The 107334-nt window shown below is 44.6% G+C and overlaps 3 protein-coding genes, 1 long non-coding RNA gene, 39 other non-coding genes and 3 pseudogenes across 46 annotated transcripts; all 46 read right to left on the bottom strand.

The window, feature by feature from the left end:
• Positions 1–10451: 10451 nt before the first annotated feature.
• Positions 10452–10554, bottom strand: LOC124693807. Its single transcript, XR_007000262.1, has one exon. It is a non-coding gene; the product is annotated as a small nucleolar RNA Z118/Z121/Z120 (small nucleolar RNA).
• Positions 10555–13682: 3128 nt separating this feature from the next.
• LOC124693813 lies at positions 13683–13791 on the bottom strand. The gene has a single exon (XR_007000268.1). It is a non-coding gene; the product is annotated as a small nucleolar RNA Z118/Z121/Z120 (small nucleolar RNA).
• A 5568-nt stretch (positions 13792–19359) lies between these two features.
• On the bottom strand, positions 19360–19468 carry LOC124693815. The gene has a single exon (XR_007000270.1). It is a non-coding gene; the product is annotated as a small nucleolar RNA Z118/Z121/Z120 (small nucleolar RNA).
• Positions 19469–21306: 1838 nt separating this feature from the next.
• Positions 21307–27861, bottom strand: LOC124689405 (annotated as a pseudogene).
• Positions 22692–22805, bottom strand: LOC124693785 (annotated as a pseudogene).
• Positions 22972–23080, bottom strand: LOC124693755. Its single transcript, XR_007000215.1, has one exon. It is a non-coding gene; the product is annotated as a small nucleolar RNA Z118/Z121/Z120 (small nucleolar RNA).
• Positions 23244–23348, bottom strand: LOC124693808. The gene has a single exon (XR_007000263.1). It is a non-coding gene; the product is annotated as a small nucleolar RNA Z118/Z121/Z120 (small nucleolar RNA).
• Positions 26020–26127, bottom strand: LOC124693727. The gene has a single exon (XR_007000185.1). It is a non-coding gene; the product is annotated as a small nucleolar RNA Z118/Z121/Z120 (small nucleolar RNA).
• LOC124693792 lies at positions 26236–26327 on the bottom strand (annotated as a pseudogene).
• LOC124693725 lies at positions 26436–26543 on the bottom strand. Its single transcript, XR_007000183.1, has one exon. It is a non-coding gene; the product is annotated as a small nucleolar RNA Z118/Z121/Z120 (small nucleolar RNA).
• On the bottom strand, positions 26632–26739 carry LOC124693766. Its single transcript, XR_007000228.1, has one exon. It is a non-coding gene; the product is annotated as a small nucleolar RNA Z118/Z121/Z120 (small nucleolar RNA).
• On the bottom strand, positions 26901–27008 carry LOC124693756. Its single transcript, XR_007000216.1, has one exon. It is a non-coding gene; the product is annotated as a small nucleolar RNA Z118/Z121/Z120 (small nucleolar RNA).
• Positions 27177–27288, bottom strand: LOC124693795. Its single transcript, XR_007000253.1, has one exon. It is a non-coding gene; the product is annotated as a small nucleolar RNA Z118/Z121/Z120 (small nucleolar RNA).
• Positions 27862–32239: 4378 nt separating the features above from the next.
• LOC124691478 (F-box/kelch-repeat protein SKIP4-like) lies at positions 32240–37404 on the bottom strand. Of its 2 annotated transcripts, none has more exons than XM_047224757.1 (3): positions 37292–37404; positions 33111–33597; positions 32240–32992 (listed from the first exon to the last, which is right to left on the bottom strand). In XM_047224757.1, exons 2-3 carry the CDS (start codon positions 33551–33553, stop codon positions 32392–32394), a joined length of 1044 nt encoding a protein of 347 aa, XP_047080713.1. In that variant the 5' UTR covers positions 33554–33597; positions 37292–37404; the 3' UTR covers positions 32240–32391. The 2 variants fall into 2 exon arrangements, with proteins under 2 accessions (XP_047080713.1, XP_047080712.1); XM_047224756.1 differs by lacking the exon at positions 37292–37404 and adding an exon at positions 34755–37281.
• Positions 34754–34861, bottom strand: LOC124693728. The gene has a single exon (XR_007000186.1). It is a non-coding gene; the product is annotated as a small nucleolar RNA Z118/Z121/Z120 (small nucleolar RNA).
• LOC124693869 lies at positions 35134–35226 on the bottom strand. The gene has a single exon (XR_007000315.1). It is a non-coding gene; the product is annotated as a small nucleolar RNA snR60/Z15/Z230/Z193/J17 (small nucleolar RNA).
• Positions 35363–35467, bottom strand: LOC124693780. The gene has a single exon (XR_007000241.1). It is a non-coding gene; the product is annotated as a small nucleolar RNA Z118/Z121/Z120 (small nucleolar RNA).
• On the bottom strand, positions 35574–35681 carry LOC124693729. Its single transcript, XR_007000187.1, has one exon. It is a non-coding gene; the product is annotated as a small nucleolar RNA Z118/Z121/Z120 (small nucleolar RNA).
• LOC124693786 lies at positions 35792–35899 on the bottom strand. Its single transcript, XR_007000246.1, has one exon. It is a non-coding gene; the product is annotated as a small nucleolar RNA Z118/Z121/Z120 (small nucleolar RNA).
• LOC124693735 lies at positions 36009–36116 on the bottom strand. The gene has a single exon (XR_007000193.1). It is a non-coding gene; the product is annotated as a small nucleolar RNA Z118/Z121/Z120 (small nucleolar RNA).
• On the bottom strand, positions 36205–36312 carry LOC124693765. Its single transcript, XR_007000227.1, has one exon. It is a non-coding gene; the product is annotated as a small nucleolar RNA Z118/Z121/Z120 (small nucleolar RNA).
• Positions 36501–36608, bottom strand: LOC124693740. The gene has a single exon (XR_007000197.1). It is a non-coding gene; the product is annotated as a small nucleolar RNA Z118/Z121/Z120 (small nucleolar RNA).
• On the bottom strand, positions 36780–36887 carry LOC124693779. Its single transcript, XR_007000240.1, has one exon. It is a non-coding gene; the product is annotated as a small nucleolar RNA Z118/Z121/Z120 (small nucleolar RNA).
• A 5069-nt stretch (positions 37405–42473) lies between the features above and the next one.
• Positions 42474–42582, bottom strand: LOC124693823. The gene has a single exon (XR_007000277.1). It is a non-coding gene; the product is annotated as a small nucleolar RNA Z118/Z121/Z120 (small nucleolar RNA).
• A 4793-nt stretch (positions 42583–47375) lies between these two features.
• On the bottom strand, positions 47376–47486 carry LOC124693820. Its single transcript, XR_007000275.1, has one exon. It is a non-coding gene; the product is annotated as a small nucleolar RNA Z118/Z121/Z120 (small nucleolar RNA).
• Positions 47487–48862: 1376 nt separating this feature from the next.
• Positions 48863–53779, bottom strand: LOC124691480 (F-box/kelch-repeat protein SKIP4-like). 2 transcript variants are annotated; one of them, XM_047224759.1, is made up of 3 exons: positions 53606–53779; positions 49733–50219; positions 48863–49614 (listed from the first exon to the last, which is right to left on the bottom strand). In XM_047224759.1, the coding sequence occupies exons 2-3, from the start codon at positions 50173–50175 to the stop codon at positions 49014–49016; spliced, it is 1044 nt and encodes a 347-aa protein (XP_047080715.1). In that variant the 5' UTR covers positions 50176–50219; positions 53606–53779; the 3' UTR covers positions 48863–49013. The 2 variants fall into 2 exon arrangements, with proteins under 2 accessions (XP_047080715.1, XP_047080714.1); XM_047224758.1 differs by lacking the exon at positions 53606–53779 and having other exon boundaries at positions 49733–50526.
• LOC124693777 lies at positions 50965–51072 on the bottom strand. Its single transcript, XR_007000238.1, has one exon. It is a non-coding gene; the product is annotated as a small nucleolar RNA Z118/Z121/Z120 (small nucleolar RNA).
• Positions 51406–51498, bottom strand: LOC124693866. The gene has a single exon (XR_007000312.1). It is a non-coding gene; the product is annotated as a small nucleolar RNA snR60/Z15/Z230/Z193/J17 (small nucleolar RNA).
• LOC124693759 lies at positions 51638–51745 on the bottom strand. Its single transcript, XR_007000220.1, has one exon. It is a non-coding gene; the product is annotated as a small nucleolar RNA Z118/Z121/Z120 (small nucleolar RNA).
• LOC124693747 lies at positions 51853–51960 on the bottom strand. The gene has a single exon (XR_007000205.1). It is a non-coding gene; the product is annotated as a small nucleolar RNA Z118/Z121/Z120 (small nucleolar RNA).
• On the bottom strand, positions 52071–52178 carry LOC124693730. Its single transcript, XR_007000188.1, has one exon. It is a non-coding gene; the product is annotated as a small nucleolar RNA Z118/Z121/Z120 (small nucleolar RNA).
• LOC124693742 lies at positions 52289–52396 on the bottom strand. Its single transcript, XR_007000199.1, has one exon. It is a non-coding gene; the product is annotated as a small nucleolar RNA Z118/Z121/Z120 (small nucleolar RNA).
• Positions 52484–52591, bottom strand: LOC124693782. The gene has a single exon (XR_007000243.1). It is a non-coding gene; the product is annotated as a small nucleolar RNA Z118/Z121/Z120 (small nucleolar RNA).
• LOC124693720 lies at positions 52772–52879 on the bottom strand. Its single transcript, XR_007000179.1, has one exon. It is a non-coding gene; the product is annotated as a small nucleolar RNA Z118/Z121/Z120 (small nucleolar RNA).
• On the bottom strand, positions 53050–53157 carry LOC124693789. The gene has a single exon (XR_007000249.1). It is a non-coding gene; the product is annotated as a small nucleolar RNA Z118/Z121/Z120 (small nucleolar RNA).
• A 17122-nt stretch (positions 53780–70901) lies between the features above and the next one.
• On the bottom strand, positions 70902–75620 carry LOC124691477 (F-box/kelch-repeat protein SKIP4-like). 2 transcript variants are annotated; one of them, XM_047224754.1, is made up of 3 exons: positions 75459–75620; positions 71683–72169; positions 70902–71567 (listed from the first exon to the last, which is right to left on the bottom strand). In XM_047224754.1, the coding sequence occupies exons 2-3, from the start codon at positions 72123–72125 to the stop codon at positions 70967–70969; spliced, it is 1044 nt and encodes a 347-aa protein (XP_047080710.1). In that variant the 5' UTR covers positions 72126–72169; positions 75459–75620; the 3' UTR covers positions 70902–70966. The 2 variants fall into 2 exon arrangements, with proteins under 2 accessions (XP_047080710.1, XP_047080711.1); XM_047224755.1 differs by lacking the exon at positions 75459–75620 and having other exon boundaries at positions 71683–72389.
• LOC124693750 lies at positions 72939–73046 on the bottom strand. Its single transcript, XR_007000209.1, has one exon. It is a non-coding gene; the product is annotated as a small nucleolar RNA Z118/Z121/Z120 (small nucleolar RNA).
• On the bottom strand, positions 73282–73374 carry LOC124693863. Its single transcript, XR_007000310.1, has one exon. It is a non-coding gene; the product is annotated as a small nucleolar RNA snR60/Z15/Z230/Z193/J17 (small nucleolar RNA).
• LOC124693758 lies at positions 73514–73621 on the bottom strand. Its single transcript, XR_007000218.1, has one exon. It is a non-coding gene; the product is annotated as a small nucleolar RNA Z118/Z121/Z120 (small nucleolar RNA).
• Positions 73728–73832, bottom strand: LOC124693745. Its single transcript, XR_007000203.1, has one exon. It is a non-coding gene; the product is annotated as a small nucleolar RNA Z118/Z121/Z120 (small nucleolar RNA).
• Positions 73935–74042, bottom strand: LOC124693753. The gene has a single exon (XR_007000212.1). It is a non-coding gene; the product is annotated as a small nucleolar RNA Z118/Z121/Z120 (small nucleolar RNA).
• Positions 74126–74232, bottom strand: LOC124693748. The gene has a single exon (XR_007000206.1). It is a non-coding gene; the product is annotated as a small nucleolar RNA Z118/Z121/Z120 (small nucleolar RNA).
• LOC124693754 lies at positions 74320–74427 on the bottom strand. Its single transcript, XR_007000214.1, has one exon. It is a non-coding gene; the product is annotated as a small nucleolar RNA Z118/Z121/Z120 (small nucleolar RNA).
• Positions 74644–74751, bottom strand: LOC124693764. The gene has a single exon (XR_007000226.1). It is a non-coding gene; the product is annotated as a small nucleolar RNA Z118/Z121/Z120 (small nucleolar RNA).
• Positions 74922–75029, bottom strand: LOC124693781. Its single transcript, XR_007000242.1, has one exon. It is a non-coding gene; the product is annotated as a small nucleolar RNA Z118/Z121/Z120 (small nucleolar RNA).
• Positions 75621–103213: 27593 nt separating the features above from the next.
• LOC124686141 lies at positions 103214–104320 on the bottom strand. The gene is made up of 3 exons (XR_006997735.1): positions 104160–104320; positions 104026–104075; positions 103214–103778 (listed from the first exon to the last, which is right to left on the bottom strand). It is a non-coding gene; the product is annotated as an uncharacterized LOC124686141 (long non-coding RNA).
• Between the last annotated feature and the right edge of the window lie 3014 nt (positions 104321–107334).

Genomic DNA, 107334 nt, shown 5'->3' with positions numbered 1-107334 from the left:
GTCGTGGCGGCTACGCTTCCAGCTCGTCACCTCCTCGTCGGAGGAAGTTGAGTCCTCCTCGTCGTCAGCGTCCTCAGCCTCTTCGTCCTCCTCCTCCTCCTGCTCCTCCTCTTCTTCCTCGGCCTCTTCCTCGGCCTGCTCCTCGGCCTCTTCGTCCTCCTCCTCGTCGTCATCCCATTCGTCCTCGCTGGCCGGCGGGGGGAATCGTCGCTGCCAGACAATGCAGCTTGATCCTACCAATGGCGCCATCCAGGCGGCTTCCCCTCGCTGTCGGTGTTCGATGTCCAAGAAAGATCGCTCATGGTTGACAGAAGATGGTGAGGAGAGAATAGATGAATGACGTCGGCCGTCGGAAACCGTATATGTAGGTCTCTCGACGAAGAGAACGGCGGTTGCTCTTCCGCGGAGTTCGTGCTCCATTATGGCGGTTCTCGCGTCGAGGCCACTTCGACCGTTCCCGACGAGGCGTTTGGGCTCTCCAACCACTTTGTGGATCATTACGGCGGTTCAATGCATCGAGGGCACTCCGACGGTTGCCCTTCCCGACGACTGCATCGTCGCTATGCACGCGGTGGATGCGCGTCAGAAGGCGACCACGGGCCACTGGAAAAATGGGCATCCCCAGGTCAAAAAAATACAAACATCCGGCGCTAAATAGCACCGGATTTCGGCCTGGGGAGCCCAACGGCTGGGCCGCTAGCTAGGGTTCAGGCGCCGCCGCCTCATCCCATCCCCCCGCAGCATCCATACTTCCTCCCCCCTACGAGCTGCTGCGCTTGTAGCTCGACCAGCACACCTGCGAGTTGCTGCGCGAGGGCCTCGTCCCGGCAGAGAGGTTCAACCCCCACGCACGCGGTTCCGGCGTCTCGCCCCGGCAGCAGATCCACGCCGGCGCATCCTATCTGACGGTCTTTCCATGGTAAGCTCCTTCTCTCATTTTTCTTAATCTCCTCCGCCTAGAGTGGTCCGACTCACAACCTCCCTGGAGCCAACACCGTGTCGTGGGCTTCCAGTTAATTTTCATTTAGGTTGTACTTACGATGCAAAGGTCATGTGGGTACTTGCTTACTTTCCAATTAGGCTTCATTCTCCACTATTTGTGTTTGGGCAATTATACTAAGCAATAGTGGGAAGGACACATATACTAGAACAAACATGCTATCACTGTTTAGGCGATGGTTCTATCCTGCTAGGCGTCCTCCTACATATGCATCTAAGATCTTAGAAAACCCGGTTGGTGCTTGATACCAACTCCCTCAAATACTCCAATGTAGTATTGCAGCTATCTTACTCTGCAATAAGGGCATCTCCAACCGCGCGACCCAAACGGACGCGTTGGACCGTCCGGTTTGGACCGTTTGGGTGGCCGAGCGGACACGCGGACAGCGGCCCGTGTCCGCGTGTCCGTTTGGGTCGCGCGCTGCGCCCAACGCGGACGCAGCGCATAATCGGAGAAACACGAAAACAAAAGAAAAAAATGGCAAATTTAAACGAAATTTGATTAAACATATGCCCTATTTTGGGCAAATTTGTACATAGCCCTATTTTGGGCAAATAACTAACAAAAGAAGCCGCTATATGGGCTTTAAAATTTAAACGAAAAACCCTCTATTAGGGTTTGGTCGGCGGCGCGGTGGCCACCGGTGCGCCACCTAGCCCCTGTGGGCGTCGTCGGCGTCGTCGTCGTCGTGGACGACGTCCCCGGGCGGCGAGGCACTGTTGTGGCTCGACCGCGCCGGGGACTCCGGCCACGGAGACCACATGGCCTCCTCCCAGGCCGAGTGGATGCGGCGGCGCACGGAGCAGCGCCTCCTCCCTTAGGCGCTGCTGCCTCTCCTGCCAGGCGCGGCGCCTGGCCTCCTGCCGCCGCTGCTCCTCGCGGCGCTCCTCGTCGGCGCGGCGCCTGGCCTCCTCCCGCCGCTTCCTCCTCCTCCCGTCGCGCCTGGCGGGCCTGGGCACAGAGCTCCCAGCCCTCGGCTTCCTCCACAGCCTGCCGGGCCGCTTCCTCCATCTCGGAGGTGCGAATGGCCGCATGGAGGTGCGGCCATTTCGCGTCCTCCTCCGCCGCCGAGATGAGCAGCGCGGCGCGGAGGTCCGGGTCCTCCTCCGAGGACTCGGGCTTGGGCTCGAGAAGGAGCGGCGGCGGTTGCGGCAATGCCGCGCCGCCGTGGGCGGCCTCTCCGATGTGGAGGCTGCCTCGGTTTCGTCCGGACGGCCGCAGTGCCGGCGGACGACGGCGGCTGCTGCTCGCCTCGTCGTCGTTGGCTCCGGCAGCGAACCGTCGCTTCGGGGCCATGGCGGCGGTTTCGCTGCGGGAGTGGAGTGGGGACTGGAGTGGAGGGCCAGATCCCCTCCAGTCCCCATTTAATAGCCTCCCTGGTCACCGACAGGTGGGCAGGGAGACGAGGCGACCAGCGCGCGGACGCGAGCGGACGGCGCGTGCCATCCGCGGCCACGCAAACCCGGCCCAGATTTGGGCCGGGTTTGCGTCGTTCCGGACGCCGCGGCCATCCGCTTTTGCTGTGCGTCCCCGCGTTGGGCCGCATTTTTGTCCGGCTCGACCCATCCGGACGCGCGGGCGCGGGATGGGTCGCCCCGTTGGAGATGCCCTAAATCCTTCTGAAACCCACAGTTGACCAACAAACTGCTACCTAATGACAGAGCCTACGGGGAACAGTGATAAATAAATTAGACATTGGATTCAAATATCTGTTTTGGTCTTAAGGGTCGTGAAAATGTTGCATTTGACAAATGTTCCATATAACTGTTCCATCCGTAAAGTAACACAATCTCTCTAATGATTCAAACAGTACATAATATATTGGATGCCCATATATTCTTCTCGGGTGTTTGCCACATAATGCATATCATGTGCTGATTTGAAAGGGTAGTGAACTACCATCAAGGCACTAGCCCAATAGAAACTTGCAAGTTCAGATATTTTCTTTTATTATTGGAATATCTCATTTTTCTGATAAATATAGCAGATGAGCTGCTTCAGTTAGTAATATGATTTATAAATGATGTTTTCACTTTATTTGGAACTATTTGTAAAAGAACATATCTCCTCCTTTCCAGGCCATCTCTCTAGCTGCATATTCTGATGTCTGGTCTCATGGAAGATGATTCCTCTTGGGAGGCTCATTCATTTGAGCGCATTAGAGTTCCTGCATTCAACTTTCAAGTTGTTTCAGAGGCTATCAACAAGGAAATGAACTCCCATTTTCATTGGACATTTTTGTTCCTGATGATATCCTGGAGAAAATTTTCACCTTCTTTCCAATAACAAGCATGATATGGTCAACAACAGTATGCAAGAGATGGCATGGTATTATCAACTCAAGCAGGTTTCTTTGGACCCACATGTTGCCTCAGAGGCCATGGTACTTCATGTTCACTTGTAATGAGACTGCTTATGGGTATGCTTATGACCCCATCCTCCGTAAATGGTATGATTTATGAGTTCTGACAGGCCGCTGCTACCAGGTCATCAACCTCCCACTCCCTCAACAACGCCTATTTGTCCTCCAGCACCCAGGTAATTAGTTTATCATATTGATCAAGGGAACCATTTAAAGACTGTTGTCAAGCTTTTATTTGGAACATAAAAACATTAATACGGAATAGTTTTCCTTGCCGGATTGGTAAATCTATGTTCCTTCTGTTTGAAATTGACAATTGTTTATGTGAATGTGCATAGTGTAAATGTTCAAAATCAATTATTTTAGTGTATCATATGATGCATTCCATTTTCAAACCAAAATTGAGTAATGCTCGCCTGCCATGACATATAAGGGAAAAGGCAATGTGTGGAACTAGATAAAGTTTGATCTGCCACTTACACTGGAAGGGCAAGAACTAATGCTTATGCGTATTCTTCCACGGCATATAGAAGGTTAACTACTCCAACTCGATGGCTGAGATAAAAGTGAAATCCTAGCTTTCCCTAGAATCAGCTCTTTACTATCCTGCCCCAGGGGGTTTTTCGGGGATTTTGTTACTTCAGCAAAGGTAATTATCGTTGCATTTTCCATATGCTTGGGATTTAGTGTTGCATTGTTTTCTTTAGTTATATACTGCTATCTCTTGTCTCAGTTGATGACGCTGTCATTTTTGATTGTCCAATCTTCCTGATTTGCTTGATTATTTAACATTTGTAGTTTGATTTTACCTCTTCCATGAACCTCTTTGGATGGTCACCGCAGGCAAGTGACAGTGCTACATCGACTACGGAGCAGCGATCAGGGACATTGGAGCAGGCACCACCAACCACCAACAAGCAGCACTAACAGGGAAGGTACAAGGGTACGACCCTGTCCCTCCCCACTCTCCCTTCCTCTCTCTATACATCTCGTCGTTGTTCTCATTGTTGTCTCGTGCACAGTGTTGTTAGTTATTTGTTGTTTGTTGTTCCATATGCTTAGATATAGCTATGCTTGCTCAAAGTTCTGTGAAGTATTTGCCATGATCTGCATGATCCGTACATGTTGATTAGGATCCGTACCTATGGTGTGCATTTCTGGCGTTTCATATCTGCTTGGTTTATAGCGGTTAGGTTGTTCTTGAATTCTTCTAGGCGCTAGGTATTAAATCGGGTGTAATTCAAGAACAACCTGATTATTTGGTATTGCCACATTCTGGACTATCTTTGTATTGATGATTGAAGGCCGCTGACTTGTTAGGCGTGAAACCTAAATAGGTTGTGCATATTGGGGATGATCATACAAATGATCTACGGGGAGTTGATTATGCAGGCTGTGACTTATCTCTTTGGAGCAGTGATGTACAGTTTCAAGCATAGCTATATGGCCCACCCTCTCTTTTGGGGAACACTAGAGGTCGGCTGCAGCAGTGAGGCAGATGCCAAGGACACAAATGAGTGTGACAGGGCACACAAGGTGTGACGGGCGGGGGCACCACGGTGCAGCCTAACATATGTGTTTATCACTGTAAATTTTGGAATACAGTAGTAGTCAGAGATCATCTTTCAGTGGGTAACTTCATTAAACTTATTTTTTACAGATCATCTTTTAAGGCATCTCCTTAGACAAGATTTTGATTGAAGGATGGTGAGGAGATGGTCTTAGTCAGTTGTGCCTGTAGGCTGCATCTTTACTTGGTTATTGACTCATTCACATCAACCTATGTTAATAGTTAAATTGTTTTCTTATAATGGACAGTCAGTCCTCATTCTGTAAGCCCTTCCTTGATATTTAATTTTTTTGTGTTTTTGCCAGGAGATGACAAGGAGCACCTAGAAGTTAACTGTTGTTGTGCATACATTCTCCACTACGAGCGTAATGTACTGCTTACTTGAATGTGTTTATTATATAAAGATGGGAGGTCCAAGGTAGTTGCCACGGATAGAACTAACAATACTCAAATAAGTTAGATTGAAATGGACATCTAGAGATGGAGTGAAAAAGATCTATGCTTCATTTATGTATTCACACTACTAAAAAGACCTTTTGTAGCACTAGCAACAGCTTATCAGTCTCACTATGAGCTAACTACTGAGTAGGATAAAAATAAATCGTTGAAGTAATTCTCTTATTCATTTCTGGGAAAGTAACACTTGGCTCCGACAAGAATCTGTGTGCAAGCATCACGACATGCTGAGAGACAAGAAAAAGGAAGGATTGACACTCTTGTCACAAATAACATTACTAATATTTGGTGTGTTTGACCAAGATGTCAAAGTCAAGAAATAGCTAGCAGACCTTGCACCTGGATGACTAAAAAACAAAATTTATCAATAGCCAAGCTCTTTGAAGAAATGTTCAAACCCCAGGTTTGACATCTGTGTGTCTCATAAAAGGCGGAATATTCATTCAGTGGGAGGCGACGTTCCCGTCGACAGCGAGGCGCCTGTGGTGACTTCGTCAATTTCAAGATCCAATCCGCCGGCTCAGTCTTCCGGAGGTGCTCATAGGGGTAGGGGTGTGCGTGTGTGCGTTCATAGGGGTGAGTGTATGCGCGTGTATGTGAGCGTCTGCGTTTGTACTGTGTTTCTCAAAAAAAAAAAAAATAATATATGTGTAGTAATGTTGTAAGTCTATTGTTATAGAGTAGAAGCATGTGGAAATCTGATTTGCTCGCATACTTGATACTGCCAGTAACATTGTCATGCTAAAATTTGATACTACAGGTTGTGCTTGATCTTCAGTCTTTCCCATTGACACATTTGTTTCAGCTAAAATTGAGGCCCCCACTAGGCTGGAGGTGACAATTTGAGGGGCGCTCCTTCCATGGATGCGAACTTCAAGAGTAAAGGGCCTCGGAGAAGAGGAACAACTCCCGATTCTGAACGCCTAGAGATCATTTGCGAGGAGCCACCGCCAATTTCTAGCACCTGAAAGCTTGTGGATGGGGAGATGCCAGGAATTCCAGCCTCCTCTTGGTGAGTGGTGACTGATGAGGGAGAGGGGGCGCAATGGTAACAGAAGTATGAAGAAGTCAACGACCTGCCTGTCATTGAGGGGACGAGGTGCTCTCTGCTGCTCTTTTGCGGCGACTCTTTTTTGAAGATGTTTTGCAACGACTTTGGGTAGAAAGAATAGAGGACCGTATGTGTTAGCTAATCGTAGATATGAATCCATCTCGGGTATATTGTTAAAAATGGGCCTTGAACATCTCGGGTATCCATATTATAGATATGAATCCATGCAAAAAAAATATAGATATGATTGTAATTATTTATTTTTGTAGCAACGCACGTACAATTATTCAAGCATAGAGGCTGAAATTAATCGAGTTATGCCGTCACTAGTCTCCCATATGCATGTCATTGTGGTTGACATGTTGTCACTGGTCTCCCATATGCATGTCATTGTGATTGACGCCGACAATTGAGACACCCGGTCTGAATGCTCATAATCTTTCAGCATGGCCTGCCACTTCTGAATCACCGGCGTAGCAATGGGGTATCTTATTACTTCATGTTTTACTGTTTTATGCATTACTTTGTGAACAAATTTGGATAATGGAGGTGAAATTTTAGAAAAGCAAAAATAGGGAGAAGTAAATTGTAATGTTGGCTGGATCTGTCATTCTGCATGTTCTACTTTGAATGTACGAAGCAGGCTGAAGATGATAAATAAAACAGAGTTACTCTCTGTAGTTCACCTGTCGTTGTTCTAAAATCCACGAGTCGGAGCTTCAGGTCTACATAAGAGGTCAATGTACTAGCAGGTCGCGTCGGTCATCTACTTCTCAAGCTCTTGTGATAATATTGATACAATACGGCAGATTACGTATCTAAATGAGAGGGGTTTGAAAATAGCTAGAGGTAATCCACCATACTAAGACTTAATTAGATTTTCCCGATTTCCCCCTACTTCCAGATGACTAGCTGTGTAGATTGAGAACGAATGTGATTAGAAAACTATTCCTCTCACTTCTATCGACATTTGTTTTGCGCAGAAAGAGGTCACGAATATGGAAACAAGCAGCCACACGAAGAACTTAATTTTGAATAGCGAACACTCCCAGGACAACATCAACATGAGATGATCTGAGCTAAAGGGATTAGGGAAACCCAGAGGGTGGTCTGCTAGGTTGCCAGCTCACCTTGCTGGGTGGCGGCTCTCCTACATTAGCTCGGATATCTTCACGTGTATTATTTTTATATATTGTGGCAACCAAAGATACGTTTAGCCCCGTAGCAACGCACGGGCATTTGTACTAGTAGTGATAAAATATATATGCCTTCCAAAACTTGCAACTAGCTAGCCTATGAACACGCACTTCACTAGGTAGCAAATTAGGCTTTGTGGTATCATGTACCGGATATGTCTAGCATGTGAGTTTGTAGAACATGAACAAGAGTTAGACATTCGTGTATGTAAAGAAATGTTCTCTTTGTAATCAAATTTGATCCCAAACCTAAGGAATGTCTTTAAGAGCAACATTTTATTGACTCATCAAGTCATCATCCTCAATTATTCAAAGTACACAATTACTTTTTTGCAACAGACATCCTATAGTTGTTGTACTCCGTAACATGTTTTTATTCAACACTCTTTCCTACATAAACAACGGAACACAGGGGTCTAGATAAGGTGACACCATCCATCAGTACAGCCCTCCTTTTGGCAGGCCTCCGCACATGGACCATTCCTGCATTGTGAACTTTTATAGGTATGGCTGGCCACATTGCATGTCCTGGCTTCAGAGCCTACAAAATGAATGACACAATATGGTGCCTAAAAACATATGATGCTACAGTTTTCTACATAGAAACAGGATATACATATGTGGCGTGGAGTATAAATTTCACAGACCACTAGAAAATGTGTAGACCATGCATTGAGGAAGTGCCTCGCTCCCCTAAAAAAAGGAAGTGCCTCGCTCTATAATTGATTTTTTTTAGGAAAAATTACCAGGAACCAGGAGGAGTAGCATGAGAAGTAGAAAGCATAGTGGCCTTGGAACCTTGAGTACTTCCATGTCTTCGGGAATATAAAGATACAAAGGAAAGTAAGCTTCCAGAGAACTGATGGAAACTTAAATAGTTTCTGCCATCTCTTATAGCCATGAATGTTCAGGACTAAAGTAAAGCATTACCAAAGATATGATTGTCTAATTAATCCTATTTGGTAGATATGGTTGTGTGAGCATATCTAGAAGATATTATTGTGTGATCATATCGGAAATATTTGATTGTATGATCATATCTAGATGATATGCATGCAATGTTGATATTCTATCTTGAAGATACGTTTGTATATGCAGATATGATTGTGTGATCTATTTGGAAGACTTAATTGTTCGATCCTGACGAAAAGATATGACTGTGTGATTAGATCTGGAATATATGATGGTGTGACCTTATCTAGAAGATATGCATGCAATGTTGATATTATATCTTGAAGATACGTCTATGTGTGCATGGTCCAAATCTTTTATGTTCATTACTTTTTTTCATGTGGGATATTAATGTAAACATTTAATGTCTAATAAAGTGTTTTCCTTTTTTGTGGGCGGATACTTCAGCGATGTCGTTCTTACCTCGTGGAGCTGTCTCCGAGGGCGGCATGGTGTTAAAATGGAATTGTGCAAGTCCCAAACCCATTCCATGCAACACAATTGTGACCTTCTTCTCCACATTTTTTTTCAGGAATAGAGCCTCACACGCCTCTTTACTGGACCTCCTCCTTAGCTTGGCATGCTCAGGGGATTCATGATAATATGTCTTCCATTGAGCCCCATACCCGACGCCTCTCAGAAGGCAAGTCTCCTTCCAGCTAAGAGCTATGTTGAGAGGATTTTCTGAAAGTTCAATGACGGTAACCTAGAGGAGGGGTGAATAGGTTCTACAAAATTTTCTTGACTTGTTTGCAATTTTAGGCTATGCGGATAAATAAAATGGCCTAATGCAAAGGAAGTGGAGCACCCTATACGGAAAATACATATATCAAGAACTTCAACCTCAATGGCTATCACAAATTAAATAAGTGCAAAGAAATAACCGAAGCGCGTAGAGACGATGATGTATCCCGATGTTCACTTCCTTGAGGGGAAGTGTAACATCCCTCTTTTAACTAAGCCTATATAGGAGTTGTAATGCGCATCATGAGCATGGCATGCATCTTTTTGTCGAACTCTCGTGAACATACACCGAGCCAAATTTAAAACCACTAAATTTGGCTAATCTAATCCCCCCTATTTTGAAAATGTCCTAAAAAAAGTTTGGAATATAGTTGGTCGAGTCAGAAGCAATCTGTATCTTTAACTAGTTCCCGACCACACATTTACTGTACATACCTAGAGCTAAATATCTAACCGTGTTGGATTGATATATATTAGCTACAGTGCACCTATCTAAAATATCCAAGAAAAGTTATCTACTTAACTTGAAAAGAAGTGACCAAATAGTATTGCTCTACCCCAACGAAACAGACCACTCCACCCATCGTGATCCATTCCCCAGCATACAGCAACTGACCCAAATAGCAGCCCTTCCAAGAACTAGCGTTGGAGCCATCGCGACCACCTACAATGGCCAGCGCCTGGAAGAGAAACACCAGGACCAATCGCTGGAATGGAGGAGTCCATCCCTGATATGTTTCTTGACCTCTTGGAGTACAGGTATACCAGTATGTGAGGCCACCAATACTAGTTTTCCATGTTCAAGTTCCGTTTCCTGTTTCCCTGCGAGATGAGCCGATGCCTGGAGGTACAACCGTACAAGAGTAATTAAATTTCTAAGAGAGAAACTTCACGTTTTCTAACTCATGTTAGCTACGGCTCGTTCTTGGACAACAATTCTGTAGAATCCGTTCTCATATTTAGCTATATCCTTGAGTTGTTCTCTGAACATATTTATCACAGAAGTTGTTAACTAGACCAAGCAACAATTATTCCTCTAACTTACTCAGAATTAATATATTTATCACAGCTTGTCAATTTCTGTCAAAAAAAAATTTTGCGGGTCAAATTAATATAGCAGATGTTTGCTCTAATGATCAGTTTAGGATGTATAATCAATGAAGACGGCCCTTTTAAAGAGAAATCTTAGTCAGATACCATCCTTGTGATCCATCACAGCAAACAAAGAAAAATAGCAGCCATACGTAGATGTGTTGAACACTAACTGCCAAGTGACCAATGAACACAGTTTCTCATACGGTTTACACATTATCCCAAAAAACGAGTGATTCCAAGAAAGTGTGTTGGCTCAGGTACTACTCACAGATTGGTATAATCATGCAAGGGTTAGAGCCATCGCTGATATACTGTCTCGCAATGATGATCAGTGCATACTGTAAACATCCATCGCTAAGCACAACGGCCAGATCTACTAAACATCAAAGCAACAACTGGAGCGCAAACAAAGGTCGCTATGCAATATGAATCGCATCCACGATTACGTGATATTCATGTACCACTTCTTCGCAGCAGACGAAAGATTGAAGCTAAGGAAAGCACACTACATTGCCTGAGACCTCACATGCCTAAATCCGCACCCACCGCGGGCGAATCCGTCTAACCGAGCTACGAGAACACATTCTAACTGGATCAACAAGGCCACGACCACGAGCGCGCAATATGATACCATCAGAGGGGAAATCAATCGCACCTTCGCGTGCGGGATCGGCCGCAGGGGGAGGGGCTGAGGGGTCTGTGGAGTCGGGTTTGGGTTTGTCCATGGAGGCGAGATGCGGCGGCGGCTTTAAAACCCCAATGAATCCCTTTGGGCTCTGGCTCGCTCCATAGATATGCCAGGCAACACATATTAGTAGAAACTGCTTTAAAATAATATTTATTTATATCATTTTAAAATAAAATATAAATAAATATCATTTTAAAATAATATGTATTTGTATTTTATTTATTTTATCCTAGATGTTGATACTTTTTTCTGCCAAACTTAGTCACAAAAGTGAACTTCAGTTTTTTGAAAACTAATACGCCCTATAAAAGACATGGAAGGAGCAATAAATTTACTGAGATCAATACAACATTTTGTAATATATATATGAAATAGAAATATAACCTACTCCCTCCAGCTCGTTTTACATGTTGCGGCTGTGTTTTTGCAAAAAGCACCTTGACGAATTTCTGACACAAATTGAACTCCTCCTCCCCCCCCCCCCCCCCCCCCGTCCCGTCCCAAGCCGCTTCTTTCTTACGCTGCCGCCGCCTTGCTTATCTCACGCCGTCTGTGCTAGTTCAACTTGAAACCCTTCTCAGGCAAAGCCAACTGTAGCGCGCCCCCATTTGTTCAAGACTCTGCCAAGTCAACATCATTTAGGAGAGAGAGGTGGGGGCAGCCGGTGGGGAGAAATGGCGGCGGAGATGGACAACGACGACCTGCCGCGGGAAAGACGCCAACTACACGCCGCTCTGGTTCCTGGCCGGAGCGCGCTGCGCTAGCACATCCTGGCCGGGCATCCATCGTGCAAGGCTCCGTGCGCTACACCTGGGCCGACACCTACCGCCGGTTCCGCTGCCCACGCGCGCTGCTTGATGCGGGGGAGGTCGCCTCCGCTCCTGGAGGCCCTGCCTCCTATGCACATGAGCCATCGCGGAAGAATGAATCAGCCTACTTTAAAGCGCCTATTTTATTTTATCCTTTGTGCGACTGGATTTGTACATATGTGTGCATCTTAGTTATGCGGATGCGGGGTGTAATGATTAAAAAAATTAAGTAATAAAACCGTCTTTATCGTAAAAAATGGTTCCCAAGATACATCTTTCAACTAAATGTGACATGGGATATAAATATATTTATATGACGGAAATTATGGATTGATGAGTAGACATAAGAACTTGTTTCTTAATATTCTTTTTTTGCTCTATGTAAGTATAGCATTAATTCCTCAAACTATGCAAGGTAAACTTTGTATAGAAGGTAAAGCGGAGCAAAAAAGCTCTTGAAATCCAGAATATGTTGTCTTGACTGAAATGTATGTTTTTATGGACATAGTTATATGAATAATATGAATGTTTTGGTACTTAAAGGCCAGTGAAAACATGGATATTCAAAGGTATGTAGTTGATGAGATGACGAATGGAAGTGAGCGCGGGAGTAGGTGTTGGTTCATAACTTCACTAAAGTTCACTCTATCTAAGATGCAGACCATGCATTCAGCAAAGATTGGTAAGTTCCAGCTACCATCCTATTAAAAGTATATATCTTTATCCAGAAGCAAGGGGGCATTATCTAGCAACTATAAATGCTTCTAATGGTTGTATATAAATATATTATTCTACTAGTAGTGGTTTTGTACTTCAATAGACTGAGGGAAATTGATCCAACAGAGATAACTTGCAGCGCCCACCTAAGATAGCCTTGGGTTCGTGTAAATAGAACAATGTGGCATACAAAACCTGAACTACCTTTTTCTATTTTTAACATACAATGTGAGCATGAGAGACCTCGGGATGTTAACCTCTACCTTTTGATGTTGACACTGAAACTTCTGCAAATAGTTTAGCCCGGTGTAGAAGTGCAGAAAGAGTGCTAAAATCCTGATCATCCACCTTTGTAATACGTTTGGGACCGAATTGTGGATAGCACACCGAGCACCCCCTCAACGAGTAATGTTTAGTGCAACTGCTAGTATTGATTAGTGAACTGTTGCATTTGTTGTGTCTCAAATACACTACTATTTTGTACGGATTACAGTAGAAATTCGAGTATTAGAGTCAGGCGGTTTTAGAAGAATAGAATGGACAAAACTTTTGCCCCGTTTCAACAGAAAAAAAAGATGCTCCCTGCATCGGTTTATCTCAAAAATGGGCTCCGGATAAAAAAATCCCGACTTCAATAATATATTTTTGGATTCGATTAAAACTAAAAACTACTCCAAAAGTCTTAGAGTTGGTTGTAAACTAACCGTCTCCCAAAAAAAATATTTAGGCCGGGTGAAATTAAAAACCGACGGAAAAATTGGAAGAAAAAGTCCAGAAAATAAAGTTGGTCCTCAAAATTATAATATTGGAGTCGGTATTCTTAAAAAACCTGACCGAGCGACCCCATGGCAGTGTATTCGTTGCTACGATACCATGTGATGGCCAGATGTTTGCGAGTGAGTGACCCTAAAGGACGGACACACTTCCAAGAAAAATACATTTTAAAGCAACCAACTAAAGGATCGCATCATAATGAAGCGACCAACTAAAGGATGAACATTTTGACGAAAGCACAAACATTGGCATCAGATTAACTTTCTACGTATTTGCAGAGAATACAGGAACAGTTTAGTGTGCATACTCAAGGAAGGAGGCTCTTCTTCAACAAATGCCTTACTAAAATACCGTCCTTGTGATTCATCACAACAAACAAACAAAAATAGGACATTGTACAATGAGTCATTGCACTAAGAAATCATAACCAATGTTCACAGTTTCCTAGTATATGTTTCCACATAATCCGAAAAATCTGGCATACCAAAAGAAAAAATGTGTTTGTGCTCAGATATTAGTCTCAGGTTTGGTATAATTCATATCGAAGTTCATATCGTCAACTAAACAGAGCGGCTACAACGCGACTACACTGAACCGCTGATACTCCGTAGGAACCGCATCCACTTGCATAAGATAGTAAGGTACATGCTCAAGGGGTGCAGCGACTAAACATCAACTTGCTACACCGAGGCAGAACAGAAAGATAGCAAAGTACAAACTCTTCCTGATGCACGACCAATTCCTGCTAAGCAAAGCACACTCCATCGCCCGAGACCTCCCATGCCTAAGTAAACATTTGTCCGTGGATCCCCCAATACGAGCTTCAGCAACACATTCTATTCTAACTGGATCAAAGAGGTCACAAGCACGCAATACACTACCATCGGAGGGGAAATCAGTCTGCTCCTTGTGTAGGTGCGTGCCCATCGGATCTGACGGGAAGGAACGAAGAGCTGTCGTGATGGGGAGGTGCAATCTGGAAGGCAGGAAACCCCAATGGACCTGGCATGAATGGGTTCCAGTTCCTAACTTTACTAATGAAAGTGAGTGTGGACCATGTATTCAACAAAGTCTAGCTGGTTGCAGCTACCAGCTATAAATGGATCATCGCTTTATCTAGAACCAAAGGGACTTTATCTAACAACTATAAATGTTTCTAATAGCTTCATATAAATAGATTGTTGTAGTAGTGGTTGTGTACTTCCATAGACCCATGGAAAATGACCCAACAATGATCACTTGCAGCGCACATCTAAGACGGTATTGGGTTCGTGTACACATAACAATGTGGCATGCAAGACCTGAACTACTTCTTTCTGTTGTCAATTCCCTCCAATGTGAGCATGAGAGACCTCGGGATGTGAACCTCTATGTTCTGGTACCGAGACTAAAGCTTCCGCAAATAGTTTAGCCCCGTGTACAAGTGCGGAGATTTCTAAACTCCCCCTCACTCATCTCCGTGAGCATGCTTGGGAGCAAATGGGGGATCGCACACAGAGAAACCCCGCACGGAGTAATGTTTTAGTGCAACTGACAGTAATGTATAACAAGGTTTCAGTGAACTGAAGATTAAAATGTGAAGAACTTGCTGTCATGTCTGAAATATAAGATTATTTTGTACACACTACACGCACAGGTATAAATTGCAGTATTATTGTCGGCCGGTAGATCAGTTTTCAATAGCAGCTGCTGCAACCGCAACAACAGAGCTCTTTTTTTAAAACAAGTTGGGACGGACTAGATATGAAATTCAACAGAGAAGAAAAAAGGGAAAAAATCAACAGACGAAAAAAAGTAAACTACGATTTCTACGCATGAATTGTCTCCATGCAGTCCTATCACAAGTCAAGATTTTAGGTACATTTCAATCCCCAACAATATTAGATTTGCATGAAATTTAAAATCGCCTCTCAAAAAATATTAGAGTTGCGTGAAATCAAAAACCAACTCGAAAAATGCTAGTCAGTAAAGAAACAGATTCCAACAATAGTAATAATTTTGGAGTCGGGTAATTAAAACCAAGTGAGTGGCCCCAGGCAAAACTATATTCGTTGATGCGATGCCAGTGACCTATACCATAGTGCTGGCCACATGATTGCGATCGAGTGACCGGAGCAAACCCACAGGTTTGCCCTGATTGATTTCAAAGATGAATGAGGAATGAAGAATTTGTGATTTAGTTCTCTGGATGTCAAAAGGTGTCTAAACTGATGTGGTCAAATGATCCGGCTGTGCACAAGGATGTTGGTATCAGCTACGAGGAAACAAATGGATTAATAGCATTAGTGCTCCGTTGATTGATCAGGTTTACCAAACAGATGCAGCACTGGATTAACAACTCGTACGCAGCCTCGCAATGCCTCGTTCCGGCGTTGCCCACGCCGGAGATGGGTGGGCCGCGGCAATGGCCCGTAGACGGTTAAGATGGGGAAGGGGTGGACGAGCGAGATGGGATCTTAAAGGCCATTGAAAACATGGATATTCAAAGGTATATAGTTGTATAGATGATGAGATGACGAATGGAAGTGAGCGCGGGAGTAGGTGTTGGTTCATAACTTCACTAAAATTCAGTCTACTGTCTAAGATGTGGACTATTCAGCAAAGCTTAGCTAGTTCCAGCTACCAGCTATTAAAAGAGCATATCTTTATGACTTTATCCAGGAGAAAAGGGACATTATCTAGCAACTATAAACTATAAATAGGTTGTTCTAGTAGAAGTGGTTTTGTACTTCAATAGACCGAGGGAAATTGATCCAAAAGAGATAACTTGCAGCACCCACCTTGGGTCCGTGTAGATAGAACAATGTGGCATGCTAAACCTGATATGCTTTTTTCTATTTTTAATTCCCTCCAAGGTGAGCATGAGAGACCTCGGGACGTTAACCTCTACCTTTTGATCTTCATACTGAAACTTCTGCAAATACTTTAGTCCTGTGTAGAAGTGCAGAGACAGTGCTAAAATCCAGATGATCCATCTTTGTAAATACGCTTGGGACCGAATTGTGGATAGCACACAGAGCAACCCCTCAACGAGTAATTTTTAGTGCAACTGCTAATATTGATAAGTGGACTGTTGCATTTGTTGTATCTGAAATACACTATTATTTTGTATACACTACAGTAGAAATTCGAGTATTAGAGTGAGTCGGTTTTAGAAGAAGCGAATGGGCAAAATTTTCCCGTCTCAGAAAAAAGATGCTCCCTGGTTTATCTCAAAAACGGGCTCCGAATAAAAAACCCGACTTCACGATTAAAACTAAAAACTACTCCAAAAGTCTTAGAGTTGGTTGTAAACTAACCATCTCCCAAAAAAATATGTAGGCCAGGTGAACTTAAAAACCGACTGAAAAATTGGAAGAATATGTCCAGAAAATAAAGCCGATCCTCAAAATTATATTATTGGAGTCGGTATTCTTAAAAAACCTAACTGGGTCGCCCCAGGCGGCAGTGTATTCGTTGCTGCAGTACCATGTGATGGCCACAAGTTTGCGACTGAGTGACCCGATCGAGCAACTAAAGGATGGGCATGCCTCCATTTTTTTTTTGAAGCAACCAACTAAAGGATCGCATCATAGTGAAGCGACCAACTAAAGGATGAATATTTTGATGAAAGCACAAACATTGGCATCAAATTAAATATGTACATGTTTGCTGAAACTACATTATCAATTTAGTGTGCATACCCAAGGAAGGAGGCTTTTTTTCAACAGATGCCTTATTAAAATACCGTACTTGTGATTCATCACAGAAAACAAACAAAAATAGGTATTGTACAATGGGTGTACCACTAATAAATCATAACCAATGTTCAGAGTTTCCTATATGTTTCCACATAATCCGAAAAATCTGACTAAGGTACGTGCTCAATAGGTGCAGCGACTAAACATCAACTCACTACAGCGAGGGTGGGCATAAAGATAGCAAAGTACATCCTCTGAATGATGCACGACCGATTCCTGCTAAGCAAAGCACACTTTATCGCCTGAGACCTCCCATGCCTAAGTAAACTTGTGTCCACTGCAGACGGATACCCCAATATGATCTTGCGCAACACATTCTAGTCTAACTGGATCAAAGAGGTCACTAGCGCGCAATACAGTACCATCGCAGGGGAAATGAGTCGCTCCTTGTGTAGGTGCGTGCCCATCGAGTCTGATGAGATTTGAATTTTTGTATATGTATCGAAAAAATGTAGAACGGGGAAGGACGAAGAACGATGACGATGGGGAGGTGCAACAGGCAGTGGCGAAGCTTGGGCTGGTCCTTTAGTGGGGCAAACGGGCTTAGAGAGCCAAAATAGCATGTTTTGGACCAACTTTGGGTCAGGAAATGCTCATGGACTGGGGGGAGGGGGGGGGGCTGAAATGAACATAGCTCCGTTTGCCCTGATCTTTGAAACCGATCAGGACAACCCACACGTTGCCCTGATCGGTTTCAAAGATCAATGAAGAATGAAGCATTTGCGATTTAGTTCTCTGGATGTCAGAAGGTGTCTAAACTGATGTGGTCTGATGATCCGGCTGTGCACAAGGATGTTGGTATCAACTACGAGGAAACAACTGGATTAACAACATTAGTGCTCCATTGAATGATCAGGTTTACCAAACAAATGCAGCACTGGATTAACAACTCGTCCGCGTCGCTCATCCGCAGCCTCGCAATGCCTCGCGCCGGAGATGGGTGGGCTGCGGCAATGGCCCGTAGACATTTAAGATAGGGAAGGGGTGGACGAGCGAGACGGGATCTTAAAGGACATTGAAATTTGAAAACATGGATATTCAAAGGTATATAGTTGTATAGTTGATGTGATGACGAATAAAAGTGAGCGCGGGAGTAGGTGTTGGTTCATAACTTCACTAAAATTCAGTCTACTATCTTCAGCAAAGCTTAGCTAGTTCCCGCTACCAGCTATTAAAAGATCATATCTTTATGACTTTATCCAGAAGCAAAGGGACATTATCTAGCAACTATAAACAATAAATAGATTGTTCTAGTAGTAGTGGTTGTGTACTTCAATAGACCGAGGGAAATTGATCCAACAGAAATAACTTGCAGCGCCCAACGCCTTGGGTTTGTGTACATAGAACAATGTGGCATGCTAAACCTGAACTTCCTTTTTTTATTTTTTATTCCCTCCCATGCGAGCTTGAGAGACCTCGGGATGTTAACCTCTACCTTTTGATCTTCACACTGAAACTTCTGCAAATAGTTTAGTCCTGTATAGAAGTGTGGAGAGAGTGCTAAAATCCAGATCATCCATCTTTGTAAATACGCTTGGGACCGAATTGTCGATAGCACACAGAGCAACCCCTCAACGAGTAATGTTTAGTGCAACTGCTAATATTGATAAGTGGACGGTTGCATTTGTTGTATCTGAAATACACTATTATTTTGTATACACTACAGTAGAAATTCGAGTATTAGAGTCAGTCGGTTTTAGAAGAAGTAAATGTGCAAAAATTTGCCCCATCTCAGAAAAAATATGCTCCCTGCGTCGGTTTATCTCAAAAACAGGATCCAGATTAAAAAAAAAATTATTTTTGGAGTCAATTAAAACTTAAAAATGCTCCAAAAGTCTTAGAGTTGGTTTGTAAACTAACCGTCTCCCAAAAAAATATTTAGGCCGGGTGAAATTAAAAACCGACCGAAAAATTGAAAGAATAGGTCCAGAAAATAAAGCTAATCCTGAAAATTATATTATTGGAGTCGGTATTCTTAAAACTCTTGACTGAGTGACCCCAGGCGGAAGTGTATTCGTTGCTGCGATACCATGTGATGGCCACATGTTTGCGACCGAGTGACTCGAGCACCTAAAGGACGGGCATGCCTCAAAAAAAAAACATTTTGAAGCAACCAACTAAAGGATATCATCATAGTGAAGCGACCAACTAAAGGATGAACATTTTGATGAAAGCACAAACATTGGCATCAAATTAAATTTGTACATGTTTGCTGAGAATACATGATTAATTTAGTGTGCATACTCAAGGAAGGCGGCTCTTCTTCAACAAATGCCTTACTAAAATACCGCCCTTGTGATTCATCACATCAAACAAACAAAAATAGGTCATTGTACAATGGGTATAACACTAATACAACATAACCAATGTTCAGAGTTTCTGTATGTCCACATAATCCAAAACATCTGATATACCAAAAAAAAGAAATGTGTTTGTGCTCATATATTAGTCTCGGGTTTGGTATAATTCATAGCGAAGTTCACATCATCAACTAAACAGAGCAGCTACAACGCGATTATACATAACGGTTGATACTCTGTACTAACCGCAACCACTTGCATAAGATAGCAAGGTAAGTGCTCAACGGGTGCAACGACTAAACGTCAACGCTACAGCGCGGGAGAGGAGAAAGATAGCAAAGTACATCCTCTTCACGCTGCACTACCGATTCCTGCTAAGCAAAGCACACTACATCACCCGAGACCTCCCATGCCTAAGTAAACCTGTGTCAAAGATCCCCCAATACGAGCTTGGGTAACACATTCTATTCTAACCGGATCAAAGAGGTCACAAGGGCGCAATACAGTACCATCGAAGGGGAAATTAGTCGCTCCTTGTGTAGGTGTGTGCCCATCGGATCTGATTAGATTTGAGTTTTTCTATATGTAGAACGGGGAAGGACGAAGAGTGGTGACGATGGGGAGGTGCAACAGGGAAGGCAGGAAACCCCGACGGACCTGGCGTGGATGGGTTTCTTAGTTCCAAACTTTACTAATGAAAGTGAGTGCATACCATGTATTCAATAAAGTCTAGCTGGTTGCAGCTACCAGCTATAAATGGATTGTCGCTTTATCTAGAACCAAAGGGACTTTATCTAACAACTATAAATGTTTCTAATAGCAGTATATAAATTGATTGTTGTACTAGTGGTTTTGTACTTCCATAGACCCATGGAAACTAACCCCCAAAAGATCACTTGCAGCGCCCATCTAAGACGGTATTGGGTTTGTGTGCACATAACAATGTGGCATGCAAGACCTAAACTACTTTTTTCTGTTGTCAATTCCCTCCAATGTGAGCATGAGAGACATCAGGATGTAAACCTCTACGTTCAGGTACCGAAGTTGAAGCTTCCCCAAATAGTTTAGCTCCATGCACAAGTGCGGAGATTTCTAAAATCCACCTCATTCATCTCCGTAAGCATGCTTGGGAGCAAATTGGGTATCGCACACGGAGCAACCCCGTTCGAAGATTGCAGCAAGAAGAACTTTGTCGTGTTTGAAACATAAGATTATTTTATACACGCACTAGTATAAATTTGAGTATTATCATCCGTCAGTAGAGTCAATTTTAGAAGAAGAACAAGATAAACCGATTCTAAAATGCGCTCCCTGAGATGGTTTATTGACGAACCAATGACTAGAGAAAACACCGATTTCAACAATATATTTTTGGAGTCGGCAAAAATAAAAATAAAAACCACTTAAAAATCCTAAAACCCAGTTATACAAACTAACCGCCTCCCAAAAAATATTATAGATACATGAAATTAAAAACTGATTCAAACAATGCTAGAGTCAGTCAAAAAAATAAAACGGATCCCAACAATAATAATATTCGAGTCAGGTAATTTAAAACCGACCGAGTGACCCCAGCCAGCCCGGTATTGGTTGCTGCGATGCAACTGGCCAAAAAGATCCAACCCTGACGCTTAAGTAGTTCTATGATCCATCTGATTTTCTTATGGCAGAAAAAGGCCATTCAGGGTTGTACTGCGCTGAATGGTTAAATTTAATTTCATACAGAGAATTGTACTATCATGGTTAGATTCGTTTCATTTTCAGGAGAACAGAACATGACTACACTCACAAAGCACAAACAGAAACTCACAGGTGTATATTGCACTCTCATGTTGTTACTGTTAAAATTAAAACATCGATATACAGCCATCTCAAAATGAGTAGTCAATATATATCCACTGTTACAGATCATATGAAGCAAATTTACTAAGAATGATCATCCTTATTTCATATATTCAGATGGTGATGACCCTGCATCTCTCCGGTGGGAAGTCATGCTCCATCAGCGGGCCAGTTGACGTGGACACCAGGAAACCATCAACTCTGGCCGCTGTGTCGATATCGACCGTCACTGTGCTCAGCCCCCTGCCAATCACGTAGATCTTCCTCCCGATGGCCACAAGATCACATGGGGGGCTCGTGAGCTTGTCCGACAGCCTGCCTAGCATCACCCACTCCTTGGTCTCATTCAGCCACATCATCAGCTTCATGCCGAGGGACTGGTCGAGCATGTAGAGGGTACCATCATCCAGAACAACAGTCGGGCCAGACCAGCTCAAGGCGATCTCATTCGCCGTGCCCCTCCAGGTCTGGTCAACAGGGTTGTATATCCCAGCGAAGTACATCCTGTTCCAGGCAGCCTTGTGGATGGTCACCAGCTCACCATCCAAGGCCACAAACTTGACTATGTCAGGGGTGAGCATCGGGTTCTTGTGGGCAAACCAAGAGTCTGTGCCTTTGTCATAGATGTCCCAGGAATTAGGTGACTTGTCGGTCAAACCTAGTCCAGCAGTAACATAGAGTTTGTCGTTCAGAGCTGCCGATAGAAAATAACACCTGAAATCATAGAAGCAGAGTGCATGTGAGTGGTCCATTCATCCTATAGCCACAAGAATACCACGCTACATATGCAACAGAAAATGAAGTACACAGAAGAAGATGAACTATGCCAGCATGAATACCTAGCAGTAGGCATGGGTGCTGCCCTGCTCCAGGAATTTGAAGAAGCATCATAACAATACACTTCATCATTAGCATCCTTTAGCCAGCTACAACCACCCATGAGGAAAATAACCTCGTGTCTAAGGCCTCTATGGAAATGCCTTCCCGAGCTGAGCATGCAGGTTCCATCACTTGAATGACTTTCAATGTACGAGTTGCAGGGTCTGGAGCAAGAACATAGCATTTGTAGCCTGTGCCCCTACATATCACATATATCCAAGACTCATCCAAGCTGTTACTCTTGCGGTAAGAGTGCCATTCTTCACTGCATAACAATGCCTTCCATCTCTTTGAGACACATCTAAGAGCATTATGACACTGTCGAGGAACTCTTGCTAAGCAAAGGAGAGCAACCTCATCAGGAAGACCATGAATAAGCGGTGTCTCGAATACAGCAGATTCCATCTTCCTACAGGACAGCTTCCAGCACTGAATTACTTTGAAGGATCCTGACACCGAATAAAGCAGATAAGAACACTGCTTGTCTACTAAAAGAGTAGGAACAATTGTTTATACACATTTGCTCAGAATATTTTAGATCAGTTTTTGATGGATAATCAAGGAAGAAGAACTTATTCAAGAGCCATATTTCTCAGATTCCGTCCTTATTATGACTTCTTCACAGCAAACAAGCAGAATAAAATAAAAAAACTCAAAACAAGTATTATCAGTTAGCATGTGTTTGCACAACTCTAACAGCATCGCGATGATCTGGTGAATTTTATAAGGCCTAATGTTCTTTGAAGTGAGCCAAAATGTAAATATAAATCATAAAATCTGTATTAATTGTTCACACACATTTGCTCAGAATCTTTGATCAGTTTAGGGGTGTATAATCAAGGAAGGACCACTTTCTCAAGAGACACCTTTCTCAGATACCGTCCTTTTGATTCATCCCAGCAAAATAGAAGAAAAACTGAAAAAAATACCTGTTGTGACATTATTAACTCAATAAGCAGAAAAAATCCAAGTAATATAACTCAAGCTGATATGTACCGTTCTTTCAAGTGAGAGAGTACAAAAATAATATGTGTTTTTATCATTTGCTCAGAACATTTGATCAGTTTTTTTTTTGAGATGAACATTTGATCAGTTTTGGATGTATAATCAACGGAAGGGCTTTCAAGAGCTAACTTCCTCAGATACCGTCCTTATGATTTCATCATAGCAAACAAGCAGAAAAAAAGTAACGAAAAACAAGACTACTTACTCATTCGTGAACAAGTTAACAGTATAGCAATGATCCAGGGATCACAATAAATATTTGTAAGTTAACGATAGATGCAGAAATTATATTAGTAGATTTAATTGTTTATGCCTGCTTGCTCAGAATATTTTTTTCGAGAAAACGCAAAGCTTGCGTTTCATTGCATTGATAGAAAGAACAACGTTACAAGCCTAAGACAAGGCCAAACACCCGACCACTCAAGACAAGATGACGTCCAACGGCTGCAAGACACATTACAACAAACGCCACCGAACTACCACCGGCCTAGATGCCATCCGACAAATGCACAAGACGCAGCATCATTGTGGATTTGCCTCGCACTTCAGGGATGTCCCGGCCATGCCGGGCGACCTCGAACTCCCACAGAGCTATCCAGATGGTGTGGACCATTCAGTGGGAGGAGGAGACCCCAACAGGCCCGAGAGACTTCCACCGACTGCAGAGGCCTCGAACCCGCCAGCGCTGCCCACGGCTTGAACATTGATCCACCATGCCCTGCCGCACCCCTCGCTTGTAGCAACATACACCTGCAGCCATCAGCCGAGTCTCGTCGAGTGCTTCCATGTGTCCGAGAGCAGCAGTAAGGATCCTCCGCGGTCCACAATCCATGTCCACCGGGGCAATCATGTTGGCATGACACTAGCACATGTAGGAACTGCCAAATAGAGTCCAGGCGACCGCCGCATCCTCGCTCACCAACCATGGGTCATGCCTCCAAGAACTACACCTCCAAGAAGGTCGCAACATCAATGGTGTCGCTATAGTCCGATCCCTGCTCAAAGCCGGATCAAGGTTTTCACCCGGAGGATTAGACCACAAGGACGGAGAAAAATCGGGGCTCCTCGACGACGCCACCAAGGAGGAAATGGCGTGCCTAGACGCCATCGTCGCCGGCACCGACAAGGTCGAGCAGGGCTTTCACCCGGAGCACCACAATCATCACTCACGTAGCGGTGGCAGCCTCCCAAGGAGACATTGGCAAAATCCAAACACCTCCAACAATCATGACATCTCGAGAACCCCGCTGACCCACCATTCTACCAACAAAGGCCACCAAGAGCCGCTCATCGAGACCACCATGGGACGACCGTGAGGACAACCCAAGGAGTTGTCCGACAGCCAAAGGGCCTGTGCACCGGACAACCCAGATCCACGGTGAGGCCACCAAGATCTGCGGCAAGTCGCGACAGCACACAACAACAACCCGAGGTAGAGCACGGCAAGAGATGCCGGCTGCAAGCCAGGGGCGCTGCCAGATAGGAGCCAAGACCACGCCAGAGAAGACATGGCATCGACCACCACATCAGGCCGAAAGCCAGCGTGCGCCTCCAGCCGAACGCCGAACACCCACGTATGGCCAGCCAAACCGGCCATCACGCACCAAGCACGCCTCAGAAAAACCTACAACCCTTTGTCGTTCCGGCAGTCGCGAGAACCGCGCAACCAGCAAAGCCAGCCCCTCATCATCTCGTCGTCAGCCACTCTGGAGCGTCGGAGGCCAAGCCTAGTGGCCACGCAACCACTGTCCGAGGACAGCGCCACGCCGGCCCTCAAAGCAAGCACCTTCTATCTCCGGAGCGCCGGCCGCTAGCATAGCAGCCGCGCGGCCACGGTCCAAGGACATCGCCACGCCGGCGCTCAAAGCCAGCATCTTCGTCGTAAGCCACCCAAGCGTCCGAGGCCAAGCCCAGCAGCCGCGCGGCCACCGTCCAAGGACAGAACCACGCCGGGGCTGCCTAGCGCTGCAGCACGACCTGCCCACGCCCCAGCCATGACGGGCTCGCAAGAGCCAGCCGCACCGTGGGGGCAGGGTCGCTGTCCAGGACGTACCTTGCCGGGGCTAAACATGAAGGAGAGGATTTGGGGAGGAGAGGATGAGGTTGGAGGAGGAGGGTGCTGGACACCGAGCCGGACCTGGGCCCGAGGGCACCAGATCGACGGCCGCCAGGCTGCAGCGCCGCCTCGCACGACGGGCCGTCGAGACAGCTCTGAGCTGCTCGCCATGGCCACCCGCACCTCGCCGACCAACCGCAGGGCACCCGAACGCCGCGCCGCCACCGCCCCACGGCCGCGAGGAAGGACCCGCCGCCGCCGGCTGCCGCACGGGATTTTCCCGGCGACGAGACCCCGGCGGCAGCGAGGGAGGAGACTGGAGGGGGAGGGACGAGGGACGAGGGGATCTAGGTTTTCCGCCCCCGAGTCGCTGCTGCGGAGCGACGCGGGCGCTTGCTCAGAATATTAGATCAGTTTAGGATGCGTAATCAAGAAAGGAGCACTCTTTAAGGAGGTTCAGGGTGGGGAGGGAGAGAGTAGCATGGTTACGAGTGGGAAACCCTAGCTCCTTTTTTTGATAGGTATACGTATATATTAAGACATAAACAAACCAGAGTACAGAACACGTACACACAGAACAGAACGGTCCAGAAGGACACATAAACCCGTACACTGTCCTCGCTGATTCAACAGAGCAAACAAGGTGGTTGCACTCTAAACTTCAAGCTGCCTTACCTACGATGTATAACTTCAAGCTAGGAAGATATATGAAAGAAAACGATAGCAGTCTGTTCTAAAGCATGAAGAGCACGGGATTTGATTTTCATTTCAGCAAAAAAGCATGTGTTTGCTCAGAATATATGATCAGTTTAGGATGTATAATCAATGAAGGAGGACATTTTCAAGAGCTGCCTTACTCAGATACCGTCCTTGTGATTCATCACAGCAAACAGGTAGTTGTGCTCATTATTTCAAGATAGATAACATGAAAAAAAAGGATAACAGACAGCTCTATAAACACAAAAAACTAGTAAACTCATCCTAATTTCAGAATTGCTCGTGTTTGCTCAGAATGTATGATCAGTTTAGGATGTGTAATCAAGGAAAGATGCCTTTTTAAGATACCATCCTTGTGATTCATCACAGCAAACAGGTAGTTGAGATCATATTTTTAAGATAGATAACATGACAAAAGAAGATAGCAGTTTGCTCAAAAAGCACAAACAACTAGTAAACTCATCCTATTTTCAGAATTGCTCGTGTTTGCTTAGAATGTATGATCAGTTTAGGATGTGTAATCAATGAAGGAGGACCTTTTCAAGAGCTTCCTTAATCAGATACCGTCCTTGTGATTCATCACAGCAAACAGGTAGTTGCGCTCATTATTTCAATATAGATAACATGACAAATAAAAAGGATAACCGACTGTTCTAAAAGCACAAAAAGACTTTGCATGTGTTTGCTCAGAATATATGATCAGTTTAGGATGTGTAATCAAGGAAGACAGCCTTTTTCAAGTGCTAGCTTACTCAGATACCGTCCTTGCGATTCATCACAGCAAATAAACAAGCATATACGGTTAACTTCATACCCATGAAGTAAGTGAAGTATAGGGTATACATTTCAGGTATGAAAGAATGAACAGCAAGGAAACATAATACATTTGTGAACCCACCCACCAAAGGATAAACATTTAATTTGAAAAGGCAGAAACAGCTTGTGGATTGTTTGCTCAGAACATATGATCAGTTTAGGGTGTGTAATCAAGATAAGAGTCCTCTTTCAAGAGGAACCTTACTCAGACACCGTCCTTGCGATTCATCATGGCAAACAAACAAGCAGACAAGTGTCCTTAATTAAGCAATGAACTAAGCAAAGTATATTGTCTACGTTCACAACAAGGAAACAAACACCATTATGAAGCGACTTACGTAAGGATAAACGTAATAGTCGAAAAGCACAGACAGCTCACAGATTGCTGCTAAAATTATGATTTGTGAACGTTTGCTCAGAACATATGATCAGTTAAGGATGTGTGTGTAATCAATAAAGGGAGCCTTTTCGAAGAGCAACCTTTGTCAGATACCGTCCTTGCGATTCATCACAGCAAACAATCCAGAACAGAAACCATGCTTAGAACCCACTGAACACAAACAACCAGGAACCAACGAACAGAGTTTTACCATGTAAAACAAACATATGCCATGTTCTCTGGAAGTGAAACACAACATCTTCGCTAAGTAACTAGTTCAACCGGGCATGCAAAAAGATGCCGCGTTCTCAGAACTGGCCCTGGTTCAATCAGCAGAGCAAGCTACACGGCAGAGCGAGAGATAAAACCAGGCATACAGAAAAGGCATCGTGTTCTCGTAATGGATCTGGTTTGAAGATCATATGAAGCTACACGGCAGAGAAAGGAAGTACGTCAGTAGTAACCGCAACCGCCTGCACAAGACACGGTATGCTACCTGATGCAAAAGGCAATGTAATGACTCGTACTACGCGAAAGAGAGTGCATCGCCCGAGACCTCCGATTCCTAACTCAACCCGCGGGAACGAGATCGGATAACGCAATATAACCGAATCAACGAGACCATCGGAGGGGGAAATCAGTCGCACCTTTTGAAGGCGCATGCTCATCGGATCTGACGAGGTTCAGGGTGGGGAGGGAGCAGAGTAGGATGGTTTACGAGTGGGAAACCCTAACTCCTTTTTTTGATAGGTATACGTATACGTATATATTAAGACCAGAACGGTCCAGAAGGACACGTAAACCGTACACCTTGTAGAAAAACCTCTCTGAAAAGAAAAAAAAACTACAAAGAAGTCCTTGGGGAATCCTGCACCACCAGATCGGACCCGCCGCCCAACTCCGGCACCGGCAAAGCGAGCACCAAGAGAGGGAGAGACGGAAACCAACGAAGCCGAGGTAGAAGCAGCTCCATCGCCGACGGACGGCTTTGTGAACCTCGAGAAAAGGAGCACCAGAGGTGCCCACATGTCGATGTGGCTCGCGGGTCGGGTACGTGCCCCAAGCTCATCTTCCACCTCTAGATCCGGCGCACCACGTCGACAACGTCGAAGATCATCCCCCGGTCTGCCTTCCACAAGCCCCAAACCAAGCATGGACCACGGTATCCACCGGACAACCGCCAGCCACAACAGGCTGACGGCCACAGCTCCTGCACACGAACCCCCATCTTCCCACCAGCGCTGGAGAAGACGCTGGCGTGACACGGATGAAGAGGAGGACCAAAAGTCCAGAGATCCCCGCCGTCGCCCCAGCGATCTCGCCTAGACAAATCAGCTCCAATAGATTCGCCCCCGACCGTCTGCAACCTGACCATCAGCAGCAGAAAACCCTAGCTCCTTGTGTAGGTGCGCGACCATCGAATCTGATGAGATTTGAGTTTTTGTATATGTGGAACGGGAACGGACGACTGTCGTGATGGGGAGGTGCAACCTGAAAGGCAGGAAACCCCGATGGACCTGAGGTGGATGGATTCCTTGGAGCATCTCCAGCCGCGTCCCAAAAGTGTCCTCAAAAGAAATTTGGGGTGCGTCGGACGAAAAAACGCTTCCAGCCGCTTGCCCCAAAACCTATTTTTGTTCGGCGCGCCCTGATACGGTGTCCGGTTCCCCAAACCCGTCTCCGCTACACAGGGACGTTCCGGGCACGCCAGACACAACGAAAAGCGAGGCGGGCTCCCACCTATCGGCAACTATTTCCATAGCCGTTGGTTCGCGCCTTCTATTTCTAGTCGCGCCTTCCCTCCCGCGCCTCCCACCCCTCCGCCACCGCTGGATTTGCCGGCCGTTTCGATGGCTGATCTCTTCTGAGAGTCGGCACCATCATCGCGGCTGGCACTCTCGTCGGCCGTTTCGCTGCCGCTGCTTCGCCAACGCGTCCCAGAACGCGGCGTCAAATCCGCCCCACCTCCACGCACACAAGGTGTTCGGCGACTTTCCAGGTAGGCGTGATTGCCCGCTATTCGTTGCCTCGTCTGCCGCGGCGCAATTTTAACCATTGATTTTGCTTCAGACATTGATAGCGATGACGAGATGCTTGTCCGACTGCAGGAGGACGAGAAAGCCTTCGACGACGACATCCATGAGCATTTTCTGATCATCGCGTCCCTCCAGGACATTATTGACGCCGAGGCGAAGGAGCGGAAGAGGTCGCGCCGTGGAGGATCAAAGCCGGGGAGAAAGAAGTCGAAGCCTCGGCAGAGGATGGAGGGGCATACCATGCGGCACAACGACTACTTCGCAGATGAGGCAACACATGCCGACAATTTTCGGCGCCGGTATAGGATGAGTAAGGGTTTGTTCATGAATATCCTCCACGGCGTTCGAGAGTTCGACCCCTACTTCAAGCTCAAGCATGACGTTGTAGGCGTTGCCGGGTTCTCGTCGATTCAGAAGTTCACCGCCGCCTTGAGAATGCTTGCATATGTAGCACCTGCTGATACACAGGACGACTACCTCCACATGAGTGAGTCTACTATCATTGAGTGCATGTACAAGTTTTACCGAGCTGTGGTGGGAAAGTTTGGCAAATACTACTTGAGAGGGCCAACTGAAGAAGAGACTGCAAGGATCATGGCACAAAATGCTGCCAGAGGATTTCATGGAATGCTTGGAAGCATCGATTGCATGCATTGGTCATGGAAGAACTGCCCTGGCAAGGTATATACAAAGGGCGTCATGGATATTGCACTGTGGTCCTTGAAGCTATGGCAGATTATGATCTGTGGATTTGGCATTCTTTCTTTGACATGGTGGGATCACATAATGACATCAACGTGTTGCAGCAGTCTTCGGTGTTCAACAGACTAGTGGAAGGGCATGCTCCACCATGCAACTATGAGATCAATGGCCACGAATATACCAAAGGCTATTACCTAGCTGATGGTATATATTCAAAATGGGCTACTTTTGTCAAAACAATCTCGGCTCCATCAGGTCAGGAGAATTGCCACTTTGCTGCGCGATAGGAAGCTTGCAGGAAGGATGTTGAGCGGGCATTTGGTGTGCTTCAAGCTCAATTTGCAATTTTTCGATACCCTGCTCTAAGCTGGTCTGACGACCAAATGTGGGAGGTGATGCATGCTTGTGTGATCATGCACAACATGATCATCGAGGATGACCGCAAGAATAATGCCAGGACACATGTTGGTCCCTATGAGTGTTAGGATCCTCTTGCGAAGGTTGATCATGAGTTGCCTGCAGATTTTGCTGATTTCCTCGTCATGCACGCATTCGTGACAACAATGTTCATGAGCAACTTCAAGCTAATCTCGTTGAGCATATGTGGAGGATCAAAGGATTAACAGCAAATGCAGCGGCACCTTGATCTAGCCCTATTTTTATTGTTTGTTGTATTTTAATTAAAAACAATCTCGGTAAACATATTTATTTGTATGCTATATTTAATAAATGGTTGTGTTTCGAAACCCTAAAAAAAGTTTGGGGGTGGCGTTTGGGGGACGCGGTTGGGGAGCGACGTCCCCCAAACGCGACACGAACAAAAGACGTCCCTCAAACGCTCGATCCAGCGCTGTTTGGGGACGCTTTGGGGGACTCGGATGGAAATGCTCTTAGTTCCTAACTTCAATAATGAAAGTGAGTGCGGACCATGTATTCAACAAAGTCTAGCTGGTTGCAGCTACCAGCTATAAATGGATTATTATTGCTTTATCTAGAACCAAAGGGACTTTATCTAACAACTATAAATGTTTCGAATAGCTGTATGTAAATAGATTGTTGTAGTAGTGGTTTTGTACTTCCATAGACCAATGAAAATTAACCCAACAAAGATCACTTGCAGCACCCATCTAAGATGGTATTGGGTTCGTGTACACGTAACAATGTGGCATGCAAGACATGAACTACTTTTTTTTTTCAGTTCCCTCCAATGTGAGCATGAGAGACTTCAGGATGTTAACCTCTACATACATCTTCATTCTGAGAAGGAAGCTTCTGCAACCCTGTGGACAAGTGTGTAGATTTCTAAATTTCACCTCATTCATCTTCGTAAGCATGCTTGGAAACAAATTGTCGATCCCACACAGAGCAACCCAGCATGGAGTAATGTTACAGTGCAACTGAACGTAGTAACATGTGGTTTCCACTAAACTGAAGATTGCAACATGAAGAACTTGTTGTCATGTCTGAAATATAACATTATTTTGTACATGCACTACTGAACTAGAGGTGGTTTTAGAAGAAGAAAAAATGAGCGAGTTCTAAAAGGCATCCCTGAGTCGGTTTACTAAAAACCGTGAGTCTAGAGAAAAACCGACTCAAATAATATATTTTTGGAATCAGCAAAAATTTAAAACCCACTTATAATTTCTCAGAGTCGGCTGTGGAAACTAACCAGTAACCACCTCCAGGAAAAATATTAGAGTTGCGTGAAATTGAAAACCGAGTCAACAGATGATATAGCCAATCAAAAATCAAAACCGATCCCAACAATAATAATAATATTTGAGTCACGTAATTTAAAAGGACTGAGTGACACCAGCCAGCAAGTGGCCTATACCATAGTGCTGGGCACGTGTTTGCGATCGAGTGGCCGAGCAAACTCACATATTTGCCCTGATAGATTTCAAAGATGAACAAAGAATGAGGAATTTACGATTTGCTTCTCTGGATGTCAAAAGGTGTTTAAACTGATGTGGTCCGATGATCCGATCATTTTGAAGTGGTGCACAAGGATATTGGTATCAGCTACGAGAAAACAACTGGATTAACAGCATTAGTGCTGCGTTGATTGCTCAGGTTTTACAGAGATGTTGTATGTTGTCTGCTGTGATGTCTACCAAACTTGGCTACTAAACAGATGCAACCATGGCGCTCCATCTGTTTTTCTTTAGTACAAGTTATTATTACAGAATGATGATAATAGTATTATTTATATATCTTAACTTCGGCATTTTAAAACTTTTTTCTTGACTATCATGGTTACAATTGCTTCATTTTCAGTGAGAATAGAACAGGGCTACATTCACAAAGCACAAAGAAACCTAACATGGCTACATTGCACACTCTGAAACTCATATTGTTACAGTTAAAATCGATATACAGCCATCTCAAATGAGTAGTCAATATACATCCACTGTTACATACCATATGGAGCAAATTTACTGAGAACATCGTCTTTATTTCATATGTTATTTAGTAACAAAGTCAATTACACTGTCTCTGTCTTTCAGATGGTGATCACCCTACATCTCTCCGGTGGGAAGTCATGCTCCATCAGCGGGCCAGTTGACGTGGACACCAGGAAACCATCAACCCTAGCCGCCGTGTCGACATCGACCGTCACGGTGCTCAGCCCCCTGCCAATCACATAGATCTTCCTCCCGATAGCCACAAGATCACATGGGGGGCGCGTGAGCTTGTCGGATAGCCTGCCTAGCATCACCCACTCCTTGGTCTCGTTCAGCCACATCATCAGCTTCGTGCCCAGGGACTGGTCAAGCATGCAGAGGGTTCCATCATCCAGAACAACGGTTGGGCCAGACCAGCACAAGGCAATCTCATTCGCCGTGCCCCTCCAGGTCTGGTCAACAGGGTTGTATATCCCAGCGAAGTACATCTTGTTCCAAGCAGCCTTGTGGATGGTCACCAGCTCACCGCCCAAGGCCACAAACTTGACTATGTCAGGGGTGAGCATTGGATTCTGGTGCGCAAACCAGGAGTCTGTGGCTTTGTCATAAATGTCCCAGGAATTAGGTGACTTGTCCGTCAAACCTAATCCACCAGTAACATAGAGCTTGTCTTTCAGAGCTGCTGATACAAAATAACACCTGAAATCATTGAAGCAGTGTACATGTGAGTGGTCCATCCTATACCCACACGAATAGCACGCTACATATGGAACAGAAAATAAAGTACACGGAAGAAGAACTATGCCAGTACAAATACCTAGCAGTAGGCATGGGAGCTGCTTTGCTCCAGGAATTTGAAGAAGCATCATAACAATACACTTCATCATTAGCATCCTTTAGCCAGCTACAACCACCCAACAGGAATAACCTCCTGTCCAAGGCCTCTATGGAAATGCCTTCACGCGCTGAGCATGGAGGTTCCATGACTCGGATGACTTTCAAGGTACGAGTTGCAGGATCAGGAGCAAGAACATAGCACTTGCAGCCAGTACCCCTACATATCACATATATCCAAGACTCGTCCAAATTGTTCCGCTTGCGGTAAGAGTGCCACTCTTCACTGCATAACAATGCTTTCCATCTCCTTGAGACACATCTGAGAGCATTATGACACTGCCGAGGAACCCTTGCTAAGCAAAGGAGGGCAATCTCATCAGGAAGACCATGTAAAAGTGGGGTCTCAAAGACAGCAGATTCCATCTTCCTACAGGACAGCTTCCTGTGATGCACTACTTTGAAGGATCCTGACAAAGAATAAAGCAGATGAGAACAACACTGCTGGTCTACTTAAAGATATACTGATAGGAACATAGTTGTAAAAAACATAGAACATCAATTCTGGTCTACTAAAAGAGATACTGATACTAAAATTGTGGTACAAAACATAACCATTATTCCTCACATAACTACAGATAAAATGATTTGAGTAAAATTGAAGGATAGATAAAACATGCCACTATTGCATAGTGAGATTGTCAGAACAAAAGCATAAAAAATAATACATTACACTAGTGCAAGAATATAGGAGAACAAAGACAAGCAATTTAAAGCACAAAATAACCTGTTGTTAAAGAGATAATCAGCTACAACAAGGCACAATATTCTAAGAACACATATATATTATATATATTAATAAGGACATATTCATACTACACCCGGGTGTAGTTACACCCACGCGTGTTTCGTATAATCTAGGGAGTATCTATCATACCGAAGTATATGTACATGTAGTATGAAGTATATAAGATTATTTTGGGAGTATAATACTTTGTAGGCAGTATGCACATTTTTTTACGTAGACTCATTTTTTATGTGTACATATGCATGTATTTCATATATATAGTGCATACTACATGCTCACTTATATTTTTTTTCACAAAACTTGGTTTGTAATATCTTAGATATAATATAAGAACATACTCAAACCGATAAAGTATGGTACATACATCCGTATCGTAGTATATGACACGTGGGTGTAGTTACACCCAGGAGTAGGAAGTATTTATCCTATATAAATACAATACCAATAATGAGACGGAGTACAACTTTTCAAAAGAAGTGCCTGTTTAGGAAATATCATGATTGACCAAAACAAATTTATACTTGTCAATTTTATAACAAACAAATAATACTATATTATTTATTCAAATTGTTTAAGCACATTTGCTCAGAACATTAGATCAGTTCTGGATGTACAACCAAAGAAGAACTTATTCAAGAGCCATCTTTCAACACCAGAGTTTTTTATTTTATTCTGCTTGTTTACTGTGAAAAAGTCTTTTATTTGAAGAAGCAAATACATTTGCAATGATCAGGTGAATGCTATGAGGCCCAATGTTTCTTTGAATTGAGATAAATATAAATATAAAGATCATAATAGCTGTATTAATTGTTCACATACATTTGCTCAGAATCTTTGATCAGTTTAGGGTGTATAATCAAGGAAGGATCACTTTCTCAAGAGACACATTTCTCAGATACCGTCCTTTTGATTCATCACAGCAAATAGAAGAAAAAATTAAAACAAATCTGTTAAGCCATTAACTCAATATAAGCAGGAAAAAATATATGCAGGGAAATTAACTCGCGCTGATACGTACAATTATTTCAAGTCAAAGAGTATGAAAATAATGAGTGTTCATCATTTGCTAAGATTATTTGATCAGTTTTGGATTTAGAATCAATGAAAGTTTCGAAATTAATAATGCTTAATAAAGTGGCAGCTAACATAAAATCGAAGGAAGACAAAATTGTTTGATTCTCCAGAGCAGATTTGTTTTGATGGCCGTCAGATAGGAGCGAAAGACTATTTTGTTCAAGTAATCATGGTTTGATCATCTGAACTATGCACGTGTGATCATCATTCAACCAAGACAAACTGATTGCTCCAGAGAAAAATGACCCAAGGAAGGCAACAAATTTATCATTATTTCAAATTGGAGAACACGCTTATAAATTAGTAGGTGCACAGGTGTCCCACAACCATATTAGTAGCCGTTTATCAGAAATCATTTGCTCAGAATATATGATCAGTTTAGGATGCATAATCAATGAAGAACTTTTTGAAGAGCTGCCTTACTCATATACCGTCCTTGTGATTCATCATAGCAAACAAGTGGGTGTGCTCATTATTTCAAGACAGATAACGTAAAAAAAAGATAGCAGTTTGCTCGAAAAGCACAAACAACTAGTGAATTCATTCTAATTCCAGAATTGCATGTGTTTGCTCAGAATGTATGATCAGTTTAGGATGTGTAATCAATGAAGGAGGATTTTTTCAAGAGCTTCCTTACTCAGATACCGTCCTTGTGATTCATCACAGCAAACACGTAGATGCACTCAATATTTCAAGAAAAGAAAACATGACAAAAAAAAGGATACAGGCTGCTCTAAAAGCACAAAAAGGGGTAACTGCTTTTAATTTCACAATTGCAGTGTTGTTTGCTCAGAATATATGATCAGTTTAGGGTGTGTAATCAATGAAGGAGGACTTTTCCAAGTGCTGCCTTACTCAGATACCGTCCTTGTGATTCATCACAGCGAAGTGGTAGATGCACTCATTATTTCAAGTTAGCTAACATGCCAAAAAAATGATAACAGGTTGCTCTAAAGTCACAAAAACGTGGGATCTGCTTTTAATTTCAGAATTGCAGTGTGTCTGCTCAGAATATATGATCAGTTTAGGATGTGTAATCAAGGAAAGAGGCCTTTTTCAAGTCTAACCTTACTCAGATACCGTCCTTGTGATTCATCATAGCAAACAGGTAGTTGCGCTCAATATTTCAATACAGGTAACACGACAAATAAAAAGGATAACAGACTGTTCTAAAAGCACAAAAAAACATTGCATGTGTTTGCTCAGAATATATGATCAGTTTAGGATGTGTAATCAAGGAAGGCAGCCTTTTTCAAGTGCTAGCTTACTCAGATACCGTCCTTGTGATTCATCACAGCAAAGAAACAAGCATATACGGTTAACTCAATACCCATATAGTAAGTGAAGTATAGGGTATACATTTCAGGTATGAAAGAATGAACAACAAGGAAACATAATAATACATTTGTGAAGCAACCCACCAAAGGATAAACATTTAGTTTGAAAGCAGAAACACCTTGTGGAGTGCTGCCAAAATTAAGATTTTTGCATTGTTTGCTCAGAACATATGATCAGTTTAGGGTGTGTAATCAAGGTAAGAGCCCTTTTTCAAGAGCCACCTTACTCAGATACCGTCCTTGTGGTTCATCATAGCAAACAAACAAGATAACACATGTGCCTTGATTAACCAATGAACTAAAGTTAAGTATATTGTCTAAATTCAAAACAAGGAAACAAACACAATTACGAAGGAACCAACTGAAAGATAAAACATTTCAGTCAAAAAGTTAAAAAAGCTTACGGATTGCCGTGGAAATTACAATTTGTGAATGTTTGCTCAGAACATATGATCAGTTAAGGATGTGTAATCAACGAAGGGGGCCTTTTTGAAGAGCAACCTTTCTCAGATACCGTCCTTGTGATTCGTCACAGCAAACAAGCCAAAACAGAAGTCGTGCTTAGAGTGCATCGAACACTAACAACTCCAGTAATCAATGAACGCAGTTTAGCATGTCAAGAAATGAAACCAGGCATACAAAAAGGCATCGTGTTCTCTAGAGTCTCAGAATGGATCCTGGTTTGAAGATCATATGAAGCTACACGGCAGGGAAAGAAAGTACAGTACAACAATAGCAGCCTCAACCGCCCGCACAAGACGGTACGCTACCCTTTGTTCCAGGCACACTAACGACTCCTACTAACCAAAAGAAAGTGCATCGCCCGAGACCTCCGATTCCTAAATCAACCGCGGACCAAACCCGCGAAAACGAGATCGGGTAACACAATCTACCCGGATCAACGAGGGCACCCACGAGCGAGCAATACGGTACCATCAGTCGCACCTTGTGAAGGTGCATGCCCATCGGATCTGACGAGAATGATCTGGCGGGGATCGGCCGCGGGATGGGGAGGCAGTGGCGGCGGGGCTAGGGTCTAGGGTCTGGGTTCGGCGGCGGCGGCGAGGGATGGAGATGGAATGGTTCCGATTCAACGCCGTTATATCGTGGCGGAGATGGAAATTATCTTGCAGGTCCCTCATGATCTCCTAATTCACATAATCTGAGTAGTTCTGCCACAAGAGGGAGACATATAAGATTTTGATACCTTTGGGGAACTTAAATGTAAAATGAGCAGCGTATTAAGCGCCAAAAAAAACAGATAGTAGAGGAGAAACGCGGAACCCTAAAACCCTAGCGCGCCGCCGCCACCCCCACTCACCGCGATGGAAGCGTGGCCGCCTCTCGCTCCCGCCGCTGGCAACACAGCCTTCCCGCCTCTCGCCCCGGCCGTCGGCGACGCGGCCTTCCCGCCCCCTCCTCCCGCCCCCGCCCTTCAAAAAAACATTTTGAAGCAACCAACTAAAGGATCGCATCATATTGAAGCGACAAACTAAGGGATGAACATTTTGATGAAAGCACAAACATTGGTATCAAATTAAATTTGTACATGTTTGCGGAGAATACATGATCAGTTTGCCTCACTAAAATACTGTCCTTGTGATTCATCGCAGCAAACAAACAAAAATAGGTCATTGTACAATGGGTATAATACAAATAAATCATAACCAATGTTCACATTTTCCTATTATATGTTTCCACATAATCCGAAAAATCTGGCATACCAAAAAAATGTTTGTGCTCAGATAGTCTCAGGTTTGGTATAATTCCTAGCGAAGTTCATATTGTTAACCAAACAGAGCAGCGACAATGCGATTACACAGAACGGTTGATACTCCATACGAACCGTATCCACTTGCATAAGATAGTAAGGTACGTGCTCAATAGGTGCAGCAACTAAACATCAACTCGCTACACCGACGGAGAACAGAAAGATAACAAAGTACAAACTCTTCCTCATGCACGACCGATTCCTGCTAAGCAAAGCAAACTACATCGTCCGAGACCTCCCATGCCTAAGTAAACATGTGCCTACTGCAGGCGGATTCCCCAATACGAGGTTGGGCAACACATTCTATTCTAAACCGATCAAAGAGGTCACAAGCGCGTAATACAGTACCATCGGAGGGGAAATCAGTCGCTCCTTGTGTAGGTGCGTGCCCATCGGATCTGATGAGATTTTAATTTTTTGTATATGTGGAACGGGAAGGATGAATAGCGGTGGCGATTGGGAGGTGCAACAGGGAAGGCATGAAACACCGGCCGACCTGGCGTGGATGGGTTTACTAGTTGCAAACTTTGCTAACGAAAGTGAGTGCGGACCATGTATTCAACAAAGCCTAGCTGGTGGTAGCTACCAGCTATAAATGGATTATCGCTTTATCTAGAACCAAAGGGACTTTATATAACAACTATAAATGCTTCTAATAGTTGTATATAAATAGTTTGTTGTAATAGTGGTTTTCTACTTTCATAGACCGATGGAAATTCACCCAACAAAGATCACTTGCAGACCCCATCTAAGACCTGAACTACCTTTTTCTGTTGTCAATTCCCTCCAATTTGAGCATGAGAGACCTCGGGATGTGAACCTCTATTTTCTGGTTCTGAGACTGAAGCCTCCTCAAATAGTTTAGCCCCGTGTACAAGTGCGAGATTTCTAAAATCCACCTCATTCATCTTCGTAAGCATGCTTTGGAGAAAATTGTGGATCGCACACCGAGAAAACCCCGCACGGAGTAATGTTTTACTGCACCTTATAGTACTGAATATGAAGCTTTCAGCAAACTGAAGATTGCAATGTGAAGAACTTGTTGTCGTGTCTAAAATATTGGATTATTGTACACAATACACGCACTGGGCACAGGTATAAATTATAGTATCATTATCGGTCGGTAGAGTCAGTTTTCAACAGCAGCAACAACAACAACAAAGCTTGTTTTTTCAAACAAGTTGGGGAAGGCTAATATGAAATTCAACAGAAACAAAAGGAAACCAAAACAAATTCAACAGAAAAAAGTGTAAACTAAGATTCTGACACATGGATTGTCTCCATGCAGCTATAAAAAGCCAAGACTTTAGGTACATTTCAATCCCCAACAATATTACAACTGCGTGAAACTAAAAACCAGTTCCCAAAAAATATTAGAGTTGCGTGGAATCAAAAACCAACTCGAAAAATCAGTCAAAAAATAAAACCGATCTCAACAATAGTAATAATTTTGGAGTCGGGTAATTTAAAACCGACTGAGTGACCCCAGGCAGCCCTATATTCGTTGATGTGATGCAAGTGACCTATACCATAGTGTTGGCCACATGTTTGGGATCGAGTGACCGGAGCAAACCCACACATTTGCCCTGATCGATTTCAAAGATGAATGAAGAATGAAGAATTTGCGATTTAGTTCTCTGGATGTCAAAAGGTGTCTAAACTAATGCGGTCCGATGATCCGGCTGTGCACAAGGACGTTGGTATCAACTACGAGGAAACAACTGGATTAACAACATTAGTGCTCCGTTGGTTGCTCAGGTTTACCAAACAGATGCAGCACTGGATTAACAACTCGTCCTCGTCGCTCATGCGGAGCCTCGCAATGCCTCGCGCTGGCGTCGCCCACGCCGGAGATGAGTGAGCCACGACAATGGTCCGTAGACGGTTAAGATGTGGAAGGGGTGTACGAGCGAGATGGGATCTTAAAGGCCATTGAAAACATGGATATTCAAAGGTATATAGTTGTATAGTTGATGAGATGACGAATGAAAGGTAGCGCGGGAGTAGGTGTTGGTTCATAACTTCACTAAAATTCACTATATCTAAGATGCGGACCATGTATTCAGCAAAGCTTAGCTAGTTCCAGCTACCAACTATTAAAAGAGTATATCTTTATCCAGAAGCAAAGGGACATTATCTAGCAACTATAAATGCTTCTCATGGTTATATATAACTAGATTTTTTTAGTAGTAGTGGTCTTGTACTTCAATAGACCGAGGGAAATTGATCCAACAGAGATAACTTGCTGAGCCCACCTAAGATAGTCTTGGGTTCATGTACATAGAACAATGTGGCATGCAAAATTTGAACTATCTTTTTCTATTTTAATTCCCTCCAGTACGAGCATGAGAGACCTCAGGATGTTAACCTCTACCTTTTGATCTTCACACTGAAACCTCTGCAGATAGTTTAGCCCTGTGTAGAAGTGTAGAAGTGCAGAGAATGCCAAAATTCAGATCATCCATGTTTGTAAATACGTTTGGGACCGAATTGCGGATAGCTCACAAAGCAACCCCTGAAAGAGTAATGCTTAGTGCAACTGCTAGTCTCTATCTCTACTACTACTACAGCGTGGCAGTTTTGAATTTGGATTTCCGATCTCTTCACATTTTCCCGCCTAAACACCTTTAAAGCTATTGCAGCCGTTGATTTTCATTATGAAACTTTCATCTGCCGTCCATCAAGTATCGACATAAATAATCCAACGGCCGTGCTGCGCTGGATTCTCCTCTTCTAGTTTGCACTGTGCATCCAATCATTCCAGCTCGAGCATGCACGTGCGAACCTCCTAGAAGTTAGCCAACTGTTCTAGAGAACTACAGTCCATGCAAACTTGTAAAGTGGGAGGTCTGCCGATAAATGTATTTTTCTATTCAAGCTCAAGCGGAGCTAGAAGTTGTAGTACATGCACATGATTTTTATATGGGACACCTGGCACGACCAGCGACTGACCATGAGTTACCCCATCCTGATTTTTCCAATATATACTGTAAGATTGAAAGAGATGTTTCCCATCTCTTAGTTCTGTGATGAAGGTTTCTTCAGACCCATTTAAATAAATCTGTTTTTATGGAACGGAACTTGCGACTTATGTGTGTTAAGTGTTAACAAAGACCCATAGAGAAAATCATACTTTGTAAATCACACAAATTTCTCACTTAGATGAAAAATACTTTCTCCATTAAAAAATAAAAGTCTTCGATTTATCTAGATTCGCATGTATCTACACATTAGAACACTTCTAGCTACACATGAACCTAGATAAATCTAAGTTGCTTATTTTCAAATGAAGGGAGTAGCAAAAAATACTTTTGCACCCACTGTCCTAGCCTCCTAGGAACCCTGGAAGCTCAATGTGGATACGCCCCTGGCATCTAAACGAATAAGAAATACACTACAAATGATAACCTTAATAAACAAATAATTGCCTCTCACATGGTTAAATTAAAAAGAATTAATATGTTTCGGAATTGTTGACTGATCACTTATCTCTTATTTAAAACTAACTTACAGTAAAAAAATCAAATTCAATAAAAAAATTAGTACTTGATAGACAGATCCCTAATATTTTTCAACATCTCTGGTGATACTTTATATAAAACTAACTGTAATGATCTAAAGAAAAAAACGTAATGACCTTCAATTATAGTTTTTAGAGCGCCATATGTTTTTATTCATTACCATTTCACAAAAAAGTTGTACTCTTCCACTTAGATACCGTAAACGTGCACGTGCCTCTTACTAGTACTAATAAGTGGACTGTTGCATTTGTTGTGTCTGCAATACACTACTATTTTGTACGCACTACAGTAGAAATTCGAGTATTAGATTCAGTCGGTTTTAGAAGAAGAGAATGGGCAACACTTTTGCCCCGTTTCAAAAAAAAAAAGCTATATGCGTAGTTTTTCTCAAAACGGGCTCCAAATAAAAACAGACTTCAAAAATATATTTTTAGAGTTGACTAAAACTAGAAACTACTCCAAAAGTCATAGAGTTGGTTCTAAACTAACCGTCTCCCAAAAAAATATTTAGGCCGGGTGAAATTAAAAACCGACCGAAAAATTGGAAGAATAGGTCCAGAAAATAAAGCCGATCCTCAAAATTATATTATTGGAGTCAGTATTCTTAAAAAACTTGACTGAGTGACCCTTGGCGGCAGTGCATTCGTTGCTGCAATACCATGTGACGGCCACATGTTTGCGACCGAGTGACCCGAGCAACTAAAGGACGGGCACACCTCCAAAAAAATACATTTTGAAGCCAGTAACTAAAGTAACGCATCATAGTGAAGCGACCAACTAAAGGATGAACATTTTGATGAAAGCACAAACATTGGCATCAAATTAAATTTGTGCATGTTTGGTGAGAATACATGATCAGTTTAGTGTGCATACTCAAAGAAGGAGGCTCATCTTGAACAAATGCCTTACTAAAATACCCTCCTTGTGATTCGTCACAACAAACAAAAATAGATCATTGTACAATGGGTATAACACTAATAAATCATAACCAATGTACACAGTTTCCTATATGTTTCAACACCATCCAAAAAATCTTGCATACCAAAAAAAAATGTGATTGTGATCATATATTAGTCTCAGGTAGGTATAATTCATAGCGAAGTTCACGTCGTCAACTAAACAGAGCAGCTACAACGCGATTACACATAACGGTTGTTACTCCGTACGAACAGTGTCCACTTGCATAAGATAGTAAGGTACGTGCTCAACGTGTGCAGCGACTAAACATCAACTCGCTACAGCACGGGGGAGGAGAAAGATAGCAAAGTACATCCTCTGAATGATGCACGACCGCTTCCAGCTAAGCAAAGCACACTACATCGCCGGAGACCTCCCATGCCTAAGTAAACCTGTGTCCACTGCTGGTGGATCCCCCAATACGAGCTTAGGCAACACATTCTATTCTACCCGGATCAAGGAAGTCACAAGCACACAATACAGTACCACCGGAGGGGAAATCAATCGCTCCTTGAGTAGGTGCGTGCTCATCGGATCTGATGAGATTTGAGTTTTTGTATATGTCGACAGGGAAGGACGAAGAGCGGTGGTGATGGGAGGTGCAACAGGGAAGGCAGCAATCCAAACTTTACTAATAAAGGTAAGTGAAGACCATGTATTCAACAAAGCCTAGCTGGTTGCTGCTACCAGCTATAAATGGATTATCGCTTTATCTAGAACCAAAGGGACTTTATCTAACAACTATAAATGTTTCTAATAGCTGTATATAAATAGATTGTTGTAGTAGTGGTTTTTTACTTCCATAGACCCATGGAAATTGACCCAACAAAGATCACTTGCAGTGCCCATCTAAGACGGTATTGGGTTCGTGTGCACATAACAATGTGGCATGCAAGAGCTAAACTACTTTTTTCTGTTGGCAATTCCCTCCAATGTGAGCATGAGAGACCTCGGGATGTGAACATCTACGTTATGGTACTGAGACTGAAGCTTGCACAAATAGTTTAGCCTCATGTACAAGTGCGGAGATTTTTAAAATCCACCTCATTCATCTGTGCGAATCAACCCTGGTGATCACATGTATATGTGAGCACGATATCTAGAAATTGACATGTGCCTAACGGACATTTTTTTTGTCCGTTAGGTGATATATTACTACTACTAAAAAAACTCGCGATTGGCACGCAGTGGCTACTGTCAGAACCGCGTTCAGGTTGTAACTTTAGACGCACGCATGTTGACCGGTTTCTTGTGACCTCGTTGATACTGTGGAAAATAATCACAGGCTGCCCTTTCGACAGCACATAGAGACGGAATCTTTTGTGGTATGTTATCATCTTCTAGCCTACGTCCACGCGGCCCTGTTTCTGTTGTTTGTTTTCTTGTCGACAAGGAAAAAACCAAAAGAAATCACTGAACCACCCCGCAAAGCCCGCATCCCCGCACCTCTCTCCCTGTCTTCTTCTCCAATGGTACCGCACCACATTCGCCATCACGTGCTGAGCGCCTGAGCCTCGTTCTCACTTCTCAACCTGTCGGCCCACGGCTCCGTCCCCAGTCGGCCCGGTACTGAACTCTCCGCAACCGGTTTGGAGTCCGCCGCCTGGGAAGCATGTGGCCTTCGTCCTTCCAACGTCCGTGCATGCCTCGATCTGGTTGTCGTCTGTTCCCCAACAACATAATATTTCTGAGCTCGCGGTGTCCGCCATGGCCACCCCCTCGAGCTCCCATTGATTCGATTTTAGATGCAATGGCCGCCCCCTTGAGACACGCTCGATTTGGGCTACCGTGGCAACCCCTCGAGCTCCCATTGGCTCGATTTGGAGATGGACGCCGGCGGCGAAGAATTCTGGGCCGGAGGGAGGTGAGGGCGGGGGAGTCGCTTGTTCTCGATCTGAGATGGTCATGGTGGCCGGCGGCGTTCAAGGAGGAGCTGCTGCTAGAGGGATGGGATTCCAACTCGACCCACGGGATTTGTCTCTAGCATCTGACACACAACCAACGCTGGGAAAAAGAAACGGAGAAATAGAATAGTTCACAGAACCGTTAATCGCCGTCTGTTGATGGGCTGAATCCAAATATCCAATGGTGCTGGAAAAAATCCAAGAACGCATGCACAGCTATCCACCATCACCAAATCCACTCTCTTCATCTGTGTAAGCATCTTTGGAGCAAATTGTGGATCGCACACAGAGCAACCCCGCATGGAGTAATGTTTTACTGCAATGAATAGCAAGCTTTCGGTAAACTGAAGGTTGCAACGTGGGTAACTTGTTGTCGTGTCTGAAATATTAGATTATTTTGTACACAATACACACATTGGGTACTGATATAAATTGCAGTATTATTGTGGGTCGGTAAAGTCAGTTTTCAACAACAGCAGCAGCAATAACTACAACAAAGCTTTTTTTTTCAAACAAGTTGGGGCAGGCTAATATGAAATTTAACAAAAACAAAAGGAAACCAAAACAAATTCAACAGAAAAAATAGTAAACTAATATTCCGACACATGGATTGTCTCCATGCAGCTATCAAAAGCCAAGACATGAGGTACATTTCAATCCCCAACAATATTACACCTGCGTGAAACTAAAAACCGCTTCCCAAAAAAATATTAGAGTTGCGTGGAATCAAAAACCAACTCGAAAAATGCTAGTGAGTCAAAAATTAAAACCGATCTCAACAATAGTAATAATTTTGGAGTCGGGTAATTAAAACCGACTGAGTGGCCCCAGGCAGCACTATATTCGTTGCTGTGATGCAAGTGACCTATACGGCTATACCATATAGTGCTGGCCACATGTTTGGGATCGAGTGACCGGAGCAAACCCACACATTTGCCTTGATCCATTTCAAAGATGAATGAAGAATGAAGAATTTGCGATTTAGTTCTCTGGATGTCTAAAGGTGTCTAAACTGATGTGGTCCGATGATCCGGCGGTGCACAAGGACATTGGTATGAACTACGAGGAAACAACTGGATTAACAACATTAGTGCTCCGTTGCTTGCTCAGGTTTACCAAACAGATGCAGCACTGGATTAACAACTCGTCTGCATCGCTCATCCGGAGCCTCGCAATGCCTCGCGCCGGCGTTGCCCACGCCAGAGATGAGTGAGCCGCGGCAATGGCCTGTAGACGGTTAAGATGTGGAAGCTGTGGACGAGCGAGATGGGATCTTAAAGGCCATTAAAAACATGGATATTCAAAGCTGGTATATAGTTGTATAGTTAATTAGATGACTAATGAAAGTGAGCGCGGGAGTAAGTGTTGGTTCATAACTTCACTCTAGTTCACTGTACTATCTAAGGCTGGTCATAGTGGGTAGTAACTTAGACTAGTAACATATGCCATGTTACTAGTCTAGGTTACTACCTTCATAGTGGGTAGTAACTTATATGTGGTGTCATGCATTATGTTGTAGACTCATCTTGCCTTGAGGTGTGTGATGTTATGGTAACATAGCTAGTTACCACCTCACTCTCTTTCTTCATTTATTAGCATGCCATGTCACCAAAATACCTTGAGATGTGTGATATTACTAGCTATGTTACTCCCACTATGAGCAGTCTAACATGATTACCATGTATTCAACAAAGCTTAGCTAGTTTCAGCAAGCATAAAAGAGTATATCTTTATCCAGAAGCTAAGGGACATTATGTAGCAACTATAAATGATTCTAATGGTCATATATAAATATATTGTTCTAGTAGTAGTGGTTTTGTACTTCAATAGACTAAGGGAAATTGATCCAACAGAGATAACTTGCAGCGCACTACAGGAATGGGATGAGATGCCGACGGCCAGACTATACGCTGACGACCAAATGTCGGGGCCATCAACGTACGGCCTGGCCAGGGCAGCTCCAAACCGCGACCGTCGGCGCGCCCACCTAAAATAGTCTTGGGTTCGTGTACATAGAACAATGTGGCATACAAAAACTAAACTGCCCTTTTCTATTTTTAAGTCCCTCCAATGTGAGCATGAGAGACCTCGGGATGTTAACCTGTACCTTTTGATCTTGACACTGAAACTTCTGCAAATAGTTTAGTCATGTGTAGAAGTGCAGAGAGAGTGCTAAAATCAATATCATCCACCTTTGTAAATACGCTTGGGACCGAATTGTGGATAGCACACAGAGCAACCCCTCAACGAGTAATCTTTAGTGCAACTGCTAGTATTGATAAGTGGACTGTTGCATTTGTTGCATCTGAAATACACTATTATTTTGTAAGCGCGCTACCGTAGAAATTCGACTATTAGAGTCAGTCGATTTTAGAAGCAGAGAATGGGCAAAACTTTTGCCCCGTTTCAGAAAAAAAGATGCTCCTTTCGTCGGTTTATCTCAAAAAGGTCTCCGAATAAAAAACAACTTCAATTTTTTTTGGAATCGATTAAAACTAAAAAGTACTCCAAAAGTCTTAGAGTTGGTTGTAAACTAACCGTCTCCCCAAAAAATATTTAGGCTAGGTGAAATTAAAAACCGATCGAAAAATTGGAAGAATAGGCCCAAGAAATAAAGCCGATCCTCAAAATTATATTATTGGAGTCAGTATTCTTAAAAAACCCGACTGAGTAACCCTAGGGGGTAGTGTATTCGTTGATGCGATGCATGTGATGGCCACATGTTTGCGTCCCGGGCAACTAAAGGATGGGCACACCTCCAAAAAAAATTACATTTTGAAGCAACCAACTAAAGGATCACATCATAGTGAAGCGACCAACTAAAAGATGAACATTTGATGAAAGCACAAACATTGGCATCAAATTAAATTTGTACATGTTTTTTTGAGAATACATGATCAGTTTTAGTGTGCATACTCAAGGAAGGAGGCTCTATTTAAACAAATGCCTTGCTAAAATACCATCCTTGTGATTCATCACAGAAAACAGACAATATATAGGCCATTGTACAAAGTATAACAATAATAAATCATAACCAATGTTAGCAGTTTCCTATATGTTTCCACATAATCCGAAAAATTGGGCATACCATTGTGCTCAGATATTAGTCTCAGGTATGGTATAATTCATAGCGAGGTTCACGCTGTCAACTAAACAGAGAAGTTACAACGCGATTACACAGAACAGCTGCATCCACTTGCATAAGATAGTAAGGTACATTCTCAACGGGTGCAACGACTAAACATTCACGCTACAACGCGGGAGAGGAGATAGCAAAGTACCTCCTCTGCATGCTGCACGACCGATTCCTGCTACGCAAACCACACTACATCGTCCGAGACATCCCATGCCTAAGTAAACCTGTGTCCACTGCAGGTGGATCCCCCAATACGAGCTTGGTCAACACATTATATTCTAACCGGATCAAAGAGGTCACAAGCACGCAATACACTACCATCGGAAGGGAAATCAGTCGCTCCTTGTGTAGGTGCGCGCCCATCGGATCTGATGAGATTTGAGCTTAGTATATGTGGAACGGGAGGGACGAAGAGCTGTCGTGATGGGGAGGTGCAACCTGGAAGGCAGGAAACCCCGACAAACCTGGCGTGGATGGGTTCTTTAGTTCCTAACTTTACTAATGAAATTGAGTGCAGATCATGTATTCAACAAAGTCTAGCTGGTTGCAGCTACCAGCTATAAATGGATTATTATCGCTTTATCTAGAACCAAAGGGACTTTATCTAACAACAATAAATGTTTCTACTAGCTGTATACAAATAGATTGTTGCAGCAGTGGTTTTGCACTTCTATAGACCCATGGAAATTGACCGAAAATAGTTCACTTGCACGGCCCATCTAAGACGGTCTTGGGTTCGTGTACACATAACAATGTGGCATGCAAGACCTGAACTACAGTTTTCTGTTTTCAGCTCAGCATGAGAGACTTTGGGATGTTAACCTCTACGTATTTGTTCTGAGACGGAAGCTTCTGCAAATGGTTTAGCACATTGTCTGTGTTTTCAGTAAACTGAAGATTGCAACAAGTCACCTAATTCCTGTTTTAGTGCAATTGGCGGTACTAAATACAGTAGAGTTTTCATTAAACTGAAGATTGCAACAAGAACTTGTTGTCTGTGTTTGAGACGTAAGATTATTTTATCCATACTAAACTAGTATAAATTCGACTATTATTACACTATCAGAGCAACCCCGCGCACTAGTATAAATTCGAATATTATTTATCTATACTAAACTATCTAAATTTTTTTGCATTTTTAAAATTTAATTTTCTTGCAAAGAATTGCACTATCATGGTTACTTTTGTTTCATTTTCAGTGAGAATGGAACAGGGCTACACTCACAATGCACACTCTGAAATTCCTGTTATTACTGTTAACACAACGTTGTACAGCCATCTCAAAATGAGAAGTCAATATACATCCACTGTTACAGACCATACGAAGCAAATTTATTTCATATATTAATAGGCAAAGTCAATTACACTGTCCAATCTTTCAGATAGTGATGACCCTACATCTCTCCGGTGGGAAGTCATGCTCCATCAGGGGGCCAGTTGACGTGGACACCAGGAAACCATCAACCCTGGCCGCCGTGTCGACATCAACCGTCACTGTGCTCAGTCCCCTGCCGATCACGTAGATCTTCCTACCAATGGCAACAAGATCACATGGGGGGCGCGTGAGCTTGTCCGACAGCCTGCCTAGCATCACCCACTCCTTGGTCTCGTTCCGCCACATCATCAGCTTCGTCCCCAGGGACTGGTCAAGCATGTAGAGGGTTCCATCATCCAGAACAACGGTCGGGCCAGACCAGCACAAGGCAATCTCATTCGCTGTGCCCCTCCAGGTCTGGTCAACAGGGTTATATATCCCAGCGAAGTACATCTTGTTCCAGGCAGCCTTGTGGATGGTCACCAGCTCACCGTCCAAGGCCACAAACTTGACTATGTCAGGGGTGAGCATTGGATTCTTGTGCGCAAACCAGGAGTTTGTGGCTTTGTCATAAATGTTCCAGGAATTAGGTGACTTGTCCGTCAAACCTAATCCGCCAGTAACATAGAGCTTGTCTTTCAGAGCTGCTGATACAAAATAACACCTGAAAACATTGAAGCAGTGTGCATGTGAGTGGTCCATCCTATACCCACAGGAATAGCACGCTACATATGGAACAGAAAATGAAGTACACCGAAGAAGAACTATGCCAGTACAAATACCTAGCAGTAGGCATGGGAGCTGCTTTGCTCCAGGAATTTGAAGAAGCATCATAACAATACACTTCATCATTAGCATCCTTTAGCCAGCTACAACCACCCAACAGGAATAACCTCCTGTCCAAGACCTCTATGGAAATGCCTTCACGCGCTGAGCATGGAGGTTCCATGACTCGGATGACTTTCAAGGTACGAGTTGCAGGATCAGGAGCAAGAACATAGCACTTGCAGCCAGTACCCCTACATATCACATATATCCAAGACTCGTCCAAATTGCTCCGCTTGCGGTAAGAGTGCCACTCTTCACTGCATAACAATGCTTTCCATCTCCTTGAGACACATCTGAGAGCATTATGACAATGCCGAGGAATCCTTGCTAAGCAAAGAAGGGCAATCTCATCAGGAAGACCATGTAAAAGTGGGGTCTCAAGGACAGCAGATTCCATCTTCCTACAGGTCAGCTTCCAGCGATGCACTACTTTGTAGGATCCTGACAAAGAATAAAGCAGATGAGAACACTGCTGGTCTACCTAAAGATATAACGATAGGAACATTGTGATACACATCAATTCTGGTCTACTAAAAGAGATACTAATACTAAAATTGTGGTACAAAACATAACCATTATTCCTCACATAACTAAAGATAAAATGATTTGAGTGAAATGGAAGGATAGATTAAAACATGCCACTATTGCATAGTTAAGCATAAAAATAATGAACATTATACTAGTGCAAAGAATATAGGAGAACAAAGACAAGCAACTAAGCACAAAATAACCTATTGTTAAGAGATAATCAGCTACAATAAGGCACAATATTCTAAGAATGCATATAAATATAAATACAAAACTAATACCGAGAGGGAGCACAACTTTTCAAAATAAGTGCCTGTTTTGGATATATCATGATTGACCAAAACAAATTTATACTTGTCAATTTTTAAGAAACAAATAATACTATATTATTTATTCACATTGTTTAGGCACGTTTGCTCAAGAACATTAGATCAGTTTTGGATGTACAACCAAAAGAAGAAGCACTTATTCAAGAGCCATCCTTCAACAACAGAGTTTTTCATTTTATTCTGCTTGTTTGCTGTCAAGAAGTCTTTCATTTGAAGAAGCACATAGATTTGCATTGATCAGGTGAATGCTATGAGGCCCCATTGTTTCTTTGACTTGAGATAACATGTAAATATAAATCATCATAATAGCTGTATTAATTGTTCACATACATTTGCTCATAGTCTTTGATCAGTTCAGGGTGTATAATCAAGGAAGGATCACTTTCTAAAGGGACACCGTTCTCAGATACCGTCCTTTTGATTCATCACAGCAAATAGAAGAAAAAATTAAAACAAATCTGTTGTGACATTAACTCAATATAAGCAGAAAAAAAATATATCCAGGGAAATTAACTCACGCTGATATGTACAATTCTTTTCAAGTCAAATAGTATGAAAATAATGAGAGTTCATCAGTTGCTCAGATTATTTGATCAGTTTTGGATTTACAATTGATGAACAGGTTTGATTCTCCAGAGTGGCAGCTGTGACCTTTCTCAGTTTTGGATTTACAATCAGCGAAAATTTCGAAATTGATAATGCTTAACGAAGTGGCCGCTAAAATAAAATCAAAGACAAAATTGTTTGATTCTTCAGAGCAGATTTGTTTTGATGGCCGTCAGATAGGAGCGAAAGACTATTTTGTTCAAGTAATCATGGTTTGATCATCTGAACTATGCACTTGTGATCATCATTCGACCAAGACAAACTGATTGCTCCAGAGAAAAATGACCCAGGGAAGGCAACAAATTTATCATTATTTCAAATTGGAGAACATGCTTATAAATTAGAAGGTGCGTGACAGGAGTCCCACAACCATATTAGTAGCCGTTTATCAGAAATCATTTGCTCAGAATATATGATCAGTTTAGGATGCATAATCAATGAAGGAGAACTTTTTGAAGAGCTGCCTTACTCATATACCGTCCTTGTGATTCATCATAGCAAACAAGTGGGTGTGCTCATTATTTCAAGACAGATAACGTAAAAAAAATGATAGCAGTTTGCTCAAAAAGCACAAACAACATGTGAATTCATTCTAATTCCAGAATTGCACGTGTTAGCTCAGAATGTATGATCAGTTTAGGATGTGTAATCAATGAAGGAGGACCTTTTCAAGAGCTTCCTTACTCAGATACCATCCTTGTGATTCATCACAGCAAACAGGTAGATGCACTCAATATTTCAAGAAAGAAAACAAGACAAAAAAAAAGCATACAGGCTGCTCTAAAAGCACAAAAAGGGGTAACTGCTTTTAATTTCACAATTGCAGTGTTCTTTGCTCAGAATATATGATCAGTTTAGGATGTGTAATCAATGAAGGAGGACTTTTTCAAGAGCTGCCTTACTCAGATACCGTCCTTGTGATTCATCACAGCAAAGAGGTAGATGAACTCATTATTTCAAGATAGCTAACATGCAAAAAAAAATGATAACAGGTTGCTCTAGAAGCACAAAAACGTGGAAGCTGCTTTTAGTTTCAGAATTGCAGTGTGTTTGCTCAGAATATATGATCAGTTTAGGATGTGTAATCAAGGAAAGAGGCCTTTTTCAAGACTAATCTTACTCAGATACCGTCCTTGTTATTCATCATAGCAAACAGGTAGTTGCGCTCATTATTTCAAGATAGATAACATGAAAACAAAAAGGATAACAGACTGCTCTAAAAGCACAAAAAAACTTTGGATGTGTTTGCTCAGAATATATGATCAGTTTAGGTTGTGTAATCAAGGAAAGCAGCCTTTTTCAAGTGCTAGCTTACTCAGATACCGTCCTTGTGATTCATCACAGCTAATAAACAAGCATATACAGTTAACCTAATAACCATGAAGCAAGTGAAGTATAGGGTATACATTTCAGGTATGAAAGAATGAACAACAAGGAAGTATAATGAGAAGCAACCCACCAAAGGATAAACATTTAGTTTGAAAGCAGAAACAGCATGTGGAGTGCTGCCAAAATTAAGATTTTTTGTATTGTTTGCTCAGAAGATATGATCAGTTTAGGATGTGTAATCAAGGAAGGAGTCCTTTTTCAAGAGCCACCTTACTCAGATACCGTCCTTGTGATTCATCATAGCAAACAAACAAGAAAACACACGTGCCTTGATTAACAAATCAACTAAGCTAAGTACATTGTCTAAATTCAAAACAAGGAAACAAACACAATTACGAAGCAACCCACTGAAAGATAAAACTTTTCAGTCAAAGAGCACAAACAGCTTTCGGATTGCTGTGAAAATTAAGGTTTGTGAACGTTCGCTCAGAACATATGATCAGTTAAGGATGTGTAATCAACGAAGGGGGCCTTTTTGAAGAGCAACCTTTCTCAGATACCGTCCTTGTGATTCGTCACAGCAAACAAACCAAAACAGAAGTCATGATCAGAATGCATCGAACACTAACAACTCCAGTAACCAATGAACGCAGTTTAGCATGTCGGGAAATAACATCAGGGATACAAAGTGGTATTGTTCTCTGGAGCAGAAATGAAGTGAAACATTGCTAGTTCGAGTAACTCGTCCCCGACCGGATAGTGGTTAGAGCAACACAGCAAGCTACTGGTGACAGAAGTACCGTACATCCGAAGGAAACACGACCGCACACAGAAGACGGTATGCTACCCTGTGGCACAGGTACACTAACGACTCCTACTATGCACAAGAAAGTGCATCGCCCGAGACCTCCGATTCCTAAATAAACTGCGGACCAAACCCGCGAGAACGAGATCGGACAACACAATCTAGCCGGATCAACGAGGCCACCAACGAGCGAGCAATACGGTACCATCGTAGGGGAAAATCAATCGCACCTTGTGAAGGTGCATGCTGGTCGGATCTGACGAGGTTCAAGGCGTGGAGTGAGCAGAGTCGGATGGTTACGAGTGGGAAACCCTAGATCTGGCGGGGATCGGCCGCGGGATGGGGAGGCAGTGGCGGCGGGGCTAGGGTTTGGGCTCGGCCATGGAGGCTGGCGAGATGCGTCGGCGGCGGCGAGGGATGGTTCCGTCTCAACGCCGTTATATCGTGGCGGAGATGTAAATTATCTTGCAGGTCCCTCATGATCTCCTAATTCACATAATCTGAGTAGTTCTGCCACAAAAGGGAGACATATAAGATTTTGATACCTTTGGGGTACTTAAATGTAAAATGAGCAGCGTATTAAGGGCATCTCCAACCGAGCGACCCAAACGGACGCGCTGGGCCAGGTTCCCGCGGACGGAGGAGGAGGAGCGCGCGGACGCGCGGTGGGTCGCCGACGACAAGGCGCTCCGCGTCACTGCCGTGGCGGCGGCGAAGAAGGAAGAGGACGCAGAGATGGTGGAGGCGGCCACGGACGGCTGGCACGAAACCGCGGATGGCTGGTACGAGGCCGCGGAGGAGGGGGCCGCCGCCGCGGAGGAGGAGCCTGTCGACGAGGAGGACATCGCGCTGGCGAACATCAACGCCGCCATCGAGGAGCGCCTCGCCGACCTCACGCACGCGACGAAGGAGCACGAGGCCACCTACCGGGCCGGCCGCCGCCGATTAGACGACCTCCTCGGCCAGAAGAACGAGCTCCTCGCTATGTGAGCAGCCCGCCACCTCATACAGATGCCCTCGCCCGAGCGGCGCGCCCGGGAGGCTGCTGCGTCGGCGGAGCGCGGCCGACAAGAGCGCATGCGCCGGCGGAACGAGAACCACGAGGCACAGGCCGCCGGCCGCGTCCGCCTGGAGGTGCGCACCGTTGTGGAACGCGCCGCCCTGCAGGAGCTGGAGCTATGCGGGAAGCAGATGGTGTCGCCGCAGGAGGCGGAGCGTGAGCGCGCCCGAGGCGCGCGGACGGAAAGGAGGAGGGTGAAGGCCTCCGCCGCGCCACCCAACTCGTAAGCTGGAGTGGAATCCTCACGCGTACAGGCCGCCCGCGTCGAGTGAAATCCACGGCCCCGACGGCGAGTCGGCGAGGAGTCGCCGGCGAGGCCGCCGGCCCCGTACGTATTAGGATAGGAGTGGTAGGCTAAAAAATGTAATGTGTACTTTTTTAATGAAGAAAAAATATTTCTACCTATGACACGCGGGCCAGGAGCGGACAAGGGACGGACGCGAGCGGCCAGCCATCGGCGTCCGCGGCCACGCAAACTCGTCCCAGATTTGGGCCGGGTTTGGGTCGTCCCAGACGCCGCGGCCATCCGTTGTAGGGATGGGTCCGCGCGCTGGGCCGCGTTTTTGTCCGGTTGGACCCATCCGGACGTGCGGGCGCGGGATGGGTCGCCCCGTTGGAGATGCCCTAAGCGCAAAAAAAAAACAGATAGTAGAGGAGAAACGCGGAACCCTAAAACCCTAGCGCACCACCGCCACCCCCACTCACCGCGATGGAAGCGTGGCCGCCTCTCGCTCCCGCCGCCGGCGACGGGGCATTCCCGCCCCCTCCTCCCGCCCCCGCCCTTGAAAAAAAACATTTTGAAGCAACCAACTAAAGGATGAATATTTTGATGAAAGCACAAACATTGGCATCAAATTAAATTTGTACATGTTTGCTGAGAATACATGATCAGTTTGCCTCACTAAAATACTGTCCTTGTGATTCATCGCAGCAAACAAACAAAAATAGGTCATTGTACAATGGGTATAATACTAATAAATCATAACCAATGTTCACATTTTCCTAGTATATGTTTCCACATATTCCGAAAAATCTGGCATACAAAAAAAATGTTTGTGCTCAGGTACTAGTCTCAGGTTTGGTATAATTCCTAGCGAAGTTCATATTGTTAACTAAACAGAGCAGCGACAATGCGATTACACAGAACGGTTGATACTCCATACGAACCGCATCCACTTGCATAAGATAGTAAGGTACGTGCTCAATAGGTGCAGCAACTAAACATCAACTCGCTACACCGACGGAGAACAGAAAGATAACAAAGTACAAACTCTTCCTCATGCACGACCGATTCCTGCTAAGCAAAGCAAACTACATCGTCTGAGACCTCCCATGCCTAAGTAAACATGTGCCTACTGCAGACGGATCCCCCAATACGAGGTTGGGCAACACATTCTATTCTAACCCGATCAAAGAGGTCACAAGCGCGCAATACAGTACCATCGGAGGGGAAATCAGTCGCTCCTTGTGTAGGTGTGTGCCCATTGGATCTGATGAGATTTTAATTTTTGTATATGTGGAACGGGAAGGATGAAGAGCGGTGGAGATTGAGAGGTGCAACAGGGAAGGCATGAAACACCAGCCGACCTGGCGTGGATGGGTTTATTAGTTGCAAACTTTGCTAACGAAAGTGAGTGCGGACCATGTATTCAACAAAGCCTAGCTGGTTGTAGCTACCAGCTATAAATGGATTATCGCTTTATCTAGAACCAAAGGGACTTTATATAACAACTATAAATGTTTCTAATAGTTGTATATAAATAGTTTGTTGTAATAGTGGTTTTCTACTTTCATAGACCGATGGAAATTCACCCAACAAAGATCACTTCCAGACCCCATCTAAGACCTGAACTACCTTTTTTGTTGTCAATTCCCTCCAATGTGAGCATGAGAGACCTCGGGATGTGAACCTCTACTTTCTGGTTCTGAGACTGAAGCTTCCTCAAATAGTTTAGCCCCGTGTACAAGTGCAAGATTTCTAAAATCCACCTCATTCATCTTCGTAAGCATGCTTTGGAGCAAATTGTGGATCACACACAGAGAAAACCCCGCACGGAGTAATGTTTTACTGCACCTTATAGTACTGAATATGAAACTTTCAGCAAACTGAAGATTGCAACGTGAAGAACTTGTTGTCGTGTCTAAAATATTGGATTATTGTACACAATACACGCACTGTGCATGGGTATAAATTGTAGTATCATTATCGGTCGGTAGAGTCAGTTTTCAACAAAGCTTGTTTTTTCAAACAAGTTGGGGAAGGCTAATATGAAATTCAACAGAAACAAAAGGAAACCAAAACAAATTCAACAGAAAAAAGAGTAAACTAAGATTCTGACACATGGATTCTCTCCATGCAGCTATCAAAAGCCAAGACTTTCGGTAAATTTCAATCCCCAACAATATTACAATTGCGTGAAACTAAAAACCAATTCCCAAAAAAATATTAGAGTTGCGTGGAATCAAAAACCAACTCGAAAAATCAGTCAAAAAATAAAACCGATCTCAACAATAGTAATAATTTTGGAGCCGGGTAATTTAAAACCGACTGAGTGACCCCAGGCAGCCCTATATTCGTTGATGTGATGCAAGTGACCTATACCATAGTGCTTGCCACATGTTTGGGATCGAGTGACCGGAGCAAACCCACACATTTGCCCTGATCGATTTCAAAGATGAATGAAGAATGAAGAATTTGTGATTTAGTTCTCTGGATGTCAAAAGGTGTCTAAACTAATGTGGTCTGATGATCCGGCTGTGCACAAGGACGTTGGTATCAACTACGAGGAAACAACTGGATTAACAACATTAGTGCTCCGTTGGTTGCTCAGGTTTACTAAACAGATGCAGCACTGGATTAACAACTCGTCCGCGTCGCTCATGCGGAGCCTCGCAATGCCTCGCGCTGGCGTCGCCCACGACGGAGATGAGTGAGCCGTGACAATGGCCCGTAGACGGTTAAGATGTGGAAGGGGTGGACGAGCGAGATGGGATCTTAAAGGACATTGAAAACATGGATATTCAAAGGTATATAGTTGTATAGTTGATGAGATGACGAATGAAAGGTAGCGCGGGAGTAGGTGTTGGTTCATAACTTCAATAAAATTCACTCTATCTAAGATGCGGACCATGTATTCAGCAAAGCTTAGCTAGTTCCAGCTACCAGCTATTAAAAGAGTATATCTTTTATCAATAAGCAAAGGGACATTATCTAGCAACTATAAATGCTTCTCATGGTTATATATAAATAGATTTTTCTAGTAGTAGTGGTCTTGTACTTCAATAGACCAAGGGAAATTGATCCAGCAGAGATAACTTGCTGAGCCCACCTAAGATAGTCTTGGGTTCATGTACATAGAACAATGTGGCATGCAAAACTTGAACTATCTTTTTCTATTTTAATTCCCTCCAATGCGAGCATGAGAGACCTCAGGATGTTAACCTTTACCTTTTGATCTTCACACTGAAACCTCTGCAGATAGTTTAGCCATGTGTAGAAGTGTAGAAGTGCAGAGAATGCTAAAATTCAGATCATCCATCTTTGTAAATACGTTTGGGACCGAATTGTGGATAGCTCACGGAGCAACCCCTGAAAGAGTAATGCTTAGTGCAACTGCTAGTCTCTATCTCTACTACTACAGCGTGGCAGTTTTGAAATTGGATTTCCGACCTTTTCACATTTTCCCGCCTAAACACCTTTAAATCTATTGCAGCCGTTGATTTTCATTACAAAACTGTCATCTGCCGTCCATCAAGTATCGATATAAATAATCCAATGGCCGTGCTGCGCTGGATTCGCCTCTCCTAGTTTGCACTGTGCATCCAATTATTCCAGCTCGAGCATGCACGTGCGAACCTCCTAGGAGTTAGCCAACTGTTCTAGAGAACTACAGTCCATGCAAACTTGCAACGTGGGAGGTCTGCCGATAAATGTATTTTTCTATTCAAGCTCAAGCGGAGCTAGAAGTTGTAGTACATGCACATGATTTTTTTATGGGACACCTGGCACGACCAGCGATTGACCATGAGTTACCCCATCCTGATTTTTCCAATATATACTGTAAAGATTGAAAGAGATGTTTCCCATCTCTTAGTTCTGTGATGAAGGTTTCTTCAGACCCATTTAAATAAATCTGTTTTTATGGAACGGAACTTGCTGACTTATGTTTGTTAAGTGTTAACAAAGACCCACAGAGAAAATCATACTTTGTAAATCACACAAATTTCTCACTTAGATGAAAAATACTTTCTCCATTAAAAAATAAAAGTCTTCGATTTATCTAGATTCGCATGTATCTACACATTAGAACACTTCTAGCTACACGTGAACCTAGATAAATCTAAGTTGCTTATTTTCAAATGAAGGGAGTAGCAAAAAATACTTTTGCACCCACTGTCCTAGCCTCCTAGGAACCCTGGAAGCTCAATGTGGATACGCCCCTGGCATCTAAACGAATAAGAATTACACTACAAATGATAACCTTAATAAACAAATAATTGCATCTCACATGGTTAAATTAAAAAGAATTAATATGTTTCTGAATTGTTTACTGATCACTTATCTCTTATTTAAAACTAACTTACAGTAAAAAAAAATCAAATTCAGTAAAAAAAATTAGTACTTGATAGACAGATCCCTAATATTTTTCAACATCTCTGGTGATACTTTATATAAAACTAACTGTAATGATCTAAAGAAAAAACGTAATGACCTTCAATTATATTTTTTTAGAGCGCCATATGTTTTTATTCATTACCATTTCACAAAAAGGTTGCACTCTTCCACTTAGATACCGTAAACGTGCACGTGCCACTTACTAGTACTAATAAGTGGACTATTGCATTTGTTGTGTCTGAAATACACTACTATTTTGTACGCACTACAGTAGAAATTCGAGTATTAGAGTCAGTCGGTTTTAGAAGAAGAGAATGGGCAACACTTTTGCCCTGTTTCAAAAAAAAAAAAGCTATATGCGTCATTTTTTCTCAAAACGGGCTCCAAATAAAAAACAGACTTCAATAATATATTTTTGGAGTTGACTAAAACTAGAAACTACTCCAAAAGTCATAGAGTTGGTTCTAAACTAACTGTCTCCCAAAAAATATTTAGGCCGGGTGAAATTAAAAACTGACCAAAAAATTGGAAGAATAGGTCCAGAAAATAAAACCGATCCTCAAAATTATATTATTGGAGTCGGTATACTTAAAAAACTAGACCGAGTGACCCCAGGCGGCAGTGTATTCGTTGCTGCGATACCATGTGACGGCCACATGTTTGCGACCGAGTGACCCAAGCAACTAAAGGACAGGCACACCTCCAAAAAACTACGTTTTGAAGCCAGTAACTAAAGCACCGCATCATAGTGAAGCGACCAACTAAAGGATGAATATTCTGATGAAAGCACAAACATTGGCATCAAATTAAATTTGTGCATGTTTGCTGAGAATACATGATCAGTTTAGTGTGCATACTAAAGGAAGGAGGCTCTTCTTGAATAAATGCCTTAGAGCATCCCCACTCGTTGGCGCTCCCCACGCCCAAATCCGGACGAAACAACCGCCGGATTGGACGAAATTAAGTCGTGGGGAGTACCGTATTTCCAGTCGTCCACCCGGAGTTCGGCGGCTAGAGTTTAAATTCAAACAAATCGCCGTCCCGCGCTACAAGTACGGCCAGTTGATCGGCAAAAGGAGCAAAAGGATCAGCCACAGATCGGCGATCGGAGGGAAATTACACGGAGACAGGCTCGTCGGCAGTCCCGGCCGGCACGGCGGTGTCCGACGGACCAGTTCCCTCACACGCCGTGGCCGAAGTGGCTGCGGCGGGCGACGAGGAAGCAGCGGCAGTGGACGTCGAAGCAGCCGCAGTCGACGAGGTAGATGGTGAGGTAGACGAGGTAGGAGCCGGCGGAGACGACGAAGGACTGGCCGAGTGGCTCGGAGGATGTCGCTGCGGTGGCCCCGGTACCAATTCCTCGTCTCCTCGTCCATCAGTTCCATGTCGCCGCCGCCCATGAGGAACGCCAAGTCTGTGTTCCTCTTCTTCGCCGCCGCCGTCGTCTTCAGCGGGGCGATCCGGACGCCTTGGTTGGCGAGCATCTCCCGCCACCTGCCGTCGAACTTGTCGTTCCTCCCGTCGGCGTGCGACCTCAAGTCGGCCCAGCACTTGTCGATCGACGCCTGCATCCTGTCGGCGGGATTGTCCGTCCGTTTGAGCTCTTTCGGCTTCTTCGGCCGAGTTCGGGCGCCCTTCCGCCGCGCAAGCCGCCGGAGCGTCGGGGTTGTACTCGCTCGGTCTTGCTCTTCGAGAGGGTCGTGCGAGTTTCCTTCCACTTCTCGCAATTCTCGAGGCGGGCGTAGACGTTGAGGAACTTGAACTGCAGGCCGGTGTCGTCCGTGTACATGTCCAAAGCTCGGCGCAGCTGCGGGAAAAAAGAGCACGGCGATACGGGTCGGGTAACGACGATGTACCTCGGTGATGCGAGGTCGGCGGAGCATACCTTTTGCTCCAAGTCGTGGCCGCTGATCGGCCGTTTGTCGACCTCCTCCTGTATGCCGTGCCATTTGCTGCACGCCGTCTGCATGATCCCCCAATGGGTGGCCATTGCCTTGTCTCCCCGGTACACGTTCATGTTCGTCTTGTTGAAGTAGGGATCGATGAGTTTGCGTTCCTCGTACGCCTGCCTCACTCGAAGCCGTATGTGTCGAACGACCGATTGGCCCCGATTATGCCGTTCGTGGACACGGTCATCCAAGCTTCGGCGAGGCACTCCTCTTCCTTCGGCGTCCATTTGATACGCGGTTCGGCAGGCGGCGAGTCCTTCTTCCTCTTCTTCTTCCCCTTCGACGAAGTTGGCGGCGGCTTGAGTTGGCTCTTCTTCTTCCTCGTCTTCTTCTTCGACGGCTTGGCTTCCGTCGGCAACATCCTCCCGATGCCGTTGCGCGCCGCCACAGCTGCCGTCGCCCTCGTCTCCTCTTGCGTGAAGAACCCCGGGCACGCAGCGGCGGCGGCCATGAAGAACCCCGGGCTCGCAGCGGCGGCCATGGAGCCGGAGGTGATCATCTCGTGGATCTCCTCTTCGTTCGGCGCCGCCATCGCACCGAACGGGAGCGGCCCTCGTCGCAGGGCCGGCGAGGTGTCCTCGAACAGGCCGCCGCCGCCGACGTCAATCTCGGGCGGCGACGTCGTGGACCTGGACGGTTGGACGTAGGCGCCCTCTTGGAACACGGCAGTCGGCGACGGCGAGTACAGCGAAGGGGAGAAGGACGACGGGGAACTGGTTGTACCTTGCGTCGGCCATTGGCCGGGAACACGCTGCCGCCGCTCGGGGCCATGCTGATCATCCTCGCTTGTTCGTCCTGGGCCGCCGCCGCCCTCTTGACGGCGGCTCTTTTCACCCTCTCCGCCCGGCGCTTGTTTCCACCTCGCGCCGTTTCTCGTCCGCCGCCCACTCGGCGTTCGACATGCCCGGCGGCTTCGTCTTCTTCGCCCGCATCTTCCTCGCCGGCGCCTTCGGCGGCATTGTGGTGGACGAGAAGACGAGGAGGAGAGTGGTGGTGGACGAGAAGACGCCGCCGGAACCGGAGCTGGAAGACGAGGAGATTGGGGAATTTCGGCGGGAGAGAATGGGGATATGCCGGCAAATTGGAGGGAATGGGGATATGCAAGCAAATTGGAGGGAAAATCGACGAGATTTGGTTTTCCAGTCGCCGACTACGCGGGTCCACACGACGTTTCGCGCCAAAATCTTTCGTCCGGAGTCCCGAGCGCGCCCGGGGGCCGGGGATGGCGTGGGCTCGCCGGATGGATGAAGGGCCAAATCCGGACGAAAACGAGGAACCGGGGGCGCGACTGGGCCGAATTTCGCCGTCCGGATGGAAAAAACGTCGCTCGGGGGCCTCGTCGGGGGGACGAGTGGAGATGCTCTTACTAAACTACCCTCCTTGTGATTCATCACAACAAACAAAAATAGATAATTGTACAATGGGTATAACACTAATAAATCATAACCAATGTTCATGGTTTCCTATATGTTTCAACATCATCCAAAAAATCTGGCATACCAAAAAATGTGATTGTGCTTACATATTAGTCTCAGGTTGGTATAATTCATAGCGAAGTTCACGTCGTCAACTAAACAGAGCAGCTACAACGCGATTACAAACAACGGTTGATGCTCCGTACGAACAGCGTCCACTTGCATAAGATATATAGTAAGGTACGTGCTCAACGTGTGCAGCGACTAAACATCAACTCGCTACAGCACGGGAGAGGAGAAAGATAGCAAAGTACATCATCTGAATGATGCACGACCACTTTCAGCTAAGCAAAGCACACTACATCGCCGGAGACCTCCCATGCCTAAATAAACCTTTGTCCACTGCAGGCGGATCCCCCAATACGAGCTTAGGCAACACATTTTATTCTAACCGGATCAAGGAAGTCACAAGCACGCAATACGGAGGGGAAATCAGTCACTCCTTGAGTAGGTGTGTGCCTATCAGATCTGATGAAATTTGAGTTTTTGTATATGTGGATAGGGAAGGACAAAGAGCGATGGTGATGGGGAGTTGCAACAGGGAAGGCAGCAATCCAAACTTTACTAATGAAAGTAAGTGCAGACCATGTATTCAACAAAGCCTAGCTGGTTGCTGCTACCAGCTATAAATGGATTATCGCTTTATCTAGAACCAAAGGAACTTTATCTAACAACTATAAATGTTTCTAATAGCTGTATATAAATAGATTGTTGTAGTAGTGGTTTTGTACTTCCATAGATCCATAGAAATTGACCCAACAAAGATCACTTGCAGCGCCCATCTAAGACGGTATTGGGTTCGTGTGCACATAACAATATGGCATGCAAGAGCTAAACTACTTTTTTCTGTTGTCAATTCTCTCCAATGTGAGCATGAGAGACCTCGGGATGTGAACATCTACCTTATGGTACTGAGACTGAAGCTTGCACAAATAGTTTAGCCCCTGTACAAATGCGGAGATTTCTAAAATTCATCTCATTCATCTGTACGAATGAACCCTGCTAATCATATGTATACATGAGCACGCATCTAGAAATTAACATGTGTCTAACGTGCGTTTATTTGTCCGTGAGGTGATATATTACTACTACTAAAAAAACTCGCGATTGGCACGCAGCGGCTACTGTCAGATTCGCGTTCAGGTTGTAACTTTGGACGCACGCATGTTGACGTTTCTTGTGATCTCGTTGATACTATGGAAAATAATCACAGGGTGCCCTTTCGACAGCACATAGAGACGGAATCTTTTGGTATGTTCGGGCATCTCCAGCTGAAACGGACCCTGATCGTTTGGATCATAAAATGTGTCTGGTCTCACCTCCAGTGGCGCGACGCATCGTGAACTTTCCGTCCGCTGCGACACAAACCCGGCGCATGCGCCTGGAATGCGTCGCGGCGGACGCTACGCGCACACGCAAAGTTTCGCTCGCGTTTCCACTGAGCCCGCCTGGCAGCGAGCCTGTATCGAGGGCATCGCTTCCGCGGTCAGCGCTTCCGCGTCTGCACCGCAGCCTTCGTCATCAATGCCGCGGTTGCATGTTCTGCGCGTGCACTGGCGGCTAGCGGCTGGGCTTCTGTGCCGCCTTCAATGGCATCGTTTCCCGCGCGCGGCCGGCCTTAAAAGTCCATCGGCACCGTTCCTCCATCGCCCACACCTCCACTCGCACCACCACCACCGCAGCACCATGGGGAAGAAGAAGAACGACTTCGAGGCGTCCGGCAGCGGCACGAAGAAGGAGGAGCGGCCGGGCAGGGTGCCGCTGCCCGTTAGCATCGGGAGGCTGATGCACGCGCACTGGTTGCTGTGCGACACCTGGAGGGACGTGCACATGCCTGGCGACTGGCGGCTCAGCTACCGCCGGGTGCCCGTCCCTCCGGTGCCTGCGCGCGAGCCAGATAGGACTGCCGAGATCCGGCGAAGGAGGCGGTACCTGCCGCCGGACCTCCGCGCCGATCCGACGTACGCCATCGACTCCGATAGCTGGCGCACGTATCTCGTGACCGAGAGGGATCGGAGGAGGAGGGCGGGCTTCATGGGCGACAGGGACTTTCCCTTCGACCGTCCACCGCCGCCTCGTCCTCGAGGACAACAAGCACCGACAAGTGCGCAGCTGGAGCCTCCGCCTGCGCAGCACGGCGACGACGACGATGAATACGACGACATCGACGACTACATCGAGGCGCTGGCGTACCACAACGAGGAGGTCAAGGACGACAGCGACGACTACGTCGCGGTCGTCTTCCAGGATTGGCAGCTGGCCATGGCGGAGAGCCGCGAGTTTGAGTTCCCAGACAACATGACGGACGACGAGATGGCGAAGCTCAGCGTCCTCATCTCCGAGAACGACCCACCTGTGTAGCCGCCGCTGCCCCGCTACGCCATCGGCTTCATGCCGCTGGGCCTGTCGGAGGATGAAGTCCTACGACTGGCGCTACAGGACTCGGCCGCGCCACAACCGCCGCCGTACAACCCCTGGGCTCCTCCACCGCCGCCACATCCTTGGGCTCCTCCACCGCCGCCACAGCCACATCCCTAGGCGCCTCCACCTCCAGCACCGCCGGCGTGCCCGACGTACGCTCCGCCGGTTCCCAACTGGCCGTGGACGGTACCGGAGCTCATCGTGCTCGACAGCGACGACGAAAAGTAGTAGGCGCAGACATTTAGGGTTTATTTTCATACGTAAATTATGTTTTCATGTTATAAAAAAATAATTCAAGCAAAAAATGCGTCGTGCCGTTGGAGCTATCCCGACGCAAACAAACGCGCGGTTGATTTCGACTATTTCGATTAACGCAAATGGACGCGCGCGGACGCTAAAATGCGTCCCCCGTTGCAGGTGCCCTTATCATCTTCTAGCCTACGTGCACGCGGCCCTGTTTCTGTCTGTTGTTTGTTTTCTTGTCGACAAGGGAAAAACCAAAAGAAATCACTGAACCACCCCGCAAAGCCCGCATGCCCGCACATCTCTCCCTGTCTTCTTCTCCAATGGTGCCGCACCACATTCGCCATCGCGCGCTGAGCGCCTGAGCCTCGTTCTCACTTCTCAACCTGTCGGGCCACGGCTCCTCCCCCAGTCGGCCCGGTACTGAACTCTCCGCCTCCGCCACCGGTTTGGAGTCCGCCGCCTGGGAAGCATGTGGTGCATGCATGCCTCGATCTGGTTCTCGTCTGTTCCCCAGCAACCCAATATTTCTGAGCTCGCGGTGTCCGCCATGGCCACCCCCTCGAACAACAACAACAAAGCTTTTTTTCAAACAAATTGGGGCAGGCTAATATGAAATTCAACAAAAACAAAAGGAAACCAAAACAAATTCAACAGAAAAATAGTAAACTAAGATTTCAACACATAGATTGTCTCCATGCAGCTATCGAAAGCCAAGACTTTAGGTACATTTCAATCCCAGCAATATTACACCTGCATGAAACTAAAAACCGCTTCCAAAAAAATATTAGAGTTGCGTGGAATCAAAAACTAACTCGAAAAATGCTAGCCAGTCAAAAAATAAAACCGATCTCAACAATAGTAATAATTTTGGAGTCAGGTAATTAAAACCGACTGAGTGGCCCTAGGCAGCACTATATTCGTTTCTGCGTTGCAAGTGACCTATACGGCTATACCATATAGTGCTGGCCACATGTTTGGGATCGAGTGACCGGAGCAAACCCACACGTTTTCCCTGATCGATTTCAAAGATGAATGAAGAATGAAGAATTTGCGATTTAGTTCTCTTGATGTCAAAAGGTGTCTAAACTGATGTGGTCCGATGATCCGTTGTCCCTGCACAAGGACGTTGGTATCAACTACGAGGAAACAACTGGATTAACAACATTAGTGCTCCGTTGATTGCTCAGGTTTAACAGACAGATGCAACACTGGATTAACAACTCGTTCGCGTCGTTCATCCGGAGCTTCGCATTGCCTAGCGCCGGCGTCGCCCGCGCCAGAGATGAGTGAGCCGCAGCAATGGCCCGTAGACGGTTAAGATGTGGAAGGTGTGGACGAGCGAGATGGGATCTTAAAGGCCATTAAAAACATGGATATTCAAAGCTGGTATATAGTTGTATAGTTAATTAGATGACGAATGAAAGTGAGCGCAAGAGTAAGTGTTGGTTCATAACTTCACTGAAGTTCACTCTATACGAACTCACCTGATCGGGGAAACCTGGTCGCAAAGCATCACCCAGACCCTTATCCTCACCGCTCTAGCCCCTCTTCCTCCCTTGAGAGTCGTCGCCGGATCTCCGGCTCCTCTCCCTCTCTCCTCTGGCAGGCTAGCTGCTAGAGATGTAGATGGGTTAGGAGGCCGGTCCCTTTCTGTAAATACTAGTTATAGGCTGTTGTGGTTTCTGGCTATATGCCGTAGTTTGAGCTGGCCTCCGGTTCTGGGAAACCACCGGTGGGTCGCTTGGGCCGTGGCTCTTATCCTCGTCGTTGCCTATGGTGTCGCCGGTGACAGGAGTCCGTTGCACAAGATATGCTCCAATAAAGGTGCCCCTTCGGATCCAATTTTGCAGCTTCCTGGTGTTCTGCTTGCTTCGATCTCACAGATCGAAGGTGGGGCAGAAGGCTTTCGATACAGTACAGTTGGGTCCGTCGATCCGTTGTCCATGGCAGCGAGTCGGTACTCGTCCTGCGCTGCTCCGTCTTCCATGTCTCCTTCCCCGTCTCAGTTAAGCCTCTCCATGCTGCGTACGAGCTGCGGCGGGGAGTTGCCGGCGATCTCCTCTGTTCTGCCTCCTTGGTGTAGGCCACGGATGGGGAGCGAATTTGGCACAGGCTTCTTCAATAAGCTCGGTGGAGCTCGTCTTCTTGGTGTTCTTCCCCGATCCAGCTGTCGTGGTGGCGGCGGAGAAGGGAAGATACAAGGATCTGGAGCTCCGGGGATTAACCGTGAAGCTCTTCTGCGGAGTTCATCCACGGAGGCCATGATTGCCGACGTGATCCGCGGCCAAGGCCGGCCACTCCGCGATGTGGTGTTCAGCTGGCACTACAGCTTCTTCTTCCTCCAGGCCGACGAGCCATCGCGGAGGATCTTCGGTTTCAGCATGGCGCAGCACGCTGGCCTCGACCCAAGTGGCGTAGTCCCCGGTGTCGTTGTTGGTGGCCATGTATCGAGACCTTGCCAGAGCTGCGGCGAAGACGAAGGACCCGATTGCTTTTTTGATTTTACTTCTAGGGTCTTGTTTGCATATGCTGAGGGTCAGGTTGTTATTTCTATTTTTTTACAGTCCTCTTTGTAACTTGTTCCGCCGCTTAATACAGCTTCCGGGGCCGTCGGGCCCTTTCCCCGTTCAAAAAAAAAAAGTTCACTCTACTAAGATGCGTACCATGTATTCAACAAAGCTTAGCTAGTTCCAGCAAGCAGCCTATTAAAAGAGTATATCTTTATCCAGAAGCTAAGGGACATTATGTAGCAACTATAAATGATTCTAATGGTCATATATAAATATATTGTTCTAGTAGTAGTGGTTTTGTACTTCAATAGACTAAGGTAAATTGATCCAACAGAGATAACTTGCAGCGCAGAATGGGATGAGAGGCCGACGGCCAGACTATACGCCGACGGTCAAATGTCGGGGCCGTCAGCGTACGGCCTGGCCAGGGCAGCTCCAAACCGCGACCGTCGGTGCGCCCACCTAAAATAGTCTTGGGTTCGTGTACATAGAACAATGTGGCATACAAAAACTAAACTGCCCTTTTCTATTTTTAAGTCCCTCCAATGTGCGCATGAGAGACCTCGGGATGTTAACCTCTACCTTTTGATCTTGACACTGAAACTTCTGCAAATAGTTTAGCCCTGTGTAGAAATGCAGAGAGAGTGCTAAAATCCAGATCATCCACCTTTGTAAATACGCTTGGGACCGAATTGTGGATAGCACACAGAGCAACCCCTCAACGAGTAATCTTTAGTGCAACTGCTAGTATTGATAAGTGGACTGCTGCATTTGTTGCATCTGAAATACACTATTATTTTGTAAGCGCACTACTGTAGAAATTCGACTATTAGAGTCAGTCGGTTTTAGAAGCAGAGAATGGGCAAAACTTTTGCCCCGTTTCAGAAAAAAAGATGCTCCTTTCGTCGGTTTATCTCAAAAACGGTCTCCGAATAAAAAACAACTTCAATTTTTTTTTTTTTGGAATCGATTGAAACTAAAAACTACTCCAAAAGTCTTAGAGTTGGTTGTAAACTAACCTCGTCTCCCCAAAAAATATTTAGGTCAGGTGAAATTAAAAACCGACCGAAAAATTGGAAGAATAGGCCCAAAAAATAAAGCCGATCCTCAAAATTATATTATTGGAGTCAGTATTCTTAAAAAACACGACTGAGTAACCCTAGGCGGTAGTGTATTCGTTGCTGCGATGCATGTGATGGCCACATGTTTGCGTCCCAGGCAACTAAAGGATGGGCACACCTCCAAAAAAATTTACATTTTGAAGCAACCAACTAAAGGATCACATCATAGTGAAGCGACCAACTAAAAGATGAACATTTTGATGAAAGCACAAACATTGGCATCGAATTAAATTTGTACATGTTTTTTTTTGAGAATACATGATCAGTTTTAGTGTGCATACTCAAGGAAGGAGGCTCTATTTAAACAAATGCCTTGCTAAAATACCATCCTTGTGATTCATCACAGCAAACAGACAATATATAGGTCATTGCACAATGGGTATAACAATAATAAATCATAACCAATGTTAGCAGTTTCCTATATGTTTCCACATAATCCGAAAAATTGGGCATACCAAATTTTTGCGATTGTGCTCAGATATTAGTCTCGGGTATGGTATAATTCATAGCGAGGTTCACGCCGTCAACTAAACTGAGCAGCTACAACGCGATTACACAGAACAATTGATACTCCGTACTAACTGCATCCACTTGCATAAGATAGTAAGGTACGTGCTCAACGGGTGCAACGACTAAACATTCACGCTACAACGCGGGAGAGGAGATAGCAAAGTACCTCCTCTGCATGCTGCACGACCGATTCCTGCTACGCAAACCACACTACATTGCCCGAGACATCCCATGCCTAAGTAAACCTGTGTCCACTGCAGGTGGATCCCCAATACGAGCTTGGGCAACACATTCTATTCTAACCGGATCAAAGAGGTCACAAGCACACAATACACTACGATCGGAAGGGAAATCAGTCGCTCCTTGTGTAGGTGCGCGCCCATCGGATCTGATGAGATTTGAGCTTAGTATATGTGGAACGGGAGGGACGAAGAGCTGTCGTGATGGGGAGGTGCAACCTGGAAGGCAGGAAACCCCGACGAACCTGGCGTGGATGGGTTCCTTAGTTCCTAACTTTACTAATGAAATTGAGTGCAGATCATGTATTCAACAAAGTCTAGCTAGTTGCAGCTACCAGCTATAAATGGATTATTATTGCTTTATCTAGAACCAAAGGGACTTTATCTAACAACAATAAATGTTTCTAATAGCTGTATATAAATAGATTGTTGCAGTAGTGGTTTTGTACTTCTATAGACCCATGGAAATTGACCGAAAATAGTTCACTTGCAGGGCCCATCTAAAACGGTCTTGGGTTCGTGTACACATAACAATGTGGCATGCAAGACCTGAACTACAGTTTTCTGTTTTCAGCTCATCATGAGAGACTTTGGGATGTTAACCTCTACGTATTTGTTCTGAGTCGGAAGCTTCTGCAAATGGTTTAGCACATTGTCTGTGTTTTCAGTAAACTGAAGATTGCAACAAGTCACCTAATTCCTGTTTTAGTGCAATTGGCGGTACTAAATACAGTAGAGTTTTCATTAAACTGAAGATTGCAAAAGATTGCAACAAGAACTTGTTGTCTGTGTTTGAGACGTAAGATTATTTTATCTATACTAAACTAGTATAAATTCGACTATTATTACACTATCAGAGCAACCCCACGCACTGGTATAAATTCGAATACTCCCTCCGTTCATTTCTATAGTGCCTATAGATTTTTGGCATTTGTTTCAGAATATAAGGTTGTAGCTTAGCTTTTTTCCAATTACCTCCTCCCCGTTCAGCTCCCAAATCGTTCAGGTCCCAAATTTGTTATGGTAACTTAGTAAGATATGGATTTCCTAAATTTTACGTTGATCTCAAATCGTTCAGCTAGGGGTCTTGTGTAAAAAATACTCTTGCGCTAATTTCCGTGCCAAAAAACTATAGGCACTATAGAATGGAACAAAGGGAGTATTATTTATCTATACTAAACTATCTTAAATTTTTTGCATTTTTAAAATTTAATTTTCTTGCAAAGAATTGCACTATCATGGTTACATTTGTTTCATTTTCAGTGAGAATGGAACAGGGCTACACTCACAAAGCACAAACAGAAACCTCACAGGGGTATATTGCACACTCTAAAATGAGAAGTCAATATACATCCACTGTTACAGACCATATGAAGCAAATTTACTAAGAAGATCATCTTTATTTCATATATTAACAGGCAAAGTCAATTACACTGTCCAATCTTTCAGATAGTGATGACCCTACATCTCTCCGGTGGGAAGTCATGCTCCATCAGGGGGCCAGTTGACGTGGACACTAGGAAACCATCAACCCTGGCCGCCGTGTCGACATCAACCGTCACTGTGCTCAGTCCCCTGCCGATCACGTAGATCTTCCTACCAATGGCCACAAGATCACATGGGGGGCGCGTGAGCTTGTCCGACAGCCTGCCTAGCATCACCCACTCCTTGGTCTCGTTCAGCCACATCATCAGCTTCGTGCCCAGAGACTGGTCAAGCATGTAGAGGGTTCCATCATCCAGAACAACGGTCGGGCCAGACCAGCACAAGGCAATCTCATTCGCCGTGCCCCTCCAGGTCTGGTCAACAGGATTGTATATCCCAGCGAAGTACATCCTGTTCCAGGCAGCCTTGTGGATGGTCACCAGCTCACCGCCCAAGGCCACAAACTTGACTATGTCAGGGGTGAGCATTGGATTCTTGTGCGCAAACCAGGAGTCTGTGGCTTTGTCATAAATGTCCCAGGAATTAGGTGACTTGTCCGTCAAACCTAATCCACCAGTAACATAGAGCTTGTCTTTCAGAGCTGCTGATACAAAATAACACCTGAAATCATTGAAGCAGTGTGCATGTGAGTGGTCCATCCTATACCAATAGGAATAGCACGCTACATATGGAACAGAAAATAAACTACACGGAAGAACTATGCCAGTACAAATACCTAGCAGTAGGCATGGGAGCTGCTTTGCTCCAGGAATTTGAAGAAGCATCATAACAATACACTTCATCATTAGCATCCTTTAGCCAGCTACAACCACCCAACAGGAATAACCTCCTGTCCAAGGCCTCTATGGAAATGCCTTCACGCGCTGAGCATGGAGGTTCCATGACTCGGATGACTTTCAAGGTACGAGTTGCAGGATCAGGAGCAAGAACATAGCACTTGCAGCCAGTACCCCTACATATCACATATATCCAAGACTCGTCCAAATTGTTCCGCTTGCGGTAAGAGTGCCACTCTTCACTGCATAACAATGCTTTCCATCTCCTTGATACACATCTGAGAGTATTATGACACTGCCGAGGAACCCTTGCTAAGCAAAGAAGGGCAATCTCATCAGGAAGACCATGTAAAAGTGGGGTCTCAAGGACAGCAGATTCCATCTTCCTACAGGTCAGCTTCCAGGGATGCACTACTTTGTAGGATCCTGACAAAGAATAAAGCAGATGAGAACACTGCTGGTCTACTTAAAGATATAATGATAGGAACATTGTGGTACAAAACATAGAACATCAATTCTGGTCTACTAAAAGAGATACTAATACTAAAATTGTGGTACAAAACATAACCATTATTCCTCATATAACTAGAGATAAAATGATTTGAGTAAAATGGAAGGCTAGATTAACTCATGCCACTATTGCATAGTGAGATTGTAAAACAAAAGCATAAAAAATAATGAACATTATACTAGTGCAAGAATATAGGAGAACAAAGACAAGCAACTAAGCACAAAATAACCTATTGTTAAGAGATAATCAGCTACAATAAGGCACAATATTCTAAGAACGCATATAAATATAAATACAATACCAATACTGAGAGGGAGCACAACTTTTCAAAAGAAGTGCCTGTTTTGGATATATCATGATTGACCAAAACAAATTTATACTTGTCAATTTTATAAGAAACAAATAATACTATATTATTTATTCACATTGTTTAGGCACGTTTGCTCAAGAACATTAGATCAGTTTTGGATGTACAACCAAAAGAAGAAGCACTTATTCAAGAGCCATCCTTCAACACCAGAGTTTTTCATTTTATTCTGCTTGTTTGCTGTCAAGAAGTCTTTCATTTGAAGAAGCACATACATTTGCATTGATCAGGTAAATGCTATGAGGCCCAGTGTTTCTTTGAATTAAGATAAAATGTAAATATAAATCATCATAATAGCTGTATTAATTGTTCACATACATTTGCTCAGAGCCTTTGATCAGTTCAGGGTGTATAATCAAGGAAGGATCACTTTCTAAAGAGACACCTTTCTCAGATACCGTCCTTTTGATTCATCACAGCAAATAGTATGAAAATAGTATGAAAATAATGAGTGTTCATCATTTTCTCATATTATTTGATCAGTTTTGGATTTACCATTGATGAAAGGGTTTGATTCTCCAGAGTGGCAGCTGTGACCTTTCTCAGTTTTGGATTTACAATCAGCGAATGTTTCAAAATTGATAATGCTTAACAAAGTGGCCGCTAAAATAAAATCAAGGCAAGACAAAATTGTTTGATTCTCCATAGCAGATTTGTTTTGATGGCCGTCAGATAGGAGCGAAAGACTATTTTGTTCAAGTAATCATGGTTTGATCATCTGAACTATGCACTTGTGATCATCATTCGACCAAGACAAACTGATTGCTCCAGAGAAAAATGACCCAGGGAAGGCAACAAATTTATCAATATTTCAAATTGGAGAACATGCTTATAAATTAGCAGGTGCATGACAGGAGTCCCACAACCATATTAGTAGCCGTTTATCAGAAATCATTTGCTCAGAATATATGATCAGTTTAGGATGCATAATCAATGAAGGAGAACTTTTTGAAGAGCTGCCTTACTCATATACCGTCCTTGTGATTCATCATAGCAAACAAGTGGGTGTGCTCATTATTTCAAGACAGATAACATAAAAAAAAGATAGCAGTTTGCTCGAAAAGCACAAACAACTAGTGAATTCATTCTAATTCCAGAATTGCATGTGTTTGCTCAGAATGTATGATCAGTTTAGGATGTGTAATCAATGAAGGACTTCTTCAAGAGCTTCCTTACTCAGATACCGTCCTTGTGATTCATCACAGCAAACAGGTAGATGCACTCAATATTTAGATAACATGACAAAAAAAGATAAAAGGCTACTCTAAAAGCACAAAATGAGGTAACTGCTTTTAATTTCAACATTGCAGTGTTGTTTGCTCAGAATATATGATCAGTTTAGGATGTGTAATCAATGAAGGAGGACTTTTTCAGGTGCTGCCTTACTCAGATACCGTCCTTGTGATTCATCACAGCAAAGAGGAGCTAACATGACAAAATGATAACAGGCTGCTCTAAAATCACAAAAACATGGGAGCTGCTTTTTAATTTCAGAATTACGGTGTGTTTGCTCAGAAATATGATCAGTTTAGGATGTGTAATCAAGGAAAGAGGCCTTTTTCAAGACTAACCTTACTCAGATACCGTCCTTGTGATTCATCATAGCAAACAGGTAGTTGCGCTAATTATTTCAATATAGATAACATGACAAATAAAAAGGATAATCAACTGTTCTAAAGGACAAAAAAAATTGGCTTGTGTTTGCTCAGAATTTATGATCAGTTTAGGATGTGTAATCAAGGAAGGCAGCCTTTTTCAAGTGCTAGCTTACTCAGATACCGTCCTTGGGATTCATCACAGCAAATAAACAAGCATTTAGGGTTAACTTAATACCCATGAAGCTTTCAAAAAACTTAATACCCATGAAGCAAGTGAAGTACAGGGTGTACATTTCAGGTATGAAAGAATGAACAACAAGGAAACATAATAATACATTTGAGAAGCAACCCACCAAAGGATAAAACATTTAGTTTGAGAGCAGAAACAGCTTGTGTATTGCTGCCAAAATTAAGATTTTTGTATTGTTTTCTCAGAAGATATGATCAGTTTAGGATGTGTAATCAAGATAAGAGCCCTTTTTCAAGAGCCACCTTACTCAGATACCGTCCTTGTGATTCATCATAGCAAACAAACAAGAAAACACATGTGCCTTGATTAACCAATGAACTAAGCTAAGTACATTGTCTAAATTCAAAACAAGGAAACAAACACCATTACGAAGCAACTGACTGAAAGATAAAACTTTTCAGTCGAAAAGTTAAAAAAGTTTACAGATTGCCGTGGAAATTACAATTTGTGAATGTTTGCTCAGAACATATGATCAGTAAAGGATGTGTAATCAACGAAGGGGGCCTTTTTGAGGAGCAACCTTTCTCAGATACCGTCCTTGTGATTCATCACAGCAAACAAGCCAAAACAGAAGCCATGCTTCAAATGCATTCAACACAATCAACTCCAGCAACCAACGAACGCAGGTTAGCATGTCGGGAAATAACATCAGGGATACAAAGAGGTATTGTTCTCTGGAGCAGAAATGAAGTGAAGCATTGCTAGTTTGAGTAACTCGTCCCCGACTGGATAGTGGTTAGAGCAACACAGGAAGCTACACGGCAGAGACGGACAGTACATTCGTAGGAACAACGACCGCGTGCGGAAGATGGTACGCTACCTTGAGATCCAGACACTCTACAGACTCCTACTAAGCAAAAGAAAGTACATCGCCCGAGACCTCCGATTCCTAAATCAACTGCGGAAGAAACCCGCGAAAACGAGATCGGATAACGCAATCTACCCACGAGCGAGCAATACGGTACCATCGGAGGGGAAATCAGTCGCACCTTGTGAAGTGCATGCTCGTCAGATCTGACGAGGTTCTAGCTGGGGAGTGAGCAGAGCCGGATGGTTACGAGTGGGAAACCCTAGATCTGGCGGGGATCGGCCGCGGGAGGATGGGGAGGCAGTGGCTAGGGTTTGGGTTCGGCCATGGTGGCGCGCGAGATGCGTCGGCGGCGGAGATGGAATGGTTCCGTCTCAACGCCGTTATATCGTGGTGCAGATGGAAAATATCTTGCAGGTCCCTCATGATCTCCTAATTCACATAATCTGAATAGTTCTGCCACAAGAGGGAGACATATAAGATTTTGATACCTTTGGGGTACTTAAATGTAAAATGAGCAGCATATTCAAGGGCATCTCCAACCGAGCGACCCAAACGGACGCGCTGCGCCAGGTTCCCGCGGACGGAGGAGGAGGAGCGCGCGGACGCGCGGTGGGTCGCCGACGACGAGGCGCTCCGCGTCGCTGCCGTGGCGGCGACAAAGAAGGAAGAGGACGCGGAGATGGTGGAGGCGGCCGCGGACGGCTGGCACGAAACCGCAGACGGCTTGTACGAGGCCGCGGAGGAGGGGGGCGCCGCCGCGGAGGAGGGGCCTGTCGACGAGGAAGACCTCGCGCTGGCGAACATCAACGCCGACATCGAGGAGCGCCTCGCCGACCTCACGCACGTGACGAAGGAGCACGAGGCCACCTGCCGGGCCGGCCGCCGCCGATTAGACGACCTCCTCGGCTAGAAGAACGAGCTCCTCGCTATGCGAGCAGCCCGCCACCTCATCCAGATGCCCTCGCCCGAGCGGCTGCTGCATCGGTGGAGCGCGGCCGACAAGAGCGCATGCGCCGGCGGAACGAGAACCACGAGGCCCAGGCCGCCGGCCGCGTCCGCCTGGAGGCGCGCACCGCTGTTGAACGCGCCGCCCTGCAGGAGCTGGAGCTATGCGAGAAGCGGATGGTGCCGCCGCAGGAGGCGGAGCGCGAGCGCGCCGAGGCGCGCGGACGGAAGGAGGAGGATGAAGGCCTCCGTCGCGCCACCGATACGTCTCCAACGTATCGATAATTTCTTGTGTTCCATGCCACATTATTGATGTTATCTACATGTTTTATGCACACTTTATATCATATTCGTGCATTTTCCGGAACTAACCTATTAACAAGATGCCGAAGTGCCGATTCTTGTTTTCTGCTGTTTTTGGTTTCGTAAATCCTAGTAAAGAAATATTCTCGGAATTGGACGAAATAAAAGCCCGGAGGCCTATTTTCTCACGAAGCTTCCGAGAAGACCGAAGACGAGACGAAGAGGGGCCACGGGGGAGCCAAACCCTAGGGCGGCGCGGCCCCCTGGCCGCGCGGCCCGTGGTGTGGGCCCCCGTGCCGCCTCTCGACTTGCCCTTCCGCCTACAAATAGCCTCCGTGACGAAACCCCCGCACCGAGAGCCACGATACGGAAAACATTGCCGAGACGCCGTCGCCGCCGATCCCATCTCGGGGGATCCCGGAGATCGCCTCCGGCACCCTGCCGGAGAGGGGATTCATCTCCCGGAGGACTCTACGCCGCCATGGTCGCCTCCGGTGTGATGTGTGAGTAGTCTACCCCTGGACTATGGGTCCATAGCGGTAGCTAGATGGTTGTCTTCTCCCCATTGTGCTATCATTGTCGGATCTTGTGAGCTGCCTATCATGATCAAGATCATCTATATGTAATTCTATATGTTGCGTTTGTTGGGATCCGATGAATAGAGAATACTTGTTATGTTGATTATCAAAGTTATACATGTGTTGTTTATGATCTTGCATGCTCTCCGTTATTAGTAGATGCTCCGGCCAAGTAGATGCTTTTAACTCCAAGAGGGAGTACTTATGCTCGATAGTGGGTTCATGCCCGCATTGACACCAGGACGATGACGAGAAAGTTCTAAGGTTGTGTTGTCTCTGTTGCCACTAGGGATAAAACATTGATGCTATGTCTAAGGATGTAGTTGTTGATTACATTACGCACCATACTTAATGCAATTGTCTGTTGCTTTGCAACTTAATACTGGAGGGGGTTCGGATGATAACCTGAAGGTGGACTTTTTAGGCATAGATGCAGTTGGATGGCGGTGACATAGGCATCCCAAATGGGCCTGACGGATATAGTACCCGGGGTTTATTGAAGGCCCACTACCCGAAGAATAAGAAGACTCGAGAGCCCAAGATGTATTTAAGGAAAAGATAGAGTTGTAATAGGAAGTGTTATTTGTAATCCGGCGGGATGAGTTAGAAACCATCCCGGACTACGTAATCCTTGTATAGCACGAATCCCTCGGCTCCACCTATATAAAGGGGGGTCGAGGGACGAGAAGATCATCGAATCATTGTCCGCAAACCCTAGTTTTCATATTCGTCGAGTACTTTTCGAGTTGAAACCTTCGAGATCTACTTGCCCTCTACTTCTAACTAAACCCTAGCCTACAATCCATAGGCATTGACAAGTTAATCCCTTGTCAATTGGCGCCGTCTCGTGGGGATTAGAGGCGTAAGGAGCCGATCTCGATGGCACGTTCAAGATCTTCGACATCGTCAACCGGAAGCAACACCATGGATCGAGGTAAACGGATCGCTGCTTGGTCTTGTTGATTTTGTTCCTCACCCACCCTCCCGTTTGGATGCATATGCATATCTGGCGGAGCCCTTGGAGATGACGTTCGGAAGGTTCCACTTTCGCGTCGAGAAGGAAGGATCGTATCGTATCGAAATTCCGATTTCGTCGGGATCGTCGGCGGGCGATTCGATTTTTCAAGCTATGCATCGTCAACGCGAGTCGGAAGAAGAAACTTCGACAACACGTTACGTCGGCATCGGAGCAAGAGAGAAACTCGCCAAGATCTTCAGCAACGCATCGTTTGAGTCATCTGCGGACTCATATATAAGCGATGGCTCAAGCGATGTCGACAATTACGACTTCATCGACAAATCTCTCACAGTGGGCAAGGTCTTCATCAATCTCAACAATGATGTCACCGAACCCAACATAGATCTGAGTACAAAATATCATCGGATTTATGCTATCGAAGATCAAGAGGAAACATCGGAGGCCTTCGACGAGTTGGGAAATCCTTTTGTCGATCCCTCGGATCTAAGGAGAGGTATGGGCACTAAATATGTCGGGCCCACACCACGCGTCGAGTCCAACTTCCACGGGCAGCTCGGGATAGAGCGGCAAAAGCCATAGATGGTTCGGAACCAATGACGACAACAGCTACGGCTCAAGAACTGCGAGGCTTATCAATATATGCTCGCACGAACCGCCCGAGAAATAGAAAAACGAGACAGCTGAGTTGAACGGGAGAAAGGAGGCGGCTTACGCATCCGGCGGGAGAAGGGCGGATCTAAGTGGACAATCTAGAGTTTCGGGTGATAGCCACAGGGAGGCTCGGAACGAGAGGAAGATCAAGGTTACAACACATACCCGAAGCGAAAGAGAGTTCTTGGTTCAAAACCTCGACATGTCTTTTATGTCGATAGACACAAGGGGAAATATTATCCCTAAGACACCGGAAGTCTGGGTATATGGCGACACAAGCTTACATCCTCGCATCCGGGCCACCCCCGGGAGATCCAAGGGAAACATTATACAACATGGCATTGGCAGGAGTTGGAGCTATGGGGACGGCGTTCGTAGCAACGCCTCCCGAAGGAGCGAGCAAGGCAAAATAGTCCACGACCTGCGGCAGCAACGGCGGCAGCTCCGGAAGGACCAAGTGGAGCAAGAGACACAGGAGTACAAGCGAGGGTCGATAGAGCAAGGCAAAGCAGAAGAGATCATCGGCAGTCCCCGGAGCTTAATGGGGGATATGTGCGGTCTACCGTGCTTCACAAGAAGAGTCCGAAAAACTCGAGTCCCCTCAGGATTCAAGTTACCCGATCACTTCAAAAAGTTCGACGGCCTGCAAGATCCGGAGGACTGGTTAATTGATTACCTCGAAACGGTGAAGCTAACTGGAGGAACTAGAGCAACTGCGATGCAAAGTATTCAAGTGCACTTAAGTGGAGCTGCACGATCTTGGATCAAAAAACTCCCGCCGGGATCCATCGACAACTGGGAAAGTTTCGAGGACGTATTCGTCAAGAACTTCAGGTCCACATGCAAGAAGCCTGCATCGTTGGAAGAGCCGAGGGCGTGTCGACAAAAGCCGGATGAGTCAATGAGAAAATACATCCAAAGGTGGAACATCATAAAAAACTCGGCGAGAAAATATATCGACGAGAGAGCAATAGATGCGTTTGTCGCGGGAATCGGGCGCGGAGATTTTGTTGAGGATTTGGGGAGGACCAATCCAAAAACGAGTATCCGCATTGATGGAGATAGCAAACAGATGGGCGGACGGAGAAGACGCTGTCCACAATAAGCGACACAGGTCGCCGGAGGAGGACCGTGGTCGAAATTATCGAACGAGGCGACGATTTCCTCGGCGGTATCCGAATTATGACGCCCCGGGGCAAATTTCGGCAGGATTTCGGTCAAATACAGGAGGAAGCAATAGAGACGATTATCAGAGAAGCAATGAGCAGCGAGGCGATAATAGGGACGACTCCCGCAACAGGCAAAATAGTGGGCCAAGGTTTCCACGACCTTTCGTGTCTCCCGAAGAAATGCTGAACGGACCGTGCCAGATGCACTTCTTCCTCGATAGCAATGGGAAAAGACAGTCAGGACACCTGCAGAAAGATTGTCGAAATTTTCAAGCAATGTTCGGATGTGCGAAAACGCTCACGCACGAGCAGCACGAGAGAAACCCTCGGGAGCCGAGGAGCGAAGTTCATCTACCGCCACCTCCCGCGATTACGAGAGGCAATCAACACCAGCTCGGAATAGCGGCAGCACTCGCACCACCACCCTATGTTGATCCTAACTCCAACGGAGCGGTGTCGATGATTCGAAGGGAAGGCCATCTAATAGAGCTCAAAAAGTAATCTCACGACAGGTGTTTATGGCGAGAGAAAATGCCTCCACCAACAATTGAGTACCTTAATTGGTCGGGACAAGATATCGGTTTCACAATAGCGAGATCATCCGCAGCAAGTTCCTCGACCAGGGCAGTCAGCACTTATACTGCCAGCAGTTATCGCAGGATTTGATGTTTCTCGAGTATTCATAGATGGTGGCAGCAGCTTAAACCTTATGTATGCGGATACGTTGAGAAAAATGAACATATCCTTAGCAAACTTGAAGCCAACGGACACAAGGTTTCACGGCATCACACCAGAAAAACCAAGTTACCCATTGGGGAAGATCAACCTCGACGTTCAGTTTGGAACCCGAGAAAATTACAGAATCGAGAACCGGAGTTCGAAGTCGTGGATTTTCCATCGCAGTACTCACGCTTTGTTGGGACGACCAGCATACGCTAGATTTATGGCAGTACCACACTATACCTACCTGTTATGGAGATTGCCTGGACCCAAGGGACCAATCACGGTCAAAGGGAGTTTCGCCTTAGCTGATAAGTGCGACAAAGATTTCCATCGGTTATCAGAAACCTTCGGGATGCAAGCTGAATACTTAGCGTCGAAAAGCATGACTGATTACGACGTACTGCCAGACGTCGGAAGGCCAAACAAAGAATCAACTTTCAACGCAGAGAAAAATTCTAAGGAGGTGCAGATTCACCCGACAGATCCAAAAAAGACGACATCTATTGCAAACAACATGGATATCGCATAGGAAAGCGCGCTCGTCGAGTTCCTCCGTGAGAACTGGAAAATCTTCGCATGGTGTCCAGCTGACATGCCAGGAGTACCCAGGGAACTTGCCGAGCACCACCTAAATTTGGATCCAACAGCGAAACCAATCGGACAACCTTTGCGGCGTTTTCGGAACCAAACCGCAAATCCATGCTATCGAAATAAATCGACTAGAGGAAGCTGGTTTTATCGGAGAGATATCTACGAAGCCACATGGGTAGCTAACCCAGTGATGGTGCCAAAGAAAAACACGACGAGTCCTTCGCATGTGCGTCGACTTCACGTGTCTCAACAAACATTGCCCTAAGGATCACTTTCCCCTCCCAAGGATCGATCAAATCATCGACTCCACGGCGAGGCCGTGAACGTCTTTCCTTTTTGGATGCATACTCCGGTTATAACCAGATCAGATTAAAAGAAGAGGATGAAGCCAAAACAGCGTTTATTACACCTTACGGCGTGTTTTGTTACAAGACAATGCCCTTTGGTCTAAAAAATGCGGGAGCAACATATCGAGAGGATGATGCGAAGTGTTTAGCAACACGGATCGGGAAAAACGTGCAAGTGTACATTGATGATGTCGTCATAACATCAAAAAAGGGGACAACACCGATCGAGGATCTCAAAGAAACTTTTGACAACCTCGACAAATTCCGCCTCAAGCCGAACCCGACGAAGTGTTCTTTTGGCGTCCCGACGAGGAGAACTTCTGGGGTTTCTAGTTTCAGCAAGAGGGATTGAAGCAAATCCCGACAAAATACAAGCCATAGTAACTATGAGGAAGCCAACGAAGTTGAAAGAAATACAGCAGCTAACTGGGCGAGTCGCAGCTTTGAGCAGATTCGTCGCCGGGTTAGGAGAAAAAGCGTTACCATTTTATGCGCTGATCAAACAAGGAGATAAATTCCGAGTGGAACGAAGAGGCCGATAGAGCTTTCGAGGATCTGAAGCGAAAAATATCGACACCACCAATCCTGGTGGCTCCAAAGGAAAAGGAACCTCTCCTGTCTGTATATTGCAGCCACACCCCAAGTGGTTAGCACGGTGTTAGTTGTCGAAAGAGAAGAAGAAGGGAAAATCCATGGAGTACAGCGACCGGTATACTTCGTGAGCGAAGTCTTGTCTCCCTCAAAACAAAGGTACCCTCGGTACCAAAAGCTAGCATATGGAGTGTTCACGACAAGCACGAAAATTGCGCCACTATTTTTCGGCACACCCGGTCATAGTGGTCAATGAAGCTCCTTTATCAAATATACTTGAACAACCCGGAAGCTACGGGTCGTGTCTCCCTTTGGGGAATAGAACTTTCCCCTCGGGACATCACGTATGAAAAAAGAAAAGCAATAAAGTCGCAAATACTACCGGACTTCATCGCGAGTGGATGGAGTTGCAAAATACGAGACCCCGGATTTATCGAGAACCCGGACTATGAATTTTGATGGGTCCAAGAGACTAGAAGGGGCTGGCGCGGAGTAGTACTCATATCACCTGAAGGCGACAAATTGAAGTACATCCTTCGGATGACGTTCCCTAACGCGTCTAACAACGAAGCGGAATATGAGGCTCTCATACACGGGATGAAGATGGCGAAAGCCTGCGGAGCAACTCGATTAAAAATCTTTGGCGATTCACAGTTGGTAGCTCAGCAAGTTATGAACCAATGTGACGCAGTCAATGATAGCATGATGGCATACAAGGAGGTGTACAATGAGCTCGAGAAGTTGTTCGATGGATGCGAAGTAAATCATATTAGTAGATTGAGCAACGACGAAGCCGACGTTACGGCAAACATCGGGTCGCGAGTGCCTTGCGGTCCCGCCAGGTGTATTTTGGGAAGAGATAACGAGAGAGATCCACCGAGTCGACAAAATAAAAAAGAAGGAGAAGAAACCCTCGGGGGCTACCAAGGAGAAGCAAGAGGAAGAAGAAGAAGAGCAAGACCTAGTCATGGTAATACAAATACCATGGATGCAGCCATACATATCATATATACTCAGGAAAGAAATACCCGATGATCCAGTCGAGGCAAGACGAGTAATTCGACGATCCAAAGCTTTCACAGTGGTTAAGGGAGAATTATATAAGAGAAGTATTTCAGGCGTCTTGCAAAGGTGCGTCACACCTGAAGAAGGAAGAATAATTCTGAAGGACGTACACGAAGGAATATGTGGCCACCACGCAAGTAGTCGAGCTATCGCAGCCAAGGTTTTTCGGGCAGGATTCTACTGGTTAACAGCAATCGAGGATGCTAAGGACATAGTACGAACTTGCGACGCGTGTCAAAGGTTTGCCGCAAAACCTCACTCTCCAGCAGCAGAGCTAGCACCAATACCTTTGTCATGGCCCTTTGCACAATGGGGACTCGATATGGTGGGCAAGTTACACAAATCATGGCCAGGAGGAAAGGAGTACATGCTGGTAGCTGTCGACAAATTTACAAAGTGGATAGAAGCGAAGCCGATAAATTCACCAGACGGAGCATCGGCAGTAAAATTCATACAAGGCCTCATCTTCAGGTTTGGAGTGCCCCACAGCATCGTCACAGACAACGGCAGCAACTTCACATCCAATGAATTCAAAGACTATTGCAAAGAGGTGGGTATCAAGCTGAATTTTGCGTCAGTTGCACACCCTCAAACCAATGGGCAAGTCGAGAAAGCCAATGGCATCATCTGCAATGGCATCAAGAAACGTCTGTTGGGACCTTTAGAAAAAGCTCGACATACCTGGCCTGAAGAATTACCAAGTGTGTTGTGGAGCATCCGAACAACACCAAATACGGCGACACAGGAAACCCCGTTTTTTCTGGTCCATGGCGCGGAGGCAGTACTTCCAATAGAAATAGAGCACGACTCTCCTAGAGTGACAGCATATGATGAAGAAGCTTCAAAGATAGCATTGGAAGACGATATGGACGCACTCGACGAAGCTCGAGACGAAGTACTATCTCGCGTAACCAAATATCAACAGGACTTGAAGAATTACCACGGTCGACGTCCGCGGCCAAGATCTTTTCAGTGTGGGCGACCTAGTTCTTCGGCTCACGCAAAAAAGTCATGAAAAACTCGAGTCACCATGGCTTGGTCCTTACATCGTCACGGAAGTAATCGGAGGAGGAACATACAGGATAAAGGACAAGAAGACAGGGGTGGAGGAGCCAAACCCCTGGAACGTGGCGCAACTCAGGCGGTTCTACGCCTAGAGTCGAAATATAGTCCTTGTAAAACTTCAATGTACTGAAACGCCCACGAGTTTTCAGACGCACTCTTTTCCTTTTTCGGGGCACCGAGTGGGGCCGGGAAAGGTTTTTAATGAGGCGGGCTCGTGGTGCTACAATATAATAAAGATAGTAGAGATATACTTCTTATTTTTCGACACGCTCGGGGGCTCAAACGCCCAAGCCTCAAAATACATACAATATAGATTCACTGAAATATTTCGCCTTGGTACATTAATACCTCGCCAAATATAAAAAAAATCGGGAGACAGCAATCATAAATATAGTGTACACATCAAAAACTATAAGTGCCTTGGTTTATAAACCTCGCCATGCAAACATAGAACTTCGACATCAACGATACTCAACAATGGGCAATCTACCCAAAGAACAAACAAAGAGGTCTTATTCCAGCAGGAAAAATAGATTTCAAGGAAGGAAAAATAGTGTAATCTTCAGGCTCGGGGGCTTCAACAACATAGAGAACCTCAGCAACACGCAATGAGTTCCTTCGGAAATATGAGATACAAGATGTCTAACATGATACAAGTCAATGAAATCCCAAGATAGTATCTACCGATAAAACCCTGGTTGTTTTGTGTTCAGCATAAGAACCCTTGGTAAAGAATTCGGAGTCCATCCGAAGGAGTTCATCTATCATCGACTCGGCCACAGGAGCTACCATGGCATCGATTGAGTCAATATCATTCTTTCGACGCGTCTTCTTGGCTAGACAACCAGCAACAATCTTCGTCGGGTCCAACTTTGGGTAACAAATGTTTATCATAATCATGGCAAATCTCGCTCCAGCAGTGAGTTGAGCCCGCACGAAGTTATGGATGCGAGGAGCATCTCTGAATACCTCCAATAATTCGGGAAGAGTTTTTGGAACCTCGTTTCTTGGAAACAGATTCCTATAGACAAGGGTCAATGTTGACGTGCAAAAGCCGAGAAAATCGCGCACCTGGCAAGCACGATCTTGGAACCTAACAATTTGTTGGGTTCGTTCGAGAGTGGCCCGGAACAAACACCCATGGTTAAGGGAGAGATTAACAAGAAGATTTGTCCTCTCATTCACTCTACGATCTTCGGCAGCAGAATCAAGAACCGAGCCTCGTTAAAAGCGACAGGGCAAGAAATTGGAAGAAAGGCACAGCAGGATAAAGAAGAGGCATCAAAAGAAGGCAAAAACGCACCTAGCATATCCGAGCTAGCCTCTAGCATCAGCTCAAGCATACTATTCTCTCGGGTTGTGGCTCCCTTTGCTTCCAGTACAGCAGCATCCCTAGCAGCCACAGCCTCTTCGGCTTGCTGAAGAGCAAGCTTTTCCCCTTCAGAGGCTTTTCGAGATTGTTCCATCATGGCCAAAGTTTGTTTCTTCGTAGACTGAAGTTGTTGTCGAAGTTCTTGTAAATCTTCCGACAAATGTCCGCTTGATGAACTCTTGAGGAGACCAGGGTCGACTAACATTTTCTTCGAGAAGGAAGATGCCGGTGAAGCAGCGGCAGAGCAAGGAGGAGTCGAGTAGTTATCAAATATTAACTGGAAAAGAAAGGCCCAGGATCAATGAAAAGCACGAAGGGAAATTTCATTACTTGCTAGAATATTTACATGGGTATTACAAAAGAAAGTTCTCCAGGAGGACTAAGTGAATAACTGTCGCCAAGGCTAAAATGGCGACAAGAGCAAAAGAAATAGAAAAAGAAACAAGGAGGCATGCAACTAGACCTCCGGCCTCGAGGAGCTGGGAGTCGAAGTTGGCTTAATCCCGAGATACGCCAAGATTTTCTTTGTATTGGGCTTGGCCGCCTTCATCGGTGATTTCCACCTCGACCGCTCTATCCGATCGGTGTCGCCAACCTTCATCCGAGTCGAGAGTCCGCCGGCTGTCGGCAACCGTAGCAACAAGTATTCTCAACGACCACCTTCATATTTTCATGGCGCATCTTCAGCCCAAGATCTTCTGATGTATTGAAAAGCTTGGCAAGGTCAAGAAAAGTCGAAGGTTCCTCTTTCTTCGGGAAGAAGTAGGGGAACAACGCCGACAAAGCCCCACTGGCATTGGCCACGCCTTCACGAATTTCGCGTCCATGGAACTCTAGAAGAGAAAGTGCGTCAAGGAGAGGGTCATTGACAGGCTTCTCCAGATCAAAATCTTGGTTGGTTTGGGCTGCCACATAAGACAGAACATTAGTCGAAAACCAAGAAACAAAAAGTACAAACAAAACAGAAGGGACAAGTGATATTACTCAGCGTACGTCGACTTTGCGAATTCAAACGCTTGATGATCCCTTGCTCTCGTGCAACCTGTGCAGATTTTTGCTCGTGCAAGGCAGATTCAAGCATCTTTGAGCCTTTGCTGCAATTCTTCGGCACTAGCAGCCTTTGCTTTGGCATCATCAGCTTCAGCTCTGGCTTCGCTAGCGGCAAGCTCAGCTTTCTTGCGAGCCGTTTCACTTTTCTCAAGATTCCGAGAAAGTGTCTCGGCACGTTCGTTAGCTTCTGCAAGTTTTTCTGTCGAGATGCGGAAAAGAAAAAGAAGAAAGATCAGAAATAGCGACAAGCAGTTGGCGTAAAATACCAAGGAAAAACAGCAAGTGAAAAAGTCGCACCTTCGGCTCTGCTGGCATACTCGCGGTACCCAATAAATTGGGACCCGATGCGGATAAGATCCTTGATCATAGGCTGTCAAAGAAGAAAAAAAGAAGGGGAAAAACTTCGACATTACAAAAAGTAAGGGTCCATAAAAGCAAAATAAAGGAAAGATAGATCTCAATAAACTTACATCATCCAAGAGCCGCGACGAAGAGCTGCTCAATTGAGGAGGAGGCTCAACGATCATTTCAACCCTTGCCCTTTTTGGCGAAGGGACAAGGGGGCTCGATGGTGGAGTAGTGGTGACGACGTTTTGTTGGGGAGGCGATGTTTCATCTCCTTCAACTAACGTGTCTGAAACGAGCACAGTACGTGACGTGCTGGTCCGAGGAGCTACGTCAGTAACTGGTATTTCTTCTTCCTCATCACTAGTGAACAAAAATCGACAGTATAAAAAGCAAGACAAGATAAATCTTTCGAGCACATAAAAAAGGGGATGAGAGATAAAAGTCGACTTACGAGCTGATGAGGGATTCAACATAAGGATCATAAGCTGCCTTCGGATGAGAAGGAACAACTTCTTCAGCCTTAGAAATGCCAGAATCCTCGGCTTCAGTCCTTTTCCTTTTGTTCTTTGGAGAAACAGCAGGAGGAAGGGATTCGGTCGATTCACCGGCTTCGGACTCAGCTTCTTTCTCATGAGAAGCCGCAGATTTGTGAGAACCCGCGACTTCACTTTCGAGAACAGAAGAGCCTTGAGCATCTTCGGCAACTATACCCATTTCTTCGACTTCTCCATCCTCAGGAAGAGGAGGAAGGGAAGCCATAGTAGGGTGATCCTATAAAAAATAGCGACAAAGGGAAAAAATAGCGAGATATTAACACAATGAGATGCAGGAAAAACTCGGAACAAGATAAAAATTCGAGAAGACAAAATACCTCGGGAAGAGGATTGGTGGAGTTGTAGGGTGCCACGCGACAGGAGGAAGGAATAGGATCCCTCTTACTCAGCGAGGTAATTCTTCGGATAAGCTTCTCCAAGTCCTTCACGTGAAAGATCACCGGAGAGCCTATTGGCGTCATTGGCACCGAGTATGTCCAAAGGGGATTTTTGCGAGCCTGAAGAGGCTGCACTCTAATTCTAAGAAAATAGGCTGTGATTTGGACACCAGATAATTCTTTGCCTCGAGTATTTTGGAGCTGATGGATACGAGACATAAGAGCTTCTGTCGCCTTCTTTTCTTCTTCGGAAACTTCGGCGTCCCAGGAGTGGCGGCGTTGAATCTTCGCGTTTCCGTCGAAGGGAACTATGTTATGTTCCACAGAATTGGCGCTTTCTTCGTGTATATAGAGCCATCTCTTGCGCCATCCTTGGACAGAGTCGGGAAATTTGACGTCGAAATAATCGACATCGGTTCGGACACAGATAACTACGCCACCTATGTTGTAGGTGGCGTTGTGCGCGCCATTGCGGCGAAGGCAGAAAATGCGCTTCCACCGAGCCCAATTGGGAGCGACTCCAAGGAAGCATTCACAAAGAGTGATAAAAATAGAAATATGGAGGATCGAATTGGGAGTCAGCTGGTGCAACTGAATCCCGTAAACAAAGAGAAGACCGCGGAGGAAATCATGGATTGGGGGAGATAGGCCACGGATGAGATGATCAACAAAACTAACCCGATACTCCATTGGAGGGTTGGGATAGCTTTCTTCGCTGGGAAAGCGGATGGCGTCTTCCTTCTTCATAAGGCCAAGCCTTTTCATCAGAGTTGGCGTCTTGATTGGAGATTTTAGATCTCTCCCACTCAAGATCTTCGGCAGCCATCGCGGACTGCGGAGTGCTTGTGGCGAGTCAGGCGCGCGCGCGGTGGCATCAACGGCAATGGGAAAAGCAATGTATGCGAGTGCGGAAAATCAGAGAGAGTTGGGCGCAGGGAAAGTTTTGTGAAGAGGAACAGGTGAGCGGCGCAAGCGAGGGGATGAACGGAGGTTGAAGACAGGTTTATATAGGAATTGGGTGAAGCAGTGTGCCGTTGGATGAGGAGATCGTGTGGTGATAATAGATCTTCTAGACACAAGGGCAAAAAAGTATTTTTACTCGGGATAGGCGTTACGATACGTGCGCCAGAAAAAGCGGAGGACGTGTGTCCCCCACTTGCACGACGTGTCAACGTGGTGGAAACGATGGACCCACAAAACAGAAAAATCTCGGCCATTGATGGAGTTGAAGAAAATTTGTCAAGGGAAAATGTGTCGACAAGAAAAATAAAAGGAGAATGGCGACAGGACGACTTATTTGAATACTTCGGGAGCCTTTGGTCAGAAACAAGTTTTTGCCCAAATGCTCGGGGGCTACTTCGGAAAAAGTAAAATTTCGACCATGGCAAATATAGAAAATGTTGAGCCTACAGTCAAGCACAAGTTCTTGACTGTAGCCTCGGGGGCTACTCCCATCGGGAGCGCTGTTCGCGCACCCGAGAAATATAAAAAAAAAAAAGAGAGAAGAAGAAGGAGGTGAGAATATCAGGAGATACTGGTAATATAGCGACAAGGCGGACTAAAATGTTGAGCCTACAACCAAGCACAAGTTCTTGGATGTAGCCTCGGGGGCTACTCCCATCGGGAACGCTGTTCGCGTGCCCGATGAAGTTAACAAAGGAAAAATAAAACAGCAAGAGAGTATATTTCGAGTTATAATTAACTCTACATATACTCCCATCGGGAGAGCAATATAAGTCATATTTGACTCGATAAAATGTGCCATTCCAACAGCCGGAAAAGCACTCGACAATATATTCTCAGAACGCGAAAGTTGCGATCAATTTCTGAATGCCGCAAATTTGCGAAGGTAAGACCCCAGAACTATTCTGCTGGGCGTGGCATCGCCAAAGACTGCGCTCTGCTACTTTTATCCGTATCAACGGATGCGAAGAAAAATCCTAACGGACGCGTTAGGTACTCGATAAATTCGACCGGGACTCGACGGAATGGTAAGACCTTAAGCGGCACTCGTCGAAGTTTACACCGATATCCCGAGATCATGTCCAGGGACGTGATTTTGAAGTAGGTTGTTGCGGATTGCCACTAGAGCAGTTAACTAGTACCGGATCCGTCAGATGAACTAGCCCCAACTACCAATATCCCTGTACAATATAGAATTTTATGAGAAAAAGTATGAAAGTTAGAGCTTTCGAGTAAAAATAAACAGTAGAGATTTTCCCTGACTCTATGATTCAAGCAAAATCTCGGGGGCTACTGACATAGGCATCCCAAATGGGCCTGACGGATATAGTACCCGGGGTTTATTGAAGGCCCACTACCCGAAGAATAAGAAGACTCGAGAGCCCAAGATGTATTTAAGGAAAAGATAGAGTTGTAATAGGAAGTGTTATTTGTAATCTGGCGGGATGAGTTAGAAACCATCCCGGACTATGTAATCCTTGTATAGCACGAATCCCTCGGCTCCACCTATATAAAGGGGGGGTCGAGGGACGAGAAGATCATCGAATCATTGTCCGCAAACCCTAGTTTTCATATTCGTCGAGTACTTTTCGGCTGAAACCTTCGAGATCTACTTGCCCTCTACTTCTAACTAAACCCTAGCCTACAATCCATAGGCATTGACAAGTTAATCCCTTGTCAGGCGGTCTATGTACTTTGTCGTAATGCCCAATTAAATCTCACTATACTCATCATGATATGTATGTGCATTGTCATGCTCTCTTTATTTGTCAATTGCCCAACTGTAATTTGTTCACCCAACATGCTCGTTCGTCTTATGGGAGAGACACCTCTAGTGAACTGTGGACCCCGGTCCAATTCTCTTTACTCGAAATACAATCTACTCGCAATACTTGTTCTACTCGTTTTCCGCAAACAATCATCTTCCACACAATACGGTTAATCCTTTGTTACAGCAAGCCGGTGAGATTGACAACCTCACTCGTTTCGTTGGGGCAAAGTACTTTGGTTGTGTTGTGCAGGTTCCACGTTGGCGCCGGAATCTCCGGTGTTGCGCCGCACTACATCCCGCCGCCATCAACCTTCAACGTGCTTCTTGGCTCCTCCTGGTTCGATAAACCTTGGTTTCTTTCGAGGGAAAACTTGCTGCTGTGCTCATCATACCTTCCTCTTGGGGTTGCCCAACGAACGTGTGAAATACACGCCATCAAGCATATTTTCTGGCGCCGTTGCCGGGGAGATCAAGACACGCTGCAAGGGGAGTCTCCACTTCTCAATCTCTTTACTTTGTTTTTGTCTTGCTTTATTTTATTTACTACTTTGTTTGCTGCACCAAATCAAAATACAAAAAAATTAGTTGCTAGTTTTACTTTATTTGCTATCTTGTTTGCTATATCGAAAACACAAAAAAAAAATTAGTTTACTTGCATTTACTTTATCTAGTTTGCTTTATTTACTATTGCTAAAATGGCCAACGCTGAAAATACTAAGTTGTGTGACTTCACAACCACAAATAATAATGATTTCTTATGCACACCTATTGCTCCACCTCGCTACTACAGCAGAATTCTTTGAAATTAAACCTGCTTTACTCGAATCTTGTCATGAAAGATCAATTTTCCGGAATTAGTTCCGATGATGCTCGCTGCCCATCTTAATAATTTTGTTGAACTATGTGAAATGCAAAAATATAAAGATGTAGATGGTGATATTATTAAACTAAAATTGTTCCCTTTCTCATTAAGAGGAAGAGCTAAAGATTGGTTGCTATCTCTGCCTAAGAATAGTATTGATTCATGGACTAAATGCAAGGATGCTTTTATTGGTAGATATTATCCCCCTGCTAAAATTATATCTTTGAGGAGTAGCATAATGAATTTTAAACAATTAGATACTGAACATGTTGCTCAAGCTTGGGAAAGAATGAAATCTCTCGGTTAAAAATTGCCCAACCCATGGACTGACTACTTGGATGATCATCCAAACCTTCTATGCAGGACTAAATTTTTCTTCACGGAATTTATTGGATTCAGTCACTGGAGGTACCTTTATGTCCATCACTCTTGGTGAAGCAACAAGGCTTCTTGATAATATGATGATCAACTACTCTGAATGGTACTCGGAAAGAGCTCCACAAGGTAAGAAGGTAAATTCTATTGAAGAATCCTCCTCCTTGAATGATAAGGTTGACGCTCCACCCTTCGATGTTACTTGATACACACTTTCTGCGCCTAGCTGAAAGGCGTTAAAGAAAAGCGCTTATGGGAGACAACCCATGTTTTACCTACAGTACTTTGTTTTTATTTTGTGTCTTGGAAGTTGTTTACTACTGTAGCAACCTCTCCTTATCTTAGTTTTGAGTTTTGTTGTGCCAAGTTAAGCCGTTGATAGAAAAGTAAGTACTAGATTTGGATTACTGCGCAGTTCCAGATTTCTTTGCTGTCACGAATCTGAGCCCACTGCCCTGCAGGAAGCTCAGAAAATTATGCCAATTTACGAGCATGATCCTCAGATATGTACGCAACTTTCATTCAATTTGAGCATTTTCATTTGAGCAAGTCTGGTGCCATTTTAAAATTCGTCAATACGAACTGTTCTGTTTTGACAGATTCTGCCTTTTATTTCGCATTGCCTCTTTCGCTATGTTGGATGAATTTCTTTGATCCACTAATGTCCAGTAGCATTATGCAATGTCCAGAAGTGTTAAGAATGATTGTGTCACCTCTGAATATGTCAATTTATATTGTGCACTAACCCTCTAATGAGTTGTTTCGAGTTTGGTGTGGAGGAAGTTTTCAAGGATCAAGAGAGGAGTATGATGCAACATGATCAAGGAGAGTGAAAGCTCTAAGCTTGGGGATGCACCCGGTGGTTCACCCCTGCATATATCAAGAAGACTCAAGCGTCTAAGCTTGGGGATGCCCAAGGCATCCCCTTCTTCATCAACAAATTATCAGGTTCCTCCCCTGAAACTACATTTTTATTCCATCACATCTTATGTGCTTTTTCTTGGAGCGTCGGTTTGTTTTTGTTTTTGTTTTGTTTGAATAAAATGGATCCTAGAATTCACTTCATGGGAGAGATACACACTCCGCTGTAGCATATGGACAAATATGTCCTTGGTTTCTACTTATAGTATTCATGGCGAAGTTTCTCCTTCGTTAAATTGTTATATGGTTGGAATTGGAAAATGATACATGTAGTAATTGCTATAATGTCTTGGGTAATGTGATACTTGGCAATTGTTGTGCTCATGTTTAAGCTCTTGCATCATATGCTTTGCACCCATTAATGAAGAAATACATAGAGCATGCTAAAATTTGGTTTGCATATTTGGTTTCTCTAAGGTCTAGATAATTTCTAGTATTGAGTTTGAACAACAAGGAAGACGGTGTAGAGTCTTATAATGCTTTCAATATGTCTTTTATGTGAGTTTTGCTGCACCGGTTCATCCTTGTGTTTGTTTCTAACAAGCCTTGCTAGCCTAAACCTTGTATCGAGAGGGAATACTTCTCATGCATCCAAAATACTTGAGCCAACCACTATGCCATTTGTGTCCACCTTACCTACCTACTACATGGTATTTTCCAGCCATTCCAAAGTAAATTGCTTGAGTGCTACCTTTAAAATTCCATCATTCACCTTTGCAATATATAGCTCATGGGACAAATAGCTTAAAAACTATTGTGGTATTGAATATGTAATTATGCACTTTATCTCTTATTAAGTTGCTTGTTGTGCGATAACCATGTTTACTTGGGAACGCCATCAACTCATTGTTGAATTTCATGTGAGTTGCTATGCATGTTCGTCTTGTCCGAAGTAAGGGCGATCTACACCGAGTTGAATGGTTTGAGCATGCATATTGTGAGAGAAGAACATTGGGCCGCTAACTAAAGCCATGTTCCATGGTGGAAGTTTCAGTTTTGGACAAACATCCTCAAATCTCTAATGAGAAAAGAATTAATTGTTGTTAAATGCTTAAAGCATTAAAAGAGGAGTCCATTATCTCGTTGTCTATGTTGTCCCGGTATGGATGTCTAAGTTGAGAATAATCAAAAGCGAGAAATCCAAATGCGAGCTTTCTCCTTAGACCTTTGTACAGAGCGGCATAGAGGTACCCCTTTGTGATACTTGGTTAAAGCATATGTATTGCGGTGATAATCCGGGTAGTCCAAGCTAATTAGGACAAGGTGCGAGCACTATTAGTACACTATGCATGAGGCTTGCAACTTATAAGATATAATTTACATGATGCATATGCTTTATTACTACCGTTGACAAAATTGTTTCATGTTTTCAAAATCAAAGCTCTAGCACAAATATAGCAATCGATGCTTTTCCTCTATGAGGACCATTCTTTTACTTTCAATGTTGAGTCAGTTCACCTATTTCTCTCCACCTCAAGAAGCAAACACTTGTGTGAACTGTGCATTGATTCCTACATACTTGCTTATTGCACTTATTATATTACTCTATGTTGACAATATCCATGAGATATACATGTTACAAGTTGAAAGCAACCGCTGAAACTTAATCTTCTTTTGTGTTGCTTCAATATCTTTACTTTGAATTATTGCTTTATGAGTTAACTCTTATGCAAGACTTATTGATGCTTGTCTTGAAGTGCTATTCATGAAAAGTCTTTGCTATATGATTCACTTGTTTACTCATGTCATACACATTGTTTTGATCGCTGCATTCTCTACATATGCTTTACAAATAGTATGATCAAGTTTATGATGGCATGTCACTCCGGAAATTATCTTTGTTATCGTTTTACCTGCTCGGGACGAGCAGTAACTAAGCTTGGGGATGCTGATACGTCTCCAACGTATCGATAATTTCTTGTGTTCCATGCCACATTATTGATGTTATCTACATGTTTTATGCACACTTTATATCATATTCGTGCATTTTCCGGAACTAACCTATTAACAAGATGCCGAAGTGCCGATTGCTCGTTTTCTGCAGTTTTTGGTTTCGAAATCCTAGTAAAGAAATATTCTCGGAATTGGACGAAATAAAAGCCCGGAGGCCTATTTTCTCACGAAGCTTCCGGAAGACCGAAGACGAGACGAAGAGGGGCCACGGGGAGCCAAACCCTAGGGCGGCGCGGCCCCCTTGGCCGCGCGGCCCCGTGGTGTGGGCCCCCCGTGCCGCCTCTCGACTTGCCCTTCCGCCTACAAATAGCCTCCGTGACGAAACCCCCGACACCGAGAGCCACGATACGGAAAACATTACCGAGACGCCGTCGCCGCCGATCCCATCTCGGGGGATCCTGGAGATCGCCTCCGGCACCCTGCCGGAGAGGGGATTCATCTCCCGGAGGACTCTACGCCGCCATGGTCGCCTCCGGTGTGATGTGTGAGTAGTCTACCCCTGGACTATGGGTCCATAGCAGTAGCTAGATGGTTGTCTTCTCCCCATTGTGCTATCATTGTCGGATCTTGTGAGCTGCCTATCATGATCAAGATCATCTATATGTAATTCTATATGTTGCGTTTGTTGGGATCCGATGAATAGAGAATACTTGTTATGTTGATTATCAAAGTTATACATGTGTTGTTTATGATCTTGCATGCTCTCCGTTATTAGTAGATGCTCTGGCCAAGTAGATGCTTTTAACTCCAAGAGGGAGTACTTATGCTCGATAGTGGGTTCATGCCTCGCATTGACACCGGGACGAGTGACGAAAGTTCTAAGGTTGTGTTGTGCTTGTTGCCACTAGGGATAAAACATTGATGCTATGTCTAAGGATGTAGTTGTTGATTACATTACGCACCATACTTAATGCAATTGTCCGTTGCTTTGCAACTTAATACTCGGAGGGGTTCGGATGATAACCTCGAAGGTGGACTTTTTAGGCATAGATGCAGTTGGATGGCGGTCTATGTACTTTGTCGTAATGCCCAATTAAATCTCACTATACTCATCATGATATGTATGTGCATTGTCATGCTCTCTTTATTTGTCAATTGCCCAACCGTAATTTGTTCACCCAACATGCTTGTTCGTCTTATGGGAGAGACACCTCTAGTGAACTGTGGACCCCGGTCCAATTCTCTTTACTCGAAATACAATCTACCGCAATACTTGTTCTACTCGTTTTCTCGCAAACAATCATCTTCCACACAATACGGTTAATCCTTTGTTACAGCAAGCCGGTGAGATTGACAACCTCACCGTTTCGTTGGGGCAAATTACTTTGGTTGTGTTGTGCAGGTTCCACGTTGGCGCCGGAATCTCCGGTGTTGCGCCGCACTACATCCCGCCGCCATCAACCTTCAACGTGCTTCTTGGCTCCTCCTGGTTCGATAAACCTTGGTTTCTTTCTGAGGGAAAACTTGCTGCTGTGCTCATCATACCTTCCTCTTGGGGTTGCCCAACGAACGTGTGAAATACACGCCATCAGCCACCCAGCTTGTAAGCTGGAGTGGAATCCTCAGGCGTACAGGCCGCCCGCGTCGAGTGAAATCCACGGCCCCGACGGCGAGTCGGCGAGGAGTCGCCGGCGAGGCCGCCGGCCCCGTACGTATTAGGATAGGAGTAGTAGGCTAAAAAAATGTAATGTGTACTTTTTTAATGAAGAAAAAATATTTCTACCTATGACACGCGGGCCAGGAGCGGACGCGAGCGGCCAGCCATCGGCGTCCGCGGCCACGCAAACTTGTCCTAGATTTGGACCGGGTTTGGGTTGTCCTGGACGCCGCGGCCATCCATTGTAGGGATGGGTCCGCGCGCTGGGCCTCGTTTTTGTCCGGTTGGACCCATCCGGACGCGCGAGCGCGGGATGGGTCGCCCCGTTGGAGATGCCCTAAGCGCCAAAAAAACAGATAGTAGAGGAGAAACGCGGAACCCTAAAACCCTAGCGCGCCGCCGCCACCCCCACTCACCGCGATGGAAGCGTGGCCGCCTCTCGCTCCCGCCGCCGGCGACGGGGCGTTCCCGCCCCCTCCTCCCGCCACCGCCCTTCAAAAAAACATTTTGAAGCAACCAACTAAAGGATGAATATTTTGATGAAAGCACAAACATTGGCATCAAATTAAATTTGTACATGTTTGCTGAGAATACATGATCAATACATGATCAGTTTGCCTCACTAAAATATTGTCCTTGTGATTCATCGCAGCAAACAAACAAAAATAGGTCATTGTACAATGGGTATAATACTAATAAATCATAACCAATGTTCACATTTTCCTAGTATATGTTTCCACATATTCCGAAAAATCTGGCATACCAAAAAAAATGTTTGTGCTCAGGTATTAGTCTCAGGTTTGGTATAATTCCTAGCGAAGTTCATATTGTTAACTAAACAGAGCAGCGACAATGCGATTACACAGAACGGTTGATACTCCATACGAACCGCATCCACTTGCATAAGATAGTAAGGTACGTGCTCGATAGGTGCAGCAACTAAACATCAACTCGCTACACCGACGGAGAACAAAAAGATAACAAAGTACAAACTCTTCCTCATGCACGACCGATTCTTGCTAAGCAAAGCAAACTACATCGTCTGAGACCTCCCATGCCTAAGTAAACATGTGCCTACTGCAGGCGGATCCCCCAATACGAGGTTGGGCAACACATTCTATTCTAACCCGATCAAAGAGGTCACAAGCGCGCAATACAGTACCATCGGAGGGGAAATCAGTCGCTCCTTGTGTAGGTGCGTGCCCATCGGATCTGATGAGATTTTAGTTTTTGTATATGTGGAACGGGAAGGATGAAGAGCGGTGGCAATTGCCGATTGGGAGGTGCAACAGGGAAGGCATGAAACACCGGCTGACCTAGCATGGATGGGTTTATTAGTTGCAAACTTTGCTAATGAAAGTGAGTACGGACCATGTATTCGACAAAGCTTAGTTGGTTGCAGCTACCAGTTATAAATGGATTATCGCTTTATCTAGAACCAAAGGGACTTTATATAACAACTATAAATGTTTCTAATAGTTGTATATAAATAGTTTGTTGTAATAGTGGTTTTCTACTTTCATAGACCGATGGAAATTCACCCAACAAAGATCACTTGCAGACCCCATCTAAGATCTGAACTACCTTTTTCTGTTGTCAATTCCCTCCAATGTGAGCATGAGAGACCTCGGGATGTGAACCTCTACTTTCTGGTTTTGAGACTGAAGCTTCCTCAAATAGTTTAGCCCCGTGTACAAGTGCGAGATTTCTAAAATCCACTTCATTCATCTTCGTAAGCATGCTTTGGAGCAAATTGTGGATCGCACACAGAGAAAATCCCACACGGAGTAATGTTTTACTGCACCTTATAGTACTGAATATGAAGCTTTCAGTAAACTGAAGATTGCAACGTGAAGAACTTGTTGTCGTGTCTAAAATATTGGATTATTTTGTACACAATACACGCACTGAGAACTGGTATAAATTGTAGTATCATTGTCGGTCGGTAGAGTCAGTTTTTACCAGCAACAACAACAACAAGGCTAATATGAAATTCAACAGAAACAAAAGGAAACCAAAACAAATTCAACAGAAAAAAGAGTAAACTAAGATTCTGACACATGGATTGTCTCCATGCAGCTATCAAAAGCGTCTACTATATTTAGTATTATTATTTTATATCTTCGACCTTAAGAGGCGCGCGGTTTACGAAAGAGAGAGAGAGAGAGCTCGTGGAAGACTTGAGAAGACTTTAGGTACATTTCAATCCCCAACAATATTACACCTACGTGAAACTAAAAACCACTTCCCAAAAAAATATTAGAGTTGCGTGGAATCAAAAACCAACTCGAAAAATCAGTCAAAAAATAAAACCGATCTCAACAATAGTAATAATTTTGGAGTCGAGTAATTTAAAACCGACTGAGTGACCCCAGGCAGCCCTATATTCGTTGATGTGATGCAAGTGACCTATACCATAGTGCTGGCCACATGTTTGGGATCGAGTGACCGGAGCAAACCCACACGTTTGCCCTGATCGATTTCAAAGATGAATGAAGAATGAAGAATTTGCGATTTAGTTCTCTGGATGTCAAAAGGTGTCTAAACTAATGTGGTCCGATGATCCGGCTGTGCACAAGGACGTTGGTATGAACTACGAGGAAACCGATTAACAACATTAGTGCTCCGTTGCTTGCTCAGGTTTACCAAATAGATGCAACACTGTATTAACAACTCATCCGTGTCGCTCATCTGGAGCCTCGCGCTGGCGTCGCCCACGCCGGAGATGAGTGAGCCGCGGCAATGGCCCGTAGACGGTTAAGATGTGGAAGGGGTGGACGAGCGAGATGGGATCTTAAAGGACATTGAAAACATGGATATTCAAAGGTATATAGTTGTATAGTTGCTGAGATGACGACTGAAAGGTAGCGCGGGGGTAGGTGTTGGTTCATAACTTCACTAAAATTCACTCTATCTAAGATGTGGACCATGTATTCAGCAAAGCTTAGCTAGTTCCAGCTACCAGCTATTAAAAGAGTATATCTTTATCCAGAAGCAAAGGGACATTATCTAGCAACTATAAATGCTTCTCATGGTTATATATAAATAGATTTTTCTAGTAGTAGTGGTCTTGTACTTCAATAGACCGAGGGAAATTGATCCAACAGAGATAACTTGCAGAGCCCACCTAAGATAGTCTTGGGTTCATGTACATAGAACAATGTGGCATACAAAACTTGAACTATCTTTTCCTATTTTAATTCCCTCCAATGCGAGCATGAGAGACCTCGGGATGTTAACCTCTACCTTTTGATCTTCACACTGAAACCTCTGCAGAGAGTTTAGCCCTGTGTAGAAGTGTAGAAGTGCAGAGAATGCTAAAATCCAGATCATCCATCTTTGTAAATACGTTTGGGACCGAATTGCGAATAGCTCACAGAGCAACCCTGAAAGAGTAATGCTTAGTGCAACTGCTACTCTCTATCTCTACTACGACAGTGTGACAGTTTTGAATTTGGATTTCTGACCTCTTCACATTTTCCCGCCTAAACACCTTCAAAGCTATTGCAGCCGCTGATTTGCATTACGAAACTGTCATCTGCCGTCCATCAAGTATCGATACAAATAATCCAACGGTCGTGCTGCGCTAGATTCGCCTCTCCTAGTATGCATTGTGCATCCAATCATTCCAGCTCGAGCATGGGCGTGCGAACCTCCTAGGAGTTAGCCAACTGTTCTAGAGAACTACAGTCCCATACTTGTCCATGGGTAGCCCGGCCTGAAAAACTTGGGCCTAGGCCGGAAAATGTTGGCCCGACAGTCGGGCCAGGCCGGGCCTGGGTAGCACGAAAATGTCAATTTACAATACGACCCGGCCCGCGGCCCGACGGGCTTGGTGGGTATTTGGATGGGCCGTGCCGGGCTTGGGCCAGCTTTTTCAATGTCGGGCTTTCCTCGGCCCGGCACAGCCCGACACATGCCCAGGTATATACAGTCCATGCAAACTTGCAACGTGGGAGGTCTGCCGATAAATGTATTTTTCTATTCAAGCTCAAGCGGAGCTAGAAGTTGTAGTACATGCACATGATTTTTTTATGGGACACCTGGCACGACCAGCGACTGACCATAAGTTACCCCATCCTGATTTTTCCAATATATACTGTAAAGATTGAAAGAGATGTTTCCCATCTCTTGGTTCTGTGACGAAGGTTTCTTCAGACCCATTTAAATAAATCTGTTTTTATGGAACGAAACTTGCGACTTATGTGTGTTAGGTGTTAACAAAGACCCACAGAGAAAATCATACTTTGTAAATCACACAAATTTCTCACTTAGATGAAAAATACTTTCTCCATTAAAAAATAAAAGTCTTCGATTTATCTAGATTCGCATGTATCTACACATTAGAACACTTCTAGCTACACGTGAACCTAGATAAATCTAAGTTGCTTATTTTCAAATGAAGGGAGTAGCAAAAAATACTTTTGCACCCACTGTCCTAGCCTCCTAGGAACCCTGAAAGCTCAATGTGGATACGCCCGTGGCATCTAAACGAGTAAGAAATACACTATAAATGATAACCTTAATAAACAAATAATTGCATCTCACATGGTTAAATTAAAAAGAATTAATATGTTTCTGAATTGTTGAATGATCACTTATCTCTTATTTAAAACTAACTTATAGTAAAAAAATCAAATTCAATAAAAAAATAGTACTTGATAGAAACAGATCCCTAATATTTTTCAACATCTCTGGTAATACTTTATATAAAACTAACTGTAATGATCTAAAGAAAAAACGTAATGACCTTCGATTATAATTTTTTAGAGCGCCATATGTTTTTATTCATTACCATTTCACAAAAAAAAAGGTATACTCTTCCACTTAGATACCCGTAAACCTGCACGTGCCACTTACTAGTACTAATAAGTGGACTGTTGCATTTGTTGTGTCTGAAATACACTACTATTTTGTACGCACTACAGTAGAAATTCGAGTATCAGAGTCAGTCGGTTTTAGAAGAAGAGAATGGGCAACACTTTTGCCCCGTTTGGAAAAATAAATAAAGCTCTATGCGTCGTTTTTTCTCAAAAACGGGCTCCAAATAAAAAACAGACTTCAGTATTTTTTTTTTGGAGTTGACTAAAACTAAAAACTACTCCAAAAGTCATAGAGTTGGTTCTAAACTAACCGTCTCCCAAAAAAATATTTAGGCCGGGTGAAATTAAAAACTGACCAAAAAATTGGAAGAATAAGTCCAGGAAATAAAGCCGATACTCAAAATTATATTATTGGAGTCGGTATACTTAAAAAACTTGACTGAGTGACCCCAGGCGGCAGTGTATTCGTTGCTGCGATACCATGTGACGGCCACATGTTTGCGACCGACGGACCGAGTGACCTGAGCAACTAAAGGACGGGCACACACCTCCAAAAAAATACATTTTGAAGCCAGTAACTAAAGTACCGCATCATAGTGAAGCGACCAACTAAAGGATGAACATTTTAACGAGGAGAGTGAATTTGCTACCCACGTGGGTAGCTACGCATGAGTTAGCTGCCGTTAGGTCTGCGCTTAGATTCGGTCTTGTGCATGTTGGCCTTTGATTGTGTCCCGCCTGCTACAGAGTAAACCAAAATGCAAGTGGGGCTTACCATGGGGATGGCGCACTAAATAGTTGGCGCGAGTTGTTTTTCCTTTGGCGGGCGGCGAGGGCTGTAGCGAAAAGAGTGGCCTGGCACGCTTTTACTATACTAGTGGTTGGGGCGCCCATTGGACGCCTCCTCATTAGAGCTGTGCGTCCCAATTTCAGCGCATGAAAGATTGAAAGTAAAATGGACAGGGTTGGATAAAAAATCGATAGGTGGGTCTAACAGACAATCAATAGGAGTAGCTACATGTTTACTTTTCTTATTTATTATTTAGTTCTGATTGCACGGCTAATTCTAGATTTGTGTTCTGGCCCAAAATAGCACAAAATGTTCACTGCGCACCGCAAACTTTACATTCAATTTTACAAAGAAGACAATACCATGAGTAGACTTGGCGCTTTAATTTACATTGGCAAAGATATACACAGAATAAAATCATGAAGAATGCTTGTTCGAAGTGTTAACTAATCTAGTACACAGTGACTTGAAGCATTACCTACAAAATAAAGCTTGCATAAAAGAAATTCAGAAGGATAGTTGTACTGAGTTTTGAACTATGTTGTCTTGCATATATACATATCTTTCTGTTGTAATCCTAATCAAATAAGGCTTTCATAAGCTCCTCATAGCAGTGATAATGCGTGTCTTGCACATAGATAGCAGTACTTTTGAATTCTGATACAACCTTCTCAAGCAGAAAACATATACATGATATAAATTTCAGAGAATAACATGGCGGGAATTTATATTAAAATAGGCAATTAGCAAACTTAATTCTCTCTTAAATATAACAAAATTTCCTATTGAAGTCATTAAGATTGGTTATATGCACTTCCATAAAAACATTTCCTACTGAAGCGGAAAGAAGTAATCATGGTAAATGGCATTAGATTCTATGTTAATTCACATTAAAACTTGCATAATCATAATAATTACAATTACAACATCCTGGATGGTGTATATAGCAAAGCAGCCCACAAAACACTAAACCTGAAGTTAGTGGTAAACATCTAAACTACAAACAAGCCATGGCTCGGGAATTGCTAGACTGAGACATAGAACTCTTCCAGGGTGACTATAGACACTTCATAAGCTCCTCATCAAAACCTCTAACGCCAAGTCGTATGCTGGTGCAATAAAAATATATGAACAAGTACAAAAGCAAATATAGCTCGTACCTTCTTACTTATGCGTTTGCCTTTGAGAAAGTGAGAATTGAACTTAGAATATATTGTATGATCGTAGACATTCAATGCAGGTTTTCTAGCCTGCACAAAGACACAACTGGTTATAGAGTTAGATTAGCCTCCTAGCTTAAGTAAATAATGCCAATGGCCGCCGCAGAAATTTAAATAAATGGCAGCAGTAATGTAGATGACTGGAGTATTACAAGCAGCATCATGTGAACAGAAACTAAACGAGCTTACATAAGTAATTCTTACAAGACATTTTCTTTGAAGGAGCTGCAGAACTCAAACTGGGGAAAATCCAGTTAGTTGGTCAGAAACAAATTACGTGTCACTACAAATAGCGTCATCTCTAGATGGCAAAAGGTGAACTATTTTAACAAGACTGAAAATAAACTACATGAAGAAACTGCTGACTTAACAAGTAGGATGCGCACGCATGCAGTCAAAGAGCAGATCATTGTTCAAGCAAATCGTCAATGCCCAGGCAAATGGACCCAATAAAACAAGAGCATACCTCAACAATTACTTACTGATAACTTCAACGTCACGACACCAACGATGATCTGCGACGAAATGGCGCAAGTATCAGAGGTATAACTGAAAGAAAGTAAATCAGTATGAAAACTATCTTAACAGAGCGTGTCGAGTCTTTTAGTATTCCTTTCTAATATGCAGACACCGATAGACAAGATAAATAAGTATGTTGCCGCTCTTACCTACTAAAATCGCAGATGCAACTTTTGGTGAAAATCACATGTTACAACTTGCAAGGAGCTATAACTAAAAGAGAATGTAAGCATAGTTACTTACAAATACTTTGAATGCATGCTTCAGTGCAGCCAGCTCATAGATCCAGTAGCCTGAAGATTGCAGATATTTAGTCATTATAACAGTTCAACAATGAGATCAAGACACACAACTTAATATTAGAAAGGAATACTTACCTAGGGACCATATTCCGGACTTGGAACCATGTGAAATATACGCAAGAAGTTCAACATGTAAATGGGAGCTCCTACAAGCTTCAGAAGGAAATACAGTGCTTTGTTTAACCAGTCCATAATCATCTGTTTCAAACAACAAATTATGAACAGAAGATATTGTCATCAGCAATTTGAAGTACCTCATAGTCCAGGTATTTTTCTCTCATCAATGAGCCGTATATTTTTGTCATTTGTAAGAAATATATTGAAACACTGAAAAACAATACAATACATGGTGCTAAACTGCTTTTTCAGTAGGAAATAAATAAAGGTTATGGGTATAGCAACCTTCACATAGAGATGAAGGACATGGTTAGCATGGAAGTAGTCAAGTGCTGTCAGGAGCTGCACAAGTCATACACAGAGTTTCTTTGCAGAAAATTAACACAACAAGGAGTCAAAATTTTCAATAATGAAACTTCAGCTACTGAACATCACATATTACAGACTAATTAACCACCTCTTCTAAGAAGTACTTGGTGTTAAACCTTTTAATGGCCTCTAACCTGTACAATGGAAAATAACCATAATTTCGTTACAAGTTCAAATACAATTGAGAGTTTACTTCACAAGTTACATAGATGTCTCCTCCCCTCACTAGTAGGAAAACCCTTATAGGCTAAGCTTAGTTAAATGCGCCACAGAAATTTATTTTGTGGCGCACCTGGCAAGGTGCGCCACAGAAATAGCTTAATTTTGTGGCGCACCATGGAACACTGCGCCACAAAATCTTTGTGGGGCCCACACCCTGTCATGCCCAATCATTGGTTTCACTTTTTCTACGGCGCACTGCACTTGGTGCGCCACAGAAATAACGTATTCTGTGGCGCACTGGCCTAGGTGCGCCACAGAAATGACGTGTTCTGTGGCGCACTGGCCTCGGTGCGCCACAGAAATAACATGTCCTATATCATGGCCGTACCCCTCCCTCGCCCGTATACCACTCTCTCCCCCTCTCCCCTCTCCCCGCGCCGCCGCCTTCCATGGCGAGCGCTGCCGTCACCGTCGCCGCCGCCGCCGCCTTCCTCCGCGAGGGCCGCATGCCGCCACGCTCCACCCATCCCCGCCACCAGCAGCACAAGCCGCTGCAGCGTGGAGGAGGAGGGGCCGGCGCGGCGTCAAGGTGGAGGAGCCGCCGCCGGGTCAAGGTGGAGGAGCCGCCGCGACCTCCACCTCTGCCGTCGTCGTCGGTGAGCTCCTCCACAACTGCCGTCGTCGTCGGTGAGCTCCCTCCCCTCCCCTCCCTCTTCCTCTCCCGCGCGAGCACAAAGTGCTCGATGAAATGCTGCTGTGATTTTGTGCTGCTTGTTGTGCTCGATGAAATGTCTGTTGTGCTCCCCTTTTCTTATTCCGTATAACTTGGCTAATTACATGGATTGAATTCTGATCCCATTGATGCCATTTATCCGGTATGTGCACATGGATTGAATTATGATCCCATTGCTTGCGGTTGTTGCCTGTCAAGCTATCGCATGAAAGCCTTGATTAAGTGCTTTACTCGAAGCTTTGGCTTTAGTGAAGTGTCATGTGCAGGTCATGCTGTTATTGCTTGATTAATTGGTGCTATGCTTGTTACTGATGGAGCTATAGTTGATTAATTGGTGCTATGCTTGTTACTGATGCTGCTATATTGCTTGATTAATTGGTGCTATGCTTGTTACTGATGTTGCTATATTGCTTGATTAATTGGTGTTATGCTTGGTACTAAATTGGTGCTATGGTTGGTACTAAATGGACATGCTATATGAACACCAGCTACTAGCAGTGACATGCTATATTGGCTCTATATATATCTGCTCCAAAGGTTCCATTTGGAGCCTGGATTGCTCACTTGGTATTGCTTGCTAGTTGGACATTTGGTTGGTTTTGATGCTACTCGGTTCATTTAAATGCATGAAATGCTACTATGGTATGCTACTGTGGTATCCTTGTGAAGAAAATGATGGATTCTTGTGAGCTTATGGTATGCTACTATGCTAACTGTGGTATCCTTGTGAAGATTTACTTGATGGATTCTTGTGAGCTTATGGTATGCTACTATGCTTATAATGCTCTGATTAGTGTGGATGCTTACTGGATCATGTGCATATAGTTCATATAGTTCCCTAAAAAGAAAGAATGCTCCCTGGCCAGATGCTTGATGTCTTGGCTCAGCCAATGATGCAAAGGCTGAGGCAAAAACTGTTGGATAAGAACAGATACTAAAATGTGTGATTTAAATGGAATGCTTATGATGGTATACTAAAATAGAGATATTCACATTAGGGAATCATGTAAATGAATGCCACTGTGGTATCCTTTTCTTGTTGGCTTTGATGAAAATAGAGATATCCACAGTAGGGGATCATGTAAATGAATGCCACTGTGGTATCCTTTGAAGAAAAAGGACTGCTTTCGATGGTTTTAAAAGGCTAGGTGGTGCTAGGTGATTCAGTTGGCTACCAAGACTTGTCTCATCTCGGTTAGCTGGGATATGCTATGTGGTGTTGCTTGTTTAGGCATATCTATCACTTACTGGATTTACTCGGTTCTTGATTGGCCTCTCTTTGCCAGCATCACTTGGTCTATATACCAAGTGATGAATAATCTCTTTGGAGCATCTGCTCCATGCATGCTATGTGTGTTTGAGCATCTTGACTTATGTCACCATGGTTGCTGGTTTGTTGGTATTTTTGTACTTGCCGATGATTAGATGGTTGGTCGATCACTCGTACACTCGGGGGTGGAGCAAGTGAGCCTGGTGTGATGGCACAAATATCAATATCTTGTGCATCCTACCTGGCCTCGCTTACTCCATCCCTGAATGTTAATATTTGTTTTGACCGACAAAGTATGAGGCATTCCATTTAGTTCATACTAGCTACTTCTTAATTGCATTGGCCTTTCTTCCATTTTAGTGTCGATGATTAAATTGTTTGGTCACTTGTACACTCTGGGGTGGGGCCAGTGAGCCTGGTGCGATGGCACAAATATCAATCTCTTGTGCATTCTACCTGGCCTCACTGACCCCATCCCGGAATGTTAATATTGGTTCACCGGGCAAGAAGGCGAACAGTGCAGGGCGCGGGACACACGGCCTGAAGTGCGGCAACACGGCCCGGCATAATGCTGGGCAGGCCGGCACGGTCTTTGCATC

The sequence above is a fragment of the Lolium rigidum genome, chromosome 2, assembly GCF_022539505.1.
Source record: "Lolium rigidum isolate FL_2022 chromosome 2, APGP_CSIRO_Lrig_0.1, whole genome shotgun sequence".
Lineage (NCBI taxonomy): Eukaryota > Viridiplantae > Streptophyta > Magnoliopsida > Poales > Poaceae > Lolium > Lolium rigidum.
This window is presented reverse-complemented; position numbering and strand designations above follow the sequence as displayed.

What these genes read in the sequence shown, in the direction of transcription:
- LOC124691480 (XM_047224759.1), bottom strand. Translation starts at nt 50,175, where the DNA reads ATGGAATCTGCTGTCCTTGAGACCCCACTTTTACATGGTCTTCCTGAT. An exon ending in GCTCCCATGCCTACTGCTAG is followed by an intron (nt 49,615 to 49,732) that starts GTATTTGTACTG and finishes CAATGTTTTCAG; the next exon opens with GTGTTATTTTGTATCAGCAG.
- LOC124691478 (XM_047224757.1), bottom strand. Translation starts at nt 33,553, where the DNA reads ATGGAATCTGCTGTCTTTGAGACCCCACTTTTACATGGTCTTCCTGAT. An exon ending in GCTCCCATGCCTACTGCTAG is followed by an intron (nt 32,993 to 33,110) that starts GTATTTGTACTG and finishes CAATGATTTCAG; the next exon opens with GTGTTATTTTGTATCAGCAG.
- LOC124691477 (XM_047224754.1), bottom strand. Translation starts at nt 72,125, where the DNA reads ATGGAATCTGCTGTCCTTGAGACCCCACTTTTACATGGTCTTCCTGAT. An exon ending in GCTCCCATGCCTACTGCTAG is followed by an intron (nt 71,568 to 71,682) that starts GTATTTGTACTG and finishes CAATGATTTCAG; the next exon opens with GTGTTATTTTGTATCAGCAG.